Genomic DNA, 144,179 nt, shown 5'->3' with positions numbered 1-144,179 from the left:
TCGAAGAGTTATGGCAGTTCTCTAAATTTAATAGATTTAAAAAATATTCTATGTGTGTGTGTGTGTGTGTGTGTGTGTGTGTGTTTGGAAAGCTTAAAAAAAATTGTTGGTGACACACGTGTAAAACACTTTTTAGCCACTAATAAATCAGATGCAATTGCGTTTTGGTTAAACTCCCTCCTCCTTAAAGAAGAAAAGAAGAAAAATATAACCCTATGGCCTGGGCCTTCAAGAAATGCATTCTGCTCTCGTTTTTCACAGTGCTTTGATAAAAATAAGATAGTCAGTGAATCTGCTCAGACTGCTATTATACAGTCAAATCTGTCTTAGCTTCCAACTGTCCTCTAGCGGTCACCTCTCTACAACGGCCACTTGTGTGACTGATTCTTGTGAATGACGTTGTACATGTGCGTTTGCATAATTTATATAATCCCCGATGACCAAGAGCAACGTCCATGAAGCTCGTTTTCCAAAATTTCGCAAAGCCCATTCAGAGCTCCTCAATGTGAGTTTGATGTCTAGTATTAGGCGTATTGAGGCCGTTTCTTGTCAGAGATAAACTGCTGTCACTGTTGTGTTAATGTGTGTTTCATGAATTATTATACACAATACACAAGGAGAGATGACGTAGGTGAAAGAAATAGTAGAGACGGTCAGATGAATTAATTCTTGCTCGTTCAATCGTTTATTGGTGTGGACCAACACGTTACACGGTATGCGTGAGGGTATGATAGAGAGTTACAAATACATCACACACAATCTCCCACTCATTGAGAAAGTAGAACCTTATAAGAATTGATGACTTTCACAATACATAATTTGGCTTATAATCCGACTCGAGTTATCATGAACATCATAAGGTTTGTTCTGAATTGCCTTCATGAACAGCGTGACGTTATATGGTATGCTCACGTGTGTATTCTAGAGTGCATTTTACAAATATCCCGGTCAAATCAAACAGCAATCACCTTCCTTTGAAAAAAAAAATGTTGCTTGTAATTGATGAATTTTGACAAAATGTAGATAGGCTTTTATTCAAATTCGCCTTGTTACGAACATAATATGAGCTGTTCTCCCTGTAAGAGAATATCCACCCCAAAATAAGAAAATGAAATCCCCACAGATCGTTCTAAAATGACAAAAATCGTAAAAGAAATACGGAAGTTAGGAAATATTGAAATTTCACATTTTTTTTGGAAAACATTTCTTGACCAGTCCTTATGAATATTCACATGAGAGAGATGATGTCATGCCCCCACAACTTTTACTGTTTGCTATTACGTCACGATGTACGTAATATGAAATTCGAATTTTTTTTTTAGCTAATTGCGGGTAAAAGCATATTACCGTACCAAAATATAATCTAAGATTTGCACCCTAAAACAAGTATTGTTGATAGCATGCTTGTATCATCAGCATCATATATTATCAATGACCAAAGTACAATGGTACATAGATGAATTTAACATGAATACATCTTTTTGGTATATTGGTGTTGCTGTTGTTTTCTTTTCAGAGTTCCACGTCCTACAAGCTTGGTTTTTTAGTGGAACACTCTTTTCCATCGTTATGATTACTACTTCTTTTTTGTTACCATGACAAAGTGTGCATGGTTCCCTTTATGTTATTGTTATAATACCACTAGTGCACATTTTATATTGTGTTCAATGAGGTGTCCTTTCCAGCTGAATGAAAGTCAAACTGACACATGTACCGCTTTGCATCACGTCTATTTTTTAATAGAAATAAATTAACGATTGAATTGAATATCAGAGTCAACATTTGTTCATTTATATTTTGGATGGTTTTACGTCAGTTTTATATTTATAGGCCCTACTGCTAAAAAATGAGATTTTTTTTCATTTCTGTATATGAAATGAATAAGAAATTGTAATAGCATGGCATAATCAACTTGCTGATTTGAATAATCATTCATAAAGACTGGTCAAGAAGTGTTTTCCGAGAAATTTTGAAATTTCAGAATGTCACATCTTCATTTAATCACTTTGTCACTGCTGTCCTGCAGGGAATACTTTTTCTTTTTCTCATGAAAGTGATATAATTCTGGAGTGGATTTCTTCTTTAATATATACTCACTTTATCGAAACAACAATCGCTGTTCTTCCGGGTTGGGGCGAAGAGTGCAAGGAAACCGATGTAACTCGGAATTCAAGATGTCACCCATTAGCTTATTCACAATTCCAACAAACATCCGGCATTGACAACCTGTGAAACAAGTTCTGCAGGCATTCACAACATGAACGTCTTGATTGATCAGTAAAATTCCATTCAAGTTCTTTTTTTTTCACAGGTATTTGAGAATATTGACACCTAACATGGAATATACAATTTTTTATAAACCTTGGAGATAGCGATCAATATCTAAAGCAGATATCAACAGAGTTCTAATATCGAATTTCGAATTTCAGCACATATAGTAGACATGCGGAATCATGCTCTAAATTTAATGTACTCTGTCTGGAACACGTCTCTAGAAGTCTCAAATTCTTGTCGAATCTGGACCCACAGGTGGTCGGCAAACGATGCGATGCATATACAGGGCGTTAAAAATCACTCGCTTATTTGACCTACCAAAAAGAGTTTCAAAATTAATGGAACGTGTACATGAATGTCTTTCACTTGTTTTGAATTTTCATTTAACATTGTTTAAGAACATGCTCAAAAGACAATAACAAACCAATAAACAAACACACACACACACACACACAAACAAGTCATGTAGAACAGCCTTGCTGGAAAGAACACAGTGTCCAACAGTGTGAAACACAATGTGACGCAAATCAATGCGAACGCATTGTGAACACTCTGAAAACCGCTCAGTGTGAAATCATCTTCACACTATTACATTCGAGCATTTTCAATATAGTCGACCGTAGTGAACATACTTTGACCATACTGTGGAACACTGTGTTCTTTCTAACAGGGTTTATACCAGCTTGTACAAATTGCTACAAAGTGTGTGCTGTACATACAAACAAAATCAAAAGTGCCCCCAAAAAACATGATTACGTAGATTCAGCCTCCCAAAAGTTCAAGGATCTTTAATTCTGTTTTCGATATCCTAGGAAAGAGGATTTTATTCTTCATGAGAGTCCTTTAACATTTTCTTCATTCCGTTCCATTCCAGTGGTATTGTGAGTATGGTGAAATTGTAGGGTAGGCCTACCCATCTTTCTTGATAGGATTGTACAGCGTGCAACGGGAAATTAACCAAAACGGAGAATTAACAAATGTGGAGTGTATTGTCTGATTTCCAGGAATTTCGTTTGTGTAACATTTTGCCATATATTATATTTATACTGAGTGTAACACTATTCCTCAAACTTACATCAAGTGTAACACTAATCTTTGTGCATTTTCCTAGCTACATGTATACATTATATTTATGGAAAATTTCCTGCAACGCGTAGAACATGACAAAACAGGTTCAAACAAAACAATCAGGAATTAAAGAAATGCACTACGACGATATCAACATGATCAAGGCTCTTCTTGACAGAACTGGCAAGCATCCAAATATATCTCAAACTAAGATTTTTTTTGAAGTTCATCCCATGCGTATGAGAATTTGTAGAATTTATCAAATAATAAAACTTACCTTGACTTCTCGACATTGCTACATTTCTCTGTTCTTATTTAGTGTAGGAGTTGTATTCGCGAACATTTGTCACTTGCTATTAAGTCTCGCAAGTTTAGAGCAACCTCTTGCATGCTTCACGGTCGCTACAGATGATGATATTGAACATGTTGAAAGGAAGAGGTATTTAAGATAAAATCATCACTTTAACAATCCTATTATGAATACAGATAAAGGGATGCTGCAGTTGTCAGTTCTGATTGTGATCCATTATGTGTCTCTTCAAATTTAATGTAAATGCATCCACCAACAGGGACATCAAATTATAATCATAACTGATGTTATAATTGATGGATCATGAAACATAGTTTCATACACGACATTGCACAATACTCTTTTCTAAAATTTTAACATGCAATTTAGTAAAGGCTTGAATGCAAGCTCTTCAAGTTATGGCTTCTACCAACCTGTAAGCATTTTGCCAACCTTGGTAATATATCCCCATTCGATGAAAGTTTTCTGTATTACATACAACTTTTAACGGTCTCATTGTTCTTTTAATCATTTTAAACTTCTACTTTAAAAATTTGCCAGATTGACAACTTTTCCTAGACTTTACTCCATTCATCAGACTTGAAAATAACTTGTGTTTTACATTAAATACAAGACCAAAAAAAAAAAAAAAAAAATCGCCGGAGAAGGATTGGCACGTACAGGATTTTAGTGTATTTTGTATTGCCTATATACATTTGCCATATTTCTCATCGGAACACAGTTTTGACATATTCTTGAATGCATGAAGAAATCGTAACCATAGCTCCATGCCAAACCTCTTTTTTTTCCAAATACGGTATGAATTTGGACAATTTAAGCTAAATTCTAGGGAAAATGAGTTGCTCAAAGTATCTGATGATGTATTTCGTAGAAACGTCAGTGTTCGTAAGTACTCTACAAGAGGATCCAATGAGTTTCATATCCCTTTACTCCGCACCATCCTCGCCCAGAACATTTTTGTTTATACAGGGCAAAGCTTGTGGAATCAACTGAGTGATAAACTAAAAGAAACACCAACTCTTGCTGTACTAAGATATGTTTAAGTCAGTTTTGGTTGGTTTTGAGATATTTGAATTACATTGTTTTTTAATCTCATTGGCATAACTTATTTGATGTAAATTACCTCACCCATGACGATGGACAGTGTTTGGCAATAGCTCTTCGTGTGCTGCGAACCTCTACTTCCTTTCAAATAGTTCTTATTTTCATCTTTCCTTCCCTCCCTTTGTTCTCCCTCTAACCTGCCCCTTCCCATTGTCTCTTTTTGATTTTCCTGTCTACGTCTTTGTTTACCGCGAGCGTCTTGTGCCTTTGTGTATGTGTTTCCGTTCCCTTACATTTTTTAAATCGTAAGTTCAATTCATTGAGTGGGCCATTTTTTTCTTTACAAGGTTGTCGTTTACCTGGACTTTTCCTTTACAATATCACATTTTTTTGGGGAACAATTAGTTTAGGATGTGTATAGATGCCCATACATTTGCAATACATTGTACGATTAGATACTTGCAGGAAACTATTGAAAATACCTCAGTCGTCTTGAGAAATGTTTGAACAAGAGCAAAATTCAGACATTGATTCCGCTTTAGCAAGATGCACTAAACGTTTCGAAGATGGGGTTTCTGGGTTGATTCTGCCTGAAAGCCGAATAGGGCGTTATCACTTATCTTGGTGCAGGTGAAGAATTTTAAGAGAGCTGCGCGGAATTGCGCGTTCAAAACCAAATACACGACAGGATTGGCGCAAGAGTTAAACAGAGATAATGCCGTAAGAATACGGTCAATTGGTCCATAGAGGAAGCTGGGATCAAGGACGCGAAGGTTGTACAAGAAAAAAGCGGTGGCCTGCGGACCCAAGCACACAATAAAAATAATGATAACGATTAAGAGCATAACCAAAAGCCGATTCATGGCCACAAGGTGCCTGAGCGATGCGGTAGAGCGGTCTCCACGTTCGCAGGTTCCCGTAAAACGTTTGGATTGCATGTAGAGCGCGCGAGCAGCTAAAAGCTGTGTTATTAACATTGTCGAGGCCGGAATCAAAAAGCCGAAAATGAAAGTAGCCAATGCAAGGACGATTTGTCCCGCGTAAGTTGCATGCTCCACTTGGCAGGAACTCGACGCCTTGCCGACGCCGGTTGACAGAAGGAGCTCGAAGGGTAAGGCCGTAGCGGCAAACCAGATGAGAACGAGGCACAGATTCATATGGCGGCGTTTCTTGTAACGGCTCCAGCGGATGGGGTGGACCACCGCGGCATATCGCTCCAGCGATGCGGCAGTCAGCGTGAAGATTGAACCCAAGATGCTTACCCATAGGAAGAATGAGGTATAAACAAAGCGGCAATACATTTCCCCAATGGCTGTTTTCGGGACGCGAACCGCCTCTGGTATCGGGAAAATAAAGATAGACGTGATAAAGTCCGCTGTGGCAAGATTCCCGACGAGAGTGTCGGCGGAGCTTCTCACCACATTGCGACATAACAAAACAGCCATGACAAGCGCGTTCCCGGTGATACCGAGCACTGACAGGAACACTTGGATTTTCATTCGCAAAGACCACGTGATCGGCTGCCACACCCAATCAGGCTCGACAAAAGGTGTTGCATGGCTTTCAATGATCCGCTCTGCTTTAGTGTTGTCATAATGTGTTGTGTCAGCCTGATCCTCTCCGGGCTTGCAAAATGAGCACGAATTCTCTGCCCCAAGCGAGAGTATGTCTTTTTCCACCTGTACAGTAAAAATTGTCCGTTGTAGAACAGTGGTTCCCTGACTGCTCCGTGCAGCTGTGGTTGTCATATTTTGAGCCGCGATGCCAACTGTCTCTATCTCAGGATAGTTCATAGACGTCGGGTTCTGAGCGGATATTCTGCAAGACATTGCCATCAGGGTCACGAAAGTGAAGAATGTATCTAGTGACGCCATGCTCTGTGTACTCGAGTTGACCTTAACGAAATTCACTGATGTCTTTTTAAAATCTGTATTAGAGACCAAATCAAACAAGAAATTGTGCATCGGTATCAGACAAGGTCAAATATTAAACTTTTTGACTTTTAAAAAATGAGATTAATAGTATGATGATGGTGATTAAAATTGTCAGTCACTGGCGTTAGTAAACGTATAGATCTTTAAGAGTAAGATATCTTCAAGTCAAGTGCCCTAATTAGAGTGGACGATCAAGGCCTCGTATTACGAAAATGATGATGACAACCAGAAGGGCCTAATGCAGAAAGACTTGAGATATGTGTATACCACTTGGATCATAATATCTGGTATACATTATTGAGAAAAATGCTCTAGATAGAAAATATCTTGGAGATGTTAGGTATGCGAGTTTAACAATGTTCTCTTATTTCGCATTATCAGGAAGCAGAGCAATTTATTTATTCTTTTTTTTTTACAATATGCTTGGAGTAATCTCCACAGTATATCATGTGAAATATGCAAGAAAAAAATCAAAAGAAGAAAAGAAGATTGAATTATTCCCCGTCAAGTTGAAATTATCATTATCTTTTATCTGAAACATTTCAAACAAGATAGAATGTTATATATCAATCCGTACTCCAAAGAAATTAGATATCTAAAAACAAGGTATCATCAGGAACAGTTTTCTTTTTCTATTAGAAGGGGAATACTTTACTCCCCTTCATAGGTTTTTGAAAATTGTCCTAACGCATCAAAGAAACTTCAGAGAAGGTAACATCCGCGCCCTCAGAGCAAACTCCTCCAAAATTCCAAATTAGGAAGGATTTACTGCGATGCAAGCAACTTTATGTGTAATTTTGATGTGCTTGGAAAATTTCACTTACAGGGAATAACGGTTTTTCCCCAAAAAATATGCCTCATTTGCAATTTAGAAACAACTAATGAAAGTTGGATTCTCATAGGGAATTCGGACTGGAATATTGCCCTAGTTTCAGTTTAAGGACAGAAAAAAAAAATAATCATTTTCGACAACAAATATGATAAGTTATATTTGAACTAAATTTCACTTTATTTCATTTTCGTTTAGTCTCATTACAATGTATCGTTACTGTAAGTTTACATTATTATCATTGTTTACTCTGTTCAATCCATTGTCTGTTTACATGATTTCTGTCATTAAAGAAAACGAGATGTATTATTATGTTATTGTCGAAAACGGAAATAGATTTGAAATGAAAATTGAAAGTTTAAGGGAATTAGCAAAATAATAAGTGGAGACCTTAACCTTATTGCCATGAAACAAAGTGTGTCCCTATACAGGTTTTATAGTATACGTCAAATACACCTAAATACCTTTGACGCCGAATACCAAGGATCGAAATGTGAGAAATCAGCGAAACAAGTCCTGGAGATCCAGATGAATGCGTTCTCTCTGCACTTAATTTCACCTAGTCGCAGTGGGTACTGGAATTTTAGCGCTCCAATGTTAAGAAAGTGCTTAAAAGTAAAAATTTAATGACAGCTACCACTCTTGGGAATCTTTTCGGTACACCACCAGACCTCCCAGGTGTCCTACAAAGTTGATCATCACCTGCAGCTTGTAGTCACTCCGCGAGTGCAAACACACAATACCAAATCTGAAAACCAAACTGCCGTTCAAAGCATCTTGTATCCGTTCTTGGTGTTTTATTTTCTTTAGAGATTTTGTCAGGCACAGGGCTACTAATGTGAAACATGCAACGACCCCTGCCAGGTAGTATTTTTTTTCTCAAAATGTTACTGAATTTTTTAGGGCTAAGGAATAAGGAGAGATCGAAAAAAGAAAGAAAGCAAGAATCTCTCGAGTGCCTTCTGGTTTGAGCTAGTTGTTGTTTTAGCACAAGTACTAAGTTAAGCAGAACAATTATTTAAAGGACATTAAACATTGAATAGATCTAAATGGAGCTTCATTGAGGTAGCAAGACAAGGATAGAAGTTGAAACTTTTTGAGGCAATACAATTTGTGGTAAATAGTTGAAGAGAGTATAGGGGTGCACGGAATTGACAACGTGACGAAGGTTGAGCAAAATACCCATTATTGATTCATGCACTTACATGATTATTAAGAAAGTCAAATGCTTTTAACTCCGCGCAAAACATCGCTACTGAAATAGTTGCAGTGGTTGTGATTATTGAGTCAGATAATTTTGATCATATGACAAAACAACAACACCAACGAAACCTCAATATCAGCGGCAGAAACGTGGATAATTCCACCCCCGTACCAGCATAAACAACAATAGCTTCAAGAGCAAACCCTAATGGGGATCTTTTCTTCGTTACGATGGGCAGATGAAAAGGTTCACATCTGATGGAAGGTAATTTCCATAGATTTCGAATGTCTCTTTTTCATCTGTTTGCAAGGAAAAGTCCTCGCTGTTGAAATTCATAAGGATTATTTCTGCTAGATTTAATACGACTGCCGCTCAGCGCATGACTCTATAACTTTACAACCTCATGAACTCGCGTGTATGTGTGTGTGTATGTGTGCGTGTGTGTGTGTATGTGTGTGTGTGTATTTGTTCATAGTTTCTTGCAGATAGAAGATGAACTAAACAAGATAACAGCGACATTGGAGCAAAATAAAAAGAATTGTCGGCTGATGACTAGTGTTATGCTGAGTCAGTAAATTAGGAGGGAGAGAGAAAAAGAGAAAGGGATAGGAAGAGAGAGAGAGAGAGAGTGTAAGTTCTTGGAAAGCTTGAAAACAGTGTTGGTGACACACGTGTAAAACACTCTTTAGCCACAAATAACCAGATGTAATTGCGTTTTGGTTAAACTCCCTTCTGAAAGAAGAAAAGAAGAAAAGAAAAAAAAGAAAAATAACCCTATGGCCTGGGTCTTCAGGAAATGCATCCTTTTTTCTTTTCTTTTTTCTTTCACAGTGCTTTAATCAAAATAAGATGAATCTTCTCAGACTGCTATTATACAGTCAAGTCCGTCTTAGCTTCCAGCTGTCCTATAGCGGTCACCTGTCTACAACGGCCGCTTGGAATGTGTGTGGCAGCTTTAGACAGGTGTGACTGTGATTCTTGTGAATGACGTTGCACGTGTGCGTTTGCATAATTTATATTCTTCTCGAAGACCAGGTGCGACGTTTATGAAGCTCGTTTTCGAAAACTTCGCTAACCCCCTTCAGAGCTTCTCAATGTGAGTTTGATGTCTGGCATTAATGTTGGCGTATTGAGACCGTTTCTTGTCAGAGATAAACTGCTGTCACTGTTGTGTTAATGTGTGTTTCATGAATTATCATACACAATACACAAGGAGAGACGACGTAGGTGAAAGAAATAATAGAGACGGTCAGATGAATTATTTGTTGCTGGTTCAATGTTTTATTTTATGGTGTGAACCAAGATATACACGTTACACGGTATGCAAGAGGGTATGGAGTGCGGTTAAAAATACATCACACAAAATCTCCGTCTCTTTGAGAAAGTAGAAACCTATAGAAATTGATGACTTTTCGCAATACACAAATTGGCTTATATTCCAATCCGAGTTGTCGTGAACATCATAAGGTTTGTTTCTGAATTGCCTTTATGAACAGCGTGACGTTTCGATGCGCACGTGTGTATTGTAAAGTGCGGTCACAAATATTCCAGCCACATCACACAGCATTCACCTTTCTTTGAATGAAAAATGCTGCTTGTAATTGACGAGTTTTGACAAAATTTAGATTAGTCTTTATTCAAATTTGCCTTGATTTGAATATAAGAGTCATTCTCCCTGTATTGAGAAAGTCCGTCCCAAAATAAGTAAACTCTAAAAGAAAGAGAAAAAAGATTCCTTACAGAACATTCCAAAATGACAAAAATCTCATAAGAAATTAAGAAGATATGACATATTGAAATCTCACTTGTAATTTTTCGGGAAACATTTCTTGACCAGTCCTTATGAATATTCAAATTAGCAAGATAATCGGCTAATAATGCCTCAAGCAAAGCTTTTTATGATAGCCTATGCTACAACGTCACGATGTGCATATATCATCATAGCTGTTGTGGTTTGCAGCGTGGCTTAGCAAACTTTGCAAGATTTCACTCGATCGATAGCAGTATGTATTCCTCATGGCCGGCGGAACCGGGGTGGGGGGGGGGGTGGGGGTGGGGGGTGGTCCGGGCCCCCACTTTTTGCACCATGCAAAGGAATACATAAAGTGTCACCACTTTGGGCCCCCACTGTTTTTTTTTTACCCCGGAAGTGCGTAAGTGGCACTATAGAGAAAGAGAGAACTTGAAGTGTCAGCGCAGTAAGGTTATGTTTTTGCGCTGAAGACCTTTTTTCTTTTTTACTTGTCAGCTGAAGAAACCCGGAAGTGGAATGAGAAAGATGACCTGAAGTGGCACTAGAAGTTGCACTGTAGGCCCCCCTTTTTTTGTTGGTTGTTAGCTCATGAAAGTGTCCCCCCTACTTTTGAAAACGCTCCGCCGGTCCTGTTCCTTGCAACACAGTTGTATTTCTTCTCCTTTCTATCCCCATGGGGCCTCGATATAGCTAACTCGGGATATCACCTTGAATTCATTCTTACCTTTCCCTCTGTAGAATACCGTTTAACATTCCTAAGTCATCTCTGAACGACCAGGACCACCTAATTCCGGTAGGGATGTGTCACAAGAAAAAAGTGACCCTAGCGAGCAGGATATGTCAATCATAGACAAAATGAATATCATGGACTTTGAGAATCAAATTACGTTCCACTGCAGTGGTATCTGTAGGGTTCCCATCTTTCTTGATAGGATTGTGCGGCGTGCAACGGGAAATTAACCAAAAACGAAGAAATTATAAATGTTGAGTGTATTGTCCGATTTTCAATTTTTTTTTTTTGTGTAACAATATTCGATAATATTCGATAACACCATTCTTTAAAAAATGAACAGTGCAACACTCCTTGAGCATTTTCATAATCCATAAGTGTAAATTATGTTCCTGTTTATTTCTGTACGGCGTAGAACACGACATAACAGGTTCAAACAAAACAATCAAGAATTAAACAAAGAAATGCACACCGACAATTAATATCAAGGATCGTCTTGTATAGAAATTGCAAGAAAATGTACTTCAAAATAAGATTTTTCTAAGGTTTAATCTCACGCGAATGAGAATTTGTGGAATTAAATATCAAATGATAAAACTTACCTTTACTTCTCGATATTGCTACATTTCTCTGGTCTGATTTGGTGTTGGAATTGAAATTGCAAAAATTCTTCACGTGCTAAGTCTCGAAGGTTTTGTGAAACTTCTTGAAGGCTTCAAGTTCTATTTACCTTGAAAAATACAAAAATCATATTTGTCGCCCATGGAAGAGCAGCTATAGACCTTGTACCTTTGATTGTTATAATTGATGGACCATTAAACATAGTTTCATGCGTGAGATTTTTTGCTTACGTTAAAAAAACAATTCAGTAAAGATGTATGCAGAACCTTCATACGACGGAAGTTTGGGCTTTTATAAACCACTAGTAATTGCCTACCATGCTAACCCCATTCGGTGAACGTTTTCTCTATCATACAAACTATAACTTTTCATTGTTTTTATTTGGATTTTTTCTGAAACTTCTGCTTTACAAAATTTTCAGATAAACTCTATTCCATTTAATCACATTCACACTTAAAAATATCTTAGTGCTTTTTCTTTAAATATAAGAACAAAAGTTTGGAAATGACAGTACGTACAAGTTTGCAGTGAATCTTATATTGGCCCCATTTGCCATATTCGTTATCGGAAGATAGTTTTGCCAAATTCTTAAATGTATGAAGAAATCGGTAGCTATAACACAGAACGAAGCAAACCTCTTTTTTTCTTTAAAGGACAAGTTCACCTTCATAAACATAAGGATTGAGAGAATGTAGCAATATTAGTAGAACACATCATTGAAAGTTTGAGGAAAATCAGACAATCCGTTCAAAAGTTATGAATTTTTGAAGTTTTTGTGCAGTAACCGCTGGATGAGAAGACTACTGCAGTGTATGAATAACTTAGATGTCACATGCGTACAACAATATCAGGAAAATATAAAGAGAATTTCACAAAATGCCATCTTTTGAAAAAAGTACACATTCCCCTGACTCGTTACCGACAAATGTTATGGGTAATATTATTCCCCCTGCCTTTAGAAAGAGGCAAGTCAAGAGCTCTTTTATTATGCGAAAAAAGTGAAAATATGTTGAATTTTCTTTTACATTTTCTTTATACTGTTGTACGCATATGACTCACAAGCTGTAGTAGTCTCCTCATCCAGCGGTTCCAACACAAAAATTTTAAAAATTCATAACTTTTGCATCGATTGTCCAATTTTCCTCAAACTTTCACTGATGTGTTCTACTAATATTGTTGCATTCTCTCAATCCTTATGTTTATGAAGGTGAACTTGTCCTTTAAGTACAGCATGACTTAAGGCAATTGAAGTTTAATTTTAGAAAATGTGAGTTGCCCAACCTATTGATGATGTATTTCGTAGAACGTCAGTGTTCGTAATTACCCTACAAGAAGATCCAATGAATTTCATATCTCTTTACTCCGCACCATCCTCGCCAAGAATATTTGGTTTATGGAGAGGCAAGATTTTGGAATTACCTAAGTGATAAACTAAAGCGATACATCAACTCTTGCTGTGTTAACGAATTTAAAGACAGTTTTGGTTGTTTGTTTACCGTGAGCGTCTTGCGCCTGTGTGAGTGAGTGTGTGTGTGTGTGTGTGTGTGTGTGTGTGCTTCCGTTCCCTTACATTTTTTTTTCTTTTTAAATTGCACGTCCGATTCATTGAGTGGGCTGAATTTCTATAAGTTTGTCGTTTACAGGCTTCTCCTTTCCAAGAACACACGATTATTTTGAACAATTAGTTTAGGACGTACATAATTTATACACTTGTAATACATTGTACGAGTAATTATACTTGCAAGAAACGTTAGTCGTCTTTACAAATGTCTACACCACAGAAAAAAAAATTGAGATTGATTCCTCCGTAGTGAAATGCACTAAACCTTTTTAACATGGGTTTTCTGGGTGGATTCTGTCTGAAAGCCGAAGAGGGCGTTATTATTTATCTTGGTGCACGTGAAGAATTTAACGAGAGCTGCACGGAATTGCGCATTCCACACCAAATACACGATGGGATTGGCGCAAGAGTTAAACAGAGATAATGCCGTAAGAACACGGTCAACTGGTCCATACAGGAAGTTAGGATCAAGGACGTGCAAGTTGTACAAGAAAAAAGCGGTGGCCTGCGGACCCAAGCACACAATAAAAATAATGATTACGATAAAGAGCATAACCAAAAGCCGATTCATGGCCACAAGATGTCTAAACGATGCAGTAGAGTGGTCGCCATGTTCGCAGGTTCCCGTAAAACGTTTGGATTGCTTGTAGAGAGCGCGAGCAGCTAAAAGCTGTGTTATTAACATTGTCGCGGCCGGAATCAAAAAGCCGAAAATGAAAGAAGCCAGTGCAAGGACGATTTGTCCCGCGTAAGTTGCATGCTCAACTTGGCAGGAACTCGACGCCTTGCCGACGCCGGTGGAGAGAAAGAGCTCGGAGGGCAGGATCGTAGCACAGAACCAGATGACAACGAGGCAGAGATTCACATGCCGGGGTTTCTTGTAGCGGCTCCAACGGATAGGGTGAACCACTGCCGCATACCGCTCCAGCGATGCGGCAGTCAGCGTGAAGATTGAACCCAAGATGCTTGACCATAGGAAGAATGAAGTAAAAACAAAGCGGCAGTACATCTCCCCAGTGGCTGTTTTCGGGACGCCAACCGCGATCGGGATTGGAAAGATAAAGACGGACGTGATAAAGTCTGCTGTGGCAAGATTCCCGACGAGAGAGTCGGCGGAGCTCCTTTTCAAACCTCGATGAAACAGAACCGCCATGACAAGCGCGTTCCCGCCGATGCCAAGCAGTGATAGGAAAACTTGAATTTTCATTTGAAATGACCACGTGATTGGCTGCCACACCCAATCAACGTCGATAAAAGGGGCTGTATGGTTTTCACTGATCCACTCTGCTTTTATGTCATCGTAATCTGTTGTGTTGGTCTGACCCTCTGTGAATGATGAACTCGAATTCTCTGCCCCAAGCGACAGTGCATCTGTTTTCACCTGTACAGTAAACTTTGTCCGTTGTAGAACAGTGGTTCCCTGACTGTTCCTTGATGCTGTTGTCATATTTTGAGCTGTGATGCCAACTGTCGGTGTCGTAGCTGTTTCTATCTCAGGGTAGTTCACAGACGTCGGGTTCTGAGTAGATACTCTGCAAGGCGTTGCCACCAGGGTCACAAAAAGGACGAATACATCTATTGAAGCCATGCTGTGTGTACTCGAGTTGACTTTAAAGAAATTCACTGATGTCTTTAAAATCTGTATCAGAGACCAAATTTAACAAGAAATTGTGCATCAGCATCAGAGAAGGTTAAATTTTAAAGTTTTTGTATTTTTGAAAATGAATTTTGATAATGAATTTTGACAATTAATTGTATGATTATGGTGATTAAGATTGTCAGTCACTGGCGTTATAGAAAATAAAGAGCTTTATGACAGTAAGATATCTTCAAGTTTGTCAAGTGTCCTAGTCAAAGTGGGTGATCGAGGCCTCGTATTACGGAAAAGATGATGACAAGCAGTGATGCTTAAAGGCTTGGTATACATGGATACCACTTGGATCATATCTCTCGTCTGCATTGTAGAGGAGTATGCTATTAAAGATACAAAATGTCTTGGAGATGTTAGGTATGCGGGCGTAACTATGGTCTCTTATTTCGTTTTGCTTGCATTGTCAAGAAGCAATGTTAATTATTCTTTACGATATACCTGAAAATAATCTTCATAGCATAATATTTAAAATAATAAATTACTTAAGAAACATAAAAGAAAAAAAGAATCAAGTATTCCCCGGCAAGTTAAAATCGAGCTTTTTTTTTGTGGATCTGCAACATTTCAAATACGATAAAATGTGATATATCATTCCGTACTCAAAAGGAATTAGACATCTGAAGAAAAGGTATCATAAGGGATTTTTTTTTTCGTTTTTCTGTTCAAGAGGAAAATACTTTTTTCTCTAAGCTTTTGAAATTTATCCTAAAGCATCAAGGAAACTACAGAGTGGGTATTCATATGATATGTGCACTCAGAGCAAAACTCCTCGAAAAATCCACATTAGGGAGGATTTACTGTGATGCAAGCAACTTCAAGAGATGGGGTAGTATTCAGCTTTTAACTTTTGTGAGATACTTAGAAATCACTTTATTAAGTGTTCCACATCAGCATATAATTATGATAGGAATTAAAAGTTTATTTGACCAAAATCACTTTTGAAATGGCTGAGATGTCAAAAAACAAAGAAAAACAAAGCGATCGTAAAAACACACAAAAAAGGTTGGTCGGGCATTTTATTAGGATAGCTTTGTTTTGGATATCTCAGCCATTTCAAGACCAATAAATCAAATCAATTCAAATCAAATCAAATCAATTCAATTTTCATCAAATAAGCTTTCAATTCCTCTTGAATATATTTCATAAGAGGTTTCTCACAATCACAAAATCACCATCAAAAAAGTTGGAAACCTGAAGCCTCATCTCAACCGAAACTAAGAATCCGTTTAATGTGTAACTTGGATATATGTGGACAACGGAACATAGGGGGAATTTCTTTTTTCGTTCCCAACAAAAATGTTTCATTTGCAATTTGGAAACAACTAATGAAAGTTGGATTCTTGTACCGAATTAAGATTGGAATATTGCTCGAGTTTCAGTTTAAGAACAGCTATATTCAAAAACATGCAATTTTCTTTTCTTTTTAAAGGACGATTCCCCATTTCTACTATAAACTAGGAATTACTAATTAATTTCAAGTCCATTTAAACTTGAAGACTAAGGAAATTTGCAAAATAATGAGTGGGGACCTCAACCTTATTTACATGACACAAAGTGTGTATACGTATACAGGTTAAATAGTGTAGATCAGATAAACATGAAATACCTTTGACGTCGAATATCAAAGCTAGAAATATGAGACATCAGCGAAACAAGTTTCGGAGATCCAGATGAATACGTTTCCTCAGCACTAAGATTCACCGCGTCGCAGAGGGTACTGGTGTTTTACCAAGCGCTGGAATGTTAAAAAAGTGCTTTAAAGTGAAATAACGGATACCAATCTTGGGAATCTTTTCTCCACATGACCAATCCTCCAAGGTGTCCTACAGAGTCGATATTCACCTTCAGCTTGTTACGTCTCCCTTATCGCTAACATGCAATACCAAATCTGAAAATCAAACTGCCGTTTTAAAGCATCTTATATCCATTATTTGTGTTTTATTTTCTTTAGAGATTTTGATATAAGTAGAGGGATTAATAATGTAAAACATGTAATGACTACTGGCAATGAGTACTCCCCCCTTATATGTTACTGAATTTTCTGCGTGTTACACAATTTTGAGTCCAAGCCAAGGAGGAAATAAAAAAATCAGGAGTGCCTTGTGGTTTGAGTTGTTTGCTGTTTTAGAGCAAGTAATAAGTTGAGAAAGACGATCGTTATAGGATATTAAACATTGAATAGATCTAAATGAAGCGTTTTTGATGCAGCAAGGCAGGGACAGAAGTCGAAACTTTTTTTTGAGGCAATACTTAAAAAAAAAGATAATAGTTGAAGAGAGGAGGAGAGTTCGTAATTGACAATGTGAGGAAAGTTGCTTGAAATATACCCAATATTGATTCATACGCTTACATGATGATTAAGAACGTAAAATGCTTTTAACTCTGCGCAAAATATCGCTATTGAATTGTTGCAATGGTTATGATTATCGAGTCAGATAATCGAGCACAATATGACAAAACAGCAACACCAACCACAACCTCAATATCAGCGGCAGAAACGTGGATAATTCCACCCCCATACCATCATAAACAACAACAGCTTCAAGAGCAAACCCTAATGGGAATCTTTTCTTCGTTATGATGGGCAGATGAAAAGGTTCACATCTGATGGAAGGTAATTTTCCGTAATGTTTTATTGTCCTCTTTTCCTCTGTATGCGAGAGAAAGTCATCGCTTTTCATATTTGCAAGGATTATTCTCGCTAGATGAAACACAACGCCTGCTCAGAGGATGACCGCGTCTGTATAAACTTAACGACCTCACGAGCCATGTGTGTGTGTGTGTGTGTGTTTGTGCAAGTGTGTGTATGTATGATTATAATCAATTAGGTTTTCCTGCACTTAGAAGATGAACCAAACAGGATAACAACAACATTGCAAAATAGCCAAAAAAGGCCAATTGTCAGCTATGCTTGCTGTCACGCTGAACTCCAATAGAGTCAGTTATGGAGTTGAGTAATGGGAAATAGAGAGACGGATAGGGGGGGGGGGAAGGGAAGGGGATTGGTAAAGAGCTGAGACACAAATATATATATATATATATAAACACAAAAGCCCTAAGTTTGTTGAACTTTGTTTGTTTGATAGATACTTTATTTTCTGCAAATCAATATACATAAGTTACATAATCATGAACATGTACGGAATATACAAAGTAAATTCAACACAGAGTCGTTTGACTTTCATAAACAACGATATACATAAGTTACATAATCATGAACATGTAGGAAATATACAAAGTAAATTTAACACAGAGTCGTTTGACTTGCATAAACAACAATATAAAAGGGAATTAATTAAATAATATACAGTATGCATGATGATGATGATGATCCACGGCATTTGTATGGCGCCATATATCTGTCACAGAAACATTCAAAGGCGCAGACTCCTCCAAGACAGTTAGCAATTAAATGTCTGGTGAAAAATCTGCATGTCTATGCAGCAGGGAAGTTAAGAAGCGATTATGCAGAGGGCCGCCATTATAAGCATTGCTTGAAAAGATGGCCGGCCGGAGGAAAAGATTGGGACATACTAGATTCATAACAAACTTCATTTAGGGCTTTGTCAAAACATCGAAAAAAATAATGTGGGACCAGTACGAAATTTGTTTTCCAGATAACATGTCGTGCATGTGTTCATAAAGCTATCTAATGGGAATTATAATGGATAGAAATCATGGTCTAGCTGAAAGTGTCTTTTTCTTTGATTTGCTCTGCAAGAGTTTGTGACGTCACTGTAGAACGACGATTAAGAGTAATATGAGGAAAATTATCTTCTTTTTTTTTGGGGGGGGGGGGGGGAAATAACGTATTTCTTTGACTTTCTACTGACATAGTTATATCAAAGATAATCGTTCCCCCTGCCTTCGGTAAATGTTGATTTTCCTTTTTATTTCCTTCATACAGTTGTTCTGTACTTATGGTATGAATTGCAGTCTTCTCATCCAGCGATGACAGTAACAGAATTCTAAAGATTCATAGCATGTGAATGAATTGTCCAATTTTCCGTCAACTTGATTCTGACATATGTTAAGGGTAGTAATTATTCCCCCTACTTTCTGAAAGTGGTTAGTGAAGTGCTCTTTCATTACGCTAAAACAGTGAAAGCATGTTCATTTATTTTTTATATTTGCCTTGTCCACATAGATGTCATAAACTCAAGTAGTCTCCTTATATCCAGTGGTTCCGACACCAAAAGTTTTACAATTCATAACTTGTGCATCGATTGTCCGATTTTCCTCAAACGTTCATTCATGTGTTCTACTAATGTTGCTGCTTTCACTCAATCTACATTTTCTTTGGATTTTGGTTTCCTTTAACGGCGTACGCCTTCTCCCTCTTCAAAAATAACCCTCAAGAGTGTTATCTGAGTAGGATCTATTTTCTCTATCTTTGTCTGTTTGTTTGGGTTATTCTTCAAATTTCGATTCTCTTTTCGTGAAATGGTCACTGTAATTCACCACATTGTGTGTTTGGTTGTGATATACGCAATGTACAGTAAAACACGCGGTAAGACACAGTAACACCATGCGTCATCGCAGGAAGGCAAACATAGACACTGTCACAAGTGGAGCAATATGTCTGTAGAATGGTTTATTTTTCGCGGATCGAGCTCCTTGTTACATGTTGTATGTGCGCGTGTAATATAGTGCGGTTACAAATAGGCTACGAGCTGGCTACAAAAATGGGTACTTATAGTAATTGGTGACTTATCACAATACATGATACATGTAAATGAATGGGGTTACATTGCGATTCGTCTGTATTTTGTTCGAGTGCTCAGAATCAACATGCACCATTGCATCACTACTTAAACATGAAGTCTATGTACAAAAGTCACGTAATGGTTCTCGCTATTAAAGATGCAGGTAGAGCAGATACATTGTTGTAGTTCCTATAGACCTCATTCAAGGTTACAAAGTTACAAATGATAATGATTCTCACTAGACAAAACTTATCATACACATGAATTGTTTGATTTTAGCGCTATATGCAAGCGTGTCACTATCTCCGATTTGATAGTGTAAGTAGAGCAACTGAATTTGGTTCGATTTATGGACTTACATGTTCAACTATTAACCATCGTCACAATGTGGCGATGTAATAAAAGAATATTGTTTTATTTACAGTTTATTTCACATCTGATTATGTGGATATGTACCATAATTATTACATAAATATCTTGACTACGGACAGAACTGTATTTGAAGAAGCATTTGACAAAAAGCAAGATGCAAGTTTAAATTGCCAGCAACCTCTGGGGGAAAGAACCGTTCAACGTCTGGGTCCAGCAACGTTTGATATCGAAGGTAATATAGATATGATAATAAGGAAATATAAATAACGAATCGATCAAGGGAGAGGTCCATAATGTAAATATGGATCTGGACGCAAGAAAGAGAGAGAGAGAGAGAGAGAGAGAGAGAGAGAGAGATATGACCATTCCCCAGTGTTAAAAATATCATATTTTGATAATGAATAAAGTAAAACAGGAAAAAAAAGATTACAAGGAAAACAAATACAAAATATGATTGAAATCAACTGATTAAACGAAGCTGTGAAATTTTATCTAACCGTAAAAAAAGGGAATTTGACGTGTGTAATGTACTGTATGAATTACATATCACAGGGCTTGTTTATGCCAATCGAATTCGAATGTTTAAAGTTCGAAGTTTTGTGCCCATAAGTGAAATGGAAATTAGTACTTGGGACCAAATTTAACGTTTTTAAGTTGAGTGAATTTCTCTCTAAATTGAATGAAACAGAATCGAAAAGGAATGACATGAAACGAACTTAAATGATGAATGAATTATAATGAATTGTGATGGCAGAGCGTTGTCGAAAATCGGTCGAATTTAAATGCTTTCTCATTGTAATAACTCAAATGCAAATCTGATACAATTTGGTGGGAAAATCTAATAATGATCACAGCAGGTTGCAGCTCTACAACTTGGTTTCTTTCTTCTTCTTTTTTTTCAGGAATCATTAAACATCGTTTTGATCTTTCAGATCATTATACTGTTATGCTCTCCTCTTCCATACAAGGACATACATAAACGATGATGTCTGGTAACAATATCACACCTTTTCAAATTCATGACATTCTTCTGTCGAGATGTTTTCATTGCAACTGATTGACAAATCTCAACAATATGACACCTGTTCTGGAATCCATTAATCACACATATCGTGGATGTTTCAGCTCCAGTTATGGAGTTGTAAACTTTATCTGCCATTTCTCCCAATGTTTGTCACTTTTTTTTTTCTAGGATGAGGATAGAATCTGAGCAAACATCACATACACATCAAGAAACATGTTAATTTTTAAGATAGGCCAGCAAAAGTAAATGAACTTTCAGGTTGAAAACAGAAGCAAACTGGTGACTGACTTTACTGTAAAAATCATAATCATAGGCCAAACATTAATAAGCAAATTATGAATTCAATTTACACGGAAACACATGATATATTTGGTGATGATTGGTTGTAAAAGAGCTATAACCATGGAAAGTTTCAGGCGTCTTTTATCTGAAAAAAGAGGTACAGATTGACATTTTGGAGATGCTCCCCCAAGTGAAAGGAGAACCTTGCATTATCATTTATCAATTTGTATCATGCTTTCCATTTGAATTTCATTCAAACCACAGACAGATATTAGTTTTATGCATAAATTGTAATCACTATGGACATTGTATAGTTTTTCCCAGGTAAATTTCATTGTTTTGCCATTCAATTTCAGATTAAGAAGCCCTAATTTTTGTTTCCGTAAATTAGTACACTATGGCATCGAAATGTCGTCATTCAAAATCGTTCTCCGCTGTTCAGATTAATCAAAGTAGCAAGAGATTTCGCAATTGTGCATTCTGATCCATTGAATGCGCATACATTTTCGGCAATGGTTACTCAAGTTCGTGTTAAAATGTCGCCAGCTCATTCCATATATTCAAATTCGCGTATGGGCAAACAAACAACGTCATAAATGAAGCTTTCACATCAAACCTTACGATGTCCATTGTACTCAGTTCTAAATCGAATATTGAAAACGACTATACGTGGATCATTAATGATGATGAAACTGGGTTTGTAAAATCATTTTAATGAAGATCACAAAACAATATATGAACCATGATGAACTGAAATTTGTCAAATAAAGATTATAATCACATTAGGATGATCATAATGAATTGAAAGTGTCAGTTATGGATATAAATACCCATGCGATGATCATAATGAAAAGAAGGATTTATATTGAAGTTTGATTTAATTTTGATTTCATTTAATATATTCACAAGAGGCATACATACATTATACACAAACATGCACATAATTTATACGTGGAAAATAGTATTATGCATTTTGTGTGGATATTCACATGACATCTTGAGCAAAAGATAAAGATCTAGATGTTCAAATAAACAAATGCTGATCATGATTTCAAATAAAAACTAAAAGTCACATTCCGTTATAGGACCTATATCGACAGTATCACTCTTGCTTATCCATTACATGTGTATATACGAAATTGAATGCTCGGTTGTGAAAATTGATCGATCAAAAACGAGCTGAAAGTGCCTCGCATGTTAGTTAACCTAGCCCACCGCATTAATAAAAATGCATAAATTTGGGAATTTATGTTATGAATTTGAACTTAAACGAATTTGAAGCACAACATGCGAAATTGTTTGACAAAAGCCATTACACCACTATATTGATAAAACCATGCATAAATTTGAATGCAATAGTGAAGTAGTCTACTTGTTGAAACGGCTCAAAGAATGTTCTGATTGTAAATGCTAATCTCGAACTTGATGCAAATGGATATTACTATGCACTCGTCGTAACCAACATGATTATATTTTTAAAAAGTTCTTGTTGCAGGACAAAAATAAAGGTCCCCAAAGTATCACCTATGAAGAAATTTCGATATAGGAAAGGAAATTGCCGTTCCTAAGGATTTCCTTATACCGCGAGTCGCCTGTAATCACTAAACGCATGATGGACGTGATATGATAATGAAACGATAAAGCGGTTTTACTTTGTGTTTTCTTTCCTCTTCATATTTTAGGACTGTATCAATTTAAGATATAAGAACATATATTTGACACCACTTCAAGATCATTTTATTTATTTCTTTTTTTTTTTTTTTTTTTAGTGGGAGGGGTTCAGGTAATCTGGCAGTTCTATATAATAATATGTCTGCTTGCAGGAAACCGATGAAAACAACGAGGTGAATGGATGGACATAAAAATGATGAGAACTGATCAAAATTGAGAAGATGATTTAGTTTTTCCGTTAAATTTCCGCGTTTTCGAAGGTGAAATAAATTTTGCCTTCTTGTTTCTGCCAACAGTAATAACAGATTCACTAATCATTATGACATGGTGGCTTTTATCGGGTTGACTCGTCCTGAAATCCGAAGAGGGCGCTATTGCTTATCTTCGTGCCGGTGAAGAATTTGACAACAGCTGCGCGGAATTGCGCGTTCCAGACCAAATACACGATGGGATTGGTGCAAGAGTTAACCATGGCCAGCATCACAAGCACACGGTCAACTGGTCCGTAGAGGAAGCTGGGATCAATGACGTGCAACTTGTACAAAAAGTAGGAAGTGGCGTTCGGACCCCAGCACACAATGCAGATAATGACTAGAATCAGGAGCATTCGCAAGACTCGATTCATAGCAACAAGATGTCTGAGCGATGATGCGGTAGAGTGGTTGCCACGTTCGTAGGTACCCGTAAAATGCTTGGACTGCATGTAGAGAGCGCGAGCAGCAAAGAGCTGTGTAACTAACATGGTCAAGGCCGGAAGCACGAAGCCGAAAATGAAAGAAACCATTGCAATGACGATCTGTCCAGCATAGGTTGGATGCTTTACCTGGCAAGAACTCGACGCCTTGTCGAAGCCGGTTGCGAGTAGGAGGTCGATAGGAACGATCCCTGCAGCAAACCAGATGAGAACGAGGCTAAGAATCACGTGATGGCGTCTCTTGTAGCGGTTCCATTGGATGGGGTGGACAACTGCGGCATATCTCTCCAGCGATGCGGCAGTCAGCGTTAAAATTGAACTCATGATGCTTACCCAAAGGAAGAATGAGGTAAAAACAAAGCGACAATACATTTCTGCAGTTGCTGTTTTCGGGACATGAATGGCAACCGGGACTGGGAAAATAAAGACGGACGTGAAAAAGTCCGCTGCGGCAAGATTCCCGACGAGAGTGTCAGCGGAGCTTCTTTCCACACCGCGACGTAACAGAACCGCCATGACAAGTGCGTTCCCACTGATGCCGAGTACTGACAGTGAAGCCTGGATTCCCAGCCGCAATGACCACGTGATCGGCTGCCACACCCAATCAGCGAGGATATAAGGTGTCGTATTTGTTTCTCTGCTGCGCTGTCCTTTGATATTATCGTAACGTGTTGTGTCGACCTGACCCTCTACGGGCGTGTAGGACGAATGTGCATTATCAGCCCCCATCGACAAAATTTCTGTTTGAAAGTCTGCAACAAACGTTGTCCGTTGTAGAAGGGTGGTCCCTAGTGTTTCTTGTAATGTGTCTGTTGAATTTTGAGCAGCATCATCAGCTTCCGGTGTCGTAGCTGTCTCAATTTCAAATGTCGAGTTCTGAGCAGACAGTCCGCAAGGCGTTGCTAACAGGATTACGAAAATGCCGAAAGCATCCAATGTGGCCATACTTTGTCTACCCGAGTATTCGACCATTTTTGTTGTTGTTGTTGTCGTGAATTCCGGTTTCCTGTTGCGTCAAGACTGTTCCATGAAGCATCTGTGCCCTCAGCACTGCATCATTCCAATCAAGGTCGTGATGTACTGTAATGAAAAAAAAATGACGTGTATTTCGGGAGTGCTTGACAGACGGAAGTAAGGGGAACGTAGGGTTTTCTTATGATTCTTCCTAAAAAATTATTTCTCCCTGTATACAGTGCGTACAATCTATTTAGATGGTAAACACACTATTTGTGACCGTACATCACAAAACGAACAAAATGTCGCACTCCTCGATTTTACATGAGGACTCCAAAAAGGTGAAACGGGTCAACCAAGTCAATCTTGCATGAGTTCTTCATATTTTCTAAAAGAGCTATTCTTCGTCTATACTATTCTTGAGTTTGGGATCAGAAATTGAATGGGAAAGTGGGTTTTCAGCAGATTTTCCACAACCCTTTTTAGTAGAGTAAGGTGATCAGGGCCCTGTTTTATGAAGACTTAAAATTGATTATAAAGTTGATATCAACTGTAAGTCTATGGCAGACTGTGTGGTACGGAAATCTAAAATCGATTTTATCTTTTGATGAAACGGGGCCCAGGCACGTCTTTAGACTAGGTCCCTTTTCATTTCTTGAAAATCCTTTGCACACCCTTCACTTTCAACTCTAATAACTTTTGAAAAGTAGTGCTACCACCTTGAAGATTGGCATTTATTAATAACAGAATGTGTTAACAGAGCATGCTCAATTTAACCTTAATTTGATAATCTCTTCATTGTTGTTGATACAGTCGTTGACATACTTTTTTTTTGTCTCATTCATCGCAAAGCCAGCACGGCTTGGTGAAGATTAAGCGCTTGACTAGAACATGTACTTCAGAGCCTCTTTCCTCAGTTCAAACTTTTCCAGAGTGTGGGCTTTCTTTCCAATGTATATATAAGTTAGGAGGAGAATCCATTTGAATTGAGTCATACACCATTTTGAAGCTTAGAGTCTGCTCTTTCAGAATCTGCCCTTAACTAAAAAAAAAAAAACAACAAAAAAACAAAAAAACCATGTCTGGCGACTTTTTGTTGGTTTTGTGGTGCAATTGAGGTCACCTTTAGAACAAAATCGGACTTGTATTTACTCCTAGCTGGACTCCAAAAACAGATGTATGAAGAAAAAGAAAACCAAAGAATATTTTTTTAAAAAGGTGTTGGGGGAGTTATATTTTGACTGTCTGAAAAAAAAGATGTCATAAACTACAAGACATCAGTGATTAGGCATTTCCCTAATGTATACATAAACTATACATACCTATGAAAATGCATGTATAACATTATGGATCTGTGTATTTTCTTTCGTTTTACGTAATATTAAAACCGTTTACTGTCTTACTAATCGGTTGGCCAGTCTAAGCAATACAGCAAATTAGCAAATGGGGGAAATAGGTAGCTTTATTTTATGAAAGTAGGAGGTTACTAGTATTCAGCAGAGGGGTGAAGATATGCAGTGTAATTTTTCTTCAAATTATCTGCCCTCTGTACAATTGAAACTTGTAAAATCGCAGCTGTGATCTAAATTTTAACAAACATTTAGGGGAAAAAAAGAACCAGCGAGAATAGAACCTGTCATCTTCTGCTTACAGGTTCGATTCCTGCTAATTAATTTTTACTACATATTTGCAAAAATTAGACCAACAGTTACAATCTTACAACAATCATTTGGACAGAGGGAGATAGATTGAAAAAAAAAAATCATACCCTTTATGTTATTTTTATTGAACAAAACTGACCTATACAAATTTGTAACGAGTATAGAAGTATAGAATAGCGAAAAGATCATTAGAAAGTTTTGAAAGAAAATACCTTTGAACCGAATACGTACGAACGATAAAGATGAGGGAGGCAAGTCGTGGGAATCCTGTTGGATATGTTCCCTCAGCACGAAGTCAGTGAGTTGCAGAGGTATACTGGTATAAACCCAAAGGCTGTAGTTTGCAAGGCGCTTTCAAGCGAAAGGACAGATATCAACCTTGGGGAAATTTTTCGGTACACCTCCAGACCTCCAAGATGTGCTACTGAGCTGATATGACCAGCAGCTTGCAATCTCCTTGAGAAAGACTAATACCACATCTGAAAACCAAACTGTCATTAAACCCGTCTTATACCCTTTCTTCCTGTATCTTTTTTTTTTACAAGTCAGATTTTGCTTGGTAAATGCCTTAGGAAGTTACAAAACATGCGACGATCCTAGCTTAGAATACTTCTTTTGAGATGGTATTGGACTTTCTAAATGTTTCGCAATTTAGAAGGATGGAAGTAAAGACAAGCAGAACTCCACAAAAAAGTACACATGTATCTCTTACTGTGTACCTTCTGCTAGAATTAGTTGTTGTTTTTCATTAAGAAGTTGCGCAGATGTTCAAATGAAGACCATTAAGACGTTAGTCTATCTGAATGGAGGGTCATTGACGTACCAAGGCAAGAATTACATTTGAAACATTCTGTTTAAGATATAACAGCCGCTGCGGGAGTGAGGGGGATCAATAAATCAATAAGGGACAATGTCAAGAAAACTGCGGGAATAATAAGTATTGATTCATACGCTTTGGAGATATCTTTAATAATGGCAAGAAGCTTTTACCTCTTCCTAGAAGAACGTAATTGAAGCCAAGGTAGCGATTGTCATCCTCATAAAATGTGTGTTTAATCAACAACATCAACTGCATAATTCACACACACATACACACACAAACGCACACACATACACACACGCAAAACAGTACCAACACAATCAACAAGAGCTGGAAAATCAGCCCTAATTTTTGTTGTTGTTGTCGATATGATGGAGAGATCAAAATGCTAGCATCTGATGGGAGGTAATTGTCCATAATGTTTCAATGTGTTTCTTTTTAGGTTTTATCTTCTACTGGTACGCCACGTCTGCTCAGAACATGACCGTGTCTACATCTTTACGACCTCACGACGTTGATTGGTTGAGTGTGCTTTTGCAAGCGCGCGCACGTTCGTGTGTTTTGTTTATCTGGTTTTCCTTGCAGGGTAGAAATACAGTGTACAGCCAACAGACAGTTGACAAAATAACAAGACCATTTGATCACAGCATGATAACGTTATCAATCGAACATTCGCCGAGGGGCTGTTCAGCGTTTATTGTATCATCATTCCACACGAGTATTACGATCCTCCTCTTCCAGTCTCATGTGTTGAACTTTCCCGGAGACCCTGAGGGAACGGCCTTTAATTCACTCATGCCGGACCAACCCTGTCATGACTATGGAACTCACTTACTCAGTGTTCGAAGATCAAAGAACAATTTTTCAACGTCCTTAATGACAAGCCACCGGAAGCGGAAGAATAATTGTTAAATTATGAATGACAATCTTTATTGAAACACTAATTATAATTTTCTCGTTATTGTTCTACTTATTCCTTTATTGTCATGAAGCTCCTTGAGCTCGTCTGTGAACAATTAGTGATAAAACTGGGGCCATATAAATCTCATGTATCATTTCATTATTATTAAAGAGACGTCACAGAAGAGAAACGAGATATAAATTCATTGTTAACTACAGTAGACCTAAATTTAAGACCTCCATATGTAAGCTTTGTCGAAACTTAGCAATAAATGGGACCAGTAGACGCTTATTGTTTTCGAGATTACATCATTCTGATCAATAAACCGTCCAATGAAAAACTATAATGATGTCAATCATGGTGTGTGAGTATCTTTTATTATTTCTTCTGGTCAGGGACAAATAATATATCACATTTACAATTCGATTACATTATTCATTAATGTCTATAAATTAGAAGAGATAGTGATGGTATTGGAAGTTACTGTTAGACCGCGTGAAGGTTTAACCGGCGAAAATCGACACACAATCACAATGGGGAAGATTTATGAGTTTCTACTACTTCCATCTCGGCCATCTTCTTAACTCCTTCAATGACGCCTCGAAAGGGGATGGGGACGAGATGAGGTGTTTGTTATACCGGGTCATCTGATGTTACTCTGATCGAGTGGTGGCCAAAGTGAGTCTGACCAGGAAGATCAGTCATTGCATCCCTACATGCACCCATTGCATCAACCTCACATTAATCTGGATCTGGTGACTACCCTCCAGGTCTGTCCAGGGGGCAGTTCGTGAAGCATTTTGTCTGACAAAATTTGCTCTCAGCCAGCCAGATGCAAGGATTTCAGTAGCTTGTAACAGTTTGTTAGAAAAATATCCGACCCAAACGCTTCATGAAATGCCCAGCTGATCTTCAGATCCCCTTTACAGTTTCATGTGCCTCCAGTACCGAAACTTGTGCAGTCATGGAGCTGGGTGTTGAAAATCCGGTCCTCTCGTCGTTGCCGTCGTCTTCCTGGTAGGTGATCGTGGCCTGTGTGATGACTTCCAACATCCCTGCAACTTATACATCCAAACTTTAATTTTCATCATTGTGGCTTTACCGTACTCCTGTATGCTGTATCAGTGTATCTTGTCAAGAGATAAAGCATCTTCGTCTTCAAAATGAAGACAAAATCATTTTTAATCAGGCTTGTGTGCTAACCTAAACGGGGTTTTTCGTCGGACAGGTTTGTTTTATCTGTGGGTGGGCGGATTTATATTCGATGTTAGGTCACCCAAATCAAATTTACAATACCTACTCCGAGAATTGTAGTATATAGTATGTTGTCCTACCTTCTTCATGAGCCGCAGGTATAGTAGGCCCCTACTCTATCAGTCTTCCAGTATGTAAACCAACTATAACTGGTGTGTCCAAACGTGGACAACCAGCAGAATCTTTGTTTAGAATAATATGCTTCAGTGTCTGGTTTGATCTTTCCGCCAGTTTGTTGTACATTGGATAATGTTTTTTTTTTTGTTAAATGGACAATAGCCTGCTAATTTCTCGCATCACATCGGACATGACTTGCCTACCACGATATTATGTTAGGATCTCATGGGATTTGCCAACACCGTCCCGACAAAATACCTCAACCATGTACTGCAGTTCATAGTATTCATGTTAAGGAGTGCAACAGCCTCTAAATATCAAGATGTATACTCGACAACAATTGGTTGTATACATTTCTTCTTCCTGGTCGTTATGGGTGGGATGGGTAGGACCGGGGGGGGGGGGGGGAGGGTGTCAATTACAATCTTCCTGGGCAACAGCAATACAAGTCCTCTGCTGGCTTTACAATACCTATGCTTTAAGTGCCCACTTGACTTAGGCCTTCATGAGCGACAACCATGTCTTTCGAAATGGCCTAGATCCTACCAACTTATTTTTTTAAACAGATAGGTTAACTTTTATTATCCTGGAATATAATGTAGGTCCTTTAAAAGAATACTGTACTGACATTTTCTAATTGTCTGATAATTCTAATCTACATTTTTTGATGCCTACGACTGGAAAGAGAGGATTCTAAAACCCAGGATAAGCCTGTAATGATTTTTTGAAAAAAATGAAAACGATCAAACCAAGGAACGATCCACACAATTTGGCATACGTCACAGGTGCCAACCTCCGACTTTAGCAAAACGAACTAAACATGTCAATTTACTGATGAAATCTCACACGAAGTACTGCAAAACGGTTATTTAGTAAAATTGCAATATGGAGGTGAAATAAACATGTTAAACAATATTTATTGATTTTTAAAAGGAATCTCTTCAAAAGCTTTTTATTTCGATAAAATTTGTGGGGAATATTCCAGATATGCAAAATGAAATTGGCATCATTGTCCGAACGTGCTGCCCATAGAAAACTGTGTGTAAGTAACGTTGCACTAACTATGCATTGATGATGAGCAATATAAATGGTTCGACATCGCAGTTCAAACTATCTAACGAAGATGAGGACTGAGTGATTCTTAAAATCTAAATCCAAAAAAATAGTCAACGGCAATCACGTTTTACACCTAGTTAGAAGAAAACGGCACCCAGTACATATAGACTTATAGACTAGAACTAGGACTAGGACTAGTGAGCAGTCAGGGACCGAGAAGATTCTACTCGCCGCCCCGCCGACAGCTGTACGTGCACAGCGCTAATAATAGGCACAGCGTAAACCTTTAGTTCTACAATACATACTCCAGCCTGCTGCCAGAACTTGAAGAAAGTCCAGACGAAAGTCCAGACTCTGCTCAGGTAGATAGCGTTGCCGCTAGATCTAGGCCCTTGTGCTGCAGGTCCTGTTGTTTCTGTGCTGAATTTTGCAGGTAAGGTATCTGCTTTATGGATTTTCAATGCTTTTGTAGTCGAGATAATATCATGGTGGTCGTATTAACACCAAGGACTAACTTAGATCTAGCTTTAGTTACAGAGGACCCATTCTCGGAAGAGTGGCCTGACCACGTAGATACACAATGCCGCCGCTTCGCGATCCAAGCGCTGGTGTAGGTATAGTGCTAGAATACTTCCGTATCCATGTAGATATCTCAAAATTCACTTAACCAAATTGTACTAAAATCACAAGAAATATTTTATGACTCATGTCCACTTGCTCACGATAATTGGAACCAAATCGCAAGTCGGGAAGCGTAAGTGAAGTTGTCGACTTTCCTGTCGTCGCTAAAAATAATCTGCTCTGTACTAGACAAGAGTGATCGCGGCGTAGTAGCCCTACCTGCCTGCGCACGCACAGACTGAAGTTAGCCATCTAATATCATGAGACAAATCTTTCAAGTAATCGGGAGCAAAAAATCAATTTATAAACTATTTGAGCTAAGTTGAATGAAAAATGAAGTTCGTAAATCACACAAATCGCCAAAATCATGACATTTTTTAGTTTAGTTCCCGCGTAAATTCCCCGTTCGCATAGTACCAGTCGGCTAACTTCAGTTCTAGATTGTGCATGTCGCGTTTACCAAGATCTCTCGCGAAGAGTGAGTTTTTTTTTGAGTGACAACTTGAATGTCGGCGTCAATATTGATACTTCTCGATTACCGATTTCGTTCAAATATAATACAGTGTTTTGAAATATGCTTAGAAGTATATCCTGTAATTTTGGTGCGATTTGGTTCAGCGAAATTTGAGACAGCTGCATGGATAGGATAGTACACAAGTGCCGCCTGCTAGCTAAATTGGGCCTAAGCGTCGTCTGCTATTCGGCACGATTTAACGCACGCGTATGCGAGGGCTTGTAATCAGTGATATATTTGGCACCTGTGACATCACGACATCCGGGCTCGTCTGCTCATAAGCATAATTCTCGCCCAAAAATTTCCATTTTCAACATGAAATTACGGACTAAATCGTTATGAAATTTTGATTTTGTTTGCACCGCTGGGTCTTTTAGAATTAAAAGAACAACATATAGAAAAAAAAAAAAAAACGGTACAATGCCCTTTTAACAATCCATCCCCAAGACGAAATGTTTATCCATTTCTACATCCGACAAGCAAGTTCCCTTGCCTTTCGTGTTTCAAAATATGATCAGCTGTGGTTTCCCGATTTTGGGGATACATTTGGAATTTCAGATGGAGTAATATAAGGTGTGCTGGACGCTTTGATTCCTGATCCTTTGACCATGTCTGTACAGTCATGCCTATATTGCTACTATCAAGTACTCAATATCATCCTTCTGTCACATGAGCGACTGTTTTTTGTTATTTGTTCTGACTACGTTGACTCAGAAACATTCAGATCGAAACAGATTAAATCAAGTTAAATCAACTTTAAATAATCGAGTTTTGGTGTGTTTACAACGTGGAAATTTGATATAAACAATTATTCAAACAAGAGATTCATAATATAAATAGACACGTAACTTTTAGGTTCTTTGATTTTCGAGTTCCGGTTTCGGGCCCCCCTCAGCAGCTGGTGCAGCGCTGGCGTCGTTGCTTGGTAAACCCCACAGATCGTCAGTAGATTTGGCCTTTAGATACATGCGTGTAGATCATAAATGACTTCATCCAGTATCGATGTATACGACGCGCTAACTATTTTTTTTACACGATTTCTTGTTCCCTGCAGTCGATACTTATACACGCCCTTGCAAAGTCAATATGTACGTTGGTACAGTGTTATACATTTTGAAATACAATGTATGTATTCTTCAATGCAAACGTTCTATACTGCTGTGAAATCGCTTTAGGAATTCCGTAAATTCTTTATCTTTATTCTTAAGTTTGAAGTGACAATTTTTGCAATAACATTAAACAACTATTCACGTCATTAATCTGTATAATTCGCCTAGGTAAGAACATTCTTACGACATACACAAGTCTTTTTCCAAGTTTATTCCAGTTTCTGTACTGGTTTTAACAAAATCAAATACCAACTTTAGATCGTGACTCCGGAATCAGTGCTGATCAGATTGCACGTGGAACAACGCATGGCTGAACGCAGGTCGCTTGGAGAGTTTGATGTTGAGGTGACATCGACGTCCTAAAACACATCAACGTCTTGCATGCGGAGACTAATTCAGCTCCAGTGCCCCGACTTCGTAAGCGAGAACCGGCCCCGAAGACATAGAGGGAAAGAGTTTTGATCCGGTGTGGGTCTTGACAAGATACACTGAGGTGTATTGGCCCAATGAAAGGAGGACCATTTAAATTCCGCTCATAGGGACCAAAATTTTATTTCATAATTAACAGCCGTATGGAAGGTGAATATACTTCCGGACGATTTGTCTAATATCCAGACTATGTGATTATTTAGAAACAACTGTTCTATTACGTCACTTTCCATACAAACGTTTAACACAACTCAAACGTTGTCCTACTTGTTAGACCATTTTAATTTACAGTTCTATGGTATCACCTCACGAATTCCCCAATCTATACTACCAAGCAAGTAGATTCATATTTTAATCAATTCAGTGATGGGCTAAGTTCATTCCTCTTACTTCTTCTACTGGAGATAATGTCAGATGCCTAAATAAAGTAGTTACAAATAATCATATTGAAGTATTTTTTTTGATGAAAAAAACAAACATAAGCACTTAATTCAGCGAATTCATACAGGGTTTCCATGATGCAGCGTGGGAGATGCAGCTTGCGACGTGTAAAAAACCGAGAGTAAAAATCTTAAATTCTGAATGTTTTGTCATTTTTTTTTTGGTCAGAACTTTCGCTGAGTGTAGCACTATTCAACATAATTACACTGAGTGTATCACATTCCTTAAGATTACACATAGTGCAACTGTATACCGCATTTTCGGAGTAAAGATTTGAAAATTGCTTTTTAAAGGCAGAATTTCCTCTACTTTGAAAAACGTAAATAACGAGCTAAAAACAAACTAAAGAAATGTGCTCTGACAATAATATTATACCTAGGCTTGTCTTGATAGAAGATACAAGCATCCAAATATATCTCAAAATCAAATCTTGGTTTGAAGCTCATCTCATGCGTACAAGAATGTGTAGAATTCATCAATATCATGTTCATTTTGAAATATCGCTACATTTCTGTGTTTGTATTTGGTATTGGAATTGAATTCCCGAACATTCGCCCTGGCTTCTCAAGTGTGGCAGTTTCAAGAGTATTCTCTTGCATTCTTCACGGTTGTCACAGAGGAATGTATCACAAGAAATGTTGCATTCAAGATGACAAATCAGTTCAATATCCTTCAGATTCAAACTGTGAGGTAAATGCTAAAAGTTTTGGAAATTATTTAGTATCTCTGAACAGTGATGTTCACTTCAGTCGCAAATGCAAATCAAATGACGTGACGTGAGCCTATAATCGAGTTCTTAGTCATCTAAAACTATACCGGTGTGAGATGATACTTGTCGTCGATGACTGAGGAACTGAGAAATATGTCGTGTATGTTAGCGGTGTAAAATGAACTTCTGATCTGATTTTGATGTGTAGCTGTGACCATTTACGCTCCTTTTTGGTGAAAATTCATATGGTATTTTAAAAGTCCTTAAAGGACAAGTCCCCCTTCGTATACATAATGATTGAGATAATGCAGCAATATTAGTAGAACACATCAGTAAAAGTTTGAGGAAAATTGGACAATCCGTTCAAAAGTTATGAATATTTTAAGTATCTGCGCAGTCACTGCTGGAAGGGAAGACTATACTGCAGTATTATGATGTCACATGCGTACAACTACATAAGGAAAATAAAAAGAGAATTTCACAAAACGTTACTTTTTTAATAAAGTGCACAGTTCTTCGACTTAATACTGACGTATGTTAAGGGTAATATTATTCCCCCTGCCTTCTGAACGAGAGAAGTCGAGTGTTCTTTTGTTATGGGAGAAAAATGGAAATATGTTGAATTTTCTTTATTCTTTCTTTATATCGTTGTACTAATATGACATCACAAGCTATAGTAGTCTTTTCATCCAGCCATGACTGAGCAGAAATTTCAAAAATTCATAACTTTTTAACGGATTGTCTGATTTTGCTCAAACTCTCACTGTTGTGTTCTACTAATATTGCTGCATTCACTCAACCCACATGTCTATGAAGGTGAACTTGTCCTATAATTATTATACATATTTTTGTTCTTCCGTTTGTTGTTGTCTTCCTTTAGAATAATACATTATCCGTTTGAATGTACTTCTTTTAAACTATGTTACCTATGACTATCTTGTCTGTGTGTTTTAACCTATGATAATAAATGTCCCTGTAGTGGAGCCCATATCAAAGAAATTTGTGTTTATATTATTGTTACATGATTATGTTCCATGTATTTTCATGGTGTACTTGTATAAATCCATAATAAACTGCAGGGAAGCATTTAAAAAGCAGTTTTGAACTGAGTCGGACAATGATCTGACGATGCACGATGAAATAACGAAAATAAATAGATGCATAATGATTTAATTTTGAATGCATCAGGCAAGCCTCATTTTTTTTTGAGAGTACAGCATCAAGAGACAAAATGTCGTATAGTCATGTAACTATTAATAAGAAAATTCATTCGACACATTCATAGAACTAAGTAGACTGAAGACTAATAGAGAACGCGTTTATCGCTTTCTCTTTTTTCTGTATTTGCTACTTATATGTAATCGAAATGGTGAATTTGAATGAGATGAATTTGAAATGGTGCAAGCCAAATTATGTCAGTGGCTTAAGGGAATGGTCAAGTTTCGCTTTAGATGGGGATTCAGGATTTTAGCAATTTTTGATGATGACTTTTTTTACATAATGAGAAACCTCTTATGAGATATAAAAGAGCATATAATTCTAGGAGGAAATCACATTTTGTTTGATGAAAATTGGTTTTGAAATAATCGAGATATCCAAGCAAAGCGATCCTAATAAAAGTTGGAAGTCACCTTTTATTAGGATCGCTTTGTTTTACTTTGGTTTTCAAAACGATTCTAAACCGATTTTCATCAAATTAAATGTGGTTTTTATCTTAGTGGCCTCAAAGTATCCAACAAAAAGTTGAAAGCTGAATCCTCACTTCAAACAATACTATACCATCCCTTTAACGTAGCGTTCCGTTAATATGGCTTTCTAAATTTTGTGACATTTTTATAATTAACGGAAATTGGTGATAACTTGATAACAAACAACATGGTAACAAAATGCCCCGTAACCGGTTTTTGTCCTTTAAGGTGGGATTCTTCTTTATCAAACATTTTCAGCGTGACTATTTCGGGTTGATTCTTCCTGAAACCCGAAGAGGGCAATATTACTTATCTTCATGCCGGTGAAGAATTTCATAACAGCTGTGCGGAATTGCGCATTCCAAACCAAATACACGATGGGATTGGCGCAAGAGTTAAACAGGGCCAGCACAGCAAGCACACGATCAACTGGTCCATACAGAAAGCTGGACTCGATTACACGTAAGTTATACAGGAAAAAGGCGGTGGAGCTTGGACCCCAGCACGCAATGTAGATAATGATTACGATCAGGAGCATTCCCAAAATTCGATTCATGGCCACAAGATGTCTAAACGATGCAGTAGAGTGGTCGCCACTTTCGCTGGTCCCCGTAAAACGTTTGGATTGCTTGTAGAGAGCACGAGCAGCTAAAAGCTGTGATACTAACATTATCGTGGCGGGAAACACAAAGCTGAAAACGAAATGAACCACTGCAAGGACCATCTGTCCAGCATAGGTTAGATGCTTTACTTGGCAGGAACTCGACGACTCGTCAACGCTCGTTGTGAGTGGGATATCGGTGGTGAAGCCCGTGGCAGCAAACCAGATGAGAACGATGCCAAAATTAACGTATTGGCGTCTCTTGTAGCGGTTCCAACGGATGGGGTGGACCACTGCGACATATCGCTCTAGTGATGCTGCACTCAGCGTGAAGATTGAACTCAAAGCGCTTGCCCAGAGAAAGAATGAGGTGAAAACAAAATGGCAATACATTTCCGCAATGGCTGTTTTCGGGACGCTGACAGCGACCGGATTTGGGAAAATAAAGACGGAGGTGAGAAAGTCCGCTGCGGCAAGATTCCCGACGAGAGTGTCGGCAGAGCTTCTTTCCACACCGCGACGAAACAGAACCGCCATGACAAGTGCATTTCCACCCATACCAAGCACTGACACGAAAGCCTGGATTCCCAGCTGCAATGACCACGTGATCGGTTGCCACAACCAATCAGCGATGGTATAAGGTGTCGTATTGGTTCCACTGCTCTTCAGTGCTATTATGTCGTCGTAACGTGTCACGTTAATCTGACCCTCTCCGGGCGTGTAAGATGAACGTACATTCTCAGCCCCAAGCGACAATATTTCTGTTTGAAATTCTGGGACAAACGTTGTCTGTTCTAGAACGGCGGTCCGTAGTGTATTCCCCGATGTGGTTGTAGAATTCTGTGCAGCAACATTAATTTCTAGTGTTGTGGCTGTCTCAACGTGAAGATAGTTGACGGATGTCGAGTTCTGAGCAAACGGTCTCGGAGACGTTGCTAACAGGATCAGGAAAATGCCGAAAACATCCCGTGTAGCCATGCTTTGTTTACTCCAGTTGATCTTAAGGAAATGCACTGAGTAATTTCTTCTTTTAGCCTGTGAAGAACGAATGTGGCAAGGCAGTCTGAACGAATAAACGTTTCTCGAAATCATCTTGAGACATGGCTATTTATAAAACTTGACTTTTTAAAGGAAGATTAATTGTATGATACCGTTCACGCTAGTATAATCAAGATTATCGTATACAAGCATTATTAAAATTAGCGCTAATGAATACCATTATTCATTTCACTAGCGTCTCTCATCACTACATCATTGCAATAACTGCGATTAAAAAAAAAAACAATTGATTTGTATTCCAAATGCTTTGCTAGAATGATGGGACCCAAAGGTGTAGTATTTTTTTCTTATTTTCTTCTTCAAGGATTGCTTTACTAAAATTTATGTTCTATGGAATGACAAGCAATTTTGAGTAAATTTGGATTTGCAGTTGATCTAGCTCTATCTAATAAACAAAACATGTATACAAAAACATAAGATTTAAAGGTATATGTAGAAACGTTGTAAGAAGACTTATATTTGGACTGCCAGAATAGAGAAATATTTTCATAAAAATTACGGTATTTATGCATTTGTATATTTGTGCGCTTCCGTCGTTTCAAGTAGTTGAAAATGTTGTGTCTCACTAAACTGTTTGGTCCGTAAAAGAATTGTTAGCAAATTAGCGAATAAGAAGGGAATTTTATTTTGTCATCAAAGAAACTATATCTATACAGATTCATCATATTCATAAAAAAGAAGAATGATACAAACTTCTTTGGTAAAAAGCAAAATCCTTTGAAGCCGTTTACCTTATAACGATAAAAAAAAAAAAAACAACGAGGAATGTCATCTTGTGCTTACAGGTTCAATCCCCGTTGGTTCTATGTTTCCTAGCATATTCATTAGAAATGTAGATTAGCTGTTGTGATCTTACAAATTTCATTCATACAGGTGGAGGCATATTAAAGAAAAAAATACATCCCATATTTTCGTAATTAGACAAATTGTACTTACACAGATGATTAACAGGTGTATGAAGAGTGTATGATTAAAACACTAAATTTGAAAGAAAATACCTTTGGAGCCGAATACGTTAGCTCGAAAAAGATACGGGAAATAAGCGAAACAAGTCGTAGAGATCCTGTTGGATACGTTCCCTCAGCACAGAAGTCATCGAGGTCATTGAGTGGCAGAGGTATCATAGCATATACCAAACGATGATAGCAAGGGTTTTAAAAGTGACATTACAGATATCAATCGTGGGGAAACTTTTCAGCAAACCACCAGACCTCCAAGACGTGCTATCGAGTCAATGTGAGCTTGCAATTTTCACCAGATAGGAAACACTCGAGAAAGGCTCATAACACATCACTGGAAACCAAACTACCGTTTAACGCATCTTATATCCGTTCTCAGTGTCTTCTTCTTCTTCTTCTTCTTCTTCTTCTTCTTCTTCTTTTTCTTCTTCTTCTGCGTCATCATCATCATCATCATCATCATCATCATCATCAGGTTTTGCGTGGTATGAGTGAAAATGCTCATTTTCACTCATTTTGGAGTGACGTCAGGGATCACTCGAAGATTTTGGAGTGATCCCTGACGTCACTCCAAAATGAGTGAAAATGAGCATTTTCACTCAAAATTCATTCCAATTTCACTCGAAATTCACTCTTTATTGTATTCACTCTTTTTAGAGTGAAAATTTTCACTCGATTTTTTTTAGAGAGTAAATGGCTCAAAAAGTTACAAAACATGTGAGGACCCCAAGCCGAGAAAACTTCTGGTGAGATGCTCTTTCTATATAGGCGTCTCGAAATTTTGAAATGAGGAAGTAAAACAGCAATCAACAAAAGAAAAAAGAAAAAAGAAAACTCTCGTGAGCATTCTGGTTCGAGATGTTGTTTTCTCAGATAAGTTAGGCAGATGGTCGAATGGAGACCATCAAGACTTTGAATAGATCTTAATGAAGCATGATTGATATACCGATGCCTGGATTACATTTGAAACATTCTTTTCAAGATTTGATAAGGGCCGTGGGAGTGAGGGAATCAAAAAATCAATAAAAGACTGTGCCAAGGAAATTGCGGGAAATAATAAGTATCGATTCATACGCTTAGAAGATGGATGAGAATGCTTTTAACTCGGGGGCATAAGAACTCTATGGAAATAAAGATAGAAATAACTGGATACGATATCCATAATCACGTCTAAGATTACAAATATTGACTGCAACAGTAAAATGAGAGGCAGTAAAATCCACACACACACAAACACACACACACAAGCAAACAATACCAACACAATCAATAAAAGCTGCAAATCAGCCCTAATGTGGCTCTTTTCTTTGCTATGATGCAGAGATGAAAATGTTCCAATATGTTAGTAAGTTGTTAGTATGTTGCGTAGTGTTTTATTGTCTTTATATTACTTTTACAAGAGAATTTGCAAGATTGATACTTGCAAGGATTATTTTCGCTAGAAGACTCACCACGCCTGCGCAGTGCATGGCAGTTTCTATGACTTAATAGGACCTCACGCGGTCATGTGTGTGTACTGCTGTGTACTGCATGTATGCGCGTGCGCGCGTGTATTATGTGTGTTTGGTTTTTCTTGCAGGTGGAAAAATGCACCCAGTTAAGAATTGACAAACTTTAAGATCGGAACCAGCTAAACACGTAAAAGAAGAGAATTGTCTAAAATAAGCTGATGGTTAGTTTCTCGTTAAATCTGCAGAGGCAGGTTAGGATGGAAAGAGAAAGAAAATGAAAGGAGGAAAATAGAAAGACACAAGGGGGGATAAATTGATCACGTAATTCATGGAGCAATCCCTGAGTATGATAAGCTTTTACCTCACCGTAAGTAACCCATACGAGTATTACATTCATGCTCATTAAGTATTTCATAATCATGTTCAGCTCTTCATGACAACAACAATAACAACAACAACAATAACAACAACAACAACAACAACAACGACGACGACGACGACGACGATCCTCAACGTCCTTAAAGACAACATGGACGATTATAATAATGTCTGTCACACAGTGGCACTCCTGGCAGTACATGACGCAGAAAAGTAAGAACTCCTCTCACAATGCTTCATTATTTTAGGAAAAGACTGAATTGAATTGAATAACTGAAACTGCACTAGTCTGACACTCGAGACACAGTGAACAGTTCCAGCACGTTTATTGTCATATTTCACTTGACATCGAGATACATCAAAAAAAAAAAGAAAAAGAAAAAAAAAACCAAGCAAGATACAAAATATCATATAAATCGGGTCATGAACAGAAAGTGTGTCAGCATTCATAATGTACATTAGACAATTCTTAATAACTTATGAAATATGATGGAAACGCAAAAGCAAAGCTCGTAAACGCTCGTTCCACGAAAAAATACCAATGTAAATTTGCTTTGCAATCAGTGGAGATAGGACACAAAGTAATAATGACGAAACTATATGAAAGCTAAAATATCACGGAACAAAGGGAATGGAAAAGGGAAAGGAAAAGACTACAATGGAAAGAAAACACACGGTTACTGGAACAAAAAGGTTTTGAGTTCTTTCTGGAACAGAGGAAACGAGGCCTTCATTCTCAGTTGCAGAGGCAGTGAGTTCCAGAGAGGAGAACCAGACTGGGTGAAAACTCTATGCCCCATGAATGATGGGTGCTGGAAAATTGTTTTTTGATCTTGTTTGCAGAATGACATTTTCTTTATCAAAACACTGACACTGTAAGTCATGTACTTCATTTTCTTTCACTTTATGAAGCTCGAAGATCATGATAAACAATAAGGTAATGATAACAGTTCTATATAAATATCATAACAATCATTTCATCAGTTTCAAAGAGACATAACCGCAGAGAAAGAACACAATACGATCCTGGTTAAACACAAGACCCTTAAAATTGCGGCCTAAATTTAGAGCTTTGTCAAAACACAAACACAGGCAAATGGGACCAAGTCACTTATTTTTTTTTTTCGAGACTATAGACATAGATGTGGCCAACAAACTGTGCAATGAAATTTATGATAGAAATCATGGGTAATGAGTGCATTGCATTTATTTCTTCAACAATTCAGTGTGATTGGTAAACTGATGGAGGTTCAAATAAATGGACGATCACAGTCGAAGAGCAATGAATAAGGCATATGGTACACTGCAAAAAGTCGAATGTTAAAAATGAAACACCTAGCTGATGGTCAATTTCCTGTGCCCATTTTGTTGTGTTAAATCACGACCTCAGGATATCACTTCAAAATATAACACTTTTTTTTAATAAATAGGTAATTAGTCATTGTTCTTGCTGATTTCCTAACTTTAACATGACAAACAAGAACTTTCCAATAAAGTACTTATCTTTATTTACACCGCAGTAACACCAGTTGATGTGTTTCCCTATTGACACTGGGCTAGTGTTATACCGTTGACATTAACACCAGTAATATCGAATCAACACTATGTGGTGTCATTGTTGTATTAACACCAGCGCAGTGACAAAAATACCACCAGCTACAGTGTCAAGCTAACACCACGAAGTGCCAGGTAAACATTTTTCAACACTGTCACAACTTCCTTTCTACACCTGTCGGTGTGGTCCTCTATTGACACTTAATTGGTGTTAAATCTATGCAGTCATGTCCATTTTTGTGCTAATCTTCCTCGGTCGGCTCCTTTCCATATGTTGGGAGGGGGATACAAAGACTATGAATAATCTTTGAGGATTGAGAATTTGAGCTTCGAGGATTGACATATTTCTCAATAAAACACTAAAAGTGTTGAATGACAATCGTAAAAATGAAAAAGAAAGCGTCCTCGTGTTGGAGGGAGGATAAGTACACCCTCCCAAACGAGAGCAAATTGCCTTGACTACAAGTCTTTTATTATTCTACTTACACTTTTAATGAAAACAAAGGGAATTTTGCATTTCACAAATAATGTGCACCACACCTGAGAATTTCAGAGTCGACAATACAAATCTCCCTCTTGTGTGAGGTGGTTTCACCTTCCACACACTTCCTTATATGATTATTTCCGTAAATATATTTTTCTTACTTTTCAGATAGAAACAAAAATGGAATATTTCAGTAAAAGAGTAATCCATGAATTTCAGGTTTGAAAATGCAAAAATCTCCGACATGTGAAGCAAAATTAGAAACAAATATGAATATTTAAAAAGAGGAGTGCACTTTATCTCTGAATTTCGAGATTAAATATGCAAAAATTTCTCTCGTGTTGGAGGGAGTATTCTCTTCTCACACCCCCGCGACACTATCCTGAATATAACATATATTTTTTCCTGACTTTTTCAAAGGGTGCACCAGATCTTTGAATTTCATGTTTGAAAATGCAAAAATCTCGCGCGTGTTGGAGGTTACCCCTTCCCCTCGCTCGATCGCTTTTTTATTTTATGAGGTGGTCAAATAGTAGAATTGATTTGATATGCTTGTTTCACGTGTATAATATCCATAATGATGTTGTAAGAATTTGGCTCTAAATCGATTGATTCCGAACCACTGTAATTCACCATTGTTGTTGTCGTTGTCCACCGGTATCGATGAGGACCATGATTTCGTTTTTACTGATTTTTCGGATGTGTTCGATAATGACTGATAAGTCAAATCTGCAAGCCGCGGAACTGTTGCCGCAGGTTCCACACTTAAAGGCCGGGGGAGGCTGGGTGTCTTTAATTTTTCTTGTAATTTGGACAGTTTGGTACTTTGTTGTTGGAAACTGATGAAAACAGCTTAGTTCAGGTCGAACAAAGACTATAACAACTGATCAAAATTTTGAGATTATATTTCTGCAAAGTAAAGGAACGTCTGATCCCTGATTCATTAAACATTTTCAGTCTGGCTATTTCTTGCTGATTGTTCTTGAAATCCAAACAGGGCAGTGGTACTTATATTAGTGCAGGTAAAGAATTTCACGAGAGCTGCGCGGAATTGAGAGTTCCAGATCAAATACACGATGGGATTGGCGCAAGAGTTAAACAGGGCCAGCATAGTAAGCGCACGATCAACTGGTCCATACAGAAAGCTGGACTCTAGGACACGTAAGTTATACAGGAAAAAGGCAATGGAGCCTGGACCCCAGGACGCAATGTAGATGATAATTACGATCAGGAGCATTCCCAAAATTCGATTCATGGCCACAAGATGTCTGAACGATGCAGTAGAGTGGTCGCCACTTTCGCGGGTCTCCGTAAAACGTTTAGATTGCACGTAGAGAGCGCGAGCAGCTAAAAGTTGTGTTACTAACATTATCGTGGCGGGAAACACAAAGCTGAAAACGAAATGAACCATTGTAAGGACCATCTGTCCCGCGTAGGTAAGATGCTTTACTTGGCAGGGACCAGAAGCATCGTTAACGCTGGTTGTGAGTGGGAGATCAGTGGTCAGGGCCGCAGCAGCAAACCAGATGAGAACGATGCCAAAATTTACGTACTGGCGCCTTTTGTAGCGGTTCCAACGGATAGGGTGGACCACTGCGGCATATCGCTCCAGCGATGCTGCGCTCAGCGTGAAGATTGAACTCAAGACGCTTACCCACGCGCAGAAAGACGTGAAAACAAAACGGCAATACATTTCCGCAGTGGTTGTTTTTGGGACGCGAACAGCTACCGGGATCGGGAAAATGAAGACAGATGCGAGAAAGTCCGCTGCGGCAAGATTCCCGACGAGAGTGTCGGCAGAGCTCCTTTTCAAACCGCGACGCAACAGAACGGCCAAGACAAGTGCGTTCCCGCCCATACCAAGCACTGACAGGAAAGCCTGGATTCCAATCCGCAATGACCACGTGATCGGCTGCCACACCCAATCAGCGATGATGTAAGGTGTCGTATGGGTTCCACTGGTCCGCTGTGCTCTTATGTCATCGTAACGTGTTACTTTAATCTGACCTTCTCCGGGCGTGTAAAATGAACATACATTCTCAGTCCCAAGCGACAATATTTCTGTTTGAAATTCTGGGACAAACGTTGTCTGTTGTAGAACGGCTGTCCGTAGTGTATTCCCTGATGTGGTTGTAGAATTCTGTGTAGCAACATTAACTGTCAGTGTTGTGGCTGTCTCAACTTGAAAATAGTTGACGGATGTCGAGTTCTGAGCAAACGGTCTCCGAGACGTAGCTAATAGGATCAGGAAAATGCCGAAAACAACTCGTGTAGCCATGCTTTGTTTAATCCAGGTGATTTCAAAGAAATTCACTGAATATTGTCTTCTTTTAGCCTGTGAATAAGGTATGGGGCAAAGCAGTGTGAACGAGTACACGTATTTCGAAATCATCTTAACACATGGATATATAAAACTTGATACACTTTTTGGGAAAATAAATTGTACAATTCCGTTCATGCTAGTAATCAAGATTATCGATAACAAGCCTTATTAAGATTAGCGCTGATGACAAGATTAATTTCACTAGCATCTCTCAGTACTACATAATTGCAATAACTGCGATGTAAAAACAAATTTATTTGTATTCTAGCTGCTTTGCTAGAAAGATGGGACGCAAAGATATAGTATTTTCTTATTTTCTTCTTCAAGAACTGCCTCACTTAAATCTACAATCTATGTATAGAGTGACGAGCGATTTTGAGCAAATTGGACTTGCAGTTCATCTAGCTCTAGTTTAAACAATAATATACGTAGACAAAAACATAACCCATCAAGGTATGTGTAAACAATTCTGTAAGAAAACTTGTATTTGGACTGTTCGAAGAAAAAAATCTAGATGAAAATTACCACATTTATGTACTAGTATATTTGTGCACTTTCCTTCGTTTCGAGTAGTTGAACAATTTGTGTCTCCCTGAACGATTTGGTTAGTAAAAGAATAGTTAACAATAAGCGAATAAGTAGGCAATTTTATTTTGTCTTCAGAGAAACTATATCTATACAGATTTATCATTCGTTTAAAAACACCAAAGAATGATACAAACTTCTTTGGAAAGACAATTCCTTTAAAGCCGTATACATTGTGACAATAAAAAAACAAGAACTGCCGTCTTCTCCTTACAGGTTCAATATCCGTTGGTTCCCTTTTCCCAACATACGAGTTTAAAAAGGTAGATTAGCAGTTGTAATCTTACGAATTTCATCTATACAGAGGGAGACAAATTGAAGAAAAAAAAAACACAAATATTAATCGTACCTACACAGATTATGAACTAGTGTATAACGAGTGTATGATTACAACGTTTTGAAAGAAAATACCTTTGGAGCCAAATATGTTTCCTCGAAAAAAGATACGAAAAATAAGCGAAACAAGTCGTGGAGATCCTGTTGGATACGCTCCCTCAGCACAGAAGTCAATAAGTAGTAGAAGTATTCTAGCATATACCAAACGCTGATAGCAAGGGTTTTAAAAGTGACATTACAGATATCAATCTTGGGAAAACTTTTCGGCAAACCACCAGACCTAAAAGACGTGCTATCGAGTCATTGTAACGAGGAGCTCGCAATCTCCACCCGATAGGAAACAGTCGAGAAGGACTGATACCACACGACTGAAAACCAAACTGCTGTTTAACGCATCTTATATCCGTTCTCACTGTCTTCTTCATTATCATCATCATCATCATCATCATCATCATCATCATTTTTTGCATGGTAAATGGCTCAAAAAGTTACAAAATATGTGAGGACCCCCAAGCCAAGAAAACTTCTTTTGAGATGCTCTTTCCACAAGTTACAAAATTTAAAATGAAGTCAAGACGAGCAGCAATCGAAAAAGAAAGAAAGAAAGAAAAAAAGCTCCCGTGAGCATTCTGGTTCGAGATGTTGTTTTCACAGATAAGTTAGACAGATGGTCGAATGGAGACCATAAGACATTGAATAGATCTTAATGAAGCGTGATTGATATACCGATGCAGGGATTACATTCGAAACATTCTTTTCGATGTATGATAAGGACTATGGGAGTGAGGGAATCAAAAAATCAATAAGGGACGATGACATGAAAATTGCGGGAAATAATAAGTATCGATTTATACGCTTAGAAGATGTTACAATGGCGAATGCTTTTAACTCGGGGCACAAGAACTCTACAGAAATAAAGATAGAAATAACTGAGTAAGATATCCATAATCAAGTCAAATATCAAAAATATTGACTACAACTGTAAAATGAGAAGCAGTAAAATCCACACACACAAACACACACTCACACACACACACAAGCAAACAATACTAACACAATCAATAAGAGCTGCAAATCGGCTCTAATGGCTCTAATGGCTTTGCTATGATGCAGAGATGAAAATGTTCCAATATGTTAGTAAGTTGTTATGATGTTGCGTAGTGTTTTATTGTCTTTATACTGCTTTTACCAGAGAATTTCGAAGATTGATACTTGCAAGGATTATTTTCGCTAGAAGGCTCACCACGCCTGCGCAGTGCGTGGCAGTTTCTATAACTTATCGACCTCACGCGGTTATGTATGTGTACTGCTGTGTACTGCATGTATGCGCGTGCGCGCGTGTGTGTATGTGCGTTTGGTTTTTCTTGCAGGTGGAAAATGAACCCAGTTAAGAATTGACAATTTTTTAAGATCGGAACCAGCTAAACACGTAAAAGAAGAGAATTGTCAGCTGATGGTTAGTTTCTCGTTGAATCTGCAGAGGCAGGTTAGGATGGAAAGAGAAAGAAAATGAAAGAAGGGAAATAGAAAGACACAAGGGGGGATAAATTGATCACGTAATACATGGAGCAATCCCTGAGTATGATAAGCTTTTATCATACCGTGAGTAACACATACAAGTATTACAATCGTGCTCTTCAAGTATTTCATGTTCAGTTCTTCATGAGAACAACAGCAACATCATCATCATCAACAACAACAAGAAAATCCGCAACATCCTAAAAGACAACATGGACGATTATAATAATGGTGATAATAACGTCTTTTAATGTGCCATGTCTGTCACACAGTGACACTCCTGGCGCAGAAAGGTAAGACCTCCTCTCACATCGCTTTATGCAGGAAAAGAGTCACAATTGAGAAAAAAAAAAGTACACAGCTACTGAAACAAAAATGTTTAGAGTTCTTTCTGGAACAGAAGAAATGAGGTCTCCATTCTCAGTTTCAAAGGCAATGAGTTAAAGGAGAGAAGAACCAGACTGGATGAAAACTCTGTTGCCCCATGAATGATGGGTGCGGGGATATTACTGTTGAACTGTGTTTGCAGAATGACATTTTTAAAACACTGACATTGTAAGCCGCCACTTTTTAACTCATTTTCTTCCACATCATAAATCCCCACGAGCATGATAAATAATGAAATAATGATAGCAGTTTTATATAAGTCTCATAATAATCATTGTATTATTTTCAAAGAGGTATAACAGCAGAGAAAGAAAATAATATTATCCTGGTTAAACACAAGACCCTTAAAATTTAGGTCTAAATAAAGAGCTTTGTCAAAACACAAACACAAGCAAATGGGACTAGTTTACTTTTTTTTTTCGAGACTAGATGTGGCCAACAAACTGTGCAATGAACTTTATGGTCAAAGTCATGGGCCTTGAATGCATTTCATTTATTTGTTCAATAATTCATTGTTATTGGTAAACTGATGAAGGTTCAAATAAAGGGACGATGACAGTTGAAGAGCAACGACTAAGGCAATTTGTACACTGTAAAAAGTAGGATGTTGAATATGAAACACCGAGTTGTTGTTACATTTCCGGTGCTCATTTGTTGTGTTAAATTAACACCTCCGGGTGTCACCTCAAAATATGAAACTGTTTTTTTTTTTTTTTGTAGATAAGTAATTATTTACTGTTCTTCTTGCTGATTTTTCACTTCAACAAGACGAACAAAAACTTTCCGATAAAGTACTTGTTTTTTTGAAAAAAGAAGAAGAAGCTGTGAACATATTTACACCGCAGTAATACCAGTTGGTGTGTGCCTTGTTGACACTCGGCTGGTGTTATACCATTGACATTAACACCAGTAATATCAAATCAACTCTGTGTGGTGTCATTGTTGAATTAACACCAGCGCAGTGACAAAAATATCACTAGCTTCAGTGTGAAATTAACACCACGAAGTGCAGGTGAACAAATTTAAACACTATCACAACGTCCTTTCTACACCTGTCGGTGTGGTCCTCTATTGACACTTGATTGGTGTTAAATCTAACACCGATTTTTTTTTTTTTTTTTTTTTTTTGCCGTTCACTAGTGTCCATTTTTGTGCTAATGGGCACTTTTTCCGCAAACTAGCGTTGTTCCACATTTACTATTGTCCTGTAAACGAGAAATTTTGCACTTTGGTGATTCTTTTACGGCAATACAGTGTTTTTGTTTTTTTTAATCGTACGTTATCTGTTGGCTGCAACAACTTTTTTTTTGCTCACAAATTAGAGAGTCAAATTTGGAAAGATACCTCCCTTTATTTTGTCTGTGTATTTTAACTGCATTTTTGTGTAATCATATGCATGGGCTTAAATCGGGGGAGGGGTGGGCGTAGACATACCCCCGCTCTTGGAGGAGGGGTGGGGGATGGCCTGTGCAATCATCACCCCATTCAATCCCACGAAATTTGAAAAAAAAATGGAAGAAGAAGAAGAAATGTGATTGTAATAATGTCGGCATACTGCATGACGTTCGATTGTACGCACCCTTATAGTGAGAGGTAAACAGAGCTTAATAGCATTATTCTACTTTTTTTTTTCAACATAATTTTCTCTCTTGCTTTGCTTGCTCGCAAAATATCGACTTAAAGCATGGTTGAGATGTAATATTTAAAACGTAAAATAACATGACAGTATGCCTGTTGTGACGCGCGCCACTCTTGGCCATCTATACAAATTGACTACGAAACAAAACAAAACAAAACAAAACAAAACAAAACAAAACAAAACAGCCAGAATGATTCCTTTCCCCCAACAATCCCCCCTCCGATGTCTGAATCATTGAGCAAATGATGTTGACTCAGTCAGGAATATCTACGGGCACCCAAGAATGATCAGGGGCGTCGACGCTATGGGTACAAGGGGGCAGTTGCTCACCTTCCCGAGAAAATGTTGAAGGCAAACATATCATTTTGCCCCAAAAACCTTTCAAATGGAAAGTATTCAACCAGAAGTACATGCACCCTATTTTAATTGCAATCGTAAAATATGCAAAATCTTTCTCGGAGGCTCCTCTCCATAGACTTAGTTCTCTCTCCAATCTAATCTATTAATTTTAAGTTTGAAAAGTTTGAAGGAGGAGGTATTCCCCCTCCCACACATTCCCTCGCACATTTTTCTTAAGATATATTTTTCTTACTTTTTATAATAGAAACACAAATGAATATTTCAAAAATGTGGGAGGGGGCACCCCTTCCCCTCCCCACCCGCTAAAAAAATTCCTGAATATACATCTCTTTGTTACCTTTTTGATAGAAACGAAATTCGGATATATCACTAAAATGGTACACTTAGTTTAAATCTCTGAATTTCAAGCCCGAAATGGAAAAATCTCCCACGTGTGGTAGGGGGAACCCCCTCCCACCACACCCCTGCATGTTTTTGTTACTGTTTTTATAGAAGCGAACATACATCACTAATAAGGTGCATTAGATCTCTCATTTTCAAGTCTGAACATCCGAAAATCTCCTTCGTGTGGGAGGGATACCCCACTCCCACACCCTTCCCCTGCCCGTTTCCCTGAATACTACTTTGCATTTTTTTTCTCACTCTTTTGATACAAACAACAATCTTACCAAAAGTATACTTTTTTTTTTTAAATTCAAAGCATAGAAATGCAAAAAAATCTCGCTCGTGTGGGACGATACCCCTTCCCCTCGCTCGGTCGCTTTTTTTTATTCTATGAGGTGGTCAAATGATAAAATCGATTTGATTTGCCTGTTTCACGTGTATAATATCCATAATGATGTTGTTACAATATGGCTCTTAATCGATTGATTTTGAATCACTGTAATTCACCATTGTTGTTGTCGTTGTTCGTCCACCGGTATCGATGAGGACTATGATTTCCTTTTTACTGATTGGTTGAATGTGTTCGATAATGGCCGATAAGTCCAATCTGCAAGCCGCGGAACTGTCGGCCGCAGGTTCCACACTTAAGGCCGGCGGGAAGCTGGGCGTCTTTTTTTTTCTTGTAATTTGGACAGTTTGGTACTTGGTTGTTGAAAACAACTTAGTTCGAGTCGAACAATGACTATAACAACTGATCAAAATTATGAGATTATATTTCTCCAAAGTAAAGGAACGTCTAATAACGGAATCATTAAACATTTTCAGTGTGGGTATTTCGGGTTGATTCTTCTTGAAATCCAAATAGGGCAATCGTACTTATCTTGGTGCAGGTGAAGAATTTCACGAGAGCTGCGCGGAATTGAGAGTTCCAGATCAAATACACGATGGGATTGGCGCAAGAGTTAAACAGGGCCAGCACAGCAAGCACACGATCAACTGGTCCATACAGAAAGCTGGACTCTAGGACACGTAAGTTATGCAGGAAAAAGGCAGTGGAGTTTGGCCCCCAGCACACGATGTAGATAATGATTACGATCAGGAGCATTCCCAAAACTCGATTCATGGCCACAAGGTGTCTGAATGATGCAGTAGAGTGGTCACCACCTTCACAGGTCCCTGTAAAACGTTTTGATTGCACGTAGAGAGCGCGAGCAGCTAAAAGCTGTGTGACTAACATTGTCGTGGCGGGAAACACGAAGCCGAAGACGAAATAAACCATTGCAAGGACGATCTGACCCGCGTATGTTAGATGCTTTACGTGGCAGGGACCAGAAGCATCGTTAACGCTGGTTGTGAGTGGGAGATCAGTGGTCAGGGCCGTAGCAGCAAACCAGATGAGAACGATGCCAACATTCACGTATTGGCGTCTCTTGTAGCGGTTCCAACGGATAGGGTGGACCACTGCGACATATCGCTCTAGTGATGCTGCGCTCAGCAGGAAGATTGAACTCAAGACGCTTACCCATACGAAGAAAGACGTGAAAACAAAACGGCAATACATTTCCGCAATGACTGTTTTCGGGACGCTTACAGCGACCGGGATCGGGAAAATAAAGACAGACGTGAGAAAGTCCGCTGCGGCAAGATTCCCGACGAGAGTGTCGGCAGAGCTCCTTTTCAAACCGCGACGCAACAGAACCGCCAAGACAAGTGCGTTCCCGCCCATACCAAGCACTGACAGGAAAGCCTGGATTCCAATCCGCAATGACCACGTGATCGGCTGCCACACCCAATCAGCAATGGTGTAAAATGTTTTATTGGTTCCACTGTCCCGCTGTGCTCTTATGTCATCGTAACGTGTTACGTTAATATGATATTCTCCGGGCGTGGAGGATGAACATACATTTTTGGCCCCCAGCGACAATATTTCAGTCTGAAACTCTGGAACAAATGTCCGTTGTAGAACGGTGCTCTCTAATGTGTTCCCTGATGTGGTTGTAGAATTCTGTGTAGCAACATTAACTCGCGGTATTGTGGCTGTCTCAACTTTAAGATAGTTGACGGATGTCGAGTTTTGAGCATACGGTCTCCATGTAATTGCCAACAGGATTAGTAAAGTGCCGAACGTATGCAGTGTAGCCATGCTTTGTTTACTCCTGTTGATCTTTTCATAAAAAGGATGTACAGATTATTATCATTCTTTTTTTCCGGGGGGGGGGGGGGTGAAAACAATTTAGGTAGGAAATTGTGAGTGCCACGAGTACACGTAATTCGAAATCATTTTATTTCACACAATTGAACTTGGCAGACCCCTTTATTTTCGAAGATTAAGATTAAGATTCTTTGATAACTTTCAGGCCAATAACCTAGATTATCTGTTCATTTAACGAGCGTCCCTTAGCACTACATCATTCCAACAACTGCGATGCAAAAACAAATTGATGCGTATTCGAGGTGCTGTACTTGAAGATGCGAAGCACGAAGGTATAGGTTTTCTTGTTTTCTTCCTCAAGGATTGAGTTGAACTAGCTTTAGTTAAAAAAGTGCATACAAAAGATTACATTCATAGCTATAAGCTGAAATATTGTATGAAGACTTATATTTTGAATGTCAGAACAAATGATAAAATATTTTAACCAAAAGTACAATATTTATGTACATCTGTCTATTTGTGTGCTTTCCTTCGTATCACACAATTACAAAAAAAAAAAAAAAAATCTGTATGTCACTAAACGGTTTGGTAGGTTGAAACATCTTTAGAAATTCGCGAATGATGAAGAAGATAGTTTTATTTTGCCCTGGAAGAAGTTATATCCATACAGATTAATCATATTCATGAAAAAAAATAATCAAAAGAAAACTTTTAAAAAAAGAACATACCTCTGAAGCCGTATTCGTTATAACGATAAAGATACGAGAACTCAGCGAAAGAAGTCTGGGAGATGCTGTAGGATATGTTCCATCAGCACGAAGTCAACGAGTCGCAGAGGTATGCCGAACGCTGTAGTTAGCAAGGCTTTTACAAGCTAAATGACTGATATCAGTCTAGGGAAAACTTTTCAGCAAACCACCAGATCTCTAAAATGTGCTATCGAGTCAATTTGAACATGAGCTTGCAATCTCCACCCGATTGGAAATACTTGAGAAAGACTACTAATACATCTGCCAACCAAACTGTCATCTAGCGCATCTTATATCATTTCTCACTGTATTCTTCTTCTTCTTTAAATCAGATTCCGCTTGGTAAATAGCTCAAAAAGTTACAAAACATGTGAGGACCCCCAGCCAAGAAAATCTCTTTTGAGATGCTCTTTCCACGTGGTACGAAATTTTGAAATGAGGAAGTAAAGACGAGGCGCAATCGAAAAAGAAAAAAAATATCTTGTAAGCAGTCTGGTTTCAGGAAGTTGTTGTTGTTTATAAGAAGGTATATGGTCAAATGGAGACCATGAAGGCACTAGATAGATCTGAATGAAGCGTGATTGACATACCGATGCATGGATTACATTTGAAACATTATTTTCAAGATATGATAAGGCTGTGGGAGTGAGGGAATCAAAAAATCAATGAAGGACGAGGCCAAGAAGATTGCGGAATATAATAAGTATCGATTCATACGCTCAAAAGATGGATGAGAATGGCGAACGCTTTTAACTCTGCGCACAAGAACTCTATGGAAATAAAGATAGAAATGGAAAATTTTCATGAGAACGGAAAATCTTCAACGTCCTTAAAGACAACCTCGAGACTCACTATTTGTTTTTTTTTCTACCTTATTTTCCTTCACATCATAAAGCGCCATGAGCATAATAAACAATAATAAAGTGATAACAGTCCTATAATAAAAGAGAAGTGACAGCGGAGAAAGAACATAATATACTCCTGTTTAAAGGCACAGTTAACTTTTGCAGGCAGTGATTTGAAAAATGTTCGAGATACAAGGTGTATCACGTTTGATGCATAAGTGTAGGTCAGTTGTATCACAAAACATCTTACCATATAAAAATTGTGCAATATCAAAAGCCTAAAATATATGTAGATATCATTATTTTTCTCAATAAACCATAACTTTAAACGGTTTATTCCTTTTTTAAATTATAATTATTCACATTTTGTATATTTAACAATACTTAACATTAGTCATACCGATTCAAATTTTTGCATTGATTGTTTCGATCACTAACTCACATTTTAGAACAACTGAAGCAGTAACGCTGGGTTTTTGTTTCTTCTGCAAATGGTAATTTATGTCTTTAAACGCATCACCCTAGCTTGAACTGGCACCTGTAGTTGGCACACAGGGGCAGGTTGACATGCGAAATTCAATGACGTATTGATCAATGACCGCCATTTTTCTTAATTCATATATACAATGAAATAAAAAGAAATGAAACGAAATGAAATAAAATTGAATCTATTTACCAAACAAACATCGTCAACATAGTCAAAACAGTCAATAGCTAAAGTTCAGTTTTGACCAAAAAGAAGAAGAAGAAGAAGAAGAAGAAGAAGAAGAAGAAGAAGAGAGAACCGGCAATATCGTGCAGGCTAGTTGAGGCCAGTCCTTTCAATGATATGGATTATGTTACGCATTTACATTATTCACGGAAGCAATGTTATAAGTACATCCTTACAGGTTTTCATAGGGGATCAATTTCATACATTATTTGATAAGAGATACTTTCGTAACGATTTACGAAAAGTGTTACGGATGTTCACCTTTTTTTACATCCTGTGGAAATCCTCTCTAAGTCATACTGCTCGCATATGAGATGGAGTATTTCCAGCTTCAGATCTGATTTTGGTTGGTTTATAATCATTTTTTTTTAAACCTTGTATCATACTCATGCTCAATTTTAAGATAATAATCGGAGACATCGTGCTGTAAAGTATGTTGGATTAGGCCAAACATTCCAGTTCCAATTACAAATTGGTATAGTCTATTTAGATATCTAGCATGTGGAAACTGTGAAATAAAGGGCCAGTATGCTCTCTGGGACCTTTGAAACAAATTACACACACTAAGTTCTTTTGTAACAAAAATATATAGACTGAAGATATGAATGACATGTACATCCACAAACTTTTAGTCCATAAGACATACACGGAAGGATAAGCGTGTTATGTAATAATAATAAGATTTTTTTCTAGGCACAAGTTGTCTAATTCTAAATATGATTCCAATTGTTTTCCTGAGGAAGAGACACACTCAGTATGTTTTTTGTTTTGTTTTTTATCCATGGTAAGTTTTCGTCTATATTATCTCCTAGACACAAAGTCGAGTGTACCTGTTTTATCATATCTGTGCGGATCATAATATTTCCAATTCTGTTTACATGTCTATGTTTACTTTTAAAAACTATATATATAGATTTTTTTTTTTTTTTTTGGGGGGGGGGACGTGTTCACTGTTAATTTGTTACCATTACACCATTTCAAAACGTCTTGTATGTTCAACCTCCTTGACGTCAACATTCTCAGTTCAAGATGGAAAATATTGAAACAAACGCGAATCATCCGCGAATAATTTGAAATTGAAATAATCTCAGGATTGTGGCAAATCGTTAATATGAATCAAGAACAGAGTGGGTCCCAATCTGCATCCTTGTGGAGCACCACATTTAATCCGTATAGTTGTGCAGACTTTTTATTTCCATAACACACAAAGTGGAATCGATTTGATAATTTACTGCGCATCAACTCTAATGATAACCCACGTATACCATAGTTTTTTGTAATCTACAGAGCAAGATGTCATGATTTATCGTATCAAAAGCTTTTGCTATTGTGTAGAAATATTAGCCAACAGTAATCTTGCCCTCATCCACTTGTCTGGTTAATTCATCACTTAGGTTAATCAACGATGGTAGTTTTGTACTGTGTCCTTGTCTAAAAGCATACTGGTGTTTATATTATATTTTCCTCCCCCCCCCCCCACAAAAGAAAATTAATCAGGCGACTGTTTACTAGCTTTTCGAATATCTTACTACTCAGTAATCATCGGAAGGACTGAGATCATAGAGATAGGCCGATAGTTTGAAGGGGCATCTTTAGCTCCTTTTTCAGAAACAGGTAGTACCTTAGCAATCTTAAGAGCATCAGGGAATACATCGGGAGATAACGATACATTTATGATACATGCTTAAGGATGATATATGTACCGAGCAGCATTAACGACAACTATTACTTGGATGTCATCATATCCACATCCCGTATTTGCGTTCAAAGAGATGATGACACGATGCATTTCAAGCACTGTCACAGGTAACATGAAAGAATGATTAATCAACTTCTCCTTTCATGAAAGTGTAAGAATCGTTTCCACTAATTTGTATTTTCTTCGCTAGATTTGCACACACACACACACACACACACACACACACACACAAGTGATTGAACCCTTCACTTATTTCTCGAGGTGTTTTGCATTCATTTCTTACACCATTGTCAGGAGCCTGAAGTTTCTCTACCATCGATTTATCTGTTTTATTTTTCTTTTCGTGTAATATTTCATTTATGTGGTTCTGTTTTTCGTATGTCCTTCTTATCTCTCTAAAAAAAGTTTATAATAATGCAACGACTTCGCTTTCCCTGAAATGTTTGTTAAAGGCCGTGTCACACCTTTCCGGGCAAGCTACGTGGGCTTGTTGCGAGTAGGGATTTTTCAGCACGCAGGAGAATTTTCTGCGGGCGGAATGTTTGCGATTTTCGCACTTGTGTCTTACCTGCTAGATGAGTGCTACTTACCTTCTACTTGCATGTATTCCGTGTGACCAGCGTGAGATCTTTGAAACCGATCCGTTTTATGTTACGAGCCAGATACCTGCGTTGGATTTTCCTGCGAGGTCCTGCCGGTAAGGGTCTCCTACTGGTGTTCTGCGTGTACCTCTGCGGGCAAACCCCCACGACTCACTCGGAACAATTTTTGAGCATACTCGAGGCCTTGCCATACCGTTTCTGGGGAAATTTTGCGGGTTGACTTGCGGGGAAACAAATTTGCTACCCGGAGATCTCCGCAGTTGGTCCGCACCTGACAGTACCTAGCGCGTATCTCGCTCGTAGTTGCCCTGAGGTGCGCACGCAAGTCCGATTTACTCGCAGCCAAGATTTGAGCATGACCAAAACTTTTTCCGGGTGAGTCGCGGGGATTGCCCGCAGAGGTCAACGCAGAACGCCAGTAGGAGGCCCTTAGGGGCAACACCTCGCAGTCAACTCCCACACAGGTACTTCTGCTATTCCTTCAGAGGAATTCCTTCACTGAGTTGTCAGCTCCCATGCGCCTGGCAAGCAGGTCTCACAGAATATTCGCAAGTAGAACATAAGTACGCGTCCAACAAGAAAGGCACATGCAAAACTCCTTATCCGCCCTCAGAAATTGTCCAGTATGCTTGAAAATCCCCATACGCAACAAGCCCGCGTAGCTTGCCCGGAAAGGTGTGACCTCCGGGCGACTACGGGTGAGAAACGTGCTAGGAGCTGTCATGTGCGGGTCATCTGCGGGGACCTCCGGGTAGTAAACATTGTTCTTCGCAAATCGCACGCAAGGCTTGCCCGGAAATGTGTGACACGGCCTTTAGGTATTTCTATGGCCTCCCCGCGAAAGTGTAGAAAATCTTGAATTCTGAATGACGAATGACTTTGGATTTTGGCGCACACATGTGTTTTAACATGATGTTTTAAGAAATACAATAATGAGATGTGTCTGATAAACGATATACCCGCAATTTTGAATTCAAATATGGCTGCCAAGACAAACTTCACAAGTAACGTTCACGGGCATGCAAAAAGAAAGTGGGCTGCAGGAGTACTATAGAGGGGCTTGGTGTTCTTGGTCAGCTGACTGTTGTTTTATACACGCTTGTTCAGTTTTGCCATGACTGCACTAGCTTTCCCTATCCTATTGCTTATCTCAGTGTCAAGGGAGAGGGAACTGGAGATGGTCAACCTCTGTTCGGTGATCAAGAGGTCGTAGGTTCGAATCCTGCTGCCTGAGCATGAATGCCCGTGGTTGTCTTATGGCTTCTATACTGAACACTTATCAACTCGATGCTCATTTACGGCGATGTAGGGCAATTTGTCAATCAGTTGCAAAAAATAAATAAAATATCAAAGCAAACAAACAAACAAAAAAACCTAACAAACAACAACTCGAGAGAAGAATTTCCTGAATTCGATGCAAATAATGTTTTAATGATATTCTTTTCCAATGGGTCTTCTTGCTTTAGATATCGAACACATTGTTATGCCCCAGTCACATATAAACACGGATGCTCAAGGATCTACACGGTGATCCGGGGAGATCCGGGATTTTGGTATGACTGTACACACGGTATCAACACGGCAGCTACAAGGATAAGGCCGGAAGAGCGCGGCGTCTACACGGACAAACACGGCATTTACACGGATCAACACGGCAACTACACGGATCAACATGGCAGCCAAACGGACCACCCCGGATTGCTCTGCCAACACGGCAATCCCCGGATGACGCCGGATGTTTTTGACCTCCAAAAGTTGCCGTGTTGGCCTCCCGGCATCAACACGGATCTCTCCCCGGATCAGATCCGGGGTGGTCCGGGGTGATCCGGGATGTCTTTGTGACTGGGGCATTTAGTCCAGTCAAAATAGGGTTTCACCCACCACTAATTGCAACAGTACGAATTCCACTGCAGTGCAGCTTGTTATGGGCTCCTAAACACCATACTAAAAGTCCCAAGAAATCCAAAGGGGTAAAGTGGCTAAATTTGCATAATATGCAAATTAGCTCCCATAATGATAAAAATACAGTGTTTCCATGAAAACTATGCTTCCAGGTTTCAGATTGGAAAACCGAAAGTGTTTTAACCTATGTTTACAATGTCAGCTAGTGCGACGCAAACATTCCCATGTACATATTCTGGGCCTCATTTACATAATATGCAAATTAGCTCCAATAATGATAAAAATACAGTGTTTCCATGAAAATTATGCTTCTAGGTTTCAGATTGGAACACCGAAAGTGTTGAAACCTATGTTTGCAATGTCAGTTAGTGCGATGCAAACATTTCCATGTACATAATCTGGGCCTCATTTGCATAATATGCAAAGGGTACCGAGCCAACGGAATATTCAAATGCATCAAAGTGCCCGATATGAGCATATCAAGGGTGTTCAAATGTGATATTTCAGTTTCTCTTCACCAAAAACAAACTTTTCAGCATTAGAAACCTAGCATGAATACATTTTAAGCGAATAATAGTTTGTTATCAGACAGATAATGATAGCTTATCCATTAATTTCGTAGAATCAAAGTACGAATTTAAACAACTGTCAACATCTATAACTTGTCTAATTTTGTAATTAATGAACTCTATTTGGAGAGTTGCTTATTCGAATCTGGATGATTCAGCTCTTGCACCCTTGAGGGTTTTGAGATATTGAATATAGCACAGTCAAAGGAAACTCTGTGGGTAGTGACCAAAGTTACCCCTATCGATCATATCCCCACGGCCATTTGCAAAACATGCATCAACCAACGCGATTTCCGTTGTTCTAAGCGTACAAGATTTTTTTTTAAAAGTCGTTTGGCCGTCTAGCAAAGACTCTTTTATTTCCATGAAAGTATATCTTTAAAAAATGGTGCACATGAGTCAAAGCGACTCGGAGGGAGGTACCCGAATTTATCCCTATACCCTCACGGCCCGGTACAAAAGTATACACACGTGAATACAGCTGTTTGAAGCGAAAAAACAACAACCCTCTATAACGTCCTTTTCGTTTCATTTCCATTAAATTTCAGAGGAAGTTATAGAAGAATTATTGTTCTACAATATCTATAAGGTGAAAATGGTTCACATACGAAGGCAACCACGTGGAGGGTGCCCAAAATTACCCCACCCAAAGGCAGTCTCCATAAGACATGCAATAATCATGTATTAACGAAAATGCATAATCATGTTCTATGGGTATATGCCTTTAAACAGTCCTTCCGGTCCTCTAGCAAAAACACTTTTATTTTATGAAATTCAATGAGGTTAACAAAAGATATATTGCTCTGCAATTTTGACTTACACTGACACAGTTAAAGTGGTGATCATTCGAAGGGAGCCTCCTATATGGGAAGTGCCCACATTGATTGCTTCTATACATGACCCTTATAACGCAAATACATTGTACCAACTCAATTACAGTCGTTCCAAAAGTGCATGTCTCAAAAAAAGGTCGTTCCCTGAGTTATTTGACTATCACTTGAATTTTATGACTATGTATAATTATCGTAAGGTGCTACAATCATTGAACATTCTTTTCATCCTACATAGTTTTACGCACCTCATTCAATTTTTCTGTTACAAAAAAAAAGTGATGTCTATATTATGTTCTTGTCGAAAAATGAAATAAGAATTGAATTGAATTCCTGCCATATCAAGACATTTTTATTTGTATAAAGATTGCCGGAGTAAAGATAAAATAACAACATTGATCTACGATATCTATACAGTCCAAAGGGTTCACTTGCAGAGACCCAACGCATCCTAAAGGCAATGAAAAACATGCAGTATATACAACAGCGAAAAAATGTTCCATGGGTACATGCCTCTGAAAAGTTCTTCCGCCTGTCTAGCACATACTCTTTTATTTCCGTAAAATGCAATTCAGGTAATACAGGAGACGTTGCTTTACAATATCTATCTTGTCAAAAAGTTGGACATTCAAACGCAAGCCCTTGGGAAGTGCCCTAATCACCCCTATCCTGACCTTCGTGGTCCCAAAACAGGTTAACAAAACATGCATTATATGCCAAAGCAAATTCAGTTGTACATGCATGTAGAAAGTCGTTTTGCCGGGTTGTAAATAAAAACACTTTACTTTTCATGATTTTTAAATGGTAGGGACACTGCTTTACAATATTCATATAGTCAAAGGGGTGCACACTCAAAGGCCACCGAGTGGGATGTGTTCAAATCATCCAACCCCCAGGGCAATATAGGAAACATGCACTATCATTTAGCACGAATATGTTCCAATTTTCCAACGGTTGTACAGCAAGTGCCCTATTGCTTTCAAGAAATGCAATATAATTAAAAGAAGAAAAAATTGCTCTACATTAACTTTATTGTCAAAAGGGTGAACATTTAAAAGCAATCCCTTGGGAAGTGTCCAAAATTACACCTCCGCTCAAGCCCCGTAATTACAACACACGCATACTATGAACGCAAATACTGACGTTCTTTGGTGCATGGTCTTCATAGAAGTAGTTCCGGCAATACAGCTACACACTTTTATATCAATGAATGTCGTGGAAATGATAGAAGAAGCATTGCTTCACAATATCTATTCAGTGAAAGGATGCACATTAAATGCCAATCCTGTGGGATGTGCCCCAAAGTATCCCACCCTCATGGCAATATAGAAAACATCGAATATCATTAACGCGAATATAGGCCCTACTATATATTCCAAATGTACATGTTTCAAACTTCGATCATGCCATGCAGCAAGGGCACTTTTGATTTCAAAAATACATTGTAGTTAATAGAGGAGACATCCCTTTACATTGTCAAAAGGGTGAACATTAAAGGACAATCCTTTGGGAATGGTCCAAACTTACACCTATACGCTCACGCCCCCTTAAGACAAAACACAGATATTAGCAACGCAAACACTATTGTTCTAGCGTGGATGGTTTTAAAAGTAGTCCCGGCAATACAGCAAATACACTATTTATCAATGAAAAATCACGGAAATGATAGAAGAGGCTTAACTTTATAAGATCTTTACAGTGAAGAGGATGCACATTAAATGGCAACCCTGTGGGACGTGCCAAAAATATTCAACCCTCACGGCAACGTAGAAAACATATACAACGTGCATATCCATATCCATATCCATATCCATCGTGCTGGATAGCAAAGGAACTTTTGTTTCCAAGAAATGCAACTAATTAATAGAGGAGACACATTGCTCTACAATAACTATATCGTCAAAAGGGAGAACATTCAAAAGTAATCCCTTGGGAAGTGTCCAAATTCACATCTACGCTCACGCCCCCTTATTACAAAACACAGATATTAGCAACGCAAATACCGTTGTTCTAGCGTGAATGGTTGTAAAAGTAGTCCCGGCAATACAGCAAATACAATTTTCATCGATGACACGTTTTGAAAATGATAGAAGAAACTTAACTTTACAAGATCTATACACTAAAGAGGGTGCGCATCAAACGGCAACCCTGTGGGATGTGCCAAAAATACTCCACCCTCACGGCAATATAGAAAACATATAATATCATATAACGCGAATATATGAAGAGTTTGTTTGCAAAAACCGATAAGTCCATATTTGCCAAATGGAGATATTTGCGATTAAAGGTCAAGAAAAATAAACAGAATAATAAGAAAATCTTTGCTTCTTTTGACCATAACTTCAAAAATATACCTTTATATGTAGTGACCAATATATCATTTAAAAGGTATTATTTTGTACTTTTTGACAGAGAACGTACTTTAAAAATCTTCAAAAATGGACTTATCGGTTTTTGCAAACAAACCCTTCATATATATATGTTCCAAACGTACATGTTTTCGAAATTCCATCGTGCCGTATAGCAAAGGCACTTTTGTTTCCAAAAAAAAAAATGCAACTAATTAATAGAGGAAACATTGCTCTACAATAACTACATTGTCAAAAAGGTGGACATGCAAAGGTAATCTCTGGGGAGGTGTCTAAAGTTACACCTACGCTCACGCCCTTTATGACAAAATACGGATATTAGCAACGCAAATGCAGTTGTTCTAGCGTGAATGGTTTTAAAAGTAGGTCCAGCAATACAGCAAATACACTCTTATATAAATGAAAAGTCATGAAAATGATAGAAGAAGATTTGCTTTACAAGATCTACACAATAAAGAGGGTACTTATTGAAGGGCGACCCTGTGGCGTGCGCCCCCGAAATGCCCTTTATCATCTTGCAATATAGAAAACATATTATAATATCATATAACGCGAATATATGTTCCAAACGTACATACTGTCAAAATTTGATCGTGCCTCATAGCAAGGGTATTTTTGTTTTCAAGAAATGCAATGTAATTAATACAGGAGACATTGCTTTACAATACTTATATAGTAAAAAGTGGTGCACATATAAAGCGGCCCCTTGGGAGGCGCCCAAAGTTACCCCCTCAACCCCGCGTCCCCATATGCAAAACGTGCATTATGCCAACGTGAGTACTGTTGTTATGAATGTACTCTTACAGTTACCGCTAATTTGCATTTTATGTAAATTATGTTTGTACGACCAATTCGAAAAGGCATCTATCGTGTTCATTGACCTACAAAATATAAGTTTATACATTTAAATCCTTAAAATTTGATAACGGGAAGATGAGATCTGTCAATTTCCTCTCATTTCAGGTGCTAATTTGCATATTATGCAAATTTTACTATTTTGCCCCGCTGGATTTTTTGGGACTTTTAGTATGGTGTTCGGGAGGCCTCAACGACTTGCACTGCAGTGAAATTCCTACTGTTGCAATTAGTGATGGGTTACCCCCTAAAAATCGCTAGATTGACTGGACTAATTAGCGAAATGTCTATATTCTCGTCGTAGAATGAAAACAAATTGGCAATGAACTGAATTGAAATGTATATTCACTTGACATATGAATTGTATATGAAATGCATTCCTCATATTTCAGGATTAGAAACTCATTTTTTTTTTGTTATAAAGATGGAGGACGTGGTGGAACAGAAACAAAAACTAAGCAAAGAAATATGCACTGACGATACCAGGGTTTGAATTGCATACATGCAAGTATTTTTAGATTATCTTAATGTAGGATTATTTATTCAAGTTCATCTTATACATGACTACAATTATTATATACAATGGTTTTTACAATTTATCAAATGTTTAACATGAATAATCAGTACTATTCTCTGTATTTTTTTGTTGTTGTTGGTGGATTTGGAGTCCCTAAAATTCGTTTTGAGAATCTCTTGCGTACGTATTTAACATATTCAAAGGACTAGTGATAAATCAGTTCAATCTGATTAAGAACACAGGGAAAGGATGCTTTAACTACAAATGCTATTGTATTTCCTATCAAATTGATTTCAAAAGGTTAAACAACTTGGGACGGGAAATATCATAGTAATTACAAAGGGAAGCAAAATCTAAACGCAGAGTATTTCAGCATTTCACATACAGACAATAATCTAAATAAGAGTTGCATGAAGCCACTGAGAGATGTAAGCCGTGTGACATCATCCCCTCATTTCATTTAGATGTCTAGCTGAGATCAATTAATCCATCGTTCCTTGAGAGAAAATATTGCATTCTCCATTACAGTTCGCCATTCCAAACATTCGTTAATATAAAATGAAATAAGGTTCGTTATTTCGAAGCTTGATTAAGCCGTTAACTGAAATGATGCTCGATATTCCGAAGGTTCGTTAATCCTAAAATGAAATGAAGGTCATTAGTACGCACTTTCTTTTAATTTTGGGTCAATGAATCCTATTTTATTTTCGGATGACCGAATATCAACACCGAGGAAATGTATTTGTTTCAAAAAAGAGGACCTTTCGGAATATCGGATCTGACCAAACTAACAAACAAACATCACCCGTATTCTTAACGTCCTTTAATATTTTTTTTTGTGTTCTTTCCATTATTTTCGTATTTTCTTATAAAAATCTGTCAGATTTTACTCCATTCAATTTCGTCAAACTTGAAAATGTCTCCGTGTTGCAAATATGTGTAACAACTTTTTCTGGGGGCGGGATGGGATGTTTCTGCCACTATGTCTTTGAAAAAAAAAAAACTGCACTCCAAAATGGGCTATGTGTTAGAAATCGTAATATGTTTTATAATTATTTTCTTGCAATTTGGACAGTTTGCTCCTTACCTGATGGAAACAAATGAAACAAGTTAGTGCGACTAAAACAATGCTGATAACAGATCAACATTTTGAGATTATATTTTGTCTAAAGCAACCGGGTCTCTGATAACGGAATCATTAAACATTTTCAGTGTGGCTATTTCGGGTAGATTCTTCTTGAAATCCAAACAGGGCAGTAGTACTTATCTTGGTGCAGGTGAAGAATTTAACGAGAGCTGCGCGGAATTGAGAGTTCCAGATCAAATACACGATGGGATTGGCGCAAGAGTTAAACAAAACTAGTACCGTAAGCACACGATCAACTGGTCCATACAGAAAGCTTGAGTGGAGGACACGTAGATTATACAAGAAAAAAACAGTGGCGTTCGGACCCCAGCTCGAAATGAAGATAATGATTACGATTAGCAACATTCCCAAAACTCGATTCATGGCGACGAGGTGTCTGAACGATGCAGTAGAGTAGTCGCCACTTTCGCAGGTGCCTGTAAAACGTTTGGATTGCTTGTAGAGAGCGCGTGCAGCTGAAAGCTGTGTGACTAACATTGTCGAGGCCGGAATTACGAAGTTGAAAACGAAAGAAACAATTGCAAGGACAATCTGTCCCACATGGGTTAGATGCTTTACTCGACAGGAACTCGAAGCCTCGTTACCGGCGGTTGTGAGTAGGAGATCGATGGACAAGCCTGTGGCAACAAACCAGATGAGAACGATGCCTAAATTCACGTATTGGCGTCTTTTGTGGCGGTTCCAACGGATGGGGTGGACCACTGCGATATATCGCTCTAGCGATGCTGCAGTCAGCGTAAAGATCGAACTAAAGACGCTTACCCACAGGAAGAATGAGGTGAAAACAAAACGGCAATACATTTCCGCAATGGCTGTTTTCGGGACGCTAACAGCTACCGGGATCGGGAATATGAAGACGGAGGTGAGAAAGTCCGCTGCTGCAAGATTCCCGACGAGAGTGTCAGCGGAGTTTCTTCCCACACCGCGACGCAACAGAACCGCCATGACCAACGCGTTCCCGCCGATACCAAGCACGGAGAGGAAAGCCTGGAGTCCAATCCGCAATGACCACGTGATCGGTTGCCACACCCAACCGGTCACAAAATAAGGTGTCATACTGGTCCCGCTGCTCCACGGTTCTCTGATATCGTTGTAACGTGTTGCGCTTTTCTGATTTTCTCCGGACACGTATGCATAATCAGCCCCAAGCGACATTATGTCCGTTTGCAACTCTGCTACAAAAGTTGTCCGTTGGAGAACAGTAGTTTCTAGCCCGTCCCGTGATATGTCTGTTGAATTTTGAGCAGCAACGTCAATTTCCAGTGCGGTAGCTGTCTCGACTTCTAGATCGTTGGCGGATGTTGAGCTCTGAGCAGACGGTCTCCAAGATGTCGACAATAGGATCACGAAAGTGCAGAAAGCATCCAGTGTTGCCATGCTTTGTTAATTTAAGTCGATCTTTAAAAAAATGTACAGATTATCTTTGTGTTTGTCTGTGGAGAGAAAAAAAAATCATATATTATATCATTATATTCCAGACAATGTTGAATGTAAAACTTGATTAGTGGATTCCTTTTTTTTGGGGGGGGGGGGGGGTTGTGGAAGATTTGATACCGTTAATGATTAAAATTATGGGTAACCAGCGTCATCAAACATAGAGCTAATTAATCCGATTCTTTTAAAGATCTTCCCTCAATACCTCATCATTCCAAGAAGGGGACGGTTTGCTACCGCGCAAAACATAAATTGATGGGTATTTTGGCTGTGCCTGAAAGATGGGACACGAGGAGAATGTAAGTTTTTCTTTAAGAATTATAATTCAGTAAAATTTACAATCTTGTACAAATGTACAATTTTGAGCAAATTTGGACTTGCAGTTGATCTAGTTTCAGTTAACAAAAATTTATGAAAACATGACATACAAATGTATTAATGAAAGGGTAGGAAGACCTATATTTCCACCGTGGGGAAAAACAAATTCTTTATTCTTTATTAAGAATAACCTATGTACTAATATTTGTATATTTGTGTGCATTCTCTGGTTTCACGTAATAGAAAAACCTACTGCTTCTCGATAAACGGTTTTGCCACTAAAAATGATTTTAGCAAATTAGAAATTGTTCAGTACATAGTGTAATTTTGTTATGAAACACATTGTACACATGCAGATTTATCATATACATGGAAAAAACATCGAAAGGATGACAAAATGTTCTTGAAGAAAATACCTTTGAAGCCGAATACGATAAAACGATGAAAATATGATAAATCAGCGAAAGAAGTCGTGGAGATCCTGTCGAATATATGTTCCCACAGATGTCATTTAGTCGCAGAGGTATGGTATTTATCAAATGCTGTTAGAAAAGCTTTCAAAAGTGAAATGACAGAATGATATCAATCTAAGAGAAAATTTTCGGCAGATCACCAGATCTCCATGATGTATTCTATCAAGCCAATTTGACCAGAAGCTTGCAATCTCCACCCGATTGGAAACACTCAAGAAAGATTGATACCACATCTGAAAACCAAACTGCCACTCACCGAGTCTTATACCCTTTCTTAGTGTTTTTTTTTTCTATTTTGCCAGGTAATGGGTTGAAAACTTACAAAACATGGGATGACCCCAGCCAAGAAAACTTCTTTTGAGATGCCATTGCTCTTTCCACATGTAAAGCAATTTTGAAAGAAGGAAGTAAAGATACTTTTAGGCAGCAATCGGAAGAAAAAAAAATCTCTCGTAGGCCTTTTGGTTTAGATATCCAACATGAAGTTGGACAGATGATCAAATGAAGACCATTTCTTAATTGTCATATTGTACCTAGGGAAGGATTACTTTTGAACCATTCTTTTCAAGATATAACAGCCGCTGCGGCAGTGAGGGGGATCAATAAATCAATAAGGGACAATGTCAAGAAAACTGCGGGAATAGTATTGAGTCATACTCTTAAATGGTGGCTAAGAATGGCAAATGCTTTTAACTCTGCGCAGAAGAACTCAACTAAAGTAAAGGTAGTAGTAATTGAGTATGATACTTATATGGCACGTCTAGAATTAACCACATCAACTACAACATCTACACACACACACACACACACACGCACACACACAAAAAACATTACCGCTACAATCATCAAGTGCAGCAAAGTCAGCCCTAATGGAGCTCTTTTCTTGTTGTGATGGACAGATGAAAATGCTTGCATTTTATAGAAGGCAATTTTTCATTACGTTTCAATTTCATTTTTTTTTGTTGGTATGTGTCCAAGAGGAATTACACGACTGATATTTGTAAAGATTATTTCTCAGGACCGTGTCTATAACTTTACGACCCAATAAGTTTGTGTGTGTGTGTGTGTGTGTGTGTGTGTGTGTGTGTGTGCGCGCGCGCGCGCGTTTTATGTGTTTCCATGTTTGTTTGTTTTTGAAAGTAAGATCAATCTTAGAAACAATAACAAGATCTCTTGTCATTATTTCTACCTCTGTATGTCCTAAAAGGCAATTAGCACTTAATCAACAAATAATAGATATGTTTATGACGATAATAATAGGGCCATAAAAATCTCATATACTATTTCATTATTACTAACTATTCTTGAGAGAAATGAAAGAAGATAACATGTATTCTTTCTTAAACACGACAGCCCTAAATTTTTTACCTTCATTAAGAGCTTTGCCAAAACATAACAAAAGTAGATGGTACAAATACTTTTTGTTTTCTAAATTAAAAAAAGTGGTCAGTAAGCTAATAAGCTAATACTGCAATAAAAAAAAAATAAGTCTTAAAGTGCTTTTTATTTATTGGTTAATTCTGGCCAGAAATGTTACGCAAATATCATGATTCCATCTTATTATTCATTATGTCATTAAATGAAAAAGATTTTGCTAAAAAGTTTATGTGCTAATGGCTACTTCTTTCCACAAGCAAGCGTTCTTTCATATTTATGATTGTTGTTTAATTATGCGGAGCAATTGGGTAATTCATTATCGTAATGCAGTGTTTAAAAAATCGCATGCCATCTTTTGGTTGACACAACTTTTTTTAAAAACAAATTAAAGAGCAAAACTCGTAAAGACACACACGTTCATTCTGTCTTTGTTTGCTTTATATGATCATATTTTCTTGTTATGATATGAGCTTTATAACGGCATCCTTTGGCACACTTCATTAATCAATTCTCATCCATTCCGTTCATTTTACTGAATCTGGCCACTTTTTGGACAAGTGGCGCAAATCCTATGTATCTCTTTAATATTTTGAGGTGGTCTAAATGCGAATTTAATTTGATTTGACATGGCTGACGTGTCTATAATTGATAAGGATGTTGCCACACAGTTAGTGCAGATGGGAGGACCACTTTCTCTTTTAATAAGTGAATTTGATGTTATCAGTGGTTTGCTATTGCCTTTAAGCATTATGAGGGTAACTTCAACAATCTTGACGTATTCCCAAAACTGTTTTTTTTTCCATTGTTGTGAAAAAGCTTGAAACAGATGTTGTTGACATATCTGAAATCACTCTAAAGCCATATTCCCCTAAAAAAAGAAAGACAAATAAGAGAGAGAGAGGATATATACATATACGTTATTGTGACATTATAGGGTTTGGTTTAAACTCCATCTTTCATAAAGAAAAAAGAAAGAAATTAACTTCATGGCCCAAGTCCATATGGAAGTCCCATAAATAAAAGTCCACATAAATGCTCCGATTTACGAACACTATTTCATATTCGGATTAACGAACGTCTTGGTAAAGGAAAATTGTGTTCTTCGAAATTAGAACCTTCAGAATAACGAACCTTAGTTAATTTTCAGATCAACAAACTTTCGAAATAACAAGCATCATCGGTATTCTTAAAGTTCTATTATAATTTTCTAATCCTTCTTTTTATGCTTAATACTTTTTACTTGTCCATATTCCGTTTGATAATCTTTACTCCATTCTATCTCATCGAACTTGAATATATCTTACTGTTGCAAATGTGTGTGTATAATAACACTTCGACCCAGTCGTAATGGACGAAAAAAACTGAATACGTCGACGGCGCGTTTTCATGGCTTTTTTGTTGTTTCTGCTAATAAGTATCTAAAATGGTGCATGTTAGAATAAGGCCACACGTTTGACATCGTAATAAATTCATAATTTGATTTTTTTTGGTGGTAATTTTGGAAAATTTTGGTACTTACTTGAAAAAAAAAATATTGGTACTTAGTGCATCTCAAACAATGCTTACTGATCAAAATTTTGAGATTACATTTATCCAAAGCAAAGGGGTGTCTAATAACGGAATCATTCAATATTTTCAGTGTGGCTGTTTCGGGTTGATTCGTCTTGCAAGCCGAAGAGTGCAATGTTACTTATCTTAGTGCAGGTAAAGAATTTTACGAGAGCTGAGCGGAATTGTGCGTTCCAGACCAAATATACGATGGGATTGGCGCAAGAGTTAAACAGGGCTAGTACCGTAAGCACACGATCAACTGGTCCATAGAGAAAGCTGGACTCTAGGACATGTAAGTTATACAGGAAAAAAGCAGCGGAGTTCGGACCCCAGCACACAATGTAGATAATGATTACGATTAAGAGCATTCCCAAAACTCGATTCATGGCCACAAGATGTCTGAACGATGCAGTAGAGTGGTTGCCACTTTCACAGGTTCCTGTAAAACGTTTGGATTGCTTGTAAAGAGCGCGAGCAGCTAAAAGCTGTGTTACCAACATTGTCGAGGCCGGAATCAAGAAGTTGAGAACGAAAGAAACAATTGCAAGGACGACCTGTCCCGCGTAGGTTGCATGCTCAACTTGGCAAGACCTCGACGCCTCGTCAACGCCAGTTGCGATAAGGAGATCGATGGGCATGATTGCGGCAACAAACCAAATGAGAATGAGGCCAAAATTTACGTGTTGGCGTCTCTTGTAGCGGTTCCATCGGATGGGGTGGACAACTGCGGCATATCGCTCTAGTGATGCTGCAGTCAGCGTGAAGATTGAGCTTACGATGCTTACCCAAAGGAAGAATGAGGTGAAAACAAAACGGCAATACATTTCACCAGTGGCTGTTTTCGGGACGTGAATCGCGACCGGGACTGGAAAATTAAAGACAGACGTCAGAAAGTCCGATGTAGCAAGATTCAAGACGAGAATGTCGGCGGAGCTTCTTCCCGCACCGCGACGTAACAGTACCGCCATGACAAGCGCGTTCCCGCCGATACCGAGCACCGACAGGATTACCTGGATTCCAATTCGCAGTGACCACGTGATCGGCTGCCACACCCAATCAGCGACGATATAAGGTATCGTATGAGTTCCACTGCTGCCCTGTGCTTTAATGTCATCGTAAAGTGTTGTGTCGACCTGCCCCTTTCCAGGCGTGTACGATGAAAACTTATTCTCGACTCCATGCGACAATGAATCTGTTTGCAACTTTGTAACAAACATTGTCCGTTGTACAACAGCGGTTCCGAGTCCGTTCCGTGATGTGGCTGTTGAATTTGAAGCTGCAAAATCAGCTTCCGGTGTTGTGGCTGTCTCTACTTCTGGAAAGTCGACGGATGTCAAGTTTTGAGCAGACATTCTGCAACGCGTTGCCAGCAAGGTCACGAAAATGATGAATGCATCCAGTGTAGCCATCATCTGCTTATTCTAGTTGACGATGATAAATTTGTTTCGTTATATCTGTGGACACTAAATTTTATAAGGCAAGAAATTATGAAGAAGTACAAGCAACTTGTTTCCGTTGTGCATCATACAAGGATAAATATTCCAACTGGCATATTTATATAAGTGACCGTGCATCACAAAACCAACAAAAAGTCGCACATACTGATTTTGTGTGAGGCCTGAAAATAAATGAAACGGGACAACCTAGTCAAACTTGAGGTTTTTCATATTTCCTTCCTTATTTCATTATGCTGAAGTTTTGGATCATAAAACGTACAGGAAATTGTGTTTTTAGCAGTTTTTTCTTGGACACTGTTTTTGTGAAATAGTGTGATTAAATGTGTCTTTTCATTTCTTAAAAACCCTATACACACTCTTCACTTTCAACTCTAATAACTTTAGAAAGGATAATGTTAACTGCTTTGAAAGTTGGCTTTAATCATGGGCAGAATGTGTTTCAGCTTAATCCGATAATCCCTTCATTGTCGTTGCTCTGGTGGTTAACATCATGTTTGTGTCCCATTCATCGCACACCTCTGTAATTCAGAGGCTCTTTTCTCAGTTCACACTATTCCAGAGTGTGTACTTTCTTCCGATATTTAGATGGGTTATACATCATACTAAAGCTTGAAATCTGCTCTTTCTGTATCTGCTCATAGCTAGAAATCCATGTCTGGCGACTTTTTGTTGGTTTTGGGATGCAGGGTCACATATACACATATATTCATACGACATATAATATATAATACATAATATGTAATATATAGTATAATATATAATATATACGATATAACATTATATACATTAACAATATTTATGTATAGTACAATGTTAATACACTAGTATATGAACAAATATATATTGTACACATAAATTGTGAGATTAATTGTTCGATAATACCAACGATTCATGTTGTCAATATTAAACCAATGTTAATGGAATTAAAGTTCTTTCAAAGGAGGAACGGCTTAACGTTCTCACATTCGAGGATATAAAGTTTTTTCAAGCGTACTGAATGAAGGACCGGAATAACTAAATGATGGTCATACATGTGAGCACGGCTTATCTTGAAAACGATTAAAACGATTTTTGTCACTGAGAAATGAAATCAATCCCGAATAATCTTGTGATACTGATGATAATTAGAAAATATTTTGTAAAGCAAAATATGGCCTCGCGTTGAGGAAATGCTAACTACAACATGATCTGCTTAAAGACAGTAGATAGGCCTACATGGATACATATTGGATCACATCCATATTTTCTCGAATTGGGAAATGCTAGAGACACTTCATTTACTAGTATAATTATGTATCGGATATGTTAAATATATATGATGTAAAAATGTTCTTTTTTTTTTTTGCTTGGTCGTCATTGCCAGAAAACAGCGACCCATTTTCCAATTTCTACCTTTTATATTTCACTTATTACAGTATACTAAGTACTAAGAAATTGTCTTCAGAGCAAGTCATTTCAATATGTATAAGAAAATAAAAAAGCAAAGGAAAAAAAGATGAGCTGCTGCCGCAGGTAAAAATGATGTCTTGTTTCTCTGAAATTTCAGTTAGCAGCATAATCAGCAGGATATACTATATACAACTTTATATACGTACTGTATTAAATACTGTAAGTTTATTTGGTGCATTTTTCCCCGTTTCATATTGATAGAAAAATGACTATTATAGGCTCTGACATTCGAAACTATTTCTGCAAACTATCTGATATGAAAATGAATAATTAGTGGAAATTGAGCAAAGAATATGGGATTCTTCTGTTTGCGTTTGATATAAAAATAGGTTAATCTTTTTTGATTATCATGAAACACAATTATAGCATCTAGGCAGATTTAAAGTGCATATGAAAGTTAACATAGGAAGATGATAAAAAAAATCTATGAAAGAAAATACCTTTAAAGTCGAATTTTAATGATAAGAAGCGAAAAATCATGGAACAATTTGAGGAGATCCAGTTGAATACGCTCCCTCAACAGAAAAGTCACCGAGTCCAAGAAGGGAGTGGTGTCTTAAATATATGGCGAACAGACAGATATCAATCTCGGGGAATTTTTGGCCCACCACCAGTCCTCCAAGAAGTCCTAGAGAGTAGATGACCACCTCGAGCTTGTAATCTCTCTCCGATTGCAAAACACTTGAGAAAGACTACTGATAGATCTGAAAATTGAACTGTCGCTTATAAATGTCGTTTAATAGCGTATTTGCTGTATTTTTATTTATCTATTCTTTATTTTTCAAAGAGGGACTTTTCCAGGTAAACGGCTAGAAAAGGCTACGGAATATGCAACGACCCCAGCAAAAGAGATACAGTACTTCTTTTGAGATGTTATTGAATTCTCCATATTATGTTACGCGACTTTGAAGAAGGAGGAAATCTCAAAGTCTAAAATCAATTAAAACTATCTCGTGTGCCTTTTGGTTTTGTTAGTTGTTTTTTTTAGTAGTCAAAATATTACAGAAACGATCAACCGAAGGCCATTAATACATTCAATAAAGCTATTATCAAGCGTCATTTACGTACCAAGGCAAAGGTAGGATTGAAAAGAAATATTTGCAACACACGACAGTAGCTTGTTGGAGGGAAAGGGTGAATAAGGGAAAATGAAGCGATAGTTGCGTAAAATACTCAGTATTTCATACGCTTAGAAAATGGTTAAGAAAATTAAATGCATTTAACTTTGCGCCAGAGAATTCCATAGAATAGTGGCAGGGGTAGTAATTTTTGCGAAAATATGACAAAAATGAATAACACCGTCCATCGATAACATGGCACAAAAGAAACAACAAAAACAAGAATGGTGACATCAGCAGCAGAAAAATAAATCCCAGGGGGAAATGAATCTACCTGCAAAAAAAAAAAATGAACACAAACATATCTAGTCGCAAATCTCAGTCGTAACAATGGACTGATGATGTGTTTTTTTTTTATTTTCAATGATGGAGAGATAAAAGTGCTGTCATTTGATGTAGCATTATTGGGCATTATATATATAGTTGTATATATGTTTACAAGGGGAAGACCACACTATCGATAGTAGCAAAGAATAATTCTGCCACATCAAGTAATCGTAAAATCACGGCCGCTCGGTGTTTGTCAGGGTATATAAGTTCGTTACCTCACATAGTTTATCATTACAGTAAGTTGTATTAAACATGCTCTCCAACCAAGCATCACTCCTTACTTTTACTCATTTATGGTATGGAAAAACATGATAGAGAACTATCTTGCCACCACATAATATAAAAAGAAATGGTCCCCTCCGGTCCACCTCCAACAAATACATCTTGAAATGGAATGTGATAACAGATATAAAGCAGGGTTCTACATTATTTTTTTTTTCTCTGTTGGCCAGTTTGAGCCGCTAAAATATTTGAATTTGATATTTTGGTGACTCAAAAAAGAAGAAATGTAGTGGCAAGAAATAGAACTAAATAAAAGATTCATCTCGAATTTTGGCTGTCTGATCGGGCCATTAAAAAAAAAAAATCTGACGACCCGACATCACATTGTATATAGTGGTTATGGCCACCGGGCACCACAAACATCGGGCCCTGTATAAAGACTAATGTTTTATTTCATTATTTCACCAAAAAAGAAAAAAAAAAAGACAACACAGGTATTAAATTCTTAAGAGTAAAAACTATTGGTAATAATTTAGCTAGAATCATTATATCTAATATATGGTATGATTCAATCATTATATCTAAAGTCACATTGTATTTTACTTTGTTTATATACAAATGTCATATTGTATACTTTCGTCGGAAATGAAATAAAATGAAATGAATGAAATGAATGAAATAAATGAAATGAATATAGCTTTACAAAAGCCAAAGGATAGAACATTTCTTGCCTTAAAAATCCCTTTAATGCTTTATTACACCCAAGCGTTGCCTTATATTACATTTCATATTGCAAACGTTTATGTCGATATATATATATATATGTATATATACATATATATATATATATATATATATATATATATATGTGTGTGTGTGTGTGTGTGTGTGTGTGTGTGTGTGTGTGTGTGTTGATGGTTAATCCAAAACTGAATATCGGTATACGTTTATTTTACAAAAGAAGGCTTTAATATAAAAGCAATAATTTTTCACAAATTCCTTCTCTATATTACACATGAAGAGTTTGTTTGCAAAAACCGATAAGTCCATTTTTGAAGATTTTGAAATGTGATCTCTATCATAAAGAACAAAATAATACCTTATAAATGATATAGTGGTCACTACATATGAAGGTACAGTTTTGAAGTTATGGTCAAAAGAAGCGAAAATTTTCTTATTATTCTCATTGTTTTTCTTGACCTTTAATCGCAAATATCTCCATTTGGCAAATATGGACTTATCGGTTTTTGCAAACAAACTCTTCACATACTGATTCTGAATTTCACAAATTTCTCAGTTCTCAGATTAGATGTTACCAATGCTTTTTTTAAAACAGAAAATTACCACCTTCTGAGAAAAGTCAGATCATTAGGGCCTAAGTGGAACAAGATAGAAACACAAGAAAGCTATAGTTGCATAGAACGCCAGTTCATTGTCATTGTCATTGTCAATGTTGCATGATAAAAATACCTTCTAACCTTAGTCGGTCTTGTGAGGAAAATCTCCAAGAAACTAAACACTTTATAGAAAACGGATTAAAATGAAAATGAAAGCAAGTGTTTGCTTGTTTTCGGAGCCATCTACCAAGTACTACCCATCACACACAGAGACACACACAAATACACACTTATACTATACATATATGCACAAAGAGAATGAGCGAAATCTAGTATGGACGTTTCAGACAACTGAAGTCTAAAATTCGACATTTTAACACTCCCTTTATTTGTTTGAATTGCTGACATGATACCATAGGAAAATGTTTTGTCACGTTGTGAATATACATGTGGGAAAAATCACAAGCCATACATTGAAAGACCCCGAAGAATGCAAAGGAATTCAAGAATCAAGTATCCGAGAATCGAGTTTAATATTCGAAAATCCCCGTAACGATTATTGTGTACAGCTTTATCACTGATCTCAACGTAAATATACACAGCCGAAGAATCTCGACTAGAGTCGACCGTTACCAATAAAAGTGCGCTCCGACGCACATTATATTCGCGGACACGTGGCCGACGGGCGCTATTTGTGATTTTCAAAAATGTCCCTGGTGGGAAGCGAATTCAATGAGACTACTATGTTTCCCACGCCACTGGGGCTTAAAGTATGATGTCGTGTACAATTCATTCATAAACGAGAATTACAGTCGAGTTAAATTTGCATACAAACCATATAGTCGCCATCAAGCAAATGTCATTAACAATACAATTTCTATGATGATGGTGATGATCATCATTTTTACCAATATCGTTATCATCATTATTATCACAGTTGATACTAAAGTGTTCGTATAAAGTATGGTAGTAGTAGTAGTTGTAGTGTGGACTACTGTCATACTGTTAATATAAAAACAAACGTGTTCATGCCAAAGTTTACATTTGCCTTCACCAATCTTGCAAATGGACACCAACGCTCTTTTCAAACCAGATATTTGTGTATTTTTTTTTAGTTAGGTCCTTTATCGTGTTTATGATTATATCTTATCTCAATCTCTTATGGGTCTTGACTTGTCTGTACAAGGTCTACGGGATTTTAGCGCCCCTGATTGCATGGGTAGACATTAATCACTGTCTTCAGTGAATGACTTTCAATCACACTTTCTAGAAGTCTATTAGGATTACGAAAAGGAAGTCATGGTATATTTAGAAATCCATCTGATTTTTTTTAATAGAAAAAAAATCAAACATAAAAAACGTGATGCTTACGCTAACATGATATATCGAAATAGACACGCAATGATTTAGCATCTAGCTTAATACTTACTATCAGTGAAGAGAATTTGCTCAAATTTGAGGGAAATGAAGAAAATTCAAGAACAAGATAATCAAACAAGATAATACTTGAGTTTATAATGGAGAACATAATGTTTTTTTCGCAATGTTTGCAATTTGATTCATTTCATTTCGTTTGTTCAGTTTTATCAGACAATTTTTACATTACATTAATGTATTATTATTACCATTAACAACAAAAGCTCTTTATGACTGTCATCGTGGTGTACTTAGCTATCAGCACTATCATTTTAACGGTTGGTTAGATGCCATCTTTCACATGTCTGGAATCAGTTACTGCCAACGACGATGTTGAATAGCCTTTCCACGTAGTAACTCCAGTTGAAGTAAGGAGAATTTTCTTAAGAGTCGGTCTTGTGACAGAAATCGAATAATCAAACGCTGGATAGATATCGCATTTTAAAAGAGAGAGAGAGAGAGAGATAAAGAGGGTAATAAACGCAAGAGAACTTAAGCGATGAATTTCCACCGTCTTGGGTTGAATTACAGAGGAAAGCACATTTCCCCCTTCGGAATCAGCATCCAACAAGTAATTCCAATTGCACATACACACACACACACCACACCACACACGCAGACACACACAAACTCCTATACAAACACACGTACACACATACACACAGTGGATAATACAAATATTGTATGAATATTTCAGAAAACCAAGCTTAATCGCAGATACTCCAACTGGCTTCCTTTCACTATACACTGTATTCTTTTGTTTTAATCATTATTCATCGCTGCATACATTCTTAAGTTAATGTGCAGATGTATTTTTTCACAATATATACCACTACCGAGATATTGACTAATGGTGAAAATTACTCTTATACTGCAGATTCTCCCTGAATTTTTTCGCAGTGTTATGCGTACAAATGTTTGTCTTTGAATCTTTGTTGTCGTCTTTGAGTCTTTCTTGTTAAATCTGGTTACTTTTTTTTTTCGTTCGCGTTTTGTTTAGAATTATATAGGGTAAGCACAGTCTGTGCTGATAACTGATTTATCGTGTGTATATAATCAGAAACGAAGTCATCACGGGACCCAGATTTATTTATAGGTACCATCTTATTCGGTAGTGCGCACTTTTTTTTTTCAATTTCGGATTAACGAGCCGTATTTCAATTTCGGAATAATATTTCTTCGGAAGTACGGAGAGTACCGGTAACAAACTTTCGGAATAACCAACCTTATTCATTTCCAGAAATTACGAACATTCAGGATAATTAACCTTCGAAATAACGCTACAGATGTTCGCATTAACGAACCCTATTCAATGCATTTTTGGGTTAACGAACATGGAGGTAAATGGAATTCGTCTGTTTCGGATCGATGAACATTCGGCAGTGTTCGGAATTACAAACCGTAGTTCGTTTTCAGATTAACTAACCTTTGGAACAGCGAACATCACCCACTTTTCCCGTCAGATTCCAAATCTGTTTTCCTCAGTTTCCTTCTATAAAAGTCACGTTCACGTACTAGTTTTACGTTATCCACGGAACTCCAGTTTTTGTTTCTTCTAACCGAAATAGGGGCGTGTTTGTAGCTCAATGGACTCAACAGAGATTTGAATCTTTTTCTTTAAGTCACACTGATCTGGAACAGCTTCTTTTCGTAATGAAAGCGTGAAATAAAGTACTCCTGTTATTGACTCAAAAACTTGAATTTTCAAATGTCACAACGCACAAGGAAGATGAACATCATCATGAAAACACAACAACAACAACAACAGCAGCAACAACAACAACAGCAACAACAAAACCCGGAAAGAATGGTGTTGTAAACATAACACTGTAGGCCTTTACTTTTGGTGTACATATCAATTTTCATATCTTATGACAATTATTAATTTTCTATGATATGAAAACGTAGTAATGATAATATCTGGCATTCCTGGAGATAAATATTGACGTAAGTGGGCGGGATATTGAACCAGAAAATGTAACCAAATGCCATGTATTATCATGTACAAACATGCATTTTATACCTTCAATTTGACATTGCACATAGGACATTTGCTAAAAAGCCCAACAACACCTAAATCAATCTACGAGAGGCTTGATTCGATCATTATGTGATGACCGTGACAGCCACCCTCCCTCCAACTACGCACCCCCACCCCTTCTCCACCATCCCCACTCTTCTAGACATTACCAGTCCCGAAGGACCCTTAACGGTGACTGATGGATGTAATACGTTGATCGACAGAAGGTGGTGAGTGATGCCTCTATTTCGGTGACGCATGGACTTCTTCGCGAGCGTGCATCCGGATGCGATTTGGCCCGGCCGGATCCTTTCAATTGTTATCACCGTGACGCCTGATGTTCCATCGAACACGGGACGTAATAAGGCGTCATTTTGTCTTGGGATATCGCGATGGCTGGCCAAGATCGCGAACGTGCGGCTGGTGTTCGTGCGTAACGCGCGCTGCATATGCGGTCAATCATATCATTATCAACTACGGCCTGCATCAATACCATCGATATTCAAGACCAAATTTTACTGGAGTGAGTAATTGCCACCATCCCACCAGGAAGTGGTGATGGGTAGCGGTGATCGCCCTGATGACTTAATCTCCCATGATTCCCAGAACGACGTCGATAGAGTTAATGGCTTGGCGAGGAGACGACTTCTGCTCTCGTCTGACGATGAAATGCGGAGATTTGTTCTGACAGCAGTGTGTATGAAATGATCTTTCGTCGACGTCGTGGTTTCGTTATCGCGTCATCGCTTTCGCTTTACATCAACAAACTCATCTTCAGCCAAACGTTGCCTAACGAGGAACAGAAGGATGCCCATCTGCTGTTATCAGCTTGGGGACGGAAATGTCAGATGAAGTACATACAACCAATTTACACTTGCATACAACACGTTTGTGTCCGCTACAACACAACGCACAACCTCACACACATTTACATATGTATATGAATTAAAAGTTTTATACATACAGGTCATAATCATACACACATACACACACAGACAGACTTGAAGCACTTAAAATAATTCCAGGAAGCAGTTACCATAACAATGTGGTCAGCACTAAGATAAATTCATCCACGTTTGCCTATATAGGGGTCACAATGAAATAATCATGTATTAATAGTTGTGACTGTATGATTTCAAACAGTAATTGTTCACAAGAGGAGATTGATACACGCATGATGATCATGCAATGATTGAGTACATTATAAATCTAAATGAGATACTTTCAAGCAGGGAATGAAGAAAGATGGATTGATAACTCATTCTATGAAGTATATAGTTATCACATTTGGCCTTCATTGTATTTGCCTATTTCCTCCACACGTTAAGTTCCCTCAATATACTGTCATAAACATACTCATCGGTTTGAAGGGTATGATATTTTAATTGAAGTTTTTGAAACAAGGCAAGGTCTCAGAAGGAACCGCCACCCCCCCCCCCAAAAAAAAAAAAATACTTTCACTGAAATCTGATGTAAAGCAAGACTGTGGAACAACTGTGCGAAACCGAGTTAGGTCCAATTGTCCCAAGCACAAAATTTCCGAATGTGTAGTAGATATGGTGACATTGTAGTAGCATATACATTTGGTTTACACATAATCAAAATAATTAAAGGCAAAGCTAAGATATAATTCTGCTGATATATCTTCTTGGCTGATAATCTGCAAAGTACGGCCCCTCCTTCCGTAGACGTTGTGTTGTTATTACTCTGTCAACGCAATTTATCTATGCGTGTTAATCTATGGTGATTTTTGTTGATTTCACTTTAAAACTGGACGTTTTTATATGGATGAGAGGATTGTAAGTATATATCCGAATGTTTGAATCGTTGTTCTCTTCTTTCCTTTATAACTTGTCTCTAATCTAACATTTGAATTTAACTCTGTCTGTTTCAAACCTATACCCCTCCCCTCTCTCATTTTATTCACATAGACTTTCTTTTTCTGGCAATATTCAAATGTGCGTAAGTATTCCTTACGTCACTCTTACTAATGTGGTGTTGCGTCTATTTCTAATGTAATGTTATATCTGAAATATTCCGCACAATCATAATAGGAATAAGATCGACTAGCGAATATATCTGGTTAAATTTTTTTTCTTTAGGGGGATGTTTGTACCTTCATAGATATTACAGAGATATTAACCGCATGTGTCGATTGTTTTATGGAGGGGACATAACACTCATGTCCAAAGATAGGATGATGTCACTTATTTTGTTGAAAGGTGTGACTCAACTGTAATTATCAATCAGTTGATAACTTAGGCACTCTGTCTTTCAACAAAAGCAAGCTGTTGTTACTCAATTCCTAAATACAATCGCTTTCACCTTAATACATAGAGCATGATCTTACGAGGTTTGCGAACAAAGTGCATTCCATCTTCCCATGACTCAACCGTTTTTGAATAGCTGTTGCCAATAGAAACCACGTGTGAAAAGGTGATGGAGGAGTTCTTACGAGAGAAGACACACTAATCCCATTATTTGACGTTCACATGGTCTTTCAATAGGCAAATTACTTGGGGGAATTTTCCGCAAGTTCATACCCTCCGTTAAAACATGGGTTAATGCATTCTGACACCCCCATGCGGATCGTTGAAAGGGCGTGGCACCGCGCTCTGCATTGGCGAAACTTTCTGTCGCGTGCATGCTTTTAATTACATGTACATTCGCAAGCCCCATGACCCAATGGAATGCAATTGCCAAAGAAGAAGAGTGCAAGGGAATGCAGACATGCCATCCCTGATAAGCCGTCAAACAAAAACTGTACTTTCTTCCTCTGTACTGTTGTTGTTATTGTTTTTCTATTCAAAACATTCCAATCCCCCCCCCACCCCCCCCCCCACACACACACGCACAAATCATGCAGTGATTATGGGTATTAAAATCCCAACACGGGATTAAGCTGGCAGATCAGCCGTGTTAGACAAAAGAATCCAAAAACCTTGCAGGAGGTCACGCACCCATGAAAGATACCGACAACGGACATGAAAACGTTGAACCATATGTTGTGGTGTAGATCATATTCTTCACGAAAAATAATATTTCAATTACTTAATTATGAATATTTCGGAACAAGGTGATTTGTGATTTGTTCGATGTTGCACTTTGTAATTGTTAAAGTCGTCTTTAAAACCACAAGTAATTAAATGTTGAGTCTGTTTATGATCTACTCATTTTTAGGGGGAATTGTAATAGTTCATTTTTCGTTGTGGACAGAACGGTTTCAAAGCATTTGAAATTAAATGACAAGTTCACCTTCATATACATGTGGATTGAGTGAATGCAGCAATATTAGTAGAACACATCGCCGAAAGTTTGAGGTAAAACAGACAATTCGTTCAAAAGTTATACATTTTTAGAGTTTCTGCTCAGCCACTGCTGGATGAGAAGACAACCACAGCCTATGATGTCACATTGTGTAAAACGATATAAGGGAAATGTTAATTTCACATTTTTTTAAAAGTACACATTCCCTCGACTTGTCACTGACATGTGTTAAGGGAAATTATTGCCCCAGTCTTCTGGGAGAGGCAAGTCAAGTGCTCTTTTATTATGCGAGAAAAGTGGAAATATGTTCAATTTTCTTCATACTTTATATCGTTCTGAAACTTGAAAAATTCACAACTTTTGAACGGATCCTCCAATTTTCCTCAAACTTCCATTGATGCGTTCTATTAAAATGTTGCTGCATTTTCTTTATTCACATGTATATTTATGTAGGTGAACAATATAGCTGATACAACTCGTAAATCTTTGAGATATTCTTTTTTTTTCTTAAAATAAAACATACGTATGGCATCTTCCTTATTGTTTACAAAATGATACGGTTAATTTTCTCCCGTCATCAACCACATCTAATTAGTAATCAAACATGCTTGTGCGGATTATTCTTTATAAAGTGAAGGGGCTCGAGCTCATCCACTATAACTCATGGCACTTCATGGTATAACTTAGAGTATTGAGGGCGCCAGCTATCGGCTATGCGCAGACTCTGCGGAGCGCAAAAGGTGTAAGTGAATTGGCAAAACTGTATTGTTACATTGACTTCATTTCGTTGGGCAGCGGCGTGTGTGTGTGCTGGGGGAGGGGGAGGGGGTGGAGGTTGTTAATGCTGACAATTTTATGCTTGCCCACTGAGGGTGGCTAGTTTCCATTCTTAGTGGCGTTTTTGATAACAGACGAGTTTCTATGAGATTTATTAGCTTTGAAGAATGATTTCTTTTAAACCTGCAAAAGTTATTCTTCTCGCTCTGAGTCACTGGTGGACCTCTCAATTCTTTTTTTTTTTCTCAACTGAAGCATAACTTTGTACTTTTTTTTTTTGCCAGCATGCATTCTTTTGTTTATCTGCATCATTTATCTTTTTCAAAGTCGAATGTTTATGTTTATGATGTAATTCCATATTTATTATGTGTTATGTTTTGTTGGGAAAAGAAGAATGAAAATAAATGAATTGAATTGAATTGAACTAGATAGGAGGGAATGTGTACTACGAAACAACAACAACAACAACAACAACAACAACAACAACACAACAACAACAACAAAACAACAGCAACAACAAAACGATAAAGCGGTATTCTGTAAAATAGTGCAAGATGTGCAAGGCTGAGGTTCAACGCTATATTTTGGGCGTCCTCAAGACCTCTAGAAATTTGCACAAACTATTCATTACGATATTTGAAATTGGGATAGTGGGAATTAATTGTCTGTATGATAAAAAGATGTCCGGGTATGTGAGAAAAACAAATGAAATCTTTCCATTTTTTTTTTCGGAGGTGAAGGCTACCACTGGTCTGGTACAGGCATTATTAGGTGAACCATCTTGCTTGTTCTGTTGTGTTGCACAATGACCCGTCAGTACAAGTGTCACGATAGGTATGTAAAGCTGCATGACTCATCTATATTATAAGCTTCCATAAAACGCTCATTTCTATTCAATACCACAACAATTTTTGTAGAAAGTAGGCGATGCATCTGCACATTTTTAAAACAACTGCAAACGCCCTCACAGCGGTCAAATTATTATTTGCTCTCTCTTTACTATTTCTCTCGCTCTCTCTCCCTTTCTCCCCTCCCTCCCCCTCCCTTCCTTTTTTGCCTCGATCTCCAACACACTCACACACACACCCTCACACACTCATGTAATAAATGCATATAAATAAGGAGGCACACACACACATACACACAACTCTGAACACAATTATCAACTCTTCATAGAAGCCTTTAAAGTCTCCATGTTTTCTCTTCTTAAACACGCAAACGTACACACACCCACACACACACCCACACACATACGCTCACACAAACCATCTCTCCTCTTCCTCTTTCCCTTTCTCTCCTCTCCTCTCTCTCTCTCTCTCTCTCTCTCCCTCTCTCTCTCTTCCCCTCTGTATTTCTACTTTGAATCATGTGAGTCATCCAGTTTTATTACTCAGGTATTTGTGTGTCCTCAATAGGTCACAGTTTGATGACTTTTCATAAGCTTTTTAGGGTTCACCTAGTTGCTAATCAAATTAAGTCACAGGTTTTCTGTTTTAAAGGGGGTATTGTGTCGAATTTTTATGACTGTTTTTGGCCAGCTAGATTAAGGCACGGGCGACTAAGGCGACTGGGTAGGTAACACAATGTAGATGGATAGACTTGTAAACGAAAAAAAAAAGTCGGCAAGTAAAAGGAGCACGTGTTACAGACAGTCAATAAATAGATGTGTGGATATGTGATTTGAAATAATAAACCTTATAAAAATCAATCATCAAATATAACTTGACGACGTCCTACGATAATTTATTTGAAATCATATAGGAAAGTGAACAAGAAAGAAGATTACCACTTAAGTGAATACTGGTTTATCATGTCTTCTCTCCTAATTTGAGATTTGTTATGTTTGATGTTCTTGCAATCTATTACTCAAATTGTCAAAAACGGTTAAGATACGTGTGAGTACATTCATTTGTTGTGTGTTTCATATTTGGATGTGGACTTTGTGTTTATATTCATATTGACAGAACATGATAGATAATTTTACTGATAATATTCAAGTTGTATGCACACCTTTTGATAAAACAAAGAATTTCTGACCAAAAAAAAAAAAAGACCCAAAACCCAAAAACAAAAATAAAACTTGCCGAATATTCACTATGAAGAACTGATGTACGCTTACTGGATTCTAACAAATTAATTCAATTTTCAATTAAATTCAATCGCATCTTATTTCCATCTATTAAAGGGGATGGCTAGTAACTGATCAGTGGGAATCAGTGGGAATGCTGAGGGATGATTGTTCTAATCCTTGTGGGATTCATTTAAGAGTACACTATATATCTATTCTTGTGTGAAAATTATTTGCTTCAGAATGGTCTCATATTCAAGTAATGTGCAGTTTAATGCTTCCAGGTAAGCGTCCCTGGTCAGTGACGGGGCATTAATCTGCACATTACTTGAATATGAGACCGTTCTGAAGCAAATAATTTTCACACAACAGTAGATATATAAAGTACTCTTAAATGAATCCCACAAAGATTGGAACAATCATCCCTCAGCATTCCCACTGATTCCCACTGATCGGTTACTAGCCATCCCCTTTAAAACACAGAAGGCAGTTCGTATAAATACAAAGTATACATTTGACAAAGTCATATTAATTAACGATAAGTAAAAAGTGCGGTACTAACAATGGTTGGACCATATCTTGTTACTAGTTCCTCAGTAGAAACTTTTCCGTAAATTTGGAAACATTCGTAATTAAGCCTACCGGCATTTTCTGCTAGAGACTTGGGGAAAAAAGAATGTTAAACTTGAAGAAATTAAAATGTGAAAACATGACAATTTTTCTTTAGTCTATCAATCATTTACCCGACTATTAATTCATGCGTTCACTCATTTATTCATATTCTATTCACATATGAATTCAGTTATTTAGTTATTCATAGATTTATTGAGTCATCTATTCACTTATTTACTCACTTGCTTGATTATGTATTTATTCTTTTATTCATTCATCTTCATTCATTTTCTGTCATTCATCATACAGCTGTGATTCGTTTATCAGTCTACTACATAATCATATCCATGCATCATTTAATTTGTTGCAACTAAAATAATACCATAGTTAACAGATACTCATAAGATATACACACAGTAATGTCAGTATACGTGAAGACATGCCTATTTTGATGAAGTAAAAATAAATCTTGAGTCTAGACTCTGCGTGTCCATTGGGATTAGGAATTAGTTATCCATGCAGATGCAGAAACCTCGTTTAGGAGTTAAGCAATTATTATTCTCGTTTTAGTTCTATCTTTGAATAGTAGATGGTTAAATGACGCCAATTGTCATGAGGATTGTGAACATTGTGTTTCGAGAGGAGTGGATTCATCTGAAATGAAAAGTCTTCTTTTTGCTTTATAAAGTTTTGAAGCATACATCAGCCCCTCAAGACGTATTTATAGTATATATAGACTATTCCATCGCATCTCCCTAACCGGGAAACCATTTAAGTGGGGCTAGCCTCCGTTAAATTACTACACTGATACACAAATAAGGCAGTTTCTTCTCGGATGACGCGGTGTCTTTTTCTAAGTTGACAAATAAGCCTGGCTTCAATTAAGCTAAAATCTTCAAAGAACCTATTGGAATCGGTTTCCCTTTCTCTTTTCTGGGCAGACACTACTTAAGTTGCGGATTTTCTTTTTCCCCGGGAGTAAACCGTATAATGACGTTGAAAAAACACGGTATCAGTTCTTAGCCCTTTACAATTGCCATCATTACGTTAAATTTTATCTCCTTTTTCCTGGGATTGCAAGATACAAGCGTTTATACAGTTTAGCTGAAGAGAATGGCCGACCTTTTTTTCTTTTCTTTTTTGTCAGAACCTCCCACAAAACACTGCTTTTGTCGCACAAGAAGACGGGACAGATGTAAAGGAAAAAAGGGGAATGAGGTTGAAGAAGGCGGGCAATTTACACATGGCGCTTATACGGGGATTTATTTCATGACTTGGGATATCGCTCTTTGAGTGGACTCATCCGCAATAGAAGCGGTTTTAGTGAGAGAATGCAGATCATTGTTGAGCTTGTCATTGGTAACCGGTGTGTAGAATCGGGCTTTTGTTGGGCGGAGAAAGAGGACTAGAGGAGGCTTAGGAACGACTGTTTGCGTTTCATTCGACTCTCGACGGGCAGAAATTTTCTTCTTTTTTTTTTTGTTCTTTAAAGACTTTCATCGAGCATTCAAGCTGAGATTCTATCATGAGGGAAATTTTAACATGCACCTATACACGAAGTCTTGCCATTTCTATCATGGTGCAATTTTGAAACTCTTGGAATTAAACAAACTTAGTATGAATATAGATAACATTCAACATTCCTTACATGAACCAATAGTAATAATGAATAAAAATCACCGGAAGGTTGATGAAGGGTGGACGGGAAAGGGAGTAGGGAGGAAGGGGAAAAAAGCGGTTGACCAGAGGGTAGCACTACGGAGGTAAAAACTTTATCAATCAACTACTAAACCGTAGTTGTCCTGTAGGCGCAATGAGGTTTTAGGAATTATCTGTAGTTTTAGCACCGTTGATAACATCCGTGTTCATTCCGTTACATGACAGATGCCTTTACAATCTTGACAAGAAAAAATACAGAATCAAAGTAAATTCATGAAAGAGAAACAAAAAGTATGGTTTCTTCATGTCTACCGCCAAGCCATTGCAAAAGGTTAATTTCCTCGCCGAGCCTATAAGGAGAAGTATAAGTTTGACACCTGCTCTTTGCAACAACCAACAACAAGTTCCGATGAGCTTTGATGAGACATTTAGAAAGGGTTGAGCGAGGTGGAAAGCGACGAGGCGGGGGGGGGGGGGGAGGGGAGGTTCACAAAAGGGAATTACTCTTCTACTCATATAGAGCCTGACGAAGATTATGATACTGGCAACATAATCTTTTGAGCACCCTCATAACTGTCTGAAGAGACTGAAACTCGATTGGTGATATAGCCGAGCAATTACGAGATAATCTCGCAGAAATCGGAAAGGACATCCCAAGAGGTAATTTCAGGAGAGAAGAAGAAGACGAAGGGAAACATGAAGAAGAAACCAATGTAAGATAATTGATTGATTGTGTTCATCTAAATGTGGTTCTTCCAATGACTACGCTAGTAAATGTAGGGGAGGGAGTGTACGTTGCGGAGATGCATGAAACTTGCTAACTTTGAAGGTATTCCTGGTATTACAAAGGTATTACCATGTACTTATAGAAGGCTTACACGTTAATCGCAGCAACCAAAATTTAGAGTATATGGAGCGAGACCCTGAAACTAGTGAAGGGATCTCTTCAAACCACAGGCAATATGGAGGTAGTTTGATAGACAGATGGAGAGACAAGTACGAGATAGATAGAGAGATTGAGAGAGAGAGAGAGAGAGAGGGAGAGAGAGAGAGAGAGAGAGGGAGAGAGAGAGAGAGAGAGAGAAGCGTGAATGAATTCACAGAAGATTTCTTAATATATAGATTAAAAGATATTAATAGAGACATAAGTGATAAAAATATAAAAGTGGGGAGGAAATCAAATCTTTGCTCACTTTGGGTCATCTTTATGGAAATCACTCCTCCAGTCGATTAAGAACATCAATACAGCTGAGGTATTATTTAATTAATAATTTACCTCAAGAAGTATTTGTTTAACTTGGCCTACAGTATGATTACCATTATCTTTATTCAATGTACTATATTGTTTCACTTTGTCCTTTTCTTTTGTGCATGTAATTCAAGTCTTACATAAGTTGAGCCATGCACGAACATGTAATCATGACATGGATTTGGCGCCTTATAAATTCCATATGCTGTCACTGTATTCGCATAAAAGAGAGAGTAATAGATAGCAAGATGAATAGAAACATGATAATCATACAGATAGAAGGATATGAAAGAAAAGAAGAGAGGTGGGATGATAGAACAAGAGGGAGTGAAGGAGAGAGGGAGAGAAGGGGGGGGGTAGGAGGAGGTTAGGAGTTTGTCTTTACATAAGAGTCCAATTCTTGGCAGAGTCCTAACTTTCCAGCGACTCTTGTGACACTCTTAATGTGGATAAGTCTTGATGGGAGTTGATGCCAACGACTTGCATCACTTGAGTCACACATCTTTGGAAGATAGAGGAAGAGGAGGGGTAAGGGGGATGGGGATAGGGGTAGTTTAGGATGGGGAACGGGAGGGCTTCAGACAAAATAGACTTCAGATACAGTAGCAGCCCGATTGGTATGAGCTACGATACTCCCCCCTCCCTCTCTCTTTTTAAGGGGGACCGAAAACACACAGACTAAAACACCCACCTTTGTTTAAAGGTCTTCATACCTCCTAAAGAACACGTTTGTCATTGCGTTCCTGAAAACATTTTAAAGTGTAAAGTTTATTGCAGGATATCTAAAGTGTTAAGATATAAAAATGAGACCCATAAATATATAGACTGGGTCAGGAACTGTTTGGTCTGTCCATCAAAGACTCATTATCCTTACATACATTTGTACAAGCGAATACAGTAGCAATCAGCGCTCCACTTTCGCACTCATGTTTTAAAGATCAAACCATTCAGATTACAAACGTGCACACGAAATAAAACAACAACAGCAAAATAGATATCGCTTGGGGAAAGTACTTCCGGAAAACGAGTGGCCGTAATACTAAGTTATGCATGGAGAAGCGCGTTTGAGAGGAACGTTATTCCAGTTTGAGTTTAGTCTTCTAAAAACATCTTTCAGTATCATCGAGCGAATGACACGTTTCCAAACGAGTTCTTCTCAAGTGTGTGAAAGTTCTCTGCTAATCATTTACCCCCTCCCCCTTCTCCTATCACCCTGTATGGAAGCGCAATGCCCGCGGGCGACTTAACTCATCGCCGCTCAGTCAGCGCCCGTTGACAGTCTCGGCAGCCTCACGACGCGCGGAATGGTCCTCAGAGAACCGGTTGAGGATGCATCGAAACTTAATAACACAATGTCTCATAACCCTTTAGGGCCAATGTATCATACATGACATTTTTTTTTTTGCTTCGACCTCTTGCTCTAAGGAAAATGTCTGCCTTTCTTCTATGTGAGCGCGTCTGCTAGTAATGGTAACGTTAACTCATCAGCAATGCACTTGCTAATTGAAAGGAATCAGTCAGTTATACATAACTACACTCCGTACCTTTCATTAAGGACCAACTAGGTGCTCGGGGTTTAAAGAACTAAGCATGTTTGGATTTTTGTCGTTATTTTCCCTCTCATCGCGTGTCGTTTGCTAATTTAGAAGTCGTGTAAGATGCGTGCGCACTTGTGCCTTCACTGAAGTGGGCGGGGTCGAGGGGTTATTTACAGGCTGCGTGTTCTCTTTTGCTTTGACATCATTCACGCGCTTGCGCACGCCGCCGGCTGCGACTTTTAGGCAGCAGACGACAACAAACCCGAAACTTTGCTCTCATTAGGTGGGATAGAGGGCGAGAGACGGAAAGAGAAAGACTGGGGACGCAGGCTGCCGAGATTACAATGTCCGAACATGCACCCTGCCATGCTATCGCTGCAAGGATTTACTCACCATGCTCACGTCTGTCATGTGGAGAGGGAGATAGAAAGATTTAGCAATCAGTAACTTGGCAGGGAAAGGAGTTTCGACGGACATATCTCTCTGGAGACAACATTTCATTTGGTATTTTTTTTCGAGGGAAGTTGGCTCTCCCCACCGCCGATACATGAATCGACAGCTGGTTTTACTGCAATGTGACGCACTGGGTCTCAAGTACTGAAAATTGTGCCCGAAAATATCCCGATGGATGTACCACGTCACTGATCTGTCTGCAAGAAGAAGAAGAAGAAGAAGAAGAAGCAAGTGATCAAAGTTCAGGTTCTTGGCTTGTAGTGGTAGCTGGTGTACCCATGGTAAATTTCACTCCTCATCCGGACTCCAGTTTAAACAAAAACAGCCAAACGAGCCTTCAGAGGAGCTGATAGGGCCATTCTTCTACCTCATTTCACGTTCTCTCTCTTTTTATCCTCCCTTCATCTTAAAGTCACCGATTTCGTGGCTTACTATCATCTGTAATTATTTCCTTTCAATTTTCCCATGTTCTTTTTTTTTCCCTTTTTGTCCTTCCTTCATTTACCATGAGGGTATAAAGGCTCTTGGCAGGCGTGGACTGAGTGTTTCGTGTCCTCTCAAGTGTATGGATTCAATCGAAGTTGATGGATGACGCTATCTCAACTCCAGTCCCAGCACCGAGTTTGCCGCCTTTGGAGAATAAAGTTTCCGTGAAACAGATATTCCGAAACCCGACCAGCCGAACGACGTCAGCCAGTCGGTGAAACGTAAAGGAGAAAACGCGAGGCGTGTTTAATGTGCACTCAATGGCATCAGGGCAACAATTGAGCGTTTGTTTGCGAGGTGACTTTGTTATTTTTGTTTAATTTATTGATTTCTCCTTCTTTTCTTCAGAGGAGGGTATTTTATCACACCTCTTTGTCGGTCAAGTTTGTAACATGCCTGACCGTTTTGGATGTTAGAAACATAGCCAGCCGAACACATCTGCAATCGCACGTTTTCCCCACAAATGTGTTCTTGCGGACCTGTATACGCTAAATATAGAGTGATTTACGCCCTGTTCAAGTTAAACTTCACTGATCCCCCATTCTTCAATGGGTTTGACTCTCCAGACACGTTTTCGCCAGGAGAAGATCGCTTTGTGAATGTGTAGGGGGGAGAGTAACGTCGTTATAGAGCGATGACTCCAGAGTTTTAAACCATTGAGGGCATTGACTGTATCTTCCCGTACGTTGAGTATCCCGCAGTTCACCTTCCAAATGATGAGCCAAGCTGATCTCAGAAACCTGGCGGGTGTTATCAGGACGCCAGGCAGCGGGTTAGGGAAGTCTTAGAAGTGTTCCACGTCAATGTTTACTCCAACTCTTGGGAAGCGAATGAAACAAAGAAAAAAAGAGAACGGTAAAAAACTACTACACAAACAGGGACCAGCCTGCCTTTGTATGATTTTTATCTCCTTCCGTGCTCCCCGCCGTGAAAAGGATACAGTTATCCAAGCAAAATGTTACCCGAAGGCTTCATCTTCGCTGTCACGTTACTATTGGGACTTATCGCATCACTCGAAGGGAGGCATAGAGGCAAAGGTAAGACGTTGCTATGGTTACCATGTTACTCCATTCCGTCCTTCTCCCTTCATCTTTCTTGTACCTGACTGTGTCCTTCATGTGTTAAATTACCCGGATATACCTTTACATAGGACCTAGAATATTACATAATTTCATGTGCCGTGCCCTGGGCTGCATTATATTCATTTATACGCCCTGTCCTGGGCAATGTATTGCTGTAATGATATTGTTATTTCTATTGTGTTGTTACGTCTTTCAATCTTTTCTTTTGTTGTTCGGTTAACATTGAGTAATTGATATAATGTACTCACTTTTGTATAATCTATCTCATAAAAAATACGAATATTTTTTTTCTCTCTCTCTTAATTCAACTCTCCCTACTAACACAGTCGTGAGAACACAACAAAAATTATTTGATGGGAAAACATCTCGTACATGAATCGGTGCTTACTTGTAAACATACACTATTCTCTATACTTTGAGGTACATTCAAAATGCCTGTACTTCTCAAGAATATAACTGCTAGAAACAAAAGTAATAACAACTTGCTTTTGGGACCCCTTACTACCTACCATCACAAAGGGTTTTCCTTAACATTTTGTAGTTCTATAAATGTTGAGACTTTAGGCTAATCAGCTGCCTTTTTTTATTACACATTGTTCTCCATCAAGCATGTAATGTGTGTTCTCCCTGGAATAACAATATCTTGCCTACCCTTGAGGTTTCATTCATTCCTCGCATGTAAGGAAAACTTGCCTAATTCCGTAAGGGCATAGATACATCAACAAAGACGGGTTGTTAAGCGCTCTTCGACATACCACTCACTCAATCAAGTAATGGTTGTTTGACTCAAAATTCTGCTTTCAAACTAAAGACAGGACATTGTTGGCCACCGCGCATACCCACGTCAAATACCGAGAGTGCGTGAAATTATGGCCTTTTGTTAAGGTGCGCGAAATCGTGGATCAAGCCATCGAGTGCGTGTGGAGTGCACATGTGTATGAGGCTATTTTCGTGCAGGTCGTTGACACATTGGTATATTCTGTGTGTGTATGATATCCTGCTATGACCATTAAGAAACGAAGCTATTCCACTCAGAATTCAAGTTTAATTCGTTGATTCAACCAGACAGAATAAGAGAAACTTAATTTGTAAAGAATATAAAATATGAAAGATGATAGAGAATTTGGGAGTTTATATGCTTTCACCACACAGCGATGTTCTTCACAATGAAATATGCAAATTAGAGGAGGTGACGACTTTCAACGCCTCATTCCTTGCTTTTAGTGAAATAAAACACAAGCGATTGCATCCCTATATTGACTCATATGTAGTAACAACAATAGTCATGATATTATGACGACTAGGGGATAGGATGGGAAGACAGAAGAGGTTGATGAAATAGTTGCTAGATCATCAACCAATACTGCAATTTTCTGGTATATGTTGTATGCCATTACAATTTTAAAGGCATTATTTACCATTTGCAGATGAAACAAAAACCCAATTTTAATGCTTCAAAATAGTTCTAAAATGTGAGTTCGGGATAGAAACAACCAATGTAAAAAAAAATGTTAATCAGTATAATCAATGTTAAGGGTTGTGAAATATACCAAATGTGAACAATAGCTATTATAGAATTGTTTCTACAATATAAACCGTCTATATGTTATGGTTTAAGGAGAAAAATAGTGATATCTCCTTATATTTTAGGCTTTATTGCGAATTGTTTATATGGTAAGATGTTTTGTGATACAACTGACCTACACATGTGCATCAAAATGTGATAACTTGAACATTCTTTAAATCACTGCTCCCTTGGTAAACAATACCTTTGATTAGAACAATAACTTTAATTAGAGAGATGTCAAGTGATGACATCGTTACCTTTAACCCTGTATGTTCTTCGAGAGCCGATTGACACACACACACACACACAAAAAAAACCCCATAGTATAGAGTTGTACACACTGACCAAAGTCTCTGGCGCTCAAAGGGTTAATACTGCATCTTTGGGACCAGCATAACTGCCTCACGAAGACGTTCTAGGATTGAAAGTTTCATTACTTCATGTCAAAGGTTAATGAGCGCGCAACCAGTCCTTTATTTGGATTTACTGATTATCTTATAGAGTCACCTTGAGCATGGGACTGAAACGCACTTTAAAAACGGTAAAATTCAGGGTCACCGGCTATTACAAAGAAACAAGTCCACGTGGATCGAGACAATGAATTCGAACTCTGTTATTTGATTAATGTTATGTCTGGATAGTACAAGGTTTGTCATAATGATCCGCCGAACGGAATGAAGCGGTGTTTTGATATGATTCTACTCTAATAGAAGACCAAGTCCTTGTAAAGATAGCGGTGCCCTTTTGATGTCATAAATTTAAACTTGGGTCTCCACACACGAATCTCCTACCTGTGCTTTCCTCAATGTCCTAATCATGCCTCTCCGCTACAGTTATTGATCTTGTAAACGCAATCCACGTGTTTCAGGTTTTTTTTTAAAAGTACCATCCTTCTGTTCACAAATCGAACTGCTTCTGCTAAATTTCGATCTGTATGTGTGTGTGTGTGTGTGTGTGTGTGTGTGTGTGTGTGTATGTGTGTGTGTATACGTGAGAGAGAAAGAGAGAGAGTGTGTGTGTGTGTGTGTTTGTAGTATAGTGTATGTTGAGGAATGTTTGTGGACTATTCATGTGGAAGACTTTAAGGGAGATTAAAAGCAAATACTGTATATTGGTATCAACGAACACAGCGTTTCAGTTGAAAGAAAGTACGAAGTCGTCTGTCCCTCTGCCCCGAGCGGATCTCCAGCTCTATAAAGAGCGGTATGCCTTTTAATAAACAGACGACACATATACTCGTATACGCTCACGATAATCAATTAGCGACGATTGCTCCTCAGCACTAAGGGGTGATCGCGGGGAGGCTAATAGACTTCCTCACTTACTTTCACGCTGTCAGAAAGGCCTGACAAATTGATCTCAACTACCTGAATGCTATTCGACCAACCCATCTAGTAAGATATAGGCCTAGTTCGAAACTTATACAACCTTCACGTCTGTTACATCTAGATGTTACCTATCCTTTCTTTCTCTTCTTTATTGTCTGATTCCATCTATTGGAAAAATGTACATATTTCTGTCCGTACATACGAGTATATATTATATTAAACTGCAGTGTATATTGTATTATATCAAATTATATCATATCACATTGTCTTGTATTATATCATATCATTATCATATCATATGATATGATATGATCTTACATATATTATGTTATATTACATTATACTATGTATTATTATATCGAGTGTATATATATATATATATATATATATAAATAGATCTACATATATATATATATACATATATATATATATATATATGTATATATATATATATTATTTATCATTTGTATGATCTTACATTGCTGGTTTCACAAACGGATAGAAAATTAATAACTTAGAAAGGAATTCAGAGGGATGATATCAACACAACGCTTCTCCCTTTCGTTCGAAGCAATAACCCCCGGGACTCTGAACATATAGGGAGGTAAAGAAAGTAGATATATGAATATATCTATGTATACTGTTCAGGAGGTTCAGAGAGGATATACAAAACAGGCCCTCTAAACGAAAAACACCCATTGCCGCAGAAAATGGATACACCTCTTCCTTCCACTTCTGAAATGTGTCAGACAGAATGTTGATGAATAAGCGAAGCATGGTAAGCCAACCACATATACTCATATTAACTTCTACAAAGAACACTTCCGGTGAGAAGGAAAAGAGAAGAGTTTCTTTATCTTTTAAACTTCAGATGAAATTTTACCCCTTTTCTTCACTCCTTCTACAGTAATGGATTACATATCATCTGACTCTTGTTGTGTTTAACGCGTTCCCTTCGAGATTTCCAAATCCCAATAAACACTGAACGAGAACGCGCAATAAAGAAACTTCACAGAATACTATTAATTGCAAACAAATGTTGTCGAACAAGAAAAAAACCCAAAAAACAAACAAACAAACAAAAACACTGGCAATCTTGAGTCCATTGATTTGTTAGTCATCGCGAGTTTGCCACACCCGAATGCCACGCGAGGATTCTACAGAAGGGGGAAATGGGAAGCACAAATGTTATTCCCCCATTTTGGCTATGAACTTTAAAGATGCATTTTGTTAACGACTGTAAAGAGCGTGGTAACTCTTTAGTGTACAACAAAAAGAAAAAGGCAGTTGGAAGAAATCTACCGATTTAATATTTTCAGTATTAGGCTACGTAAATAAATAAAAAAAACGAGCGTAAACATAAATATCAGATTACGGTTTTGCATTACATTCTCATCACATTGCTTCCTAAATTTGCAGATGATTCAATTCAATTCAAGTCATCTATTTTTCTTTTTGAACAAAGCATAACATAGGGAATAGAAAATATACATGCAGACCGACAAATGTACAAAGTTATGATGAGAGGGGAAAAAAAGAACTGAGAGGTCCACTGAAAAACATGCTTGTATATTGTAAACCACTGAAAGAATTCTATGAGACTATGCTTCATTATTAAAGGGAACCCAAACCCAAAGAGCAATGTGGAATTAGTGAAAGCAGCAACATTAGTAGAACACATCAGTGAAAGTTTGAGGAAATTCGGACAATCGATGAAAAAGTTATTAACTTTTACAGTTTTGGCGTTGGAATTGCAGAATAAGGAGACAACCAGAGGTTATGACGTATGTGAGGACAATAAAACAAAGAAAATATAAAGGGAATTCCACAAAAATTTATTTTTCTAGCATAATGAAAAAGCACTTGACTAACCGCTTTCAGAAAGCAGGCGGAATAATTGCTACCCTTAACATATGTCAGTATCAACTTGATGGAATGTGTAATTTTCATGAAAAATGATTTCTTTTAATGGAATTCCCTTTTATACTGTTGTCCTTACATACGTCATAACCTCTAGTAGTCTCTTCATCCGGCAGTTCCAACAGCAAAATTATAAAAATTCATAACTCTTGCATGGATTGTCCGATTTCCTCAAACTTTTACTCATGTGTTCTACTGATTTTTCAGTGACACCAAATTTAGCGCATCAGGAGGTAAATAACTTGACAGTGTGGAGTGACACTCTACGACATATGGCTATAATCTCAATTAACAGGTTGAATGACACGTGCCATTATTGCGTGGCGGCAGATTACTCTGGTTTGACTGTTTAAGTAGGCATGGAATGTACAACTACAAGGTAACATACCAGTCTATTATCAACGGCGTTAAGAGATGCAAGATTTCTTTTCTCCTTTCTTCTTTTGGCAAAAAGGAGACCTTTATGGAGCGGCCTTTTGACTCTGACCACCCTTCCACCAGTTTTTATCTTTTGGGATAAGAACGGCGAGGTGTGAAATTCGCTCATGTAGTTACGTCTGAATTCAAATCGGTCGTAAGGATCCCAACCCACAAACACATCATGACGAGGGGGCAGAACAGAGGAGAACAGAACAAGACAAAAACCCAGTCATTCACCGAATTTCGTTCTTTACTCGTGCTGCTGCTACGACTGCCTCAGTGTAAGAAGATTTTTGTCGCAAAACGAGCTAACTCCATTCTGTTAAGTTGAGATATTTGTGATGAAAGCTGCTAAAAACAAAGAAAATAATAAGAGAAAATACAGAATATTATCAATCATAATTTCTAGAACAATACTTGTTACGTCACAAGTGAGATATTATTGGAAAGGTGAAAAATAAATTATTGCTCTCATTGATGATGGACTTACTTGGAACTGTTTAAAAAAGGGCGCTAGGCTAATTTTGCAATAAAACTCTTCAAAAACAAGAATTATGCAACAGAGAACGTTTTAAATCAAGAGAAAAAAAAATTACAAAGTATACGCCAGTCAGAGTAAAGGCGACCAATAGCGACAAAGCGTCAATTTGACTGTTAATAACTCCTTGGTTCAATCGACCCTGTGGCCGTCGACTGAATCACACATTGGTCAAATCTCTTACGTGACTGTGACGTCACAGATTCAATCTTAGAAACAACAATGGCAACAAAACAATCATCTGTGACTTATTTGACTGATTTGTAGTCATTTGCAGGATCATGCATCTCTCTGTCAGCAAAGTCAGGAGGATGTGTTGAAAATCTGTAGAAAAGTTACGAATGCGCACAAAGGTGAGCCAGTTAGTCCGGCGCAGTCACATGACCAGAACGAATAATGTCGAATTGCGACACTTTGAGCAGGGACGAATTTACGTCACTTCCTAACAGTCTCTCTCCGTGAAACAAGGTTAGATCCACCCCCATGTTTTTGCTTTGTTTTTGTTGTTGTTGTTGTTGTTGTTGTTCAACGCTTTCAAACCCACCACTGCAAAATGCCATTGACATTCTGTACACACATGTCGCCCACGGTAGCAACAGAGTTTAAATCATTCAAGTAATACACATCATTCAGGGCGTTAGTAAGAATTATCTATACCCGATGGCAACTTCGGAACAGTCGGAAACACTCGAGGATATAATCAAAGCCGAGTGTGTTTTTTAGACCGTTAAACTCTGGTCCGTTCAAAAGTTACTTCGACAGCTTCAGACCCGAAAGGGGGAGGGGGAGGTGGTATCATCTTGAGTTGCCCTTTCAGCATGAAAGATATCATTTACCATTTGCAGATGAAACAAATACCCAGCTTTGGTGCTTCAAAATAGTTCTAAAATGTTAGTCAGGTATAGAAACAACCAATGTAAAAATTTTAATCAGTGTACCGACGTAATCATTATTAAGTACTGGAGAATATACAAAATGTGAACAATAGTTATAACAGAATTGTGTCTATAATGTACCGTCTTCAGTTATGGTTTAATGAGCAAAGTATAGTGATATCTCCTTCTATTCTAGACTTTATTGCAAAAAATGTTTATATGGTAGGATGTTTTGTCATACAACTGACCTACACAGAATATGCATCAAATGTAATAACTCGAACATTTTCTAAAAATCACTGCTCCCAATGGTAAATAGTACCTTTAAGCCCTTACTTGCACCTTCTTCGGATTGTGTATAACCTGCTCCTCTAACACGATGGCTAATATCATATTGGACATATCCATAAGATGTGGATGACAATTTTTACGGTGTCACTGAACTGTCCAACGCCCATCCCCCTTTTTTTTCTGCATAGGCTCAACATTTCCTCTAACCCAGTAATCCAAGGAAGTGTTTATCTATGGTATGATAATGCATATTTCTTTTTATCAATTCTTACTTTTCATTTCTTTCTTTCCTTTCTACGAAATATGTAGGGCCTACATTGTATATGGCCTTTTCTATGCTGAAAAGAAATTTGATTAATGTATGAAATTATATTGAAGAAAATAAGATCAAACCCAAAAAATCGATTCTAGTGTTTCATATGGTATAGAATATGATATTATCTTTTATTCAAGCCATATTTCGGCCACATGCCATCTTTAGTTTTCGTTGCAGGGTTTTCATATCTCTCTAAATTAACAGATTTATAAGAAATCCTTGATTGGGTAGTTTAGAATATTAAAGTCATTATTTCTGTCCCAAATTGGCAATATCGTTTTATCCCTGAATTTTTGCAGATCTAGTCTTTCTCTCACATGCTTTATAGAATTTACATACAACTTACAGTTGCCAGTTTAATCAAGGACAAGCTAATAATCCTGGCAGCAAAATCAACCCAGTACACGATCGGTTGATAGAGGATAATATACAAATTTCCTTGGACACATCCAGATCCACAGGGGGTAGATAAGAGTCCTGCAGGACGTGTCGCTTTAAATCTGGACCTGTTCTACACGCATGCCCTTGTGTTACCTCTGTATCAAAAACATGTTTCTTTAACACGATGGAAGTGTTTCGTGGACAGATCTGGGTCTGGCGATGTCGATAACAATCTTGACATCAATGACCATGTCCTTTCAATATTCAACGTCTCACTCCCACTCCTGTGATGCTTAACCCCTGGACGACACGACCCCGTGCCTTTCCAGGCTCCCCTGAAATATTGTAACACCCCTCCTCATATCTGGAAAGACAGACATTGAAGAAAAAGAAATATAAACCATAGCACAACCTATTGATATGCCAAAGGGTTGGTGCTCCACGACTTGTTCGGTATCATGGTCGATGCTTGTCCTTTGAAGTGTTACTTGGGGCCTGATGTTATTCTGCAATAGACTTTGTAATCACTTGTATTTGTTTAGAAAAGTGAATCCTTGCAATGATAATCGTTTGGGAACAACCACTGGATATTGAATGAGACTTGTTTGGAATCTGTTTTTGCTGGATTTTGTTAACACAGCTCGTGCCCTTCCAATATGACGGGGGAAAATATGCGGATTCTTCGTACTTATCATGCTCACGATAAAGTTTGTTTTTCTCTTTTCCCGTGGGTAACACCTATGTGCAAAATGCCATGAGAAGAAAATGCATTGTTTACCTCATTCTTTGGCGTCAGGGGGACTTAAATGATGATGAACGACAAACACATCATAAAACGATTTTTTATGATTCCTAATGGGGCGTCATAAAGTTATTACTCGATATTAATCAGCTTCCATTCGAGGTCGTTCTCTCGCACTTCCCGTGAAATCAATAGATCGTCGCCCTTTGCAAAATATTTGAATTCCACAGTTTATGGATATGTTTTACACGACGGGCGACACAAAGAGCGCGATTAAAGGGATGGTACAGTTTCGATTGAGATGGGGCTTAAGGTTTTCAACGTTTTTGATGATGATTTTTTTGAGATAATGAGAAACCTGTTGTGAAATATGAAAGAGCATATAATTCTAATAGGAATTCAAAGTTTATTTGATGAAAATTAGTTTTGAAATGACCGAGAGATCTCGAACAAAGCGATCCGAATAAAAGGTGGGACCAAACTTTTATTAGGATCGTTTTGTTTTACTTTGTTTTTTGCATATCTCAGCCATTTCGTAACAGATTTTTATCAAATAAAGTTTTAATTCCTAATGGAATTGTATGCGCTTTAACATTTCATAAAGTGGTTTGTCATAAAGTGGTTTCTGAGTATCTCGCAAGAAGTTAAACGCTGAATCCTCACCTAAATCGATACTATACCAGATCCCTTTAATGGCGAGGTGTGTATCATATCAAACGAGAGTACGAGGATTTTGGCCTAGTGGTTTGCTGCTGTGCCATAGTTTACATTTCCACCGTCAGAACGGAAATGTATCGAGATGGTGTGCAAGACGAATCTAATAAACGGAGCCCACTCACCACCCCGAGAGTAAAGGCTGCCAGGGCGATCCGATGTGACAACCAGTTTCATTCCTTGTCACTCCCACTCGAGGTTAGAAAACACTGTTAACCGCATGTGTGCCGATTGGCTCAGAAAGCCCCATAGCGTTGTACACTCTGTCCAAAGTCCCTATCAAAGAAGGGGTTAAACTCTTAGGTAAGAGAATTTTGATGTGCGACATCGTAGGGGGAGATGATTTGGCAAGAATACTTAAAGGGGCATTTCAGACGATGTTCATAATTTCACATCATACAGTACATAAATCAACAGCTAAATAAATAGATTTATGGAATTTATTGTGGTTCTTCAACAGAGAAACAATACTATGAAAAACCTTAAACAAATTACACTGAACAAGGATGATGACATAGCAGGCTCACATATTTCAAAGATGTAGCCATGTAATTTCATTACAATACCGCTTGCTTGCGAGTTCACCTGTGTATAATCTATGCATGCCTTCTTCTTTTGTTCTGCTTCCCTGAGCCCAAACTCATGCATTCTTATGGTGAACCTGCCATGTCCTCATCCTTGTTCATTGCAATTTATTATACATTTCAAAAATATTCTTATTCTTCATCCCAATTATCATAGATTCTGAAACTCTGTCCTCAGTATAACTAATTTATAGTTGTTCAAATGTAAAAATCTGAAAATTATCCGGTGGGCTTCTTTAAGATCATTGTTACACAGCAAAGATTTTAGGGGTTGGGTTCTATAAGATGTGTCGCACTGTCACTAAACTCTACAGAGGTAACGCAATTGATAAAACATTGCAATGCACTCTGTTTGTGAAGTAGCTCAGTTTTCAAAAATGTAGATGAAGTCATTGGCAGGAATATTTTCTTTTTTTTTTTTCAACGTGTAGTTAACACGTCTGTGATTTCGCTGAAAAATATCAAGAGATGAACTTATTTTCTACGTAAAACAGAAAACACATGGTTTTAGAAGCGTCCCGCCCGACAGCAAAATTAGATAGCATCCAACCCAATCTGGCAATAATTTAAGAGGAGAACACTATAAAGATCTTAAAACATCTTTTAACAATCAAAATATATTCGCTCTCGACGTACAGAAATTGTTTTTTGTTGTCGAATTTCAATAATTGGGCCAAATTGGCTGAATAGCAGATCGCTGGTGGTTGCAATTTTTGGAAGAGTAATAATTATGGTGAGTAAGATGTAACACTGTGTAAGGAAATATGCATAGTCATGCAACCAAACCTTGAAATCTATACCTGCCCTACCATCTAAAACGCTGTAGATAGCCGTAAAGACTTATTAGCCCGTGCCTTGATTATACAATCAAGGTAATTTGGATTGTGGCTGCAACGTGCTGTTGATGTGCGCGTAGGCATGGTAGGCAAATATATACGCTCTTAATGTGACTCTCTGACGGTATGTTGATTCTTAATGTAATGAAAGCCATTCTTTCCTGTAATTCTTGAGAGTCATTTAAGCAGCGTGCTCAAACACATTAAAGTTCCGTATACATACATTCCCGAGCAATGTACTTTGAATTAAAAAAAAAGCGAGCATCAGTTTCCAAACAGTTTCTGCACACTAACCAAACACAGGAGTCGAATGTTTGCGAGGGTTTCTTCTGTTATTTTCTCCCCCCTTACCAGTACTTTTAAACATTATTGTAGAAGAACGTACTGGGCGGGGCTGGGCGGATACAAGACTCATATTTGATTCCATGGCTAATTGACGATAATTCCGGAGAGAGGAAAACCGCTGATTTCTTTTGTGTTCGATGTTTGTCCTTGGTCATTGTCCGCGGAGTGTAGCGTGTAGCGGATTGGCACAGGCCGGCCGGAACGGCGTGACCGAAGGCTGCGAGTCCCCCGTGAGATCGCAGATTTCAGCTGATTTGAGATGACTATCATAGTAGGATAAGCCTGCGTCATCCTCGGCATCAAGAACACAGTGATAAAACTTCCATCAAAAATTTAGGGACATTTCGCGAAGGTGAAGCACTTCTTTTTACCCGTACAATATCAGGTCATGAGGTACATGTAAGATTTTCATGTCAATAGTATAACCCATTCATACTAATCTTCATTTACTCCTTGGTCCGCGAGAGACTTGCACGGACGGAACAATCTAAGAAATATAACGAGAAGCAAATGACAATATGACAGACGATGAAAAATTAGTAGCTAATGTAGGATTTTCAAAATGGTTTACGAGTACTCTATTCTATACTTTGACTCAACTTTTGCATAGAATTGAGTGTCGTATTGTGATAAGACATCGAGCAGTTTGTAACGCATCTCTGTTTGAAGTATTTTTTGATACATTGAAAAGAAAAGTTTATCAACGGCGTTCTATACATTTGCACGGTTCATTGAAGTCTGCCAAGTTTTAGTAAGAGAGGAAGGAGGGGGAAAGGTTCTATATATAACTATATAATTATAAGCATTATGTCGTGCAACAAAGTGCATCTCCACGCTCTTAATTTATTTTGGGACAACTGTGCGAAATTCGATGCTAATAATGCTAATTAGAGAGGAAATTTCCTAAATTTTGTTAGTTCCTGCTAGACAAAAGGTCGCAGCAGTCGTAAAATCTATTCCCCCGAATCATCGTGAAACTTGCATCTTGAGGGTGAGCATTTTGTTTCTCACATGCAGAGAACTAAAGTACCCAAAGCATGCAGGCTAATACAATATCCTGAATATCGCACGTAAAACTGTGTCAGATAAAAAGCACTTTGAGAAATGTACAGTTCATTTTTTTTTCTTTAAAATCTGTTCAAGGAAGGAGGATTATTATCTTTTTATACTACATGTATTTTGTACGAAATTATGTGTTAACAAAATAGACTTTCAACTACCCCCGAACCTCGCAAAACAGTGGTTGAAGACGGTTAGTCACTTAAGCACATGGAACCTGGTGAAAGTAATTCGTAAACTTCTCGTTGGGAGAAAAAATAAATAAGATTTACTCCTTTGAAAAACCTTTAAACTAAAATAACAAGAAAATGAAGATTGCAATATGTTTTTAGAAATGCCGGGGTTTGCTGGTGTTAATTATAGTATGAGAACATCTTTACTTCAGCCTTTTCATTGTGATAGTGATCTATCTCTAAGACTATGGTAATGCCTAGACTTTTGATGGTAGTTTTTCTCCCAACGAGAAGTTTACGAACTACTTTCACGAGGTTCCATGTTATTAAGTGATGGAGTCGTCACAATGCAACAAAATGAACAATAATTGATAATCATCGATATGATTATCTTAAAAAAAAGTACAGGACGTGAGTATAAAGACACGTATAATGAAGCTGCATAGTCACCAATCACAAAGTTGATCTGTCGTCATGTTTGAACACCCTATAATTCGTTTGTAACGTTAGAGTGATTGGCGTAATATAAGATTGATGCATAATGCTCGAGATCACAATCTTACGCAGGTGCTCGAATGGGAGGTGACCTTGAAATTGCGCCCTTTTTATTTGGTGCTCCCTCATGTGACAACAGAATACTTCGAGCCTCCGTCTGAATTGCTTCTTTGGTTGTATTCCTCTGTTCTTTTAGATGCTTTTAGATGCTGTGTGTCACTATCATCTTTTAGGGATGTAAATTCTTGTTTTTCAAGAGACAGTGACCTATTTTATAGCTTCTCGAAACATTTCCTAAAATCGGCCTGTATTAGCCCAAATACGTACGTTGTTGTGCCCTCCTGCTTTTAGCCTTTGTTTCTGTTTGTAGAATAATATTTGCCTTTTTACAAAGCTTAATCGAGGCTGCAACTTTATTTTTTTGAACACACAACGAGGTAGGCCGATATCTCCCCCTTTCTCCAACAGAAATAGTGCATTAAGCCGGATAGGTCTAAGTGGTGATTGTCTTCCAATATGCACAAGCCACCTCAAGTGCCCCCAGCCCTGGAAGCGAATGACGTAAATGACGTAATGGACAGTATTTGCTAAAAGACAATTGACATTTCCTTCTGATTTGCTGAGACGTGAAGACTTTTCGTCGAGAGCTCACACGACCTTTTTCTCTATGCGCTCATTTTGACGTCATATCGAGTTTTTGGCTTGTCGGGGTTGACGTACTAGTCGGCCTACAGACGGGGGTGGGGGGGGGGGGGGGGTATGTAATCGATCTTGAGTAGTCTGAATGGGTGCTTCCAATCAATTTGTACCCTTGTCTTCTCAATCGGTTTCCGAACATCTATGAAAAATGTTTAAAGTCTCTCTCCGCTCTTTCCGCTAACAGGCTAACAAAATGACGAGTTGATATCTGTATATTAAGTACTTGGCCATAATCTGTTCTTTTCATTGCTTTTCATTTCACGCAACCCTTCAATAATTATATTCAATATACTACACCATTTAGTTGTTTTACATATAGCGTGTGTGTAAAATTCTATGCTTCCAGGGTGACTTAGACAGTTTTCGTCAAACTTTGCGAATTGCAAACACACTGGACTGAAATGACATGATATACATGCAAAATCAACTTTAACGTTAAGAAAAAAGATCATCAAGTTCGTTTGATTGTTTGTTTTCATTTTCCATTTGACAAGATGGCTGGACAGCCCACAAGCACTAGCTGGTCTTCCATGAGGTCAAGTTGTTAGTAGATAGATTTTTACCACTAGTTCACCCAATTAGCCATCATTACTGATCAAAATGCCTATCGGCGCTATTCTCTGTGGAAATAATAAAATGTCTCCGGTCTCTGACACAAGGGTCAGAATATTTATGACCAGGTGATGACGCTATTTGATACCTCATAACTTTGACCGGATTCATTTCCATAATATCAAACGGAGACGTAGCAGGATATAATGCAGAAGTCGTTGAAGCCCTTTAGACTATATAGACGGTTATTTAAGAGCAAAGAGAATTGTGTGCATTATAACATGAGCCCGTTGCAGCGTTGCGAACTGCAAATTTTCGCAATATAATGATATTAGTCAAGGATATTGAAGGAGTCATCGAAAAGGGGAGAGAAAACTCGGTGAGTCTGGGCCACACCTTCCGCACACAGAACGCTGACTAGCTGAACTGTCGTTAATGCCAAGTCATTATCATTGGCACTCCACCTGCGCCCTGTAACTACCTCCTTAGCCCCTCAACCTCTATCCCCTACCCTCTCCAAGACACACAGGCACACTTCATCACTTTCAACTCAATTCTGTTCACTTCACTTCAATCGAATTGAATTCAATGTTCAATTCAATTCAATTCAATTCAATTCAATTCAATTCAATTCAGTTCAATTCAATTCAATCCAATTCAATCCAATCCAACCCAATTCAAGTTAATTCAATTTAATTTACTACAACTTAATCTAATTCAATATAGTTCATTTTTGCACATTTCCCCAAAAGAGAGAATAATTATTATTCTTAAAATATTTGTAACATTGTAGGGTGACATTATGTTAAACAGGAAAGGCATACATAATCATAATCATTTTCCCCTTATGTGCTCTACCATGTAAGGCGCGTGCCAAGATAGATACATAATGCCTCTATCCTCCATTCCCTTCCCCGTTCCTACATGAAACTTAAACGAGGACTCCCCCCCCCCCCCCACCCATTCGCTGCTGCATGTTGATACAATTTTGTTCTCTGACGACAAAAAAAAAAGATGTATCACCCATTAATGCTGTGAGGGAATAACTTCAATGCAGTTAACTGTAGGAACAAGAAGAAAGTGCGATCACATTTACTACGTGTAAGACAATATCGCACACAATCCGCAAGCAGCCGTTGTGTGTCTTCAGCAGCCATGGGCGATTTCCCGTTCAGGGGAGTGACGAGCGTTCACGAACGCTTCCAATCATGAGCTTGGGCGTTCGCAATTCACGGTCAACCTGCCGAGCGGGAGGAGGCAGGAGGGTGCATTGCATTGCCTTCCACGCCCATCATTCCGGGACGGTCCCGTGCCGTGGCTGCTAGCGTTGCGTTGCGTCAGGGTCGACCTCGAGACGACTCCCCTCTTTATTCATCTCGCTAATCATCAGGTTTTAATTTTCGCCATTTATTTCATAATTCCCACGATTCCTATCATGTTGGATCATCAAATCATTTCACACTGTATTCCTCTCCTTGAACAAAATTCTACAACCATGTTCAAGTAAGATTTGATAAGTACAATGATATCAGAGTACTAGACGTTTATACTAAAATCGTCCAAAAAATTAAAAAAAAAAGATATCGAATTGTGAAGTTTCACATGTTGGCAGTTTTCTATACAAATAAACTAAGAGAGGGTAAAGTTTCAACATTGCCCCATTCCTTTGGAACAAACAACACATTCAAAATGCTCAAAGTGTAGACATATTTAAATCAATGCTCAAAGCTCAATTATTCAATTATAATTTATTTCTCTTATGTTAAAAACATATCATATTATTCGTACCTGGTAATTATGTTTTGTATTTTGATTCAAAGTTTCTGATCTGCCTCAATGCGCTTAGAAACGTCGGTATTAATGACGATAAACATATCTGTAAAAGGAACCATGTGACTCGAACCTGTCATCTTCTGCAATAGAGGACAGGTTCGAGTCCCGAGGTATCTTTTCCCCCAGATATGTTTGTTAAATTACAGATCAGCAGTTGCGATCTTGCAGATAATTTCATTTGTAGAGGGAGATAAATTGAAGAAGATTCACTCCTCAACCTTCACCCCTCTGATTAATTCTCTTGCTTTAACTATCGTAATCTTCATTTATTATCAGTATTGTCAGTATTATCATCATCATCATAATTATTGCGAAAGAAGACGCTTTGATGTCCAATAGAGCAAAGAATGGCTGACTTCTTCTTACGTATTCCTGAGCACGTGTATTATTCAGTTCCCGGGGACTTGTAGGGGTGAGTTCTCGTGTGCTCCTGAACAAGCGTCCCATGACGATTTCATTCGTCTGCAAAGGGGGGAAGGGGTCCGACACCGCCGTACGTCATTGCCAGCAAGAGGTTAGACAAACACGAAATGGGTGCTGTCCAATGCCCTTCTGGGGGCTGAGGGACGATGTAGGAAGAGTGCATGGGGAGGCTTAAATGAGACTAGCCTTCTTATTTAGATTGATTCACTTAATTCAATGAAATTAAGATGTGATTAAAATACAGATGTATATGATTATGTAACGAAAATTGTTGAAATTGTACAAAATGATAATATTTATGTAATCGTGATAATGACACAGTGTTAATGAAATTGCTAAAAATTGATGTAAGTGTAAAGTAATACCAAACTGAGAATAAATCAAATCAAATGAAATTAAATGAAATGAAATCAAATAAAATCAAATCAAATCAAATCAAATCAAATCAAATCAAATCAAATCAGTTCATTTCAATTCAGTTCAATTCAATTCAGTTCAATTCAATTCAGTTCAATTCAATTCAATTCAATTCAATTCAATTCAATTCAATTCAATTCAAATCAAGCCACTGTGGCCATGTCTCTCCCAGATATAATCTCCTCGACACTCCTCCTTGACACATCGGGTGCTGAGCGCAACCATGACATCTTTTTTTGTGAAAAGCAAGGAATGCTCTCTTTCACCAGGACATTTCAACAGTTGTCCTCAACAAATTGACATTAACATCATTAACACAAATCGTGAAGTCCGATGAGTTTTGTTTTAAAGATTTTTTTGTTTTAATAAAAAAAAATTGCACTCATGTATGCGTATAGGTCATCAGTTAAGTATCAACTCGATTCCGACTTTGAATACATCCAAAATAGCCTTAAATCATGCATTTTCATTTTTTATATATCGAAAGATTACACCAAAAAACAAAATGGTGAATTCATCAATAGAATTTTCTGTTCTTTTCAAACGTCTGATAGCCTAGAAAACAATCACGAAGCGGGGAATAGCTGTACCATTTTGTTTTACACAGAAATCATATAAAAAGAATCGTCCCTTTTTTCGTAACCGAAAGTATTATTGGTTACATCTCTTCTTCAGACGATCTTCATATCCTTTTATTTATCTTTTTAATCAAATGTTTATCTCCAGTTTACGTGTCCCTTCGTATAAATTCTAAAGACGTAGGCTGGATTTTGATACGTTATGTTCAAGTAAGTCAAACACTTACAATTCGTATTCTATTAGGAGATGATCCTTTCTGAAATAGTCTCAACAGGAGAAGACCGAGTAGGCGGGTCATATACGTTGATATAGGTTCTGATTGAGCAGAGACAAACAGGAGGCGGAAATATTAATATTCATGGTTCCCTCCGGGTATGGAGTGAGAAGGGCGCGGGCGGAACACCCCCCTGGGAGAAATGGGATACTCCCTTATTGCCTTAAATGGATACACGACTTTTGCGGCTTTTTTAACCCCATGTGACTGGGGGCTTTTATTACTAATACGTAGTGATTGATCAAGCTGTGATTCAAATAATCAGTGCAACGAAAAACGGTAGGTCAAAAGTTGAGTATCAACCACCGTAGTTATATTGATTCTAATCATGATCACTGCTTCTTTTACGAATAATGAATGATGTAAGGTGCATGGTAATAATAGCAATGTGTCTATGATATGAATCTATACGTATTCACTACTAATATCACACCAGTTACCATGGTTACAAATCATCATCTTTGCTTCGATTGTCATCATCATTTATATGTATATAATCGTGTTCTTTTATCATTGTCGCATTCCTTAGCATTGCCTTCGAAACAATGACAGTAACCACGGTAACAACAGGGAAAGAGTTCTTAAAAGGTGTATTTTTAAAGGTTTTTGCGTGTTATACGTTTCGAAGCTTTACTGAATTCGAGAGGCTCGTTGTGGTTGCTTCCTCTGCGACAGTCAAACCAGTAACCACATCAACAACAACAACAACAACAAAAGAAATTTAATCGCTGGAGTCAAAGTAACAAGTCTGAATATGTTTGCCCAATATCGGACAGTTGAGAGCTGAGGGGCAAGTGTGTGTTGAAAGTCATATTTTCAGCGGATATCGACGTAGTCATGTCTATTCTCATGCACGTATCTTGTTCATGATGCTGCTTCGCAAAGAGAACTCTTCACTTGTGGCATACACCGAAGGACCAAATTATCATGTTTTGTTTTTGTTTTTTTTCGTCGTGAGTTTTGCAGAATGGAATCAAGTAACTTTGTCTGGAAGAGATGTAGTCCCATGAATCACCCTTGACATTCTACTTTGGCAGATTCACGAACAACTCTCGGCGGTTCGCTGAAGAGAATGAGCCCTTGTCTGACATTTTAGGAACTTTGCAGAGTAGGAGTATTGCGCAAGGCAAACAATGACAAGGTTGAAGTACTCTCACGTGACTGCTATAACATTTTCGACGGGAACATGGACTGCGGGATTAAATTACGACAAAATAACACAATCGTGGTCATCTCTTCTTTACTGTAATCTTCTCTCCCTCCTCTCTTTAGGAATATGTATTGTTTGATTAAAAAAATAATTTAACTCTTTTTCGTTCATTTGAGACATTTGGAATGAAAATTTTTAGGAAACAGAGAAAATGAGAATCATACTCTATGGGATATTTTAATCATAACTTGACGAAATTTTCTCGTTATGCAACAAGTGAGGTATCAGCGGAATATATATATGTATATAAATATACATATATGTTTATATATATATATACATATATATATATATATATATATATATATATATATATATATATACATAAATATATATTGAAACAAGAAAGGGAAAACTGACCAGAAACAAATAATAAATGGGGAAAACTTTGAGCAAAGAAAATGGGTTTATGTATATAAATATATATGTATATATGTGATAATTCATAACGTAGGACGAAACGAAGAGATTGCAAGAGAACGTCACGGGTTTAAACTCCTATTTATAGTCTATTTATGCTATAGTTTTCTTTCCAGAACCCGCATACGTACCTCGGTAGAATCTTAGAAAACATCTTTAAGGTCGAGGGAAGCACAGGAGTTAGTAAGCCTGGAGGATGGCATCTGTCCGACGGTTGCTTGTGTGTCTTATCAACGCGTCTCCGCGGACGCGGGATATCGAGTGGCCAGATTGGGCAACCGGAAGTGTCGCGGTGACGAAGTGTCATTGAGAACGCGCTAAAGAGCAAGGGTGCACTTCCGGTACGCTGAGTGATGCGCCGCAAAGCGTCTGGGCTCGGCGTTAAAGGCGACAGCCCTTCTTCTACGCCTATGCCCTCCCACTTGTTCAAGACATTCTATCCATAGAGGATGAGCTGGAAGTTCAAAATGTACGTCAAACTTTTTCGATCTAATTTCTCTCCATGTCAAAGCAGGAATACATTTTGATTAAACAATGCCCTTAATTTGATTCCCCCCCCCCCCAACCCAATGATGATAACAAAGGTAAGAAATAAGCCAGGGAACAGAATATCGTTTACGATTCAGCAAAACTATGGGAAAATTTGTATGCATGTTACTCTCGGAAGAGAAATGCCTTTATAAATCCAAACTATTTAATACAACGTAGAAGTATTTTGAGCATATAAAAGTGTAATCTGAACATTGTTTGAAATATGCTAATAGCTTTAAGCCTACAAAATACGTATTCCTGTAAAGCGAACAGAACCCAGAAAGACAGGGAAAAGAAATGAAGAACCGCGTCATTTCCTCCTAATAGAATCCTACCAAACTTAGGTCGGAGAGCTGCAAATGTGTAACCTGCGCCACCACTCAAAATATTGTATTTGGATCATAATCACGGATATGGGATGAACTCTACTGCAATTTTCTACATCCCTCATCCTCAAGCCTGCCAAGTTCATGTTGAGACATTTACATTTTTATTAGATTGTGAATCGGACAGCTACACCGGATGAGGTTTCCATTTTATGTTTCTTTGAGGCTAATGGCAGGCGCCCTCTTTTCCTAATTCCTTTCTTTGAGTGTTAATGGCAGGCGCCCTCTTTTCCTATTAAATTCCTTTATACATTTATTGGCTTCAAAACAGATACGACATGTGTTAGCTTGCTTCAACAACAACTCATTGGCAATTCAGGACATTCAATAACTCCTATTTGTTTCTACTTTTTCTTTCTTCGACTTTTACAAAAAGTGCAAGTCTATCTGTACGTGCACCCTATTGAAAATGATGCGTAGCATATCAAATTTATCTCTATGAGAATCATGGAAGCACAATTTACCTCCAGTCTTCGTTCCCTTCATGGTTTACATAAAACTATTTCCTTCTTTTGTCAAGGCGGTTAAAGAATGTTTTCATAGCTTCTTCATGATTATACTTCATTTTGTGTGATTGAGACACTACAACTGTAGTTATATCTTTTTCGTGGACATCTATTCACTGAACGAGTGTGTTTAGCCAAATCTTTTCCGTAGCTGACGTCGAATTAGTATGAAATTTCTTTTTCCTGAAGTATTTCATCTAATCCTTTGCATCTTTTACACATGATCATTATATACATGCAAATATTTTTATTAAAAAATACATATGTATAAAGTATGGTATGTATATGTCAATGCATATATATGTATACACACATGTTTGTATGTATACATGTAAGATAGTACAATGTGTGTATGAGTGGGTATGTCCACACTTAAAATTAGCGATGAAGCGTACGTTGACACTTCATTTGTGCCATTTATGATTCGAGAGACATAAGGCCATAATGATTCATAGTTTATTCTTGTCATTGTAACTACATTGTAGTATCAAAATCTGTAAACTAGTATGCCTGAGGGTGGTCAATAACTTCCTCGTTTCAAAGTAGCACGAACTGGTACTTTTGTCAGAACATGGAGAGCTCCTTGGTCAGAACAAGGACTCACAGTACCTCATTTAAATGCATGTTAAAACATGTTCATACATGTATCTGAGGGGGTTGTTAACCCCCCCCCCCCCACCCCTCCACGCGGAAATGCCATGACTCTTTAATATGAGCAGATTGTAATTCTATTATCCCTGATTTGGTATATATTTCGACTATCTGAGTGGCTATTGTTCAATCGCGCGTGTCTGACGTCTCGTGCACTGTTCATGTGCATATTGGACATGTAGTAGATTAAATGCAAACAGCGGATGTTCCGACTGACAGGTGCGAGTGTACGTGGGTATTAGGAATGATACAGAATGTCCCCTCCAATCAATTACGGCGCGGAGAAACGCGCCGCGCAAGTGTGCGCGCAGAAAAACTGTGCAGCAGGTGGAAGTGCTGTACGCGGGATGACGGACGGACACGCAACGCGCGTGGCTAATCTTGCTTATTGCCCAATACATCGAGCTGACTTTTACGACCACAAAGCCTCCGCCGACATTTTAGTCTCATCACTTGTGGATTTATCATTTATTATTACTATTATCATTCTCAATGTCGTTCTGTTGTTGTTGCTTTTTGTGAAGAGTTTGGCCTAAAAGCGGCTGTATGCGAAATCGCAAAAACGGGCAGGAACAGACATAAACAGTTACACATGTAGAAACGAATTCTTTTGTGTCAGCATGCGGATGTGTTCATGGTGTTGGCTATTAGGAAATTAGATTTGTAAGTGTGACATCATGTAAAAAGAGCGTCAACAAAGAATAGAAAAGTCAACGATATCAATCGCTTTAAAGGAAATTCGTTTCGAAATGTTCATTTCAATGTCTTTTACATGACAAAAGACAGTGATTCGACGGATCACATACACTTTTGGCGTACTCTCAGGCGTAGAGTTACTGTTGAATAGAAAAGCGTACTAGTACTTTTCGTGACTGTAATCAAGGCGAAACAATTGCACGCTTTCAAACAGCGCGTGCTCAGTAGCAGTACGATGTGCGTTGCCAACTCACGACGCTGTAGTGAATGCAGAGTGACGGTCTGATAGAAGGATCTACATGGATATGGGGATAATACGCCGTCATGCAATACGGTAAACCCGATATTTGCATAATAGATCTGTAATAATAACATGCCTTATTCACCCAATATAGCCCCATCACTGTCGACTGTCAGTTGTCACCGCTCCACCAATGACCCTAGCAATCTATCACCCTATAGTCTTGCCATGAATATCCATTTTTATATCCTGCATCATAAAATTCTCGAACTAGGGTTAGCAGAAAAATTCTCCTGTGACTTGAAATAATTTCACCATTAAATAAAGTGGATGTAGCGTGACGTCAGACCTCAATATATTCTTTTGCCATACCAATATTCTGACGGTGATTGGCACGGTTATTTTTTTTTCTTCGGTCTTGCACCTCTCAGAATATAGTCCTATGCAAGTCGCCTCAGAATCCACAATTGCAAGCGGAATCTCTCGGTGCGTTGTTCTAGGCCTATAGTTGATTAATACACCTGGGGCCTGTTTCATAAAGATTGAGCGTAAGTCATACAAAATGCAATCAACCGCAAAGTGCATTTCATATACAACTTTGCGACTGATCGAAAGTAACGCTCAATCTAATGAAAGTTACCTTGATTTCTTGAATTCAAGCGTCAGTGTCTTTATGAAACAGGACTTTAATACGCTCAATATCGAACTTACGCTCGATTGAACGAGTTACGCTCAATAAATCGAGCGTAAGATCAATCGCAATTCTTTATCAAACAGTCTCCTGGATGGAGAGGGCCAAAGTGAGTGAGAACATATAAACATGTTGTCCAAGAACTTTTAAGTTCTTGGCGAAATTCGTACTCTGGAGCTCCAATTGAAAATTAAGGGTTTTATCCACTGTGTTGCAGTTACCCCACTGTTAAACTACATTCAAACAAAAATTTGATTCACTTTGCTTTCTAAGTATATCTAATCATCTAAGTATCTCTAATCAGGGCTTCAACATGTGCCTATTCACAGAAAACAAATTTACCTTTCGTCCTCGTTTCGAAATCGAGTGCATAATTACACAAACCAAACTTGTGTGGATGATTGTGATGATGTGGAGTTGTCGTCATTCAAAAGTTAGAGGAGGAAACAAATGCAAAGACCATGAAGAACGAATATACCATTCATTTGGCTTTTGAAAGTCTTCGTCCAACAAATATAATTATGAGTTATTCCCGGGAGTGAGAACAAGTCCTTCCTTCCGGCTATCGGGGGAAAACAGACAAGACAACCAGATTTTAGATTCTTACAACAAAGTCAGACTGTATAATGAAGAAAAAAAAATCTTGCAATTTGTCATTCCCTTTCAATACCGAATTATTCTCCTTCTTCACTTTTTCGCCTTCTCCAGTTCGCGCTCCGCGTATTTTTTTTTTCTTACCCGTCCTCCTCCTCTTTCTCCTCCAACTCTTTTCTGTTCTCCTGCAATCCAATTCTCTTTATATTATTTTCTCTCTCTATCTCTTCTTATAGAAGATGAAACTAGTTATGGCTGGAGGATACACGTGGCAAATGGGAAGAGAATAGGGTATATATAGCTCCAAACATTACGAATACAATCGATGGATAATCATAATTAAAGGTAGATACGCTGGATGGTGATGCAACTGTGATACGGTAAGCCAAGCGAAACGAGCTGTATGCCGAGAAGTCCATCGGGGAGTGATCGGGAGGCTTCCCGAATCCCTCCAAGGAGAGCGAGGGGCGAGGCTATATGGGTAAACGTCCGCCCGTGCTTATTCTCTGGCGGGTTGGGATGCACCCCTCTCCTTGTACAACGTTACGAACGAAACCTTCAGTCCCCTCGCCAATAACGGAAACCTTTGGACAACAAAGCGCGTCAGAAGTAATGTGAATAAAGGAGGGATCTAAGTGGCCTCCGATTTCGCCCTCTTCTCCCCCCGTCTGCACTTTTTCGATTGAGATGAATCGGGCTTCCGAAGCAGCACGCTGCAAAGGAGTGCTTCTTAACTTTGACAGCAAGTAATGAAAAATGTACCCTGCTAACAATGATGAACATTGTGCGCCATCTCTATAATCCGAGACCTCTCGAACTGTTGTTTTCTTCTCACATGATAATGTCGTTTAATTCAATAATGACTCGAAAGTCGGTAGCCCTTCAAGAAAAAGCTTTGCAGCCTGAAGAGTGATCACCTGAGAATTCATTGCCAGAAGGGTTCATTCGTATGACGCCAAATTGAAAATAGGTGCAAGTTGCACACACCGAAAATGCGTTCGCCTATCGACGTTTAATTCTGGTCAGTCATATCATCTTCGACAGTCTTTCATTGGCGTTTTTGCGCGTGCGCACTGGGCGTGTGAATATATAACAACATCCAAATGTGAGTTCTGAAACCTGTAGGTCACAGTTTACAATGTATAGATAGTATACTTCCCGAAGATTTGTCAGTTTTCAGATGAAATAATTCATTGATATGACAGCTCCAACAGTAAGGTCAACATTGATGATAACGTGGTGCAAACATGATGACAATGTTCATTCAATTGCCACTATTAAACTGAAAAGAAAAGGTGGCTACATGTTCGAGTGATAAGTCTCATTCTCACCGGAGGAAATTATTCTTCGTGTACAAAAAACAATAAAAATTCTAGGAATAGTGATTCTCATTATCAATATTTACAGAATTCGAATTAAAAACACGAAGATTTGATTCTTTTGATTTGCAACTTTTGGCATAAGAAAAACTTCGGTATGTAAAAAGGACCATACATGTATTATATCAATGTAGGCCTTTAACATGGAAACTCAGTGCCTTTAATATTGTGCATAAGCTTCATTGAGATAGACAACGCATTATTAGTATTTGATAAGAAAACCGAGTTTACGTCACATCGATTGGAGTTACCTTTGTATCAGAACTTTCCTTGTAAACACAAGGATTTCGTTTATTGATGTTGATGAATACACGTACAAGTTCCATGTCATATTATTATATATAAATTGATGATCGTGTGCAGCACACGGCGCAAGGAAATTTGTAACAAGTGAGCAAATCGTCAACGCCCACTCCGCCCTGTAACATTGTGAAATAAATGTTCACCATGTGTGCGTGTGTGTATGTGTGTGTAAAAATGTGTGTGTGTGTGTGTGTGTGTGTGTGTGTGTGTGTGCGTGTGTGTGTGCAGGGCGATATTTCAGAAATCGTGTCGGGGTGTTTGTATTGCGTCATTGTCGCTCGGGGGAGGGCCAAAAGCCCCCCTTTCCGGCGCGGAAGATTGTTATGTAGCGTCTGTCTGGACTCGTCACTGACAGATTGAACCAAAGAGATCTTAGATATACCCTTGAACTCCTAGCCATGAGTATATCTTGTGATTCAACGTCACTGGACGATATTTTGTATAAATACTCGTCCTCCATTGGCTAAATTTTACGTCCGGCCCTGGCATACTGCTTACCATAGAGATAAAGCAAATTCCATGGAAATTTCTCGTTTCAAATGATATACATGTGTATATAAAAACGAAACAAATATACTAATGATGGCCTGGGATACGAAAATGAAAACAGTGAGATTTGAAGCCATTAAATGAATTCACGCACAAATATATGTAATCTCCGTCTCTTTCTCTCTCTATCCGTAATTATGATGTGGCAGATAGAAAGATAGAGAGGAAAATAGAGCAGTTGGTTGCACAACTATAACAGATATTATTACCCATACGAGGTAGTTTTGCGGGGCAATTGCAGTTGGTATTTTGCAGGGTCATGGAGGTCAGCGGGCGACATTAGAGCATATCACGAGCATCCGGGTCTCGCCAATCACGTTACATGTAAACATTCCGGTCGATCACAAAGCGAAGACATTCAAGGACGTCGCTGTGTGTCGGTTACACATACCGTGCACAAAACAATACGTTAGCACGTAAAAACGAAGACGGTCGCTGCGACTGTGTGAGCAGGCGGCGCACCTGATTGTGCATGGGGTTGTGTGCAAGCATGTGGGTGTTACAGTAGTTTAGCGCAGTGGTGGGTTCGACCTGACGCCGAGTGGATTTTGTTACAGTAAATCGGGAAGTTTACATTGTAATGTAACTGCTCAAAGATGCCTAAAATGCCTGAAAATGGGTAATAATGATAATATGGACTGTCCTTTCGGGGGATACGACATTTATTGCCCTCACAAGAATAGTATTGCCCTCGTCTTCGACTCGGGCAATAAATATCGTATCCCCCTCAACGCCAGTCCATATTATATTATTAGCTCTTAATACCTTGCTGGGTATGTCATGCCTAGTATCAAAGGAATGTCCTTTCTTTACTTTGTTTGTTTGTTCTGTAGGGTTTCATGTGATTCATAAGACTTCATGGTTCTGGCTAAGCTGCATTTATTCTAAACTTCTACCAAAATCACTCTATTTCCTTGTCAACAGGTATCACCTTGAGATGAAGCACCGATAAAAGACAGAATGTCGTGAGTTTCTTTATGACCTGAATAGCCTGCACCAATCATGTTATTACCGGATAAATGTAAGACGGATTGGAAGTTGAGGCCTGTCCCATTCTTACTTCTAAAAAGTACGCCGATTAGCCTTTCCAGTTTGGATTAGTTCATGGGTTGTAATTGCCGCTTTTGAGTGTCTTCTTCCCAGAGACTTTGTGCTGATAGAACAGTGTGTTTTTGTGGCACAGCTTGAAGAGGATAAGCTCGTACCTATCACTATCATTCCACTTGTATACTCATCCGGTGACGGGGGGTGGGGGGATAAGGATGAAAATGAGACTGTATGAACGGTTTTCCTCTTCTCTTTTGAAAGGAAGACTCGATCCTCGTCTTTCCGAATTTCGTAGGCGTTCTGATGATACAGAAGTAAATAAAAACGGCATCATTATGGTCAATGTTATATCATTTTCACCATTCCCATCATCACCATCACCGTGACCATCACCATCACCATCACCATCACCATCACCATCACCATCTCCATCACCATCACCATCACCATCACCATCACCATCACCATCACCATCACCATCACCATCACCATCACCATCACCATCACCATCACCATCACCATCACCATCACCATCACCATCACCATCACCATCACCATCACCATCACCACCAACATCACCATTGCCACCACCACCACCACCACCATCACCATCACCTCCACCATTACCACCAAGATCGTGACCCCACCACTATCACCGTACTGTCACCATCACTACTACCATCATCGTCACCACACCACCACCACCGTCATCACTACCATCACCACCATCACCATCGCCATCGCCATCGCCATCACCATCGCAACCACCATCAAATATCGAGAAATCGTGTCGTGTTTTTTCTTCTTTCGTCATATCTTTTATCTCTCTTTCCTTCTTCTCCTCCATTCTTGTCTTCATTTTCTTTTCTTGCCCACCTACTCGTGTAGTATTCGTTTTCGTTGCCTTCCTCTTCCATTTTTGGTTGACTCATTATCTTCATCTTTTTGTTCTTGTCTTCGCTTTCGCCAATTTTCTTCCCCCTCGTTTTTTTTTTCTTGTCCGTGTTTAGTGGTGCAGTTGTGGTTCCGTTTCTCCTCCTGTACCCTCCTGTGCCGAACAGCTTAAGAATAAAAATTATACCCTTAACCGAAATGGGACTGGCATATGATAACCATGTGTCCCTCGGAACAACGAAGTCTGTGAATATTTCCTAAAAAAACAAACATCTCGGGAGGTCGGTACAGATTCGGCCATCGCCGTGAACCATTCGGCGGAAATCGTCAAAAGGGTTGTTGACCAAACTCGTCCAAATCGACCCACAGCTCTTTTTGAGATGTTAAACCCCTGCCTTGATTTCACGGAGGTGCCCCTTCCAACTCCCCCAAAATAAAAAAGAAAACAGGAAATGCTGTAAGATGTGATTGTCCTTTAAACCCACGAGACTAGCATTTTGTGTGAGTGTGCCTATGTGTGTGTGCGCGAAAGTGCGTGTGCGTAATTTTTTCCATGAGTGATAAACATCAATGCTTCCCTGTTAACAAAATATCATTCCCGTTTCCTGCAGCAGATTTGTCTGTCGTTAATAATATCGCCTTTATCATCTGTTAAGGTGATATGATGAATACAGGTGGAACTAACTCAGCGTAGCCTGCGCAAACAGTTGCCCGCCAAAATCATAACCTCGACTGGCCTGCTTGACGCCCGGAGGGGTCAGAACTGGTCAAAGCGAAGCTGACGTCACGTCTTTATTTTTATCTCGTCTTGTCGCCTTTTCGAGACATTCCACAACACCATCGCAATGTGAATATGACGAGGAGATAACAATACATTAATCGGGCCTATATGCGTCACCTCGCAGTCATTCTTCCATTGTTGGTCGAATAGACGGGAAAATGGGACAGAAGACTAACAATAAAACTGTATTTCACGAGTCTCCCGCCATTTTAGTCGTGTTCCATCGTTCATTCACGGGCAGACAACATTTTAGCACCAGGTCGACAATCCAGAACATTTAATCGTATCCTTACGTGTTTCCATATGCTCCTTGCCTCTTTCCCACTTCCCGGCCCTTTATAAACTTGCTCTCCCCCTCCCTCCCTCTCTCTCGCTCTCTCTCCTTCTCTCACGCAGTCTCTTTGCCTGACATGTGCTTACAGTGAATATTTCGTGTTTTTTTTTCATCTCGTAACCCCCTTGGCTCTTTTATAATAATTACTATGTTGTTCTTATTCCTGTTGAAGAATCCAGTCTTCGCTCATTATCTTTCATGGCGTAATTTCTGTTTATTTACGATGTCTTAACAAAATAATGAGATGTTCACGAGAAGAAAGAGGAGAAAAAAAAGGAACAATGAGAAAAAGGAAAATTAAAACATTGCTATTATCATGTTGTCGTTATTGTTACTGACAAGGAAAAGTGTACGAAAGTCGGCACAATCCCAAGGCACTCTTTCATCAGACCAGGAGGGTAGGGGGCTCTTGACGCGAGACAACGTTGCCCATTCTTCCGATGCAACGCTTAAGTTTCATTCTTAGCTTCAGAGATTGGGCAGTGTCTTATCCCGGTCAAGCATATTTTCATATTGTCAAATATTTTTGTCATGTTGATTTTGTTGACATTATTTTCAGTAGCTCGATATAGAAATCTCATGTTGATACATTTTTTTTTTTCATCTCTCTCCTTCTACCTTATGCAGGATGCCCTCTTGGATGCAGTTCATGTTCCACCTTTAACGGCTGCCTCACGTGCAAGCCGCGATTCCACTTTCTTCTGCACCGCAGCGGTATGAAGCAGATCGGGCTGTGCACCCATACCTGCCCCGTCGACTTCTACGCCAACAGCGCCGGCGGCTACTCACGATGCTCTCGTAAGTTATCAAGCACTGTCTTCGTGAAACCTCAATCCCTATAATAGGTCTATTTACCAGTGCATCCAACTGCATAGGTATATTTTCCTTTTAACACAACATTGTGTACAAGGTGCTTAACCCTTCGGCAACTGAAAATTCTGTACATAATGGCCTCTGGTTCCCTGGATGGTACAGCAATTTTTGCTCTCATTTCGACAACTTTCTACATGATCAACGATGATGTAAAATAGCTCACTGCATGTTCATTTTTGTCTATTATAAGTTACGTTTATTTGACAGCCTACCAAGACTTTTTCCAAGAAATTGGTATGCCACAGAATTAATTCTGACATATTTTTGTTGACTTTTGACCTCTTTCAAAATTACGCAATTATACGTGCATATTCTATATGAAAACAAAGAAGGGTAAGGCATTAAAAAAAACCGGACAGGTGGTTTCGGGTATTTCAGTGATTAATGGGTTAGGAGAGTATTTTACTGACGTGTCCTCTATTCTAATTTGATTCATTATTTAATGACAACCGCTGTTTCTGACAATCACCAAGCATGTTTGAAAATTGCCCGACATGACAACTATTCATGCAGGTTAGCTGGATTCCAAATGTTCAAATCCAACCATCCATCCATGTCAACATTTCATTTCATTTCATTTCATTTCGTTTATTTCATTTCCAACAATGTAAAACATTTTCATACACAAAATAACACAATATCAATACAATACAATACAATACAATACAAGAACAAGAACATTTATTGGTGATGAATCCCCCAAAAAAGCATTATTTGATGCGTAGGGGCGAAATTTTGCAGTTGATAAGAACAACAATATTCTTATAAGAGTTGGAAAATGAATAATAGGTACATTTTACATGTAGCATGTGTACATGCATATGATACACACGGAATGTCGGCGAACCTATTCAAAGTGGCCTCCTCTCTATAAAAGGTCGCGATTTTCCTTTCCCTTAGGTGACCGCTACAGACAGGTTTGACTGTAGATTGATATTTGCAGTGCCTTAGAATGTTTCACGAATATCATTTTCTCGGAATAGTTTACGGAACGTACTGCTGCTTGCTAGCTTAAAGCAAAAATGCCAATTGTTTGCAAGCATATCTGAATCGACATCATAAATCGTTTGAAGGGGGTGGGGGGGGGGGGAGGGAGGGACTCTTCTTGGATTAAAGTCAATGGAAAGATTTAACTCGAAGAACAAGAACAACCACAGTTTCCCAAAATCGTCACAACACGAAAGGCGCCACCTTGAGTCGTCACGGAGGTCAGCGCACTTGGTGGCGGCATCGGCTAAATGAAAGCGTGCCATGATTCTGACACGTAATTGGGACTTTTACAACCTCCCAACCCCTCTTCCCCTTTCCACAACAAATTGTAAAGAATATACCTGCTTTCTAAAGTCTCAGCTAATCGGGACTGAAATGCAGTGACCGAAGGAAATCGCATGAGTCACCCTCCTGTCGCGTTGGGACTCCGAAGGTGGCAAATTCCATTTCGCAAAACGTCAAAGACGTCTCTGAACATTTTATCGCGACTCATCGCGGCTTTAAGCGTGAGAATGAAAAGGCCAATTATGGTGATCATTTTCATCCAGTGGTTAATCTTGAGGTTAACTTTCCTGGACACCCAACACTAAATCTTACGACCCATTCATTACTAACAGATCATTAAATGGATTATAAGTGAAAAACCTAAACCTACACAGCAAACATCGCAACATTAAATCTATTGACAATGAATTGTAGTTACAGATCATGAAACGATATCTAGGACGACTTCAGACCTTCTATCTTTAGGGAACGGACTTGATCTGCAAATAGCAGTCCGTATCTTTCTTCCTTTTGTTTCTTTAAGTGCCAAAGGATCACACTGATACTTATACAGTGTATGACATTTGCTGTAGGGCGAACGTGAGCCAAAATTTTGTATCAGTATACGCCACAATTCGGCCATGTTAAGTCCATATTGTCCTTCAAATCTTTCGTCGTCTTCACGATAGAGTGCATGTAAGGGGTCATCTTCTAGCTCTAGGCGTTACATCGTCTCTATATTTCTGTTTGTTTATTTCTCCCTCGCAGGGTGCAGAATCGACAACTGTGAGACCTGCGTCAGTCGAAACTTCTGCGCGCGCTGCCGGCCGCCGTTCGTGGGCGTCTACGGGAAATGCATGTTACAGTGCCCGGAAGACATGTACGCCGACGAGCGCACGGGCCGTTGTGAGGTCAAAGGTGATCATTGAATGAATCGTATTCGTCTTCTGTGATGTAGAAAGTGTCTTACCTGAAATTTTGACGGCCTATAATCTTTACTCTTTTAGGAAAAAAAGAACAGATTTGTATCAAAGTATCACAATTCATCTTTAATGGCAACTTGGGCAGTTTTCTTTTAGTTATAGTCTATTATGAGATTTTAGTAAAAATTCACCCCGGTAGAGCATCCATCTAACAAAAAACAAATAAATGATTTGTTAATGAATTTATTTGTTAATGAATTGATATGAAAGTCCATTGGTCTTTAGGTCACCAATGAATATGCAGATTTGTGGAAATATGCAAATGTGGATATAAATATGAAACGCTGTCTCTGTATATATTGCAATTTTTCAACCATATCATCGTCATCATTGCAATGATAATTGTAACCTTCTTTCTCCTTTTTTCCTCCTCCTCCTCCTCCTCCTCCTCCTCCTCCACCTCCTCCTCCTCCTCCTCCACCTCCTCCTCTCGTTAATCTTCTATTGTCTTTGTATCAGTTGATTGTGAGGTCACGTCTTGGTCTCCATGGGGACAGTGCGCGAAGAAGGGCCAAACGTGCGGCCACAAGTGGGGCAAGCGGCAGAGACAGCGAGAGGTGGTTGTGAGTGCCACCCCGGGCGGCCAGCCGTGCCCCGAGCTGGTCGAGAGCGAAAGGTGCCGAATGAGTCAGCGATACTGCCCGGGTGAGGGCGACATTTCGTTATGACGACTTGTTTTGTGCTCTGCGACATCTTGTGCCAAAGATAGCAATAATGAAACTGGAATTATTGCAACTTGATAGATATAACATTACAAAACAACGATAACAACAGTTTAGATACTGCTGCTACTAGTACTATGATAACAACAGTGATGTAAATATCAATAACGATGATGAAAATGACACAGATGATAATGAACATTTTTGTTCTTTAATTGTCAGAAGTTTGGCAAGAATGAAACGTAATTTGACAGTCCTTATCAAGAATAGCTAACAGCTCAAGATTCTGTTAAGGTCGAGTGTGCGCAGCGGGGGGGGGGGGGGGGGGGGGGGAGGGGGTTATCATCAGAACTTTATGTGCACCCCCTCCCCCTTTGAAAATTTTGTTAGAAAATATTATTGAAAACTAATCATTGGCCTATACTAATTACAGTCAATCACAAAATGTATGTGAGTGTCTACAGGTAAACACAGCAGGAAAATGATGAGTTAAATCTTGTGTAAGAAAAAAGAGCAAACATTCTTATTAGAGTTTATAATTCGATTGTTTATATTTGCATATTTGTCTGTTTTTTCAGGCAAAAAGCCGCGGCGGTCAAAAAACGGCAAAAAGAACAAAGAGAAGGAAAAGGGCCAAAGAGAGAACGGAAAGGCAGACAGGGAGAGCAAGAAATCCCAACGAACTGACAGAGAGAGATCCGCGAAGAAAGAGCGAAGAAGAGAGAAGAAGAAAAAGGAGGCTTTCGTTCTCGAAACACCGCTTCATCTTGATAGAACGATTTGAAAATCAAGCGTGTCGTTCTTCTTCTGATGTTGCTGATTTGTAAGTTGTCGTCTAGCAAGCACGATGTGCCACCATGCTTGAATTGCTGTTGCGCGACGGGTGTGTCCCAATTTTGACAGATCTGTACGCATCGTTGCTCGTGTGAGGTGCTGTCACTATTTTCTTCCCAATGACACGTCCAGACGCCACATAAAACGGGAAACCTGTGGACATAGACAAGGACAACATCTGTATGAACAGGGAATACGTGTGGGAACCTGTCACCTCTGAATGTGTGGTGCACGAGATACGTGGAGGCTCCAAGTTTGTTATAATATGCTCAACGACAGGTGGCGCTAGAGCATTTCGTCAAAAAGAGCTGCCTGCGCAGACGATCAACCAGACTCTGCCGTCCTATGATAATGAACGTGAAAGGTTCCATTATGAGAGTGCTGCCGTGGTAGAGCTGACGTTTCGGACCGCGCCTCGAACAAAATTCCGGAACGAACATTAGTGACTTTTGATGCTTCACGGTGCATATTTTGGGATCGTCACGGACGACGTAAAAATGTGTATAAAAATCCTCGTTTTTCTATCGTTCTAATTCCTGCCAGATACTCTCGTCATGAGACACGATTATGGGTGCGTTTATCAACTCCTTTTCTCGGCAGAAGCAGGTTTTCCAAACAGCTTTCAAGGAATTTTTACAAGTTGATAAACGCAAAGCTGTTTTGAAAGCCCTTTCGGAAAGCCTTTTCGAAATCCGCAAATTTGGGGCTTTCCAAACAGGTTTCCTAAACAGGTTTTCAGAAACCTGTTTGTAAAAGCCTTTTGAAGTTGATAAACACAAAGCTGTTTTGAAACGGCTTTGTAGTATTGAACTGCAGTTGTGAACAATGCACGCCTTCTATGACCTCTTCTCCTCGGGTCGAATTGCGCAATGCAGCTGTGCAGTGACAGGCCAGTTATCGTGTTCGCGAAGAGTTGATAAACGCAACTATTTTGGAAGCCGTTTCTAAAGGGCTTTGGAAACGGCTTTAGAAAGGGCTTTGGAAACGGCTTTTGAAAGCAGTTTAAACAGGGGAAAGTTGATAAACGCAGCTTATATTTATACCCACAATGGGATGCCTCTGGTAATCCAGGTGTCCTTGTGAAACAAATTCATTGCGTTCCAGAAATCTGATGGTTACCGTGCAAAGCTTATGAAGATTTAAGAATCTCGAAAGAAGAGGGTTAACGTCAGGGTTCTTTCATGGAGAGCAATATACTAATGAGCTTATGAGGCTAAGCTTGGCGTATGTGTTAAAAAGAAATCCTTTATAGGTAAAATCTTCTGTGATAATTATCATAAAGCAAATAACGTTTGTCATTAGCTTTCATTATAAACACATAACGTTTCTACGAAAAACCCCTCATACCCTATTCTGAACTGTGCGGATTGAAATTTCTCTGTTGCCAAATGAAGACTTTCCTGATTGCATACCCGCGACATAGCGAACCAAACACTTGCACGCTTGCATGTACGTTGTACTTCATCCATCCATACGTCTGATCAATCTTCTTGTTGCCATAATAACTGATATGAGAATCATATGAGAATATGATATTTTTCTTTATGCGTAGCATGTGATAAAGCGTAAGCTAAAAAGTGATGTCAGAGAAAGCATTGATACAATTCATGTGCTCTCATCCAGTTGCTTCCGTTCTTATACTATTGTGGAACGACGTGCTTTATGTTTTGTTGAAGAGACTTGGTGTCACTACTGGTAACAAGAAATCTCTTGAAAGAAAGATATTATTCAGAGGGGTGAAAGGTTCAAGTGTGAGTTTCTTAAATTTGTCTCCCTCGTCCACAGTTACGAAACTCACACCTGAACCTTCACCCCTCTGAATAACATCTTTCTTTGTGTAGAGGAAGACAAATTGATGAAAAAAAAACACCTAAAGAAATCTCTTGTGGCAAAAAACTGGTACACAGAATTTAACAATGATTATTAGTATGTGTCTGTTCAAAAAAAAAATTCTTGAGGGAACTACAATCGATAGGCGTGTACCTATTTAATATCTGTATGTCAGAATCGTTAGACAATGATCCTTTGCTGTGTGCGCAGCATATTCAAATTGTGCACATCACAAGTGAAGAGAATTAGAGTAACATATATTTCCTTCTTCGGAAAAGTTTTTCGTTATCAACATGTTTTTTATTCAGTCCCTTCCATTTTGATGGCCAACTCGAAGAGAAATTATATATCCTTTAAAATATCTATAAAGGTAACTTCGGCGAACTAGCGACATTGAAAAAGTGCATAAAGATAAACATTTACGTTTATTATGAAATAGTGCTGTCACAACTCCATTTTTTCAAAGCTGGAAGCACATTTTAACGTTGCCTGTCCACGCAGTTACTTCGGAAATCAATAAATAGAACTCAAATAGGACTTCCATTTGCCTGAGGCTCTACAGCAGCAGCTACGCACATACAGAAATGAAAATAATAAAGGGAACTTAATGTAACCTTTACGTTAGTCATTGCCATGTCTTGGTGGGTTGCCGTATGTTTGCAAGGGTTATTGAACCTTGAATGATTTCCATATGACAAGCGCCAACAGAATCAAAACAGGAACTGTAAGGATCTGCAGGGTGCACGTCACAAGCCCGACACCCACGAGTCATACAGCCCACGAGTTCGAGTTGGAAAACAGGTCCATGAGTAATACATTTCACAAGTCGTACAGTCCATGAGTTATACAGCTCACGAGTCATACAGCCAATTAGTTCGACACTAAGCCAACAAGGCCCACGAGGCCGACACATTAGGCCCCGTGTTGTATCTGTCGAACTCGTGGGCTTTTTTTTTAACCTAGTGTCGAACTCGTTGGGCTGTATGACTCGTGAGCTGTGTGACTCATGGACCTGTTTTCAATGTCGAACTCGTGGGCTGTATGACTCGTGGGTGTCGGTCTAGTGGGATGATCCCGGATCTGCATAAGATGACTGCTGCTGCTGCTGAAGAACAAGAATCCTTGAGAACGTGCTGTCACTGTCTCGCTTCACTCCGGGACCTCAAACACCACATGGCAGTTTGATAGAATATAACATTAAGCCTTAAGGGACCAAAATCTCAACACGCCACTGACATTGTGTCAAGACGCATTGCCGCCGGCAATGGCAGGGTTAGCCCATACAGTCTACTCTGACTCTGCCGTGTGCTTGTGAGAGTAACCTCAAGCAAAGGGCAAACGAGTTTATCATTATTGCTATGATTTTCTCGTTGTACCTCTTATCTTTAAGAAGATTAATGTGACTATCGCTTCACGCTTATTCTACCACGTCTTTCAAAATGCAGCAAGGCCTTTTGCTTGTACAAGTACATTATGAATAATGATTTGTCTAATGATGCTCCACAAAGTAACGTGCTTCTTTTGTGATTATTTTGTGTGTTTGTCGTGGTGAGCGATCATTGCTGTTCCTCAGTTGTTTGTGTCATGTCCAATAATAATTTACGCCCTCTAACGTTGAGATTTGGTTACGGTAGTTTAATGCAGTCGTTCCCTCAAGTGCTCTGAATTTAATTCATTTCTTTTATTTCCCACAAGTAAAAAAAAAAGATTGAACAATAGAAAACGACATGACAATCAAATGCAATACAGAGTGTGGAGAAAGAAGCGAAGGCCATTGACCTGTCAAGGCTCCTCCCCTCGTAAAAGTTAATTATAATGAACACCAAGCCAAGACAATGTAATACAAAACCAAACAAAAGAAGGCAAAAAATATTAGCATATAATGGCATCAATAGTAATGGGACTATTAAAGGAAGGCACTATTGCATATATATGATTTTACAATATATATATTTTTAATGTTTTCTCTTGAATGAAGACAAAAAACACGTACTGCTTAATATCATCTGGAAGATCTTTCCACATCTTAAACTCATACTTAAAATTTGGTAATCTATAATCTTCCCCCTGAATGATGGATGAATCCTCAGGAAAACGCGCTTTCCTTCCTCTGCCAAAAACAATGTGACAGAAAGAAATCATGTTTAAGAATGAACATAAACTAGATTAGGAGAAGTTCGACTTAATTGGAAGCCTCTCTTTTCCTCACTATCTCTCTTCACATACATAATTATACAATACATGCAGCATTCTTATGCCGATTTTTACGCACATTTAGTTTGGCTGGTTAAGATACTAGGGAGATTGAACGAAAACAGCGTACAACAGATTATGAAAGGTAACAACAATAAATAAAGATGAAGAAACCACACAAAACGACTATGTAATGACAAACTGTGTAATACTCAGTACACGACACAATAACAGGCTGCATAGGGCGTTATGCACCCAAGTACGGTGAGCGATCGAAACAGGAATCACCGTTACAGAATCAACGCAATTTGCCGAGATTATCTCTTTTTGTATTTGTCCTTCTCTCTTTCGGTTATTGAGGAAACAACCTGATTTAGATGGTAGGTGGAATCAGGTTGTGTATTTACACGATTGCTTATCACTGAGTCCGTATCTGTTCGGTCAGTCGACATGGCCAGATAATCGGAACATTAGCGAGGTTTACGCCCCCAATCCGTAGTTTTGTGATTGATATTGTTTTTGCAATCATTCCATGTGTTTAATTCGTCGGTACGTGAAGTCAAGAAAAAGTCATTGAAATCGTGACCGAATCATAACACACAATCCTCTAGATACACGTATTTGTAATCAAATGTTATGAAGGTCATCAGAGATTTGTTAAAAAAGTGCGAAACAATACCTTGCACCGACTGGCCCAAGGAGGTTGCACGCTTTATCGAAGTAGCGAGAAGATAACTCATGTTGAAAACCCCAAGTCAGATTTGCTTGAGGGTCTGCAGCAACATTTCCCAGTTTTTCGGCAAACTGTGTCAGCACACTTGCAGCCCAGACTGAATATTATGTTGGTCTAACATGCTATTATGCACATTTATGTCAATACCGTTTGTTGAGTAAATTAATATCTGTGAAGTATCCGATTTATGATCGTAAAAACAATGATAGTATAACGGTAATAAAACAGTAATACGGCTAATGAATGATAACAAGAAGACTTATATAAGATAAACTACTACTGATAATCGGATGATAATTGGAATTATAATTGCAGAAAAAAGATCCACTTCCGTTATTCATTCATTCATTTCATTTCATTTCATTTTTGACGAAAGTATATAATATGACATTTGCATATAAACCAAGAAAAGTACAATGTGACTTTTGCATATTCAAATGAGATTTAAATGCACGTATGAAAAAATAAAAGCTGGTAATAATGAAACAAAACGATAAGACATACTAATATAGTTTGGGGAACATAAAAAAGTACGTACACAAACGCACACACAGACAAAAATAAAGCAGCTCTCTTACCTACGCGTGAACTTAGTAATAGCGAAGTCCTCGGGACCTGCTGTTTTATTTCGTTACATCGAAATTTCGTTTCATAAAGCAACAGTAAAATATAGATGATAGTTTTGGTACCTGAATTGTTTTCTTCGTTGTAACGAGAATTTCGTCATAACCGTGCTCGTTATAACGAAAGTGCACTGTACTACTACTTCTACTACTACTACTACTACTACTACTGCTACTACTTCTACTACTACTACTGCTACTACTACTACTACTACTAATAATAATAATGATAATAATGATACTGGTGATAATAGAATGATAATGATAAAACACGATAGGAAACATGCATGGAACTGACAAATCAATGAAAAAAAGAGAGATGGAGGGACATAGAAACAAAAAAAGAGAGGGGAGAGCGAGAGAGAGAGAGAGAGAGAGAAAGAAGGAGGGGAGAGGGAGGGAGAGAGGGAGAGAGAGAGAGAGGGAGAGAGAGGGAGGGAGGGGGAGGGGAGCCATAGGCTTTTTGCCTCATATTCGGTTGATTTACAGTAACTTCCTAGATTAGATATGCATAATAACTAGATATTCCGGGTTTTGAAACATGAGCATTCTTTTCATTTGTAAAATAAATTATGTGCGGAAATCTTTTGACAACGACTGTACAGGTGACTTTTAACTTTACACATCCTATTTGATGAAATGATCACTCCTGATTTTTGTTGCATTTACAATTATAGATTTCGTGGTGTTTGTGATGTTCGCCGGTGTGGCTTACCATGTGTCTGTCTGGTTATCTGTCTGTCTGTCTGAATCTCTCTTATCTAAAGCGATTATGTGTCTGAAGTTGTGAATTGTGACCATCTTTTACTGTTGGTTGGACTTTCAAGCACTTGGCTTGCTTTGTTATACGTCAAGATTCGGAGGGACTAAGAGAGTCGCGTACATCGTATTTTGTCAACTTGCACTCGCCTAGTGTTTCACCAAGAACGTCGATCAATCAACCGTTTGTATGCCGTGCATGAACAAGGCGTAAGTTCGGCTCATTCATGTACTGGGGGCCTATAAGAGCATAAAGTCTACGTCATGGCGAACTGGCATGGATCGCATTATTGGGTTTCTTCGCGATGTGCGTGACACCAGACGGAAGTGAGGGACAGAGTGCAAAGAGTAAGATTTAGATATAAACATACAAAGCAATTATTATTACCCAATAAATGATCAACTAAAAATATTATCTATACGCATATATATACATATAATATATGTATGTGTGTGCGTCTGTGTGTGTGTGTGTTCATGTGTGCGAGTGTGTATTATATGCGTATCATTTGCGTCGATGTAGGCAACTTGTTAGGGCCATTTGTCAACCGGTTGCAATAATAGAAAATACAATACGTATGTACACTAGATACAACAGTAATAATGATAATCATACTACTACTACTATTACTACTACTACTACTACTACTACTACAAATAATAATAATAATGATAATAGGGGTATTTATAATGCCCCTTACCACTCAGTCTGAGTGGGGCACGAGAAATATATATCCATATATGTCATGGTGAATGAAGCTCCGTGGTAGATTGATATTAAATGAATTTTGGCATTCATTTGCTATAAACCACTTAAACTTTAATAACTTGACTATGGTCGAAAATTCGTTGAATATCAATCTCTCACGGAGTTTCATTCACTTTTGCATCTATCTATATATACATATGAAGAGTTTGTTCGCAAAAAGCCGATAAGTCCATTTGTGAAGATTTTGAGTAACGGTCTCTGTCATAAAGTACAAAATAATACCTTTTAAATGATATATTGGTCACTACATATAAAGGTACATTTTTGAAGTTATGGTTAAAAAAAAGCAATTTTTTTCTTTTTATTCTCTTTATTTTTCTTGACTTTTAATCGCAAATATCTCCATTTGGCAAATATGGACTTATCGGTTTTTGCAAACAAACTCTTCATATATATATATATATATATATAAAGTATATACATATATGTACATGATTATATATATATATAATGACGTTTGTAGTCCGTGTGTTGGTACCAATACAGAAAAGATGACGAAGTAGGGTAGTAATGCATTTCAGTCCAACAGTGCTATTTATTCAGACCAAATTTTCGACGCATACATACGTCTTCTTCACGGTCGACATGAACAATTATGAAAATAAACAAGATGACTCTATTCTCTATGTACATAACTGGTAGTCATAGGAATGTTATAGAGAATCTTATATATCTATATATATATATATATATATATATATATATATATATATGATATATAGATATATACATATATCACATGATATGATACGTATACATAGAAATATGTGTGCCTATTTCCATGTATTTAAAGAGAGTAGTTGTGGCAGGAATCAAGATATTAACAAAATATCGTTCATTCAAAAATAAAAAAATATATATATTTGGTGAAGTAACGTGTGGCAATACTCCGTCATACGACAACGCCATCGTGAACGAAACGGTCCTTCTCAGCTACGCCGTGTACTCCTGCGAAGACGGTTATGCCCTGGCCGGGGACGAGGAGATATTGGTAGCCATCTGTAACTCATCGACGGGTGAATGGGAGTTGGCGGCTACTCCTATTTGTGTCGGTAAGGCATGACTCCGTATTTTAGATTTGCCATATTTTTTCTTCTCTGTGTAATAAACTTGATTGAATTTAAAAAAAAATACACCAAAATTCTATAGAGTACCTTGGGAAATATTATAATAAAGGAAATATTACATACATATAGTGATGCACGTTCAGTGTTTTGGTCTACTTGTTAGGATATGCCATTATGTTCCAATGTAGTCTATACCATTTATGCCGGGGGGATGTTTCTCAAAGAATTTAAGTAGGTCTTCAATTTTAAATTCAACTTAGAATTATCGTAGGCTGTGTGTGACATCATTATCTTAACTGTCATATAAGAATGACAATTTTGGAGAATTTTTCATACAGACATTAACTATCAAAATAAAGCAAGCGACAACATTGTTTCAGAAAATATTAGGTAAAACTGAAACGAGAAACCAACGGCCTACCACACGGCCTACCACAATTTTAAGTTGATCTTAACTGTTAGGTTCAACTGAAAATTTTTCATGATATACCCCCTTATATACATATATATATATATATATATATATATATATATATGTATATATATATATATATATATATATATTATATATATACATATATATGTATGGTTTTCAATTGAATGTTACATATTCAGTGTTGTTCTGAAATAAGGTAAAATTAGGTATAATTGAGTAGATTGAAATTGAAAATGAATTAATAACTTTTCTTTCATTATGATCGTTCCATTTGTTTAAAGGCAACTTGAACATTATGTGAAATTGCACTTTAATTCTTTCTTCTTTGTTTTTATCTTTCTAGCCATATCCTGTCCATCACCGCCTACTCCGGCCCGTGGTGAGTTTAGCCGTGATGCTCGCGAGTACGGGGAAACGGGGAACTTCTCTTGCCAAGATGGCTACGAACTCAGAGGGGAAGCTTCGGCGACATGCACCTCCGACGGCTCGTGGAGCTCGTCCTCACCTAACTGCACAGGTAGGTCAAGGGGGGGGGGGGGGGGGGGGTTGATGTTCGTTATTCCGAAGATTGGTTACTACGAAAATTAAATAAGATTCGTTATTCCGAAGGTTTTTGAATCTGATAATGGAACAAAGACAGTTCGTTACTCCGAAGGCTTGTTAGAACGAAAAAAAAAGTCGTTATTCTGAAGTTCCATTAGTCCGAAAATGGTAAAAATAAAAGGTTCATTACTCCGAACAACAAAACGAAAACAAAAATGCTTACAAACGAACCTTCGGAATTACGAAACTGATATCATTTTGTATCATTTTGAATCAGCCCTTTTGTGCTGTTCTGATTTTCTGATTTCTTAATGTCATTCAAACCCAAGGTTCTGATTTACACGTACATGAGAACAACCCCACCTCCCCCCCCCCAAAAAAAATCAAAGAATAATTACCGTTGTCGCAATTGACTTGGGTTTTTCCATCTATGATATGAAATGTACTGAGTATTTGAAAGCATCGAATTGATTGATTAAATTTACATTGAAATGATTGACTTGTTACCTACCATATTATGCCTGGTCTAGATCACCAGCTGCTGTGAAAGTGAAATCAATAATAAACAAATTAATGTCTTTTACATGGCCCAGCCAGGAAGGGGTATAGGAACGCTGACTCATTCATTTATCATGTCTCAGCTTTAAAACCTCCTAACTGATTCATGTGGCAGAATCGATTTTAATTACTCATTTGAAAGACATGTAGTTACGCGAATACTGTTTGTTTCATGTCAATAACAAAGTAACGTGATTCATCAAAGTATTTTACAAGCTAATATATTTAATACATATATAATATATGATGTATATGTATATGTATATGTATATGTATATGTATATGTGTATATGTATATGTGTATAATAATGTATGCGTAATTACACATATTTCTATTTATATCCCTCATGTAAAGCTTCTTGCCATAGGATTGTACAGAGCACGAACATGGTGTAGTTTTACTAGCTAGCTACGAGCAGCTGGATGCGGTGCAATTGGTTACTAGCCAGCGGGATATAGTACTTTCGGGAATCCACGATCTGCACCCAATCGTGATCGTGTGATCGATATCGACATTTCTCACTTAAGAATGTACGCAGTGCGCGTAGTAGCGATACTTTTGAGCGACAGTCTGTGCGTGGCTTGTAGCTAGCGCTAGCATGCAGCGCTTACAGAAATCTGTGGTGCGATGGCGTGTGTGTGTGTATTCGTTAGTGTGATCAATGCAGTTCAGCTCATTATTGACTATAGGGCTTTTTACACTTGTAAAATTTTGCTTAGCCCCGGACCAACGGTGGGGCTAAGGGGGGGCCTTAGCCTCACCGTTGGTACGGGACTATCCTTAGCCCACTTTCTGTTTACACTCGTTTTTGCCAAAGTGGGCTAGCCCCACCGATAGTACGGTACTATCTGGCCCTGCAAAATAGCAGGGGTTAGCACCGCAATTGCGGTGCCAAGCAAGTGAGTGTAAACAGAACGAAAAAATAATCCCGGGCTAAGCGACGGAGACGAAGTCCGACCCTCACTGACCAATCAGAAACGAGGTAATCAAGTGCTGCCGGTGCGTGCGTGTACGTGTACAGTACACAGCGTAATTATGAATATTCATGTGGTTTGGAAAGTCCGGGGCTAAGAAATACGAGTGTAAAAAGGTCAGTTTTCTCCTTAGCCCCGGACAAGAGATAGTACGGGACTAATTGGCGAGTGTAAAAAGCTGAAAAAATTGGTACGGGACTAACGATAGTCCTGGGTCAGAGAAAGTCCGGGGTTAAGAAACACAAGTGTAAAAAGCCCTAAAGTGACTGCGCTTCAACTTTCAAGTAACGGAGGAATGATTGCAGCAGAAGGACACCATATCAGATCAGGTACGACTACGAATTAGGAATAAACTAAAAGCGATTTTGAAGATGATGTGGGTAACCAAGCCGCTTTAGACCTACTTCTAACGTAGTCCTGGACCTCCTCGATCTTTCGGAGTTTTGTACGCTGTAGTGTATCTCGTGTGTAGGAATCAACAACGGTGTCGTTCGCTACGCGCTGCATGCACTGCTGCTGCACTGCTACGGCCTAACGTTAGATTTAACGTCAGGAAACCTGCACATTTTCCAAAAGGGAACCATCATCACTCTAGTAAAATGCTCGAGAGGGATATAAAACAAATATCGACTGCTTTCTTTCGGTCCATGGTAAAACTATTTGACCTCGGTGATTTCTCAACAGTGCCATGTCCCTCGACTTCGTCTCGGGACATAGCACTGTTGAGAAATCACCTCGGTGCAAATAGTTTTACCATCTCCCTCTGCAGCAGTCGATATTTGTATACTATCTATCTATCTATCTATCTATCTATCTATCTACCTAACTATCTATAATATACATATTTATGTGATATATATATATATATATATATATATATATATATATATATATAGATCACATTTAAAAAAAATATATATTATATAATTTTTTAAAAAATATATACATATAAATTCAAGCCACACAGTTGTCTATCAAAGTATTTCACAAGGTCATAAAAGTGCGTACATTGACTCCGAATCTCTGTATATAGTGACCTGTCCAGGGGTGGAGGGCTCGGCAAATCAGCGATTCTTTTCCGATGACGTGTGTTTCGACTTCGTGACCAAGCCAGAAACGTGGTCGACGGCGAATTCGACCTGCGTTTCGTCGAATGGTTCCCTCGCCGTCGTCACAAGCAACAATACACTGGAGTTTCTTCAAGACGGCATAAAATATCTTAATACCTCCCAAGGCTTTTGGATCGGAGCGTACGAAGAAAAGACGGAATATTCTTGGAGATGGAATACCGGTACATACCGTAATAATAAGTTACCGAAATTTATCACCGTTCATTACAGTATAATTTTGTCAGCTCTTTTTGCTGTTCACAGAGTTTTACCTTTGTATGTGTTTTGTATCATAGAGTGGCTAAACGTTGAATCGTATAATTGTTTGCTATATGTGCAGAAGGCAGAGATGAAGATAAACCCAGTCCTTAGAGAAAAATGAGATTGTGATTACGACAAGAAACATGAGAAACGAGGAGGTAATTGAACGATAGTGATAGTGACTTTATGACAATTATTGCATTATAATGAGGAGAAAAAAAAGAAACAATGACATAGATAAAGATGATAGTGATAATGAGGATGATGATAATGTAATAACCTATAAGATATGGTACTCGTCGGGGATGCATTTTACCGACTTATTTTATGGAGAGTTAAACATGTATGAACATTCACACTTTTCATAGTATCTACCATGGTCTTGTTTATCTGCAGGCGGGGATGCAATCACGTTTTTTCCCTGGGAGTCCAACGAGCCGACAAATAGTGCATTACAAACTCGCATTGTTTTGAGCGGGATGACGAATAAAGGTCATGATTTTAATTGGGCAGACTTTGAATACAATCGCAATGATCTTGATGGATATCGGGTTGGCTACATCTGCCAGTTTAGTAAGTCATTGTGTGTGTGTGTGTGTGTGTGTGTTTGTGTGTGTGTGTGTGTTTGTGTGTGTGTGTGTGTGTGCGTGTGTGTTTGTGTGTGTGGGTCTGTGTGTATGTGTGTGTGTGTGTGTGCGCGCGTGCGCGTGCGCGTGCGCTGGTGTGTGTATTGAAACTGAAATCGACTGTTTGGCAATCCGTATAAGTACATTGCCCTAAACGCTTGGGCCATCTGATTTCATAATCTCACGGAAAGGCTTTTGTTTGTTTGTTTGTTTGTTTGTTTGTTTATAACAATTTCAGGTATAGGTATTGTTTATTGATTAACTATTATGGAAGTCATCAATATAAAAAAAAAATACAAAGAAGGATACATTTCTCGAAAGTGTAGCTTGCATTTTAAAATCATATAGTAGGAGTACATCGCTTCTTTGTAAGCCGCCCCACTGTCTTTCCCATATGCATAATGTTCGTGTACTTGGTATCCAGAATAAAAATCCTTTAATCCATACCAACGGGGACCTATGGAACAACAATATAAGATTTCAAAATTTCGTTTGGAACGGGCAATCATGTTCAATTGCCTAAGACATATTTATTCAAAAACTGAACAATGGAAGCAGTTGTGTATACGTTGATAGAGTCAAATGGAGTCAAACGAAATGTTTTATGAAAATCAGACAAAAATAGAAATTGATGACATAACGTTAAATTTTCACGTTTCCAAAAATAATTCCCACAGCTTCCATGGTTTCTAATCACATGGTCAAGACAGACGACACATGTCGCCGTCACCTATTCAACACTACAACACTGGTCTGTTGTATGCACCAAAAATCATAAAATCCGTTTTTGTTTTAAATCTTCATTCATTGCTGCTCTTTTGGAGTTTATTCTATTCAATATTGGCTAAAAGATCATGCAATCAGCTAAAAACTACTTTTCATCAAAGCTGTGTAGTTGCCATTTGTCAATCAATAATTGCAATGTGATATGTGATTGTGACCGATATCAATCTTGAAATCAATATATCAAACGAAATTTCGCAGACTCGAGTTGTGCAGGGGCTGGAATCGGTAACGATGGTAACGGATTCATAATAGATGAAATCGTGGACTTCTGCTACTACGTCGAAATATCGAGCCAGTTGAAATGGGACGAAAGTTATTCGCGGTGTTCTCAAAAGGGCGGCTTCCTCGCTGAGATTCGTGACCAGCAAACGCAGACGACAATCTCCGGGAGACTGCGAAGCTACCATAGCTCCATTAACAACAGGAATTATTGGATTGGGGCAGAGAGAGATGAGACCAATAATGAAGATCGTACTTGGCTGTGGGTTGACGGTAAATAACGCTTTGCACAGATCTTTTCCTACAGTCAGCTGACAGTGCTTGCCTTTTACTTGCATTTCTCACACCTCTTATGATTGATACAATATTAAATTTGATAGGTAGGACAATTATATATCTGAAGAAACTTTAAGAAATCTATCGGCAGTTGCCATTGGAATTAGAAAAATTGTTTCATTTCGTCTTTGCAACCGTAACGAGCTACCAGAATGAACTGATGGATCAATACTTTGCTTCCTGCGATTCATATCTCATCATAGGCTTATATTTATCTGGGCCATCCTCAGCTTCGGTAAATTCATTTTTCTAGAACATGTAGAATATCGTGAGTACGGAGAATGGCCCACGTCTCCCAATATTTTGTGCTCTCTTTCGTGTGTGTGTTCTTTTTCGGTCTCTCTAGGTTCTGACTACACAACCTTTTGGTGGGGTCCAGGGCAGCCAAGCGGGGGATTAACGGGGGAGGCATGCGTCCATCTCTTCCATGGAGTGCCCTCGGACGACTATCTCATGCATGATGGGGATTGTGCCAACAGTCTTCACTTCATCTGCCAATTCGGTTAGTGATTAGATTGGCATGTACTGGATAAAGGGAGAATTGGGTGGTTTTCTTTTTATTTGTCTTACCTCGTAGAATCGTTGTCTCTGTTGTAAATTCCTGTGTATTTTGTCATTTCGCAGTCTTTTCCATACCAGTAGTCTTTTGGCTGTCCCAGTCTCGTTTCATGATTGTTTGTTTGTTTGTTTGTTTGTTTGTTTGTTGTTTTTGTGTGTATCTGTTTGTCCGTCTGTCTCTCAGTGGGCTGTCTAACCTTTCTTTTGTTGCTGTTGTTGCTGTTTCAATCATTTTTTTTTCAACGATCGGGTTTTGTTTCCAAGAGAGGTTCACTCAACAAGCATTGTCTTTTTAGTGGGTCCCTCGATTTTTCACACAGTGCATATTGATATTTCACTTTGATTCAGCACCCATTACAATGTATCGATACTGTAAGGTTTTGATTGTTGTTGTTTGCTCTATCAAATTCTTATGCAATATTTCTATCACTAAAGAAAGTGAGACGGTGGCCTACATTATATTACTGTCGATAAACGGAAATAAATTTGAACTTGAACTTGAACGTGATTCTCTTTTATTATCGATAAGATAGTTTCTTTATCTAAATTGGGAGAGAATGAGAGAGAGAGAGAGAGAAAGAGAGAGGGAGATGAAGAGAGGACATTGAAAACCATACAGTTACTTAATAGCAGAGCAGTCTAGATAATCCGTCCTTGAGACTACAAAAGGAAATATCAATGACGTGGAACATCTACTTAAAAAGTGTAAATACAGTTCACCGTTGCTTCAAAACTATGAAACCCGTACAATGCCTTATGCATTAAAAACGTTTTCCCAGTTAGACTGCTTGATAGACTTTGCTGAAAATGATGAAAATAACTGTAGATCTCTGAATGCTGTTACACACTTTCTCGGCATGCGTTGATGTTTATTTTTATTTATTATTGTTATCATTATGATTATTATCGCTACTTTTGTTATTATCATTATCATCGTTGTCATCATCATTATTGTCATTAGGCTCGTCAAACTCCACAACGCAGTGTGGCGATCCCGGCACGCCGTACCACGGTTCCCGCGGGAACAAAACGGCCCCGTTCAGTCCAGGCGCTTCAGTAAATTTCACGTGCAATCCCGGGTACGCTCTCGTGGGTGTAGGCTCCGCCGAGTGCTTGGAAGACGGAACATGGAGTGCCCCCTCACCCGTCTGTATCGGTATACTGTTTCATGTCCATTAGATAATCATAACGTTAGGGACAGGGACATTACCAGAAAGGAATGACTGATAGTTCCAGATTGTTGAGGATAGAGTATGATTATTACCGTATTACTCCTCACTTGGTAATTCCTTCAAATTGTTCGCACGATTTGCAGCGATTTGCAGAGTAAACCATACGTCAGTCATTTAGCTTACAACATTGAGGTATCGGTGTTTATGTTACATCGTTGTTGATATTATCTGCGGAAAAGCAAGATCATATTAGACAAAAAAGAAGGGAAAATGAAAAATGAAAATGAAGAAAAAATGAAGAGAAAGGGAAAAAAGTAGGAAAAAAGTATCCTAGATACAAGAACAAAATGGAAGAGAAATCAAACAGTTTGAAAAAGTATAAAGTGGGCAAAAGATATCTAATTCCTGTTCTAAATCCCACCGCTATTATGCATTATGTTAAAGGACAAGTTCACCTTCATAAACATAAGGATTGAGAGAATGTAGCAATATTAGTAGAACACATCATTGAAAGTTTGAGGAAAATCGGACAATCCCTTCAAAAGTTATGAATTTTTGAAGTTTTTGTGTAGTAACCGCTGGATGAGAAGACTACTGCAGTGTATGAATAACTTAGATGTCACATGCGTACAACAATACAAGGAAAATATAAAAAGAATTTCACAAAATTTCATCTTTTGAAAAAAGTACACAATCCCTTGACTCGTTACCGACATATGTTATGGGTAACATTATTCCCCCTGCCTTTAGAAAGAGGCAAGTCAAGTGGTCTTTTATTATACGAAAAAAGTGAAAATATGTTGAATTTTCTTTATATTTTCTTTGTACTGTTGTACGCATATGACTCACAAGCTGTAGTAGTCTCCTCATCCAGCGGTTCGAACACAAAAATTTTAAAAATTCATAACTTTTGCATCGATTGTCCAATTTTCCTCAAACTTTCACTGATGTGCTCTACTTATATTGCTGCATTTTCTCAACCCTTATGTTTATGAAGGTGAACTTGTCCTTTAATGATAGACATTTAAGAACACGAAGCATATTTCAAGATAAGAAAATTTCTGTTTTTCATTCTGTCCGCTCCATCTGAAAGTGCAAAAAGAGGGTGTTTTTTTTTTTCTTATCGTTGGGAGTAAAACACAACCTTACCTCTTAAAGGACAAGTTCACCTTCATAAACATAAGGATTGAGAGAATGCAGCAATATTAGTAGACCACATCATTGAAAGTTTGAGGAAAATCAGACAATCCGTTAAAAAGTTATGAATTTTCGAAGTTTTTGTGCAGTAACCGCTGGATGAGAAGACTACTGCAGTGTATGAATAACTTGGATGTCACATGCGTACAACAATATAAGGAAAATATAAAGAGAATTTCACAAAATTCCATCTTTTGAAAAAAGTACACATTCCCGTGACTCGTTACCGACAAATGTTATGGGTAATATTATTCCCCCTGCCTTTAGAAAGAGTCAAGTCAAGTGCTCTTTTATTATGCGACAAAAGTGAAAATATGTTGAATTTTCTTTTACATTTTCTTTATACTGTTGTACGCATATGACTCACAAGCTGTAGTAGTCTCCTCATCCAGCGGTTCCAACACAAAAACTTTAAAAATTCATAACTTTTGCATCGATTGTCCAATTTTCCTCAAACTTTCACTGATGTGTTCTACTAATATTGTTGCATTCTCTCAATCCTTATGTTTATGAGGGTGAACTTGTCCTTTAATATTCAAGTGTTCTCTCTTAATATAGCCATCGACTGTGGTCCTACACCAACGGCAGACAACGCTGCTGCTATATTCACGTCTTCGACATCGTACCGTGGTGTGGTGGTGTACGAGTGCATCAACGGATTCGTTCTCGACGGACGATTAACGGTTCACTGTCAAGAGGACGGGAGCTGGACGCCTCCCGCTTTTACGTGCCTTGGTAATTAATTGCCTCCTTAATATTGCTAGGTGAAACAACTATATCTACAGTGAAAGATATCATTCTTACAAAAAAAAAGAAACAAACAACAAAGCAAAACAACAACAGCAGCAACAACAACAACAACAACAACATTTTAACAAGAACAAATTTAAGCCGGGTTCACACGTACAAATTAGCGGGATGACGATCGCGATGCTCATCCCGAGTTTTTTTGCGAGCGTCCACACGTACCAAATTAGCGGGATAGCGATCGCGATCGGTATCCCGCTAATTTGGCGAGCGTCCACACGTACCAAATTATCCCGCTAATTGCCGATAGAGATAACAGCAAAGCCTGCAAACTGGGTCACACAGCGCCCTTCTCTATCACTGCCTGCGCGCACTTACCTTTGTCTATTGTCTTTTACGCGTCAGTGGTGTGGTTCGCGCGCTGTTGTTGTTGTGCTCCAAAGAGGTGAAGGACCTCTTCGCAGAGGCCTCGCTGTTGTCAGTGCCGTATATTAAGAGAGTCTGGCCAACTCATAAATTGGACGCCATGTCGTTACCCAGCGTACAGTGCGCTTAAGGTTTTAGCGTGTGCGCTTAAATTGGGGGTTAGCGTTACGCGCAGGCGTCCCAAAGGCGCAAGGCACTGCGTTGCTTGACTTTTTTTTTTCTTAGAGAGAGAGGGAGAGACACAGAGAGAGAAGGTGTAGGTTCTTCTTCTTCTTCTTCTTCTTCTGATTAAGTCTGCCTCCTTCAATAGACTGAAGATTCTTGCAGACTGGTGCTATCTACATTATGATACAATTTATTTACAGATATTTACAAGCACATAGAAAATTTGACGAAAATACTAGCCACTGTGATC

General features: G+C 38.4%; 4 protein-coding genes across 4 annotated transcripts; 1 reads left to right on the top strand and 3 right to left on the bottom strand.

Moving 5' to 3' along the window:
• Positions 1 to 5,247: 5,247 nt before the first annotated feature.
• On the bottom strand, positions 5,248 to 6,570 carry LOC139727930 (allatostatin-A receptor-like). The gene has a single exon (XM_071638906.1). It carries the CDS (start codon positions 6,568 to 6,570, stop codon positions 5,248 to 5,250), a length of 1,323 nt encoding a protein of 440 aa, XP_071495007.1.
• A 16,798-nt stretch (positions 6,571 to 23,368) lies between these two features.
• LOC139727918 (allatostatin-A receptor-like) lies at positions 23,369 to 24,673 on the bottom strand. The gene has a single exon (XM_071638894.1). The coding sequence runs from the start codon at positions 24,671 to 24,673 to the stop codon at positions 23,369 to 23,371; it is 1,305 nt and encodes a 434-aa protein (XP_071494995.1).
• Positions 24,674 to 50,831: 26,158 nt separating this feature from the next.
• On the bottom strand, positions 50,832 to 51,581 carry LOC139727909 (somatostatin receptor type 4-like). Its single transcript, XM_071638883.1, has one exon. The coding sequence runs from the start codon at positions 51,579 to 51,581 to the stop codon at positions 50,832 to 50,834; it is 750 nt and encodes a 249-aa protein (XP_071494984.1).
• Positions 51,582 to 92,534: 40,953 nt separating this feature from the next.
• On the top strand, positions 92,535 to 125,791 carry LOC139727898 (R-spondin-2-like). The gene is made up of 5 exons (XM_071638872.1): positions 92,535 to 92,616; positions 121,863 to 122,033; positions 124,131 to 124,280; positions 124,805 to 124,990; positions 125,586 to 125,791. The coding sequence occupies exons 1-5, from the start codon at positions 92,535 to 92,537 to the stop codon at positions 125,789 to 125,791; spliced, it is 795 nt and encodes a 264-aa protein (XP_071494973.1).
• The last annotated feature ends 18,388 nt before the right edge of the window (positions 125,792 to 144,179 follow it).

This window comes from Diadema antillarum, unplaced genomic scaffold, assembly GCF_040938485.1.
Source record: "Diadema antillarum isolate AM-2024a unplaced genomic scaffold, OU_Dant_1.0 scf00000018, whole genome shotgun sequence".
NCBI lineage: Eukaryota > Metazoa > Echinodermata > Echinoidea > Diadematoida > Diadematidae > Diadema > Diadema antillarum.
The sequence above is the reverse complement of the archived record's forward strand: the minus strand, read 5'-3'. Positions and strand labels throughout refer to the sequence as shown.

What these genes read in the sequence shown, in the direction of transcription:
- LOC139727930 (XM_071638906.1), bottom strand. Translation starts at nt 6,570, where the DNA reads ATGGCGTCACTAGATACATTCTTCACTTTCGTGACCCTGATGGCAATG.
- LOC139727918 (XM_071638894.1), bottom strand. Translation starts at nt 24,673, where the DNA reads ATGGCCACATTGGATGCTTTCGGCATTTTCGTAATCCTGTTAGCAACG.
- LOC139727909 (XM_071638883.1), bottom strand. Translation starts at nt 51,581, where the DNA reads ATGTATTGCCGTTTTGTTTTCACGTCTTTCTTCGTATGGGTAAGCGTC.
- LOC139727898 (XM_071638872.1), top strand. Translation starts at nt 92,535, where the DNA reads ATGTTACCCGAAGGCTTCATCTTCGCTGTCACGTTACTATTGGGACTT. An exon ending in AGGGAGGCATAGAGGCAAAG is followed by an intron (nt 92,617 to 121,862) that starts GTAAGACGTTGC and finishes TACCTTATGCAG; the next exon opens with GATGCCCTCTTGGATGCAGT. An exon ending in GGGCCGTTGTGAGGTCAAAG is followed by an intron (nt 124,281 to 124,804) that starts GTGATCATTGAA and finishes TCTTTGTATCAG; the next exon opens with TTGATTGTGAGGTCACGTCT.